This window comes from Mus musculus, chromosome 6 (assembly GCF_000001635.26).
Source record: "Mus musculus strain C57BL/6J chromosome 6, GRCm38.p6 C57BL/6J".
Lineage (NCBI taxonomy): Eukaryota > Metazoa > Chordata > Mammalia > Rodentia > Muridae > Mus > Mus musculus.
This window is the reverse complement of record NC_000072.6, coordinates 34448545-34592723: the sequence shown is the minus strand read 5'-3', so window position 1 is coordinate 34592723 and position 144179 is coordinate 34448545. Positions and strand designations below refer to the sequence as shown.

At 43.4% G+C, this 144179-nt stretch overlaps 1 protein-coding gene and 2 long non-coding RNA genes across 7 annotated transcripts; 2 read left to right on the top strand and 1 right to left on the bottom strand.

Annotated features, from left to right (window-relative positions):
• Nucleotides 1-55816: 55816 nt before the first annotated feature.
• On the top strand, nt 55817-58659 carry Gm32942. The gene is made up of 3 exons (XR_377538.1): nt 55817-55853; nt 56859-57046; nt 58572-58659. It is a non-coding gene; the product is annotated as a predicted gene, 32942 (long non-coding RNA).
• A 22279-nt stretch (nt 58660-80938) lies between these two features.
• Gm52898 lies at nt 80939-82390 on the top strand. Its single transcript, XR_003956420.1, has 3 exons — nt 80939-81081; nt 81185-81308; nt 82217-82390. It is a non-coding gene; the product is annotated as a predicted gene, 52898 (long non-coding RNA).
• A 5197-nt stretch (nt 82391-87587) lies between these two features.
• On the bottom strand, nt 87588-116368 carry Bpgm (2,3-bisphosphoglycerate mutase). 5 transcript variants are annotated; one of them, NR_156731.1, is made up of 3 exons: nt 116302-116368; nt 105042-105189; nt 87588-88453 (listed from the first exon to the last, which is right to left on the bottom strand). NR_156731.1 is itself a non-coding variant. In NM_007563.5 (3 exons), exons 2-3 carry the CDS (start codon nt 105372-105374, stop codon nt 88275-88277), a joined length of 780 nt encoding a protein of 259 aa, NP_031589.1. In that variant the 5' UTR covers nt 105375-105434; nt 116302-116368; the 3' UTR covers nt 87588-88274. The 5 variants fall into 5 exon arrangements, 4 of the variants coding, with proteins under 4 accessions (NP_031589.1, NP_001350637.1, NP_001350639.1 ...); NM_007563.5 differs by having other exon boundaries at nt 104774-105434; NM_001363708.1 differs by having other exon boundaries at nt 105042-105434.
• Nucleotides 116369-144179: the final 27811 nt, after the last annotated feature.

The window sequence follows — 144179 nt, the reverse complement described above, 5'->3', positions numbered from 1 at the left end:
AGACAGCACTCCAAACATCCCCAATACAAAGGGGTGCTAAGTGCCTGATGCAGCATATGCCAGTTACCATATTACCTGGTCATGTGTGTGTGTGTGTGTTTGTGTGTGTGTTGAAATGCTATTCTGGATCCAATAAATATGTTCAATTAATGCATATTATTAACATTAGGATATACTTTAAAAGTAAAATCAAGAGGTATTTTCAAAAAATAGGAATGATCTTTTGTAAATAAAAATATTGTGGCAAATTGTTTGAAAAAATTCAATTCAAGAAATAAAAATTCAAGTTTGGGGAGGGGAATCCTGCCCCCCCCCAAAAAAACCCAACAACAAAGAAAGATGAGAAAAAGTGGAGAAAGGATAAAAATAGGGAAACAGGGGGAGGGACGCTCAGTGGCTGACAGGGCTTGCTGGGCTCAACTCCTAGCATCCACACTAGAGGTTCACAGTTACCTATAACTCCAGTTCTACGGCATCCAGCTCTGTCCTCCCATATCTACAGGCACCAATGTGCATATGGTAATGTATATACATGCAGGCATGCACACATACACTTTTTATTATTAAAAAATTATTTCAATACCTTGTGTCAGAGAGAAAGAGAGAGGGAGGGAGGGAGGAAGGGGAGGAGAGAGAGAGAGAGAGAGAGAGAGAGAGAGAGAGAGAGAGAGAGAGAGAGAGAACGAACAGGGGAAAGAAAGTAGAGAAACATGATTTCCCCAAACTAAAGGCTACACATCATTTCTGGATTCAGAAAGCCCACTGGGCTGGTACCGTGTATGGGTGGAATCATGCCTATGGTCTCATTATGTGCTCAAAAGTTCTAGTGTTTGGAAATCTAGTGCCCCAATTCCTGGGTTAAGGGAAGGCAAAAGTGGAGGTAACTAGGGTTAGGTGAAGCCATGAGGGCGAGACCCTTGAGGTGGTGTTAGTGGCTTCTTACGAGATTACGGAGCCAACATGCCTTCTGCGGAGCTATACGCAGCAAGAAAATGCTTACAAATACCCTGCTTTTGACCAGTCAACCCCTAAGCCAATGGTTCTCAACCCTCCTAATGTTGTGACCCTTTGATATGGTTCTTCTTGTGACAGTGACACCCAACCATAGATTATTTTATTACTACTTCATAACTGTAACTTTGCTACTGTTATGAATGATAATGTAAATATCTGATATGTGAACCCTCATGGGGGTCGTGACCCACAGGTTGAGAACCTCCCCCTGAGCACACTTCTCTTCTTTAGTAACTTATTCTACCTCCGGTACTCAGATAAAAGAAATGAAAAACAATGTAAGACAAAAATATGTCATTCTGAAGCAATCCAGTTCTTGAGGTTATAGCTTCCATCAGAAGGGGGAAAATGTTACAGGAGAAGCTAGAAACCAAGAAATAATAGAAGATGCAACCCCGGGGAAAGAAGTGGTGTAGTGGTTTAGGGAAATTTCAGGTCCTAGCTGCATGGCTGAGTGAGAAAGTAGCCATCAGACATCAGGACAAGGGCATTTTAAGTAGTAGACGAGTTGATAGATCTGGGGGAAAATCTCGTTAACACAAGATAAGATGACAGGCGATTGAGATCGCCATCTGCCATCATTTCAGAAATGACCGGTCTAGTTTTCTTTCCGTTGCTGGGTTAGGTTCACTTTGCCTCACAGGTTATACTCCATCGTTGAGAAAACCCTAGGGCAGGAGCTCAAGGAGGAACCTGGAGGCAAGGTCGGAAGCAGAGACCATGGAGGAATGCTGCTTACTGGCTTGCTCCCCATGGTTTGCTCAGCCTGCTCGCTTATACAACCCAAGACCGCATACTCAGAGGTGGCTCCGCCCACAGTGGGCTGTGTCCTTCTGACATCACTTATTATTCAAAACGATGCCTCCACAGACTTAACTACAGGCCGTTCTCATTGAAGCAATTTCTCAACTGACATTTTCTTTTTCCACAATACCCTACCTTGTGTCAGGTTGGAAAAAAACAAACAAACAAACAAACAAACAAACAAACACCTCAAACCAACATAAGGACTAGACGTTTGTATAAGAAAGGGACAGTAACCATGGGACAGTTTAGTTTAACAATGAAGGAAGTCTATAGAGTTATAATTATTGACTTCACCAAAACAATGATGATGTAATGAGAACTGGCAAGGACATGCCCACAGGGTTTCAGTGGATGGGAGTACTAAAACTTTGATTAGTTAAGAAGTCAACAGTGCCTACTACTGAAAACTTGAAATAGAATAAAGAATAAAAATATCATTCAAGAATATGAAACTAAATCTCTAAAAGGATAACAAAATAGCTCACTTTTCATTTACTTACTAGACAAATATTTATTGAGTTTCTAACATACGCCAAGGCCTGTCCTGGATGTTATGAACTAAATACACTCTGATGGTAAGGAGCCATAAACACTGACTAACCCAAAACAATGTAGCATCACTCAATGGGGAGAGAGAGAGAGAGAGAGAGAGAGAGAGAGAGAGAGAGAGAGAGAGAGAGAGAGAGAGAGAGGGGCAGGCTAAAGGTCAAGACAGAAGTTTTCTCTTAAGAACTTCTAGAATAGAGCATAGGTAAAGCACAGAGCAGCTAGGGAAATGGCCAAATGACTTCTTGCTCAGCAAGCATAAGGATCCAGTTTTGAAGCCAAATACCCACATAAAAGCCAGGTATGACTGAGTATGCCTATAATCCCAGCGCGGACAGGTAGAGACAGGAGGATTCTGGGAGTTCACTGGCCTGCTAGCCTAGTCAACTTGAGTTTCAGTTTCAGTGAGAGACTCTGTGTCATGATAAGAATACAGACCTCAGCAGAGTAAGACAGTGTCCTGCTCTGCTCTCTGTTCATACACACACACACACACACACAGAAACACAGAGGCACACACGTGTGCATACACACAGAGAAAGCAAGAAAACAAGCAAAAGAGCCAGAAGTGAGACTATACAAAGTAAAAGCATTTGTCAAGCAAGAACAGCAGGTGCATATTAAAATAAAAGCCAAGTCAAGTGTTACCAGGAAGGAGCGATAGCCAATGGCTGGTCAAATTATCCAGAGCTTCTGAATGCTGGAAAGAACTTTGGGTTTCATTCTAAGTAAGATGGAGAATCATTGGGTGATTTTGAGCTCTGAGGAAAAGTTACTTCTGCTGCCCTGTGTAGCATACGCAACAAGACTGGAAGGGTGGAGTCAGAGGGAAGCACTGGCTTGAACTGGGTTTTAGAACTTGAGGCCAACAACTAAGCACCAGGCAGGAAAATAGTAGCTAATATGTCTTAGCTAATATATATAATATATATCATATTATATACATTCATATATACATTATATAATTACGTGCATATTTATGTGTATACACACACACACACAGGCCTCAAATTTGAACACTCAAGCCCCTAAATCATCCAATTAATAGTTCACAAGGAAGAAATACAAATGGCTAGTAAGTATCTGGGAAGAAAGTGTTGAACATCCTTAGCCATCAGAGAAATTCAAATCAAATCAATCCCACTCCATCCAGAAGGGCTGATTATTAAGGAGACAAAGGACAAGGAAGGCTGAAGAGAGTGCAGGGCAAGAGGGCCCCTTGTTCACTACAGGTGGGAAAGTAGCCTGCTCTAGGCACAGGGAGGTCAGTATGACAATTTCTCAAACAACTGAACGTACACAGAGGCATGACACTGCTCTGTGAACATCCTAATGTCTCTCTTAATCGGCACACCTTAGAGATGCCGGCATGTCAGCCAAGATATCCATTACAGTGGGTAAGGAAAAGTGGATTTTTCCCAGTGGTAAGGGAAAACGAAAGCATGGCATTCACAGAAAACGGATAGAGCTTGAGATCATTTATGCTGTGTGAAATAAAGCAGTCAGGACTAAGGTAGCACACCCTCTCTCAGGTACAGAATCTAGATTTAGATTTAGAAATAGAGGGTTTCTTTTTTCAGGTGTAACAGAGGATCTTAAACCACTGGGTTACCTAGGTAGACTCTGATCCTACAATGATGGCACCCTCTTTTCTTTGCTCATTTGTCTGAGACAAGGCCAGTGAAACCTGGACTAGAACTTGATGTGTGGCTCACAACTCTCCTGCCACACCCTCCTGAGTGCTGTGCTTATAAAGACGCTCTACACCTGATGCCAGAATCTTTATAAGAAAAGCATAGATGGGGGAGACTTGAGAGACAAGACAGGGAGAAGGGATGGTCAGTGATTGTCTATAAACCACAGGCACCAGAAGCGAAGACAGACCCATAGAATGGATGCTCCCTTAGAGCACACAGAAAAAGCCAGAGCTCTGCTGAAGCTCTGGTTTTGGAGTCCTTCCCTCCAGAATTGAGGGAGAGTAAGCATCTGCTTTCTGAAGCCACCCAGTCTGTGTTAATTTGTGACAGCAGCTCGAGAAACTAACACACCCCAGATAGTAGCTGCTCTTCAGCCTTGTTGCCGCCTTGAAAAGATGAGACCGATGGAAGTGGGTTGGCTCTGAGAGCCTGCCAAGCTCAGCAGAGAGCTCTGTGCCCAGGCTTCCTGGGAAAGGAGCAAGAAGCAAACTGCTCTAGTTGGAGGCCACCAAGATTTCGTTTTTACAAAGAAATGACTAATATTTGTAAATATGCAGTACAAATTAAATGAAAAAAATTTGGTTGCACTAAGATATAAAAATGTCTTTTTCCAAAAGACACCACATGTTAAGTAAAAATCCCACTTGAGAGGGAATAACTCAATGTATAAAGACAAGATATTTGAAATACCTAGAATGTGCTGGGCATGGTGGCACAGGCCTTTAATCCCAGCACTCAGCGGGCAGAGGCAACAGATCTCTGAGGCCAGCATGGTCTACACAGTAAGTTTTACATAGAAAAATCGTGGTTCAAAACACACACCCCAAATTTAAAAAGGAAAAGAAATACCTAGAATATCAAAGGATCTGTGTCAGCTGGAAGAGACAGGGAGGGAAGAGAGGGAAGAGAGAAGGAAAGGCTAGTAGGAAAGATAGAAAAGGAAAGGACAGAAAAGGAGAGAGAAAAAAAAAGAGCATAAATAGAAAGGAGGCCAAATGGAAAAAAGAGAGAGAGATGAGGGAAGAGAGAGAGAGAGAGAGAGAGAGAGAGAGAGAGAGAGAGAGAGAGAGAGAGAAAATGAAGGAAAAAACTATCCATCCACATTAGGGGTCCATCCCTTAAATACTCGGTCACCCTGTACCCACTGCACACATTAGAAGGGCAGGAGCTGGTTTCAAATTGATCCTACCCTGTCAGTAATCAGAAAAGCCCAAGTTCTAGATGGAACTCTCTCACAACCAACAAAGTTTGAATCACACAAAACTAAATGACCAGGTGTCTTAGTCGGGGTTTCTATTCCTGCACAAACATCATGACCAAGAAACAAGTTGGGGAGGAAAGGGTTTATTCGGCTTACACTTCCATACTGCTGTTCATCACCAAGGAAGCCAGGACTGGAACTCAAGCAGGTCAGGAAGCAGGAGCTGATGCAGAGGCCATGGAGGGATGTTCTTTACTGGCTTGCCTCACCTGGCTTGCTCAGCCTGCTTTCTTATAGAACCAAGACTACCAGCCCTGAGATGGTCCCACCCACAAGGGGCCTTTCCCCCTTGATCACTAATTGAGAAAATGCCTTACAGTTGGATCTCATGGAGGCATTTCCTCAACTGAAGCTCCTTTCTCTGTGATAACTCCAGCTGTGTCAAGTTGACACAAAACTAGCCAGTACAATTGACCCCTTGTCAACTTGACACACAAAAACATCACTAGTAAGCCTCAACCCTTACAATCTTATTCATCCCCATTCTAAATAACTTTAAAAGTCCCACAGTCTTTACATATGCTTAAAATTTCAATCTCTTTAAAATATCCATCTCTTTTAAAATCCAAAGTCTTTTTACAATTAAAAGTCTCTTAACTGTGGGCTCCACTAAAACAGTTTCTTCCTTCAAGAGGGAAAATATCAGGGCACAGTCACAATCAAAAGCAAAAGTCGATCTCCAACTGTCCAATGTCTGGGATCCAACTCACGATCTTCTGGGCTCCTCCAAGGGCTTGGGTCACTTCTCCAGCCAGGCCCTTTGTAGCACACGAGTCATCCTCTAGGCTCCAGATGCCTGTACTCCACTGCTGCTGCTGCTCTTGGTGGTCATCTCATGGTACTGGCATCTCCAAAACACTGCATGACCCCTTCAGTCCTGGGCCATCAATTGCAACTGAGGCTGCACTTTCACCAATGGCCTTCCATGGCCTCTCACAGTGCCAAGCCTCAGCTGCTCTGCTCAACTCCTTCATGCCTTCAAAACCAGTACCACCTGGGTGACCCTTACACATTACCAAGTCCAGCCACAGCACAAGGTACAACTTTGGCTATATCTGGAACACAGCCACTGTGCTTTCAGAAAATACTTCCCAGAAGATGTCACCTCAATGATGCTGGTCTCTTCTTAATCACCGCTAATTTCTTAGCTCCAGCTAACCAGCATCAATAGTCCCAGTAATGCAAAGTTTTTGCTTTAGTAGTTCTGGTATCTTGTTAATCACAGCTGATTCTTCAGCCCCAGCTAACCAGAACTACAGAATCTTCACAATCAAAACAGGAATGGCCCTGAAAAGAGTCTTTAATTTTCCCTCTGAAATTTCACACACCAGAGCTCCAACTTCTGCAGTGTTCTCAACATTATCTTCCAAGCTCCTACACAACATCCGACAGAGGTCTTAACAATGGATGGATCTTCAAGCCCAAAGTTCCAAAGTCCTTCCACAGTCCTCCCCAAAACATGGTCAGGTTGTCACAGGAATACCCCACTCCACTGGTACCAATTTGTCTTAGTCGGGGTTTCTATTCCTGCACAAACATCATGACCAAGAAACAAGTTGGGGAGGAAAGGGTTTATTCGGCTTACACTTCCATACTGCTGTTCATCACCAAGGAAGCCAGGACTGGAACTCAAGCAGGTCAGGAAGCAGGAGCTGATGCAGAGGCCATGGAGGGATGTTCTTTACTGGCTTGCCTCACCTGGCTTGCTCAGCCTGCTTTCTTATAGAACCAAGACTACCAGCCCTGAGATGGTCCCACCCACAAGGGGCCTTTCCCCCTTGATCACTAATTGAGAAAATGCCTTACAGTTGGATCTCATGGAGGCATTTCCTCAACTGAAGCTCCTTTCTCTGTGATAACTCCAGCTGTGTCAAGTTGACACAAAACTAGCCAGTACACCAGGATAATGCAGAGTTGGTGACAATCTCGTGACAACTGTCATGTGCTTTCTTCTTCCAGGGATGCCTCTGTAAGTCCATCCTCTTGGGAAATTCTCGTATTCTGCAGCAAATGGGAGCTCAGTCAAGCGCTGTCTGCAATCACGAGAATGATGTGAGCCTCCGGCAGGGAGAGGCAGCATGGATTAATACCCAGCAGCTAAAACACATAAACTACATGTGCCTGAATCTCAAACGCACACTGGGTGAAAGACAACAGAAAAGCAAGTGCAGCTGAAATGGTCCCTTTTGTGTGACATATTTATGAATGGGTGCATCAGAGGACTGGAATCGAGTTCAAGATGGTGGCTGTTTGTATAAGAACAGAGAACAGTAAGGATTGTGGAGTTAGGAAATCCAGGGCTGGGAAGATGGCTTTGTGGGCAAGAGCACTTGCTTAGCAAACATAAGGACCTGGGTCTAAATCTCCAGCACCCAATAGAAGGTCAGACGTGTCTGCAGGTGCCTACAGCCCTGCATGGGCAGGTAGAGACAGGTAGATCCGGAAAGCTCCCTGGCCAGATAGCCTACCTGAAATTGTAGGATCCAGGCTATGTGAGAGACCCCGATTCAAAGCAATAGAGTAACCTGTGATAGAAAGCATCCTATGCCCTGTTCTGACCTCTGCATGTGTCATATCCCATGTTCATGGGAATATCACACATATCACAGACAGACAGACAGACAGACAGACAGACACAGACAGACACACACACACACATACACACACACACACAGAGACACACAGACACACACACATCCACATCTACCATGCATAAAAGAAGAGTCGGTAATTATGATGACAAAAACTATCACTTTCCTTAATCCTGTAGAGCATGTATGAAGGTGTTTGTTATATTATCTTTAACTTTTGGGCTTTGGGGTGATTTTTGTTGTTGTGTTTGTTTGTTTGTTTGTTTGTTTTAGAAAAAACTACTATATAGGCAAGGAATTCTTCCTTCAGGATACTAGTATTTGGTCATTTTGTGGCTCTGGGGAAGAGCTTTATTCTTTATCCTCAGACCAGAGGTAGAACTAGCTCAGGGCCACCTGCCCTGCCTGAGGTCCTGTACATGGCCACTCACGTGCCTCACACAGTGAGAGTCACTCTGGGAGGCCTGCTAACCTTAGCCAGCAGCTTAGTGGGGATGCTAGGTTCCGCTGAAATGGGAGCTGCATAGACCCATCTGAGGGGTCAGATTCTAGGGAATAAGGATGAAGATCTGACAAAAAAGAAAGAATGAGTCAACAGAAAATGTCCCCTGGGATGGGGGCACCTGGGAAAAATGGCGCATCCCTCCCCCTATCATGGGACAGGACTGGCCACTTCCTTGGGTTCCCTGTGGAAAACTTCTGCCCTTTACTTCTTGACCTGGATAGTCACGGGTGTCTCTGTAGTCTCCACTTTTTAGAGTCTTACTCTTGGACCTATAAAGCAGTCAGAAAACACAGAAACGGGCCTCTGTTCTCCCGTGAGCATCTGAAGCACTCTATCTACACTATAGCTGGCTTTTTCTCAGTTCCCTTGCTCACCCATCTTTCCTACTATCTCATCATGTGTTAGCTGCAAGGAGTCAGACATAGAGTGTCAGAATCTATGCCTTTAGTCATCTTATAAAAACCTTTGACTGCTTTCAAAGAACTGCTTTGCTTTACACAGGTCTCCAACTTGTGTAAAATGAAATGTAGGACCAGAACTCTTGACAGACCCTCTCGCTCTGCACACACTTATTTACCCAGCTGTGCCCGGTGTGTCTTCCTGTTTGTACTTAATGAGGGCTGTCTGAACTCCAACCAGGACCACGTGGCAGAATCTGGCCTTACCTCCTAACCAGAAAAACACATCCTTCACTCTTTTCAAGGGGAGAAAAGCCAATCTCGTAATTGGCTTTGCATTGCAGGCATATTTGTAAGGGGTGCAAAGAAGAAAACATTTAAAATATTTGATCTATTTTGGGTGAGGTTCTGTAGCCTTGGCCTCACAGGCTGTCATCGGGGAGGAGAGGCAAGAAGGAAGTTATTTCTCTTGTGGGGGTAGACTGTTTTCAAGATCCAAAAATGAGGAGAGAAAAATATTTTCAAAGAGAACAGAGTCTGTTAACTAGAGAAAGATGGTTGTGTGGACCAAACAGATGAACCATGTGACATGTGTATGTCCTGGTCAGGCTGTACGAGGACGTTGATCATTTTATATCAGGCTGGAGAATGGGAAGAAATGAAATACCAGGTCGCCTTTTTCAGAACTTTGCACATGCCATACACCTTGGTCTTATAGCAGATTCCCTCTTTCTCAGTGGCCTCTCCCCTCTGCCTGTACCCACATCTAAGGCTAAAGGGAAAATGCCTTCTGCCCAACTCTTGTTTCTCTTAGATTCACTCTTTGTTTTTAGTGTCAAATTGCTCCACATTAATGTATCCTGCAGGCCACCTCTCCATCTTCCTTGGCCTCACGTCTTTGTCCCTGACTGTTCTGTCTTCCGAACTTTCCCTCTTCTCACTGATGCTCTTTGCATGCTGACCTGTCTCCCTAAGCCTCGTGGGTTCTCCCTTTGATGTCTCCTGACACTTGTTTCTTCTGTTTATTTTTTTCCTCTTTTTCTTTCCCTTTTTCTTTTACTCTCCTAAATTCAGGCACACCACAGTTCTCACACCTGATCTCTTCCTTAGAGACCAATACTACCCTCCAATTGCTTACTTCATGGGGCTGATGTAAGGATGAAATGTGTTAAAATATCTATGAAGACCACATATTTACTCATGTAACAGTCATGAAGTGAAATGACTTCCTATAAAACTTTTCTCAGTCCCGACAGTGACGATGGTTTTGGTGATGATGAGGGTCGCATAGTCACTTCTAAGCTCCTTGGCTCAGATGAGGGGTAATAGATCAGACAATATACATGTTACCCCTGCTTCTTTGCTCTCATCATAGATTTGTGCCCTTGCCCAAGTTGCCAATGTCACCTCTTTACCAGCAGGATGAAGTCAAAGAATGGTCGAAGCTTTTTAGGTGATCTATAATGCCCATTCTACTGCCTCCTCACTTATGGTTCCCAGCTGTGATAGTTTGGATATGCTCGGCCCAGGGAGTGGCACTATTAGAAGGTGTGACCCTGTTGGAATAGGTGTGGCCTTGTTGGAGTAGGCATGGCACTGTGGGTGTGGGCTTTAAGGCCCTCATCCTAGCTGCCTGGAAGCCAGTATTCTGCTAGCAGCCTTCAGGTGAAGATGTAGAATTCTCAGCTCCTCCTGCACCATGCCTGCCTGGATGCTGCCACGTTCCCACACTGATGATAAGAGACTGAACGTCTGGATCTGAAAGCCAGCCCCAATTAAATGTTGCCCTTATAAGAGTTGCCTTGGTCATGGTGTCTGTTCATAGCAGTAAAAACCCCAATTAAAACAGCAGCACTGACCCCCTTTCCCACCCATGCTGGTCTGCTTAGTTCACCTTCTACCCATCTGCCTCAACAACCCAAGTCCTGGTGCTTCTGCCCTTCATAATTACTTAAGCCCTCTCCTGCTGTCACCATCATGTCCAGACTCCCTCCTCCAATCCCTCCAATTCCAGTGCTCAACTTCAATCATTGGACTATTATGGCCTCAGAAATACTGTCAGTGCCTTTACTACCTGCTGACTTGAATTATTTGCTTCGATTCAAGGATGTCTCATCCTTGCCTCTGTATAGATTAATTAAGTAATAGCTTGCTAATTAACAGTTGATTGAATGATGCCTAATTAATACATACTTTGAGTGCTGCTAATTCTATTCATTTATGGTGATACTGTAGCCAACAAGACAGACACAGAACTTTTAATATAATCTTTTAACAGAGACCATATTATATAATTACTGATGATGTGCCCATTTTATATTTCTCTGTATTTCTACCACCATTTTGAGCTATAATTTAATAATGTAAGAGAAATTGACATTTGACATATTACGTATATTCAACTGTGTGCAATAGTTGGCACTTTGACATTGATTGAGTGTGAATTTGGGCAGGCCAGAAACCCTGGAGTTTCATTGTCAATACCCTAATTAAGAGGTGCAGGTGGCTGGAGGAGGCGAACCAATGATTGGTCCTCCCACATGCTCATGAATACCAGGAATACCTCACACAGAACAGTCCGTGTATGGACTTCTGGAGACACTGAAGATACACTGTTCTCAGAGTTCTTCTGGAAGGTAGGAGAGGAGAAAACACCTGAGTGTGGCTAGGGTTTGATGTAGACACTTGAAGGTCAATTAACCAACTTCCTAGGAGCTACTTTGTGAGAGGGAACTGAGGTGAATGGCCAGACTCCTGGAGAAGTGTTAGCTTGCTCTTCCCAATGCTCTATAATGGCCACCTCTTCTTTGCTCGCCATTTCCACGGGGTGATTTTCTAGTTATAGATCCTGTACTTATGTATAATTTTCAATTCCATGATGTTCTACACAAACCTGTCCTTAGAAGTAGTATCTCTAAGTCAGTCTTTGGGATAGAGACATTCCAGGAAATTTTTATTGAACTTGTCTATTCAAAGCCTGTGTTGCTGCTCTACAAGACACGATAGTCAAGCTGTACACACAGACTTAGGAATGGAGACAGAGGCATATGGATAATTATTAGTCTCCATATTTCAGTGTCTGACTAGCACAAAATATCATAGAATGATACTTTAAAATTTTAAAAACAATTTGGTCTTCTTTATATGGTCCTCAGATTAGGTGATCCATCTTACTTTGGGTGTTATGAGGTAGGGAGCTCCAAGCAAGTCTTCCAAACTAGCATTTTAATGTGTTTCCCCTTCCCTGAAGAAAATGGAACTAGAGATGGGCTAGATTCAAGAAGACTGGTCTGCACCTTCTCTGAAACAGGGTCCTATGTCTTGGAGCATATCTATCTGGGGTCAGATACAAATGGGGACATTTGTCAGGCATGAGTAAGAGTGATCAGGAAGTCTGGGGCTATGCTCAGAAGAAGGTCTAGCGGTTCCTCCTGTCCATTTCTGCTGTCAAACAAAGACTGTGTTTCACTGGGAACTGGATTTTCTTAGTGAAATGAGAAGATTCAAGATTTCCCGTAGCTCAGTCAAACTTACTTTGGACATATCCTGAATTTAGACTAAGGCTCCGTGTAATAGATAAGGCAATCTTTCTCTGGGCACTACGTATGTCTTCTGTTGGCAAGGTACCTGAGGGTGGAGGGTCAGTTTGAACGTTCCTAGCTCTGTGTCAAATAGTGTTTTTTGTTTTTTGTTTTTTAAGACAGTTGGGAACTACAATGATCGGCTTACAGATGTTTCAAAATATTAAAAAAGTAGAAATATATCTTATTATCTCTTTCTGTGTGTTTAATTAGTTTACTAGCATCTTTTAAAACAAGACCCTGGGCCATCTGTGTTATCATTACTTTTCCCTTACACATCTCCATGAAGTCAGTAGGCGAGTGTTGTGGCAAGAAATGAGTTTAAGAACCTAATCTCAGAACCTGGAGAATTTCAGAACACAGAAAGCATACGCACTGCAAGTTAAGCCACTTGAGAAAGTACTCTCAGCGCTTACCAGCCATCTCACAGAGTTGACACGGAGTGCAAACATTAATAAATGCAAACATACTTTGTAAACAGGGGTGCCCAGTTCTGAGTGAGTGCCATTGATATAAAAACTGAAGACTGGAATACAACTCACCCTCCGAGTTTTGTTATTTTAAACTTTAATCGCTGCCAACTCCCTGACTATTGGACCTTGACCCTAGGTAGACCACAGAACACTGCTTTCTGCAGCCACAGAACTTTTTCTGATATTTGTCATTCCAAAGAGATCAGTGACATTCCACTGGGCACTGAGAGGAAAGCACACAGTTTTCCCTCAATATCAGGATAGACTATGGTTTTGGAAGTTCTAGTCAGGAAGTTAAGAAATAAAAAAAGAAAAATGTGTTTAGGATCACCTTTAAATAGAATTTCTAATGCTCTAAGGACCCATCTGATCGCACCCATGCCCCTCCTCTAGCATGCATGCTCTGTCCGGCTTCCTGCCCTCCACCACTCATTGTCAGAACCTAATGGTCTCAAGATTTGTTTTCTAAGAGGCCTGTGCCAAACTACACAAATGACTTACTATGCATTGCTAAGGCTCAATGGTGTTTGGTATTTTTCTCTGTCTAAAAAGCCCTTGTGCTCTAGGACTGTTTTGTCTTATAGCGACCCTCCTCTTACCTTACCCACTGCCGGCAACCATCTTCTTCTGCTCTGTCTCTGTGTTGTATGTTTCCTTTCAAAGTTTTGAATATTGCTTTGCATGTGAGTCTCTTGACTTATGTAGATGGAATTACTGTATATCGTCCGGATTCTTGTCTTTCTAGCTGTTATGCTTTTATGATCCAAAACAAAACAAAAAAGCAACAGCAAAACAAACCAAAAACAAAACAAAACAAAACAAACAAACAAACAAAAAACCACTGACAATAGAATTTGCCTTAGTATGATTCCCATTTTAAACTCAAAAGATAGGGGAAATTTCATGCTGAGTGCAAGCTGTGGTTAAATGTGTGTATGAACCGACGGTTAGGGCCTCTTAGTATCTTCTATGTCTCTGTCTCTGTCTCTCCTGCCTCTACTTGTAGCATCCTCACTGCTATGCACCTGCTTGCTCATCTGGATTTTGCTGTAACTTACTCTCTTTGCATCCTTTCTTTCTTCAGCTTCAACCCCCAGCCCCAATGAACGCTTCTTCTGCAACAGGAATGGAACAGAATCCTGACGGTCCTCTGCTTCTCCATCATGTTCAGAATGAAATACTGCAAGTCTCAGCTTGCCCCACCCTGCGTCAGACTTCATCTCTTTCTGCTCCTGACCCCTTTTCCTCACTGTAACTCTATTGTGCAACAACACACTGTGTTGCTCGGGCCTTTACAATGACATCTTACTCTGCCTGGAATATTCTTTCCCTTTATACATCTGCCGGACTTCTCCTGCCCTTCCTCAGATTTGTACTGCCAATGTCAACAAGATCTCACTGCACCCACCCTTCCCCACCTCCACACCCCAGAAAAAGGTTTTCCTTTTGAAAAAGGTTTTCTTTTGAAAAAAATTGAAGACATGGCTTATCCCACCTTCTGTTAGTTTCTTCTTCTCTACACAGCATAGATCTAACTGGATTGTTCTCTTCTTGCCTTCCCTCTACCGCTCATGAGAACAAGAGCTTCACAAAGCCCTTGTCTTTGATTTACTCATTACGGTGTCCTAACATTGGTTCTTGGTGTGCTGTTGTGTGAATAGATGGATGAGTGAATGATTGATTCATGAATAAAGGTTATTCTTCTAAAAAGAACTTCATCACCTGCCTCCTAATCATATTTCCAGCAGTCCATCTTTCCTTGGCCTTCCTCTGCTCCATCCACTCCGACATGCCCATGCCCACATTCAGCTTTCTCTCCAAGCTCTAGCCACATTAAGCCATTTCCCATGTTCTTTAATGAATCTTGCTTCCTCTGGTCTTCAGGTTTCTATGCATACAGCTCTCTCTCCCTTGAGTGCTGTCCTTGCAAGTGTTTCCAACTGGCCCCTCAGGTATTCCTCTAGGAAGCCTTTCTGATTGCCTCTGTCTGAGCTAAGTACCCTCCCACCCACGGCACTGTAAGTATCTAAAATCGTTGTATTTATCCTCCCCACCTGCCTCTTTATTTACCAGCATCATTTCTGTACTTTGTACCTTCTGGAAGATAGAGGAAGGTCTGTCTTTTTATCATTATTTCTGCATTGCCTGGTACAGGGCCTCAGCCTCTCATGGACATAGCTATAAACCCTTGCAGTGCTGGAACTCAACTGCCAGAACTAATTTGTTGAGTGGCTCTTAATGAATATGGTGTCTAAGTATTTTGGGTGAATTATACATGGAGATCACGTTGCACTAGTGAGAAAGAACAATAGAATATCCCCAAAGCAGTTTTTAGCATCCAGAAATATCCACACAGAGATATAATACCGAATCATTCCCTCATGGGGATTTTAAACAACTCTGGCTGTGGGGACTTTCCATGTGACATCACTTTCATCAGTGTGAAGGGTGAGAAAAGGGCTGGATGAGCCTGTTGAGCTCAGCGACAAGGAGCTCACTGGTCTTCTGGGTTATTTTAAGTGTCCGTTCCCAGGAAGAGCATGCATGCCAATCTCTCTGTGAACTCAGCTTTCTCCCATGGTAGCATGAGAATTTCAATAAAGGCCATCCCTTCCAGTCTCCCTTGAAGGAATAATAAATAAATGTGATAAGAAACTGTTTCACAAAATAAAACAGACTCATAGTCAAGAATGGCCAGCCAGAATCCCAGAATCCCACGTGTAGCTGGGAAATGTTTCCTATTTAAACCATTGCCCTCAGTCTAATGGGTGGTAATCAGTAAACTTCCAGCCCGATATTCTTTAAAATACACGGGGGGCGGGGGTGGGGAGGGACAGAGGGACAGAGGGACAGAGAAAGAATATGAGAATATTCTGGGAGTTGTTGATGTTTAAAGGAACAGTTCACTTCAATGTATTCATAAGTGCCTCTGGACTCATACCAAAAGTTCATTTCCTTTTAAGTTTAAATGTATGCTAATCAATTTTCATTTATTTGCAATTGATATGATTAATATGGCTTTATATAAAATATGTAACTATAGTTATATGTTTATGCATACTTATTTATATTCTGAATATATAAAAATCATATAACACATACATACATACATACATACATACATACATACATACATACATACAAACATACATACATATACACATATGCCTCAGTCGAATTAGGTGGTCTCTGTGAGTCTTGGGAGTTTGAACTTTAATTTAGTTTACATCATCACACACATGCCTGAGGAAGAAAGCTGCCACATACCAGGTCCAAATTAGCCAGCACCACTCAGAAAGATCATCCTGTGGTCTATCCTTGTGGGTTTGAGTGAGTAAATGTAGACAATGCTTGTTACACTGACTGAATAAAATCATTGTTCTCAGTTACATCCCAAGTTTGACTCAAGACATGAACCCGGCCCTGTCACCAAATAGACACTCATGCAGCCAAAACTGTTCCTCCTGCAAGTGAGCGGTCACCCTATACAGCCTTTCTAAAGCTGGCTTACAGTCACAAGAAGGCCTTTTGAACCCTTGTAAGACAAATTCTGATAAGAACAGAGGCTTGGAAAGTGCTCAAAGATTCCGAGCTAACTATGAGAGTAACCTTTGTGGGTTGTGGACATAGGTCTTCGAAGACCACAGCCATGTGGGGTGGAGGCAGCCAACAGCTGTACACTGCAGAGAGCTGGGTAGTTCTTCCCAATTAGAAAAATAGGCACAGAATGGAAGGGGGAGTGAGGGAAGGACAGACTGTTCACTGCAGATCTCTCGAGGCCAGTCCTTCACATTCTGTTCCTCTCAAGAAGGGAAGAACAAAAAGAGGGCGATTTTCATTGAATTGGAACATATGGAAAGCAAGTCTGAAGAATAATAGGTTTCCTTTTTGGTTTTATAACCAATAACTTAACAATAAATAAATCATAAACTTAGTCTAAAGTCTTCAGTGTAAATAAAGCCCCAAGTGAAGAATTAAATCTACTAAGTTTTCTGGCTATGAAGGCCAAATTCATGTCAAGTTCTAAGATCACGTCTCAAAGTGAGGCAAACAAAACAGACACTGTGAATGGAGCAAGCCAGTCAAGTGTGTAGAATGAAGAAAGCAAGACATATTTCTAAAGCTGAGTGCTAGCCTGCCTTCTTCCAGATACCTGGTCAATGTGTTTAGCCAACATCTACTGTTTATCAGGCTGTGTATGGGTTGTCATTCTCATGCAGCATGGAACAGCTCAAGTTTGTAACATCTTGGGACTGTTGTTCCAAACATCTGTTTATCAGAAGGTAAAGGGTATTCCTTGTATGAACTCTTTGTGAATCTAAGTAAATCAAGAAAGAGTTCTTAAATTAAGCATACTGTTTAGGAAGAAATAAAAACAAGTTGGCTGATCACAATTCTGTGTTCTCACGTTTTGCTCATTACTGTTCAAGGTGGGAGCAGGGGGCAGTCAGTCCACCCTGTACTCAGGCAGGAAGCAGTGATAAGTGTCCAGGCTCAGCTAGCTCTCTCCTTTCATGCAGTTGAGGAGTCCAGCTCGTAGAAGGATGCCTCCCACATTTAAGGCGGGTCTTCCTCCTTCAGTGAACCCCATTTAAATAGTTCTTCACAGACATGTGCAAAGGCTTGTTTCTGTAGTGATCCTAGATCCTCTCAAATTGATGATCAATATTAACCATTAGTGTGTGACCATGCAGAGGCCAAGACATGAGGAGCATGCTGTCTAGCATAAAAAGACTCATAGCCATTACCAGAGATATTCTATGAAGCAGAGTAGGAAGAAAGGGGAGAGATTGAAGAGATAGCCTTATTTCTTCCTCACCCCATATTTCATCTTGGGCAGCTCTATCTTAAGGCCGGAAGGCAAGGAAGCTTGGGAATGCAGCTTTGTCATGGTTTGAATATGCTCGGCCCAGAGAGTGGCACTATTTGGAGATGTGACCTTGTTGGAGTAATTGGAGTCACTGTGGGCATGGGCTTTAAGACCCTCATCCTCACTGCCTGGAAGTCAGTATTCTGCTAGAAGCCTTCAGATGAAGATGTAGAAGTCTCAGCTCCTCCTGCATCATGCCTGTCTGGATGCTGCCATGCTCCTGCCTTGATGATAATCGGAACCTCTGAACCTCATTTAAATGTTGTCCTTATAAGAGTTGCCTTGATCATGGTGACTGTTTACAGCAGTCAAACCCTAACTAAATCAAGCTTCCTGCAGACAGCAGTGTGGAGGAAGGATGAAGAGCACATGTGAAGTTGGGATACCACTCCAACATTAAAAACAATGTGTGGGATCTCTCACAATTACTGAATAGCAACAAAAGGAACAATAGGCACAGAGTGCTAATGTTTAAATACTGCACTAAAACACCATATGTTTACTATGGTTGACTACATGTGCTTAAGCTGGGTGGTGGGGTGAAAACATGTGGCTTCATGAGTCTCATTCTATGTCTACAACAGCATTTAGAAAGCAGTCTCTAATATTGGGGCTTTATGGTGATTACAATGGATTGTTGAGATTGACTGATCTTTCAGATGTAAGAAGTCTATATAATTTATAATACGTATCTTAATAGAACAGCAAATTTTATAGTCTGAATTGAAGTCAAGGCAGAGATTTGTCTTTCAGTCTCAGCCTCTTACATGGAGATAGACTGCGGTGATGACCCTTGACACATGGAGCTACATAAACAAGCTCTCCAAATATCATTTGAACTGTAAGGACAGAAAGCCAAGCTCCTCAGTGGAGCCACAGAGACTGCGAAAAGTTCCTAATAAAGGCAGTTTAGATAAGGGGAAGGGTCTCTATCCAGCCATTGGCTCTTCATTTGGATAAGATAATGTAGAGGTCACCATTTCACATCAAGCACCTCTAGTTTTCATGTAGGCTAAAACCCTAAGCATAAAAACTAAGCTATGAGAATGCTCAGGAGAAACAGAGGGGATGCTTTACTCCTTTGAATGGGACTGACCATTTGAAATAAGACTGAGGAGGAAACAGAACAAGGAAAAACTGATCAATGCGTCTGTAATAAATGATTTCACGGGCGACCAGTGAGATGGTCAGTGGGTAAAGGCTCTTGCGCCAAGACTGATGCCCTGAGTTTCATACCTAAAACCTACATGGTGGAAGGAAAAAGAGATCTATCTCCCACAAGTTGTCCTCTTAGCCTGTGCACAGTGGCATGCATATATATAAATACACACACACACACACACACACACACATACACACACACACACACACACACACACACATACACACACACACACAAATAAATAATACTGCAGAAATTACTTCTGCACTCTGAAGAATACCATAAGACAGATTAAAAGACAAAAAATAAAGATAATTTGAAATTTTTATTTATTTATTTATATCCCAAACACTGTCTCCCCTGCAGTCCTTCTCTCACAGAGCCACTCCCCAAACCTCCCCTCCCCATTTCCTTCTCCTCTGGTCCATTCTCTCCCGCTGAGGCCAAACAAGACAGCTCTGTTGGAATGAATACCAGTCAGGCTACAACTTTAGGGAGAGCCTCCTCTCCAGTTGTTGGGGGACCCACATGGAGACCGAGCTGCGCATGTCTGCTACATCTACTGCTGAGACCTCATTCCAGCCCCTGTATGTTCTTTAGTTGGTGGCTCAGTCTCTGAGAGCTCCTAGGGGTCAAGGTTAATTAACTCTGTTAGTCTTCCTATGGGATTGCCATCCCCTCCAAGCCTTCAATACTTCCCCCAACTCTTCCATAACAGTCCCAGACCTCTGCCCAATGTTTGGCTGTATCTGCTTCTGTTGTAGTCAGCTGCTGGGTAAAGCCTCTCACAGAACAATTATGTTAGGCTCCTGATTGCAAGCATAACATAGTATCATTAATAATGTCAGGGATTGGTGCTTGCCCATGGGATGCATTTCAAGTTGGATTGGTTGTTGGTTGACCATTCCCTGTCTATTCCATTAGATTTAGTGTATCCAGTTTTATGTTGAAGTCCTTGATCCACTTGGACTTGAGTTTTGTGCATGGTGATATATATGGATCTATTTGCATTCTTCTTCATGCAGATATCCAGTTAGACTAGCACCATTTGTTGAAGATGCTTTCTTTTTTTTTTTTTCCATTGTATGGTTTTGGCTTCTTTGTCAAAAAGTGTCCATAGGTGTGTGGGATTATTTCTGGGTCTTCGACTGTGTTTCATTGATCAACCTGTTGTTCTCTGTACCAATACCATGAAGTTTTTACCACTATTGCTTTGTAGTACAGCTTGAGGTCAGAGATAGTGATTCCTCCAGAAATTCTTTTATTGATCGGGATTGTTTTGTTCTCAGACTGACAAAGATCTGCCTGCCTCTGGCTCAAGCCCTTATTGTCTAACCACCTGATATTTTACTTTTCCCCTCTGTTGAGATCACTTAACCTATTATTCAAGCCAGATTAGTCTCATCCAGAGTTTCTCTACCACTACCTCCTATGACAAGGCCGTTTGAATGGACAGATGAATGGATGGGAACTCTGACCCACTTTATGGAAGTTGTAGCTGCCAATGCAAAGGGAGGGACAGAATGCAGAGCCCATGTAGGAGGACCAATCCAGAAGTCTGCCTCATGTTAGCACAGAGGAGTTTGCAAAGGAAGCTGGGAAATCTAGAAGTCACCATGTTCAACAAAGTAGACACACCCTCAGAAAGGCAAAATTATGAACAGTCCAGTGAGGAACAAGCCCCCTAACGTCAAGCACAAAATTATAGGTTAACAGATATAGGATAATCCATAGCAAAGAGCTAATGCTGTACTGGTAAGATGGCTCAGTTTGTAAAGTGTTTGCCATGCAAGCATTATGACTGGAGTTCAATGCTCAGGACCCATATATAAAAGCTTGGTATGCTGTGGGTTTGCAATCGCAGCACTGAGGAAACAGACAAGCAGATCTTTGGAGCCTGTTGGCCAGTCAGTCAGAGTAATCTAATTGATGAGCCTCAAGTCCCAGTAAAAGGTCCCATCTCAAAAAGCAAAGGGGATCTTGAGTCCTGGGTTACTCAGAGACTAGTCTGCACAGGTAGCTCACAGACTGTGAAGGGTGAGCAAGTTGGACTGCAGAAGAGACACAGCTTCTGGGACAGACCCCTTTTGGGGCTCCAGACATCCGGGCCCCTTCCCCACCAGAGGAGAGGTGTCTGCCCAGGAGGGCTCTGACCTCCAGAGCAGGTGAGAGAGCCATCTTGTGTCCTGTGTTTTTCAGAGACCAGTCTGTGCAGATGAGCATGCAGTCTGCAGAGGCAACACATCTTCTGGGACAGGGCCTGTTTCAGGCCTTCATCTTTAGCCAGGAGGCAGGTCTGAATGCCAGATATCTGTGCACCTTCCCTGCAAGGGGGAGAGCTTGACTGCAGAGAGTACTCTGACCACTGAGACTCAGGAGAGATCTAGACTCCCAGGCCTGCTGACAGAGGCTAACAGAATCACAGGAGGAACAAGCTCCAACCAGAGACAACTATAACAACTAACTATAGAGATTACCAGATGGTGAAAGGCAAATGTAAGAATCTTACTAACAGAAACCAAGACCAATCACCATCATCAGAACCCAGCACTCCCACCTCAGCCAGTCCTGGATACCCCAACACACCCGAAAAACAAGACTCGGATTTAAAATCATATCTCATGATGCTGGTAAAGGACATCAAGAAGAGCTTTAATAACTCACTTAAAGAAATACAGAAGAACACTGCTAAAGAGGTAGAAGTCCTTAAAGAATTACAGGAAAACACAACCAAACAGGTGATGGAATTGAACAAAACCATCCAAAACCTAAAAAGGGAAGTAGAAACAATAAAAAAGACCCAAAGTGAGACAACGCTGGAGATAGAAACCCTAGGAAAGAAATCTAGAACCATAGATATGAGCATCAGCAACAGAATACAAGAGATGGAAGAGAGAATCTCAGGTGCAGAAGATGCCATAGAGAACATCGGCACAACAATCAAAGAAAATGCAAAATGCAAAAAGATCCTAACTCAAAACATCCAGGAAACCCAGGACACAATGAGAAGACCGAACCTAAGGATAATAGGAGTAGATGAGAATGAAGATTTTTCATCTTAAAGGGCCAGCAAATATCTTCAACAAAATTATAGAAGAAAACTTCCCAAATCTAAAGAAAGAGATACCCATGAACATACAAGAAGCCTACAGAACTCCAAATAGACTGGACCAGAAAAGAAATTCCTCCTGACACGTAATAATCAGAACAACAAATTCACTAAATAAAGATAGAATATGAGAAGCAGTAAGGGAAAAAAGGTCAAGTAGCCTATAAAGGCAGGCCTATTAGGATTACACCAGACTTCTCACCAGACTATGAAGGCCAGAAGATCCTGGACAGATGTTATACAGACACCAAGAAAACACAAATGCCAGCCCAGGCTACTATACCCAGCCAAACTCTTAATTACCATAGATGGAGAAACCAAGGTATTCCATAATAAAACCAAATTCACACAATATCTTTCCACGAATCCAGCCCTTCAAAGGATAATAAAGGGAAAACACCAACACAAGGACAGAAACTACAGCCTAGAAAAAGCAAGAAAGTAATCCTTCAATAAACCTAAAAGAAGACAGCCGCAAGGACAGAATCCCAACTTTCACAACAAAAATAACAGGAAGCAACAATTACTTTTCTTTAATTTCTCTTACCATCAATGGACTCAATTCCCCAATGAAAAGACATAGACTAATAGACTGGCTACACAAACAAGACCCAACATTTTGTTGCTTATAGGAAACCCACCTCAGGGAAAAGGACAGACACTACCTCAGAGTGAAAGGCTGGAAAACAATTTTCCAAGCAAATGGTCCAAAGAAACAAGCTGTAGTAGCCATTCTAATATTGAAAAAAATTGACTTCCAACCCAAAGCTATCAAAAAAGACAAGGAGGGGCACTTCATACTCATCAAAGGTAAAATCTACCAAGATGAACTCTCAATTCTGAATATCTATGCTCCAAATACAAGGGCAGCCACATTCATTAAAGAAACTTTAGTAAAGCTCAAAGCACACATTGCACCTCTCACAATAATAGTGGGAGACTTCAACACCCCACTCTCACCAATGGACAGATCCTGGAAACAGAAACTAAATGGAAACACATGGACACTAATAGAAGTTATGAAAGAAATGGATTTAATAGATATCTACAGAACATTTTATCCTGAAACAAAAGGATATACCTTCTTCTTAGCACCACATGGTACCTCCTCCAAAATTGACCATATAATTGGTTACAAAACAGGCCTCCACAGATACAAACATACTGAAATTATCCCATGCATCCTATCTGATCACCACGGACTAAGGCTGATCTTCAATAACAACATAAATAATAGAAAGCCAACATTCATGTGGAAACCGAACAACACTCTACTCAATGATTCCTTGGTCAAGGATGAAATAAAGAAAGAAATTAAAGACTTTCTAGAGTTTAATGAAAATGAAGCCACAACATACCCAAACTTATGGGACACAATGAAGGCAGTCCTAAGAGGAAAATTCATAGCCCTGAGTGCCTCCAAAAAGAAACTAGAGAGAGCATACACTAGCAGCCTGACAGCACATCTAGAAGCTCTAGAACTAAAACAAGCAAAGGATATCATCCTTAGTGAGGTAACCCAATCACAAAAGAAGTCATTAGATATGCACTCACTGAAAAGTGGATATTAGCCCAGAAACATAGAACACCCATGAAACAATTTGCAAAATACAAGAAAATCAAGAAAAGGGAAGACCAACGGGTCAATACTTCATTCCTCCTTAGAATAGGGAACAAAATACCCATGAAAGGAGTTACAGAGACAAAGTTTGAAGCTAAGACGAAAGGATGGACTATCCAGAGACTACCCCATCTGGGGATCCATCCCATAATCAGCCACCAAACACAGACACTATTGCATATGCCAGCAAGATTTTGCTGAAGGGATCCTGGTATAGCTGTCTTCTATGAGGCTATGCCAGTGCCTAGCAAATACAGAAGTGGATGCTCACAGTCATCTATAAGATGGAACACAGGGCCCCCAATGGAGAAGCTAGAGAAAGCCTCCAAGGAGCTGAAGGGGTCTGCAACCCTATAGGTGGAATAACAATATGAACTAACCAGTACCCCTAGAGCTCGTGTCTCTAGCTGCATATGTAGCAGAAGATGGCCTAGTCGGCCATCTTTGGGAAGAGAGGTCCCTTGGTATTGCAAACTTTATATGCCCCTGTACAGGGGAATGCCAGGGCCAAGAAGTGGGAGTGGTTGGGTAGGGGAGCAGGGTGGATGGAGGGTATAGGGAACTTTCGGGATAGCATTTGAAATGTATATAAAGAAAATATCTATTAAAAAAAAAAGCAAAGTGGATGGTTCCTAAGGATGCTACCCAAAGTTGACGGCCGACCTCCACACACCCATGCACATACATGAATAAGCAGCCCAACATGCACATAAACACACATGTACATGCCTCTACCCCCAGAGGTAATGCTATTAAGTAGGAGAACAAAGAGCCTGGGGAAAACCAGAAAAGAACAATAGGAGCACCCAGGGCTCTGTCTACATCCCTGCAGATGGTCCTTGCGTAGCAGGAGCCATTTCTAGGGCAGGGGGACAGGGACAGTGCTTCTAGCTATGCCTGGTTGCATCCCAGCCAAAAAACAAACAAACAAACAAACAAACAAACAAAAACTAACACTTCTTGGATGTAGCCAAACATTAGAGTTTTTCAAAGCTCCTCTAGTTATTCTCTAGTACTGAGATGCCCAGCCAGGGTCCTGGAAATCTGGAGTGGGCACCAGCAACTCTTAGAATATGTAGTCACGAAACATGATAGAATTCTTTTTCTCAGAATAATTTTACCTTTTTACTTTAATAAATGAGACAGTTCACCCACCCATCCCTAGAATAAACAAGGTGTCCACTCCCTTTGTTTCCTCACAAGAGACCTCAGGCTCAGGGTTCATATAGTCCTCACCATTTTAGTCTGCTCAATTCTATGATACATTTTCTGAAGACATGCTCTGTCCCACCCTAAGCCCCAAAAGTTTTCAGCACAGACCCAACAGAACATCTCATCTCTCAGAAAATACTGTACACAAGACTGTAAAATATCCTTTGGATAATTGGTGCAAAGAGTGGATTTATAGTCCAAGCTGACATAAATCAGTCTCAGCATTTATGGGCAAAAATGTTAAGTTGCGTAATTAGTGCGCAGCAACTGCACATTCTTGACACGTTTATCTTTGGGAGCCTGAACTCTACACATGCATGAACACATAAAAATTCCCCACCTGCGATACTTCTCCTCTGCCTCTTAGAACTGAGAGCACTGCTGTACAGTATACAGTTTTGCTTTTCTAATTTGAATAGTTTGCACTAGGCCACCAGAAAGCCAACCTTTGTACACTGACGCAATCATATACTCCTCCACAGTCTTGGGCTATATAAACAAGGAGGACAGAGTAACTTGCTTGAAATGTATTGTATCTTTTTTTTCTAATATATCTATCTGGCCTTGTGCAAATAGCTGACAGGCTCAATACTCCCCATTTAACCCATAAGAAATAAGCAATCTGTTTTTAAGTTGCTTACCCAAGACAGATCACCAGGCTCTGGGAAGCCATTAAGTCTTTTTCTCTTGTTGCATCTGCTGCTTAAGGGTCCCAGTTAACTCGTTCCTAGCTGTCTCCTGCTGGCACACTGTGAGTTCAAAGTGCTACATGAGTGATAGTATCTGAAAGGAAATTATCAAGCCATGGACAAAGAATTGAAGGACTCACCATATTAGATGAAAGAGCTATAATGGTCTCAACAAACAGTAGAAACTTGGGAGGGAAATGATGAGCTGGGAGCTGAGTATTCAAAGAGGTGGTCATGAAAGCATGACTTAGAAACTAAAGCCATGGTTTGAAGTATAAACAATAGTAGGCTCTTGGCCAGAAGAGGCCAGAGATTAGATGATATAATGTGAAAATATTAAAGAGAGAAGACTTAACAGTTGGTCAGTGAACCTCAGATGTGAACATGAGTGAGAGTCTGGGAGGTAGCTGGGCATGTGTGTCCCAGTAATATTGTAAGGAAGATAGAAATAATACAGCCTCCAAATCTTTATACTAATAAGAGCTCTTTCTTACCTGGGGTCCAAGCACCCAGGTCCTTGCATATTGTAAGCATGCCCTAATGTTTAGGTCTATCCTCAGTCCAGGAGTCTCTCTTTAATCTTAGAAGCAGAACTATCAAACTTGTACTATTATGGTTTCTATTCTGTAGATTCAAAGAATGAGGCTGATAGAAGTTAAGCCACTTGCATAAAGACATGCATGGCTGGTCAGCAGAATGACAGTGACTTTGACATAGTCAAGTCCAGAGGCTTGCTATTCCACACTGCCTCGCTAACCTGGCAAGCGTGTGTGATGAAGTACAGCGTAAACTGCAGAGCATAGCTGCATGTGCTTTTCAAGAGATGATGGGCAGAAACTCCAAGGGGAAAGAAATGGAAGAGAATGAATGCCTTGTTCCCAACAATAGTCACGGTGGAACGACCCTGTGCATTGGGAAAATTTCCTTGTGTGTAGCCTGGCAACTCCAACACTGCAGAGAACGGGTAAGTTAGGTGAGACCACAAATAACTTGTGTTATCACCTTGTTATAGACCACCTTGTCAGAAGGAGAACATTTCCACACTCCCCCAAGAGTTGACAACAGTAGTATAGAAGTAAGATGTGTAACTGTTAATATGTGTGAATCACATGTGGTGGTAAGAATTTTCAACTACTGAAAAGCTTGCGGTACTGAATCTTGACTTCAGAAGAAAATGGAAGCAGACTAGTTTTTACAGCTAAGAATATAAAGTATGAGGATAAGCACACATATGCCTTGGACTTTTGGAAGGTAGATTTTTTTTCTTTTTTAATATTGGGAACCATTGGTACAATGCTCCCTTCTGAGAGAAGGTTCCTGGAAATGACTCGGACACAGTGCTAGCTGTCATTGGTAAGACTTGGTCGTAGTGGGGGGAGGCATGGCAGTTACTAAGCTGATAACTTTCACACCCAGTCTTGGTGTCTATTTTCTGCTCTGTGATTCTCTGCTGGTCATTATCCAGAGACATCTGTCATGGCTCTGACCTTTTGGTGGCTTCTTTTTTCTTTGGCTTGGGCCCCATGACTCATCCTTGAAATCTAGGTGGAAGTACTCACAATTCCATGGCTTTTTTCAGAGCAATGTGAGGCCGCACAGGGTCACAGGGGCCCTCTGTTGACATTGCTGTGTGAGGTAGGGCTTCACACTCCCTAATAATCTCTAAAACACCTTCTAATATTAAGGCCCTGGCTTCTATTAGCTGAATGGCTAGTTTTCCATTTGTCTTGAACCACTGTGACGATATTCCATCCTAATCCTGGCTCTAGTTTCCCTTCTGTTGATGTGGCAAGATTCCCTGGCCAAGACAACCTGGGGAGGAAATGGCTTGTTTGAGCTTATAGTTCCACGTTACAGCTCATCACTGAGAGAACACAAGGCAGGAACTCTGACCCCACACAGCGCCACCTTCCACCATAGAATTGATTTCACAGCCAAAGAAGAGTGGGAGGATTCACGTAAAACACTGCTTATTAGCTAGCTTGTAGGGCATCCTGTACTCAGCATTCCTAAATAATTCAGGACTATTCTCCCAGGGTGGGTGGAACTCTCCTGCATCAATTAACAATCAAGATGACCGTCCATAGGCACACCTACAGGCCAGGCTGAGCTAGGCATTTTCTCCTCCTTTTGAGGCTCTCCTCTCAGACGACATGACACTGTGACAAGTTGACAATTAACTCTAACTGGCCGGGACAGTCCCGTTATTAAACACTTGCTCAGTTTCACCTCAGTCCTCTTCTAAACAAGGTTGCTATTTTTTCTCGATGTAAATAGATTGACTTTTTTTTTTAATTACAGAGTTCTGTTCCCCTAAGGATGAATAGTTCTGTCATAAGTCATTTATCACTTCTGGCATTTTTGCTATAAACAGATAAGAGAAACCAGAGCACATGCTCAACACTGTCCTTAGAAATCACCTCAGCTAAACACCCAGTCTCGTGATTTAAAACTTCTACCTTCAACAAAACTCTAGGATGAAGATGCGAACAACTCACTTCTGCAAACAGCCCACTTCTCCACCCCTTTCTCACCAGGAGCGACTCTCCTACCCTTAGCATCCCACACGTGAAACTCCATAAGAACAGCTGTAGCCATATCACTACCAAGCTGTGTTCAAGACCACTAAGGCGTTCTCTAAAAAGACTGAAGCTTGCCACCAAAGCCAATTGTACACATGGCAATTTAGGCATATTGTTATTATTCTTTTTAGTGTGATCCTCCAAATGTTCCTAGCTTCTACCCATTCGCATCCAAAATCACTTTGGTATTTTAGGTATTTCTTCAAGCAGCAATCTGACTTCTTAGTGCCAAGTTTCCTTTTTAGTTCACTTGAGCTGTTATAACAGAATACCACCAGTAGCAAAGTTGATAATATATATATATATATCATAATTCTGGAGGCTGAGAAGACCAAGATTTAGGTGAATTTGGTGCCCAGTAAAGATTCTTGCTGTGTGTGTAGCAATAGTAAAGAGTCACTTCCCAGCCTTTCATAAAGGCATTAATTCTATTAATTCTATTCATGAAATTCTGCCTTATAAGATAACCACTTCCCCCAAAGTCTCACTCTTTAAGTCATTCACCTTGGGGATCAATATTTTGGCATATGAGTTTTAAGAGAACACAAACATTCAGATAGTGGCATAGAGAAACATCCAGATGACAAATCAGCGGTAAAGTTCATCTGAATACCAGGTTTGAACCCCAAAAGTACCATTTCCAAAGATTCCATCCCAATTCAGCTCTTTGCACTGATAGCCCTTTGGCACCCTCCAGCCAACCCAAAATAACAACGGTGTCTTCATCAAAACCCAAGGCATAGCAGAGAGTATGCTGCCATTTCTACAACTAAAAGGTTTCTATAACCTTCCAAGTCTTGGACTGTGAGCAGAAAACACAGGAATTGTTTGAGTAGTGTAACCACATCACAGAACATAGTGTATAGAACAGTCAGCATAGACAGGACTTAGAGCACACTAAAGAAACCTCAATGTGTTTTAAGTTTCTACTTCTCCTCCACATAAAACCAGATACTCTGAAACTAATAGGAAAAAAAGCAGGGAAGACCCTCGAGCACGTGGGCACAGGGGAAAATTTCCTGAACAGAACATCAATAGCTTATGCTTTAAGATAAAGAATTGATAAATGGGACCTCATAAAACTGCAAAGCTTATGTAAGGCAAAGGACACTGTCAATAGGACTAAACGGCAACCAACAGATTGGGAAAAGATCTTTACCAACCCTCCATCCGATAGAGGGCTAATATCTAATTTTATATAAAAAACTCAAGAAGTTAGACTCCAGAGAACCAAATAACTCTATTAAAAAATGGAGTAGAACTTTATATGCCCCAGTACAGGGGAACACCAGGGCCAAAAAGGGGGAGTGGGTGGGCAGGGGAGTGGGGGTGGGTGGATATGGGGGACTTTTGGTATAGCATTGGAAATGTAAATGAGCTAAATACCTAATAAAAATGGAAAAAAATGGAGTAGAGAGCCAAACAAAGAATTATCAACCCAGGAATATTGAATGGCTGAGAAGAACCTAAAGAAATGTTCAACATCCTTAGTCATCAGGGAAATGCAAATCAAAACAACCCTGAGATTCCACCTCACACCAGTCAGAATGGCTAAGATCAAAAACTCAGGTGACAGCAGATGCTGGCAAGGATATGGAGAAAGAGGAACACTCCTCCATTGCTGGTGGGATTGCAAGCTGGTACAACCACTCTGGAAATCAGTTTGGCAGTTCCTCAGAAAATTGGACATAGTACTACCTGAGGACCCAGCTATACCACTCCTGGGAATATACCCAGAAGATGTTCCAACATGTAATAAGGACACATGCTCCACTATGTTCATAGCAGCCTTATTTATAATAGCCAGAAGCTGGAAAGAACCCAGATGTCCATCAACAGAGGAATAGATACAGAAAATGTGGTACATTTACACAATGGAGTACTACTGAGCTATTAAAAACGATGAATTCATGAAGTTCTTAGGCAAATGAATGGAATTAGAAAATATCATCCTGAGTTAGGTAGCCCAATCACAAAAGAACACACATGGTATGTACTCACTGATAAGTGGATAATTAGCCCAGAAGTTCTGAATACCCAATGCACAGACCACATGAAGCTCAAGAAGAAGGAAGACCACAATGTGAATACTTTGGTCCTTTTTAGAAGGGGGATCAAAATACCCATGAGAGGAGATACAGAGACAATGTTTGGAGCAGAAACTGAAGGAAAGGCCATCCAGTGACTGTCCCACCTGGGGACCCATCCCATATACAGTTACCAAACTCAGACACTATTGTGGATGCCAACAAGTACTTGCTGACAGGAGCCTGATATAGCTGTCACCCGAGAGGCTTTGCCAGTGCCTGACAAATACAGAGGTGAATGCTCAAAGCCATCCAATGTACTGATCACAGTGTCTCCAATGGAGGAGCTAGAGAAAGGACCCAAGGAGCTGAAGGGGTTTGCATCCCCATAGGAGGAACAACAATATGCACTAACCAGTACCCCCAGAGCTCCCAGGGACTAAACCACCAACCAAAGAATACATGGGGAGAGACCCATGGCTCCAGCTGCTTATGTAGCAGAGGATGGCCTTGTGGGACATCAATGAGAGGAGAGACCCTTGGTCTTGTGAAGGGCCCCAGTATAGGGGAATGCCAGGACAGGGAAACAGGAGTGGGTGGGTTGATGTGCAGGAGGAGAGGAGATGAGATGGGGTATTTTCGGGGGGGGGGGAGATGAAAAGAAGGGGACAAAATTTGAGATGTAAATAAAGAAAACATCTAATTAAAAAGTTTCTACTTCTATAGATGGGCAAGATGACCCCTTTTCTTGTTTGTTTGTTTGTTTGTTTGTTTGTTTGTCGAAAGCATAGATGTTTATTATCTGCGAAGATAGTGTGAAGGGTGAAAGCTGACATGCAGTAGCCCTTTGGAATTCCAGTTAAATGCGCCCCTCTGGCAGATGTTTTGTTTAAAATGTTACCTTTTGTCCATTGGAGTCTCAGCTCCGAAGTCAGTTCTTCCTGGGAAGACACCTCTGCATTCAGTGCAAAGGAGACATCCGTAGCTTGGTATTTTTCTACTAAACCCAGGAGCTGAATTCAGGCTTAATTCTCCCCACCTAATTTCTCCCAACCCAGCCACTTTATTTCCCCTCCTTTTTATCCAGCTATGTTTCATCTGTTCCAAAAGGACAGGGAAAAAAGAAAGAAAAAAGAAAATGTTTACTTAAACTATTAAACTCTAAACTACTCAATCGGTTCTGACTAGACATAAAATGTTTGGTTCCAGAACGTGACAGAGGGAGAAAAAGGTATTTGCTTATCTAACTGAGAAAGTAGAGGATTTTGTTGTTTCAGTTTTCTTGAGACAGGGTCACTCTGTAACCCAGGCTGGGATGGAACGGAAACCACCCTCCTGCCTCAGCCGCCCGGGTCCTGGGATTCCAGATGTGAGAGATTACACTTAGCTCAAACATGGAGATGTCATCATTTTATATTCTTTCTTGTGCACATACAAACACATACAGACATCATATTCACTCACAGCACATGAGATAGAGGTAGTTTAGTGGCTAATGATGTTTACAAGAGAGGATGAGATGGATAAGTAGGTAAAGGTGCTGGCTGCCAAGACTGATGTTCTGAGTTCAGCCCCCAGAACCCACACACTGAAGGAAGAGAACCAACGCCTGCAAGTTGCCCCCTGATCATCACATGTGTGCTGAGTTGCACACATTTCCTCTACACACAATAAACAGACAGACAGGCAAATAAATGTAACTTCTCAAAATTTAAAATAGGATGCCATTGTCTGGGCCTACGCTTCTTCTATATACACCTGAATACAAACTTTTTAAAATGGAGTTTATTTGGATTAAATTAAGCAGTTAATCTAACCTTACAAGAAATACCAGTTTCAATTGCCATGATAGCAAAGTTCTCATTCTGCCTTAATCCTTACACAAGGAACAATACCAGATATTAACCTATTATTATTATTATTATTAATGTTTTCCTCTCCTTTTCTCATTCTTTGCTTATCATCCAAGGAAATTCACTTGGAAATAACCAACCTGCTTCTTGCTTTTTGTTCCTGTCTGTTTCAGTTCTCTACAAAACTAATCTCCTTTGCTGGACACATCAGACAACTTAATCTCTTCCATGGAATAAAGTGTGACCCAATTCTACCCTTGAAAATAAAGCCAGTTAAAATCTCTGCACAATTGCAATCATGCCTTTGACACTATTAAAGCATGTCTGATTGGTTCCACACTGATGTTTTCTAGCAGACTCTGTGTTGCTTACTCATTGACAAAATGCTGAGCGGAGTCATTGTGGGAAGATCATCTCAGTTTGAAAAGAAATGGCCAATGAATCAACAAGATCACTTTACCAGGGACAAGAGGGCGGGGAGTGAGAATTTTCTGAGTTCTCAGAGAAGGAAGTGAACTCCAAGCCCCCAGCTCCTTCAGACTTGCTTGGGATTGTCGAGAGCTGAAAGCTTCAAAGTTCTAGAAACCTTCATTTTGGAAATACGAAGCAATTGAAGTACTAATTTGGCTAAATATTTATGTCTTGGTACATAGTTGAAGGACTTGCCAGACCTTCAGGAATTCTTTGTTTCTTATTTTTGTGCTTTTATCTCCTTCTCCTCTCACTAGAAGCAAAACATTCTCTGGCACTCAGAGCTGAAGATGCTGCTCTGTAGAGGAACCAGGACATGCCAAGAGAGCTAAGCCCCAAGACTCTGCCTACTGAACTCATGCAGAGTCTATTTTTCCTATGACTCTCCTCTTGGGACGCTCAGAAGTCTGCAGAAGTAGCTCAGTTGGTAGCACAGTCAAAAGCCTCAGTTTGATTTCTAGTACCTCATAAACCAAGTGGTGCCACATACCTGCAGTCGGAGCCCTCAGGAGGTGGAGGCAGGAAGGTCAGAAGTTCAAGGTCATCTTCAGGTATGTAATGAGTTCAAGGTCAGTCTGGGCTAAAGGAAACTCCTTGTCAAAGGAAAACAGAAACAAAGAGAAGTAGCAAGAAATATTCAAGCTACTATGGTCTCCAAGGGAGATAGGGCAGGAGCGGCAGAGATGGAGGGGCTCCCGCTCTGCTGGTCTTTCCACTGTTGAGGCTCATCCTCTTTACTGCTCGGTTCTCTCTACAGAACCTAACCTTAGAGAAACATAAAAGGAACATTTACAGGAAATGTGTTGGTGACACTGACTCTGCCTTCCAGAAGAGAAAGAAAGGGCTTGGGAAGTCACTGGGAACAGCCTTTGCTGACAATTAAGTCAAGATGATGGATATTTACAAGGGCAGAGAAATCTATGTCTGCTTCGTGTCTCAAGCTGATTGCTGCTTTTAGGAGCCTGCAGCAGCAATAGCTACACTTCCAGTTATTCCTTAAGAAAGTTTTATTACAATTATTTATGGTGTGTGTGTGTGTGTGTGTGTGTGTGTGTGTGTGTGTGTGTGTGTGTGTGTGTGTGTGATGTGTGTGTGTGTGGTGTGTGTGTGGTGTGTGTGTGTGTGTGTGTGGTGTGGGTGTGTGTGTGTGTGTGTGTGTGTGTGTGTGTGTGTGTGTGTGGTGAGCATGAGTATGCCACAGCACCCACATAGAGGTCAGAGGTTAATTTCCAGGAGTTGCACCTCTCCTTCCACCATGAGTCCTAGGGACTGAACCCAGGTCATCAGCCTTGGTGAAAAATACATTTACCCACTCAGCCATCTTGCTGACTCTTTAAACACTTTATCTCCCAGATCTGGGGGGGGGGGGGCACTAAACCACACCAGAGATTCCAGACAGGTCCCATCCAGCTTCTGCTGACAAGGCCCTATTGTTCCCAGGCTCACAGCACACTGGGATTCAAACACAGTTTTGAGTTATTCCACAGCTAGGGAAGCTGGGAGCCTGGAGTGCCCGGAGCCCACAGGGGGAAAATGTCTCACTATGATCCCCTCCCCAATCCCAATTACATTTCCCCAAAGATGCAAAACTCTCTCCAAGGGTGATCTCATTATTTCTATATCTATCTTCTTTTGTTAGCAGTGACCTTCCTTTGCATGTCATGCTGAGTTTTCTCACACAGCCAAGCTTTCAGCTTTAAGAGCACCACAATAAGCACCAATACGTCAGCTTCTAATTTCTACAGCACCAATCAAATACCATTCCAATCCCTTCACAGCACGCCAGTGCTTACCATCTAGCATTAAGACAGAAATACGTGCAATGGGACCTAGACATACATTGTGTGTGTGTGTGTGTGTGTGTGTGTCTGTGTGTGTGTGTGTGTGTGTGTGTGTGTGTGTGTGTATGGCCATGAGCATCAATAGCTATTTCTGTATGTCAATAGCAGTGCTGACCCAGCCTACAGAGCTCCCACTTTTACTTATTATTTATTATTTGTGGAAGGGAAATAACACTTTTACTCTACTTGTGATCTCTCTGGATTGCCTGAAACAAAATAGAAAGTAAATATTTATTGAATAAATATGTAAGTAGGTGGTGAATAAATACAAATTTTCTGGGCTTATTTTGTCATTTCAAAATCTGCCATGTTGAGTTCACAAGGCAACTGGAAGAATTACAGGATGTCAGATTTTTTTTTAATGCCAAAATTTAAAAACTAGCTATGAATATGAATCAGGTTCTTTCCGACTCATAGACATGGGGGAAATTTTCCTGAGCACAGCACCTATGGCTCAGACTCTAAGATCAACAACTGATAAATGTGACCTCATGAACCGAAAAGCTTCTGTAAGGCAAGGGTCGTCATTGATAGGAGAAAGCGGCAACCTACAGATTGGGGAAAGTAACATCTTCACTAACTCTACATCCAAAATACTAGCATCCAAAATACATTAAGAACTCAAGAATTTAACTTCCAAAAAACCCCAAATAACCCAATGAAAACACAGCGTACAGAGCTAAACAGAGAATTCACAACAGAAGAATCTCGAATGGCTGAGAAGCACTGAAAGAAATGTTCAAAATTTTTAGTCATCAGGGAAATGCAAATCAAAACAACCCTGAGATTCTACCTCACACCAATCAGAATGGCTAAGATCAAAAACTTAAGTGACAGCACATGCTCTTCACTGGACATTAGCATAGCATTTAGATAAAGAATGTTAATGTAGAGGCCAGGTTGCCTAAATCTGTGTTTGACTTCATAAGTTATCACGATACTTCACCTTGTAGACCTCAGTTTACACAAAGTGGAGACCCTTGTAGAGAACATTTCACGGGATGACTGTGGAATGGAATAGTGCACAGAAAACATTTAGATAACTGTCTTGTACCAAGAAAAGACCCAATAAATGTTACCTTTAAGCATCCGGTGCTGAAATTATCACCCCTTTGTTGACAGAGGGTGCAGTCTGGTGTGGCACAATGCTGGAGGAATATGACATGTACTGAAAAGATCAGAGTCAGAGACATCTGTAGTCACCATCCTCAACACCTCCACTATGTAATCTGTGCTTTGCCATCCTTCCAACATCATGGGATTTAAACATGGCGTCCAGATTCCATCTGAAGAGTTCAGAGCCTGGCATTTCTCACGGCCATCATACCATGCTTCTGTTACTGCAGTCTAAGCTTATGGAGCCCTATCACACTGTTGGCTCAACTCAAGCCTTTGGGGTCAAATAAGACCCTTGGGTCCTTTTTATGTCAATGGCTGCCAAGTTACGTGCTCTCTATCCTGTATTCCTATAATTCATTTTTGGACCTAAAACCGAGACTTTGCATTTATTCTCACTACATTTAATGTTTTTAGTTTTGGCGTGGCACATCTACATGTCAAGATAATCTTGAATCTTGATTCTGTCACCTGTCTTAGAGCTTCTTTAAAGCCCTCCAGACTCTGTCACTAATATATTTGGTCAGTGTACCCACTAAATCTTCACTGGGGAAACTGTCAAAAATTTTGAGCTAAACCAGGCTGAAAGACTAGCCTACAGTTCACTTAAAGGGCCTTCTGCATCCTTAAACATAGCCACTAAACTCAGAGAGATTTTCCAAACAGCCTTGAATTCATTGAGTGGTACCCTGGTTTTACTATTGTACTAAAAATAACCTAGTTAATACCTTACTAATGTCAAAATGTTATGAGATAGTAGAATACAGGTGAGTTTTTACTTTTTCTGGGGTTCTAGTATTTCTTTTAATAATTAATATATTAATTTCTACATACAGCTCATTGACAAGGAAACTAAGTGCCATCATTTAACAGGGGAACTAAGAATAAAATGAGTTCTTCCTATGTTTTGAGAGCCTCATGTTGCCCAGGCTATAGATTGCTACCCAGCTGAGGCTGGCCTAGAACTCCTGATCCTTCTGCTTCTATCAGAGGTGCCACCATACCCAGCTAAAATTACGCCATTTGATCATTTGATTGTCATTCTTTTTTTGTTGTTGCTTTTGTTTTGTTTAATTTTAGATGGGCTTTCTCAGGGTAGCCCTGGCTGTACTGGAACTTGCTCTGTAGACCAGGCTGTTCTCAAACTCAGGATCTGCCTGCCTCTGCCTCCCCAGTGTTGGTATTAAAGGCATGTGCCACCACACCCATCTTTGCTTGCCTTTTTAATAGTCTCATTTTAGATTTTCAACATTAAGAGTGAATTTGGAAGGTCATTTCCCTGCTTCAACAAAGAACCTTCTCAATTCTGAATACAATTGTGTTCTCCATTCGTAGAAAACATACATACATGAAATATTCCTGGTCCACACAAAAATGACATGAAGTGTTCCTGATCAGCAGATTGCCTTCCTTGTGTCACTTGGCAAATTGTCATGTGTATATGCATGTGTGTTGCACAGGTGGCTATGTCAATGTGTTTTCACATGTGTACATGTACCCATGGAGGTCAGAGACTGACAATAGGTGACCTCCACAACAACTTCTCCACCACATTATTTTAAAATGTCCTTCCTATAATTAATTCAAAAGTAGTTATTATAGCTGGGAATGGTGGCACAGGCTTATAATACCAGCAGTTGAAAGTCGGGTGCAGGAGAGTCAGAGTTCAAGAAAGTCTGAGCAAACAAACAGCGGTCATTGCATGCCTGTTGCGAACAGAGCATGTGTTAAGATTTAGGGTAGTGTCAAGATTGATGTAATCCACTCTAAAACAGAAAAAAAGAATATATATTTGAGGCTCCATCTGGCCCTTTTTCTATATGCTTAGTTTGTTAATAAAGGAAAATTTTTACTCAAACTAATAGAAAATATATTTACTTGGAGCCTGGATTTTAGACTACTTTAAATACACAGACAGGGAGGAACTTTAGACTTTATTCTACAGGTAACATGGAACTCATTAAGAACTAGCAAACCAGCAAACTGCCTGGTCAGTGTGGTATTTGAGAAAGACCTACCTGAGGGTCGTTAGCTTAGGTTGTTTGAAGGAAGGTATTTCAGAGGGCTACTACAGAAGTCTTAACATGAGGCCGTAAAATCCTAGTCTAACAGTATACAGATGAAACCCACAAAACACAGCCTGACATCTATGAATTATGACCGCGTGTCAGGCTGACACGACAGAAAAATGTTCCTTTCAGCTATGACTAGGATTTCAGGATAAAATGTATCCAAAGCAAAATGAAACAAAACGCTAAATCAGAACTGAGATGACAAGGAAGAAAGGGGAACCACAGGAGATGAGACAAGGGAAGCAAGGAAAAGCATGACCAGATCCTTCCACTGGGAAACGGAGCAGATCACACATCTACGTAACCCATGGAACTTGAGTTTTAGTGAATACAGGACCTTGAGACTGCACTGACAAAGGAAATGAGATCCCTTCAAAAAGGAAGAGCTTTGCAAACCTGCACTGTCAGGGCACTGTGGACCAGGAAAGGAAATGGCCTCAATTAGCACAACAATATGGCGTGGAAATTCACCAAAAAAGCCATTGCTGGGGATTCAAAAATCTGGGCCTGGTCTTGACACAAATTTAGTTTTAGAACCTCCTCTACCGAAATAGCCTAGAAACTTTCAAGCAGAGAAATTAATGTAAAAACTGGTCCCTGGTTAATAATATTTTGGAATGTCTGGCAAAAGCAGTTATAAAAACACTCCAGAGAGACATTCTACAATCCAAACTACAAGGTAACATCGGAGGAACACTCCAGCCCCTCGTGAGATGAGCTCACAGTAAAAGACATTGCAGATGCTGAAGGAAACAATCCATCAAGAGCCAGTAGGTGCCGCAGACAGAGGAATTCACCAGCACCAGCTCCTTCCTCTCGAGAAGCTGAAGTAACACAACAAAATACACAATAACACACAAGTAATCCGAAAGAGGAGGCCAAGGAGACATATTTAGAATAACCAAGAATGTCACAAAAGTAAAGAGAAACACAGGCACCATGACCAAAGGACATGAAAGTCTGGAAATAAAATGCACAGTGGAAAATCCATCAGCTAGGCTAAACAGAGGAGATAGCTGAAGAGGAATTACCGAGTAAGAAGGCCTGCAAGAGCAACAGAGAAGAATTTAGCCAGCAAAATAAGGAGATGGAAAAATTCAGACGTCAAAATAGAAAAGAAGGCATGAGAAGACTCAGCCAAATCTAAGGGATTTCTAGAAGTGAAGGATACAGACAGGGAGTAGAAGACAGGTTAAGCAGGCTCAAGGGCAGGCACCTCCTATTTGATGAAGACAGCGATTCTTCGTAGTGAAGAGGCTCTAGAAACCCGAGGAACATAGCTAACCGTATCAGGAAGCATCTGCTCTGTAAGGTGTGTGGGGTCTGCAGGCCATGTTTAAGCTCATCTTCACATCAGTCAGGTCAGATGCGGTCAGCTATAGGCATCCGTTAGCTTTTCATTGGGAGATGGGGAGAGGAAGTCATTTTGTTTACCTGAAAGAATATGTGATTTCTCTTTGGAGCATCTGTGACAGGAAATTAAAGGCAGGGCAACATTGGCCCTTCAATCCTCTTTGACCATTAGATACCAGAAGAAGGCTTACATTCCCATCTACAGTGGAAAGTTCTGTGAGTTGGAAAGCTTGGAGCCAAATCTCCCTGGTAAAGGATGCTTCCTTCAGGACAAGATCTCATCTTGTCACTCTTTCTCATCCTTTAAGAAGAGCTCTTATACATTTTTGATCAGTGTCATGGTAGAATTTTTTTTTTCTTGGTTAAGTAACCCTCAATTGATGTCATCACAGGAACATGGCATGCATCGATGCACATGAGATATTTTGAAAGACCCCCCTCAAACCCTTTGTCCTGTGAGCTAGACTCACAGGGACCCCAGAAGTACAAATCTTTCTCAGAGTATAAAAAAGACCTAGGTTTGTATATAGCACTACCCCACTTAGAGGTTTCTTCTTGTAGACACCACCCTGTGAAACAAGAAAATTGGTCAAATACTTGGGAATATTACCATGCATTTGATGGCATGGTTATTTTATTCAAGAGTTTCTTCTAGGGGACTCCATTCTCTAATTCCTAGCACTGTATAATCCCAGGTGGCCACAGAGGTTTATCATAAATTCCAAATTCAACATTAAGATCCCTTGAAGAAATAACACAATGGTAGGTTGAGCCCCTGGGGCAGGATTTGGCAACCCCATAGCACTTGTGTGTCATTCCTCTTCCACCAAGAACAAGCTCCACCCAGGGCTGTGTGCACACACATGCAGAGGGCAGAGCACACACATGCAGAGGGTGGAGGGCTGGAGGGAAAGAATGAAACCACTCCCTTAGGAATGTTTGTGTGCTATCCAAATCAGGGTGCTGCATGATATCCACACACACTCACCAGATCATAGGCATGTGTGGACATTACCACTCAAGCTTGAGTTTCAAGGTTAACTCAGTAGCACACCCATCTAAACTCAGTTATTCAAATATACAGAGTGGCATCTGTTAATGTGCAAGTGAGTTTTTCCATCCAGAGCCCTCCAAATACTCTGACATGTCTAAACTGGGGACCCCGTGCTCGCAGAGGTGATGTGTCAGTATCCCGGCACTTCAAAGACATACACGTGGGCTGCATCTACTTGACACCACACATTTTCATGAAAACTGAAAACAACCTGTCTCAGACACATCTCCAGATGGTTGGCATTAAACAAAGACTCTTGGGTGGTACAATGTGGTGTGTGCTTGAACAAACAAAATGGATGAATTTCCTTGTGGATATTGGAAAGAAAAAGAAGACATAAAAAATCTGGCATATTGCATATAATTTTTAAGAGCTTGTTCTTTATAGGAAATGCTGTTTTGATGTAATAAAACATTAATAGCACCTCTTTTCTCTCCAACCAACCTCTTTGTGATCCAGATGTTCTGGTAAAGTCTTTCCATGTGATAGCCCAAGCCATGACAGAACTGCATATCAGCAACCTCTTAAAGTTTAATAAAATGTTTGGTTAAAAATAACCTTGTATAATATGTGCTTTATATGGTTACATACAGTTTTGTATATTAATATATCAAATTTATTATATGTATCATATATTCTGTCTTAGATATTGAAATGGTAGGTCAAGTATACTAATTATTTTATATAATTATGATATCATTTAACAGACATCATTAAGCATCTTTCTTCAGAACCAGGCTTATCAACAATAAAATCAATTTTATTGATTTCCCCTTTAAGCTAGCTGAGACAGGTAATATGAGCTCTCAGGTCTTCCCTCGGTCATGACAGTGGTAGAGACAGACAGCCAGGACACACACTCACTCTGGAGTCCCGTCCACTTCAAAGATCCATGCTACACAGCGGAGGCTAAAGGAAAGAGCTCGTGGAAATAAAAATTCCAGGGAAGTGGAGCAGAGGAGGGAGTTGAGACAGAGGTAGAGGCTGTCTTAGTTCAGCTGCTATAAATACCTTAAATGGGTTCCTTCACAAACATCTTAATTAAATACTTTAAACTGGTCCATTCATAAATATCTGAGTTAGGGTTTCATTGCTGTGTCAAGATACCATGACCAAAGCAACTCATACAAAGGAAAACATTTCACTGTGGCTGGCTTACAGTTTTAGAGGTTTAGTCTGTTATCATCATGGGAGGAAGCAGGGCGGTGTCCAGGCAGGGCTTATTATTCTTAGAAGCATCTCTATATGTTCTCTATGGCAAAAGATACCCTACAGCTTCTTTTATAAGCATTATAATCCCATTCGTGAGGGCAGAGCCCCCACACTTAGTACTCTCACATTAAGTATTAAACTTCAGTGTTTCGATGGAAGAGAATATCAACACAGTCTTTGCTAAGGTCCTGGGTGCACTTGTGGGCTAATCGGAAGTAGGAGAATGACTGTAGGGCTCTAGATCCAGTAAGGAGGAGAGTCAGAGTGAAACAGAGACAAAGATAGAGGTAGAAAGAACTGGGAGAGAAAAAAAAAAAGAACCAGGAGAGTTGGAGCCAAGACTCAGGGCAGACAGGAAGAGCGCATATATGAAGATTATATTTGGGGGCGGGGTGAAAAATCCCCCCACAGGTTCATCATAAGATTGAAAACTTTATTCCTAGCTGGGAGAGCTGTTCTGAGAGGTGGTAGAATGTTTGAGGGAAGGAATGTTGCTGGTAAAGGTGTGTCTTAGGTTGTCCTGTCTGGTAAGTGAAATCTTACGACTCATGTAAACTGAAAGTTGACTTTAACCCTAAAATCACCTTTTATTTTACTATTTTATAGCTTAGAACATTCTTAGTTATGGTAACCAGTGGCTAAAACTTAGCCTTTTTTCATTCTGAAAGATGACTAAGGCCAAAATGTTATAGACGAATCCACACAGCTGTTTCTGTGTTTCTTCAAAAGACATGGGCAGGGGAGAAGGACATTTTAAGACACGATTTACTACCAATCTAAGGGTCTTACACTGGATTTTCAGAAGTTTAAGCCACAGGGTAGTTAGTGTGTGGAGTTTGCTTTTGCTAATTGCACACTAATCCCTTTGTCAGCCATTTCTCTGCTTTCTGACATTTTTAATATTTGTGGCCAGTGCTGTCTGAACATTTATCAAAAGGATTTCTGGAAGCAAACAATGTCTACAGTTTTAGATGTGCTTGCTACTCTGTGTGATGTAACGAGAGCTCAGGCTCTGTGGCTCCACCCAAGGACGTAAACTAATAGTTCCTCCCACTGTGTCCACACAGAATATACTACCCACCCACTAGTCACCCACTAGCCACCCACTAGTCACCTACCAGTCACCCACTAGCCACCCACTAGTCATTCACTAGCCACCCACTAGCCACCCACCAGCCACCCACTAGCCACCCACTAGCCACCCACCAGCCACCCACTAGCCACCCACTCGTCCCTTTGAGGCCAGGTGGATGAGCAGATCGAGTTTTAGTGTCTTAGTCCTCCTGTTAAGTTGTCTTATCTTATTTAAAACCAAATAACAGGCAAGTTGTTGGCAAAGAGAAACTACAATCAGCTTATTTTAAACAAAGAGGTAAAAATACAAAACGTTATTCTGAAAGAGAACCTGGCTCTCACCTCGAGCAGCCACTGGTCTCACCTGGTACTCCTCAGGCAGATGACTCCAGTCTCTGTCCCTGTTTCTTTGTGGGTCTGATCACTTTCTGTCTGCCTCTTTCAAAGACTCCCAAGACTATATTCTAGATAATCCACCTAGATATCCCAGGATGGGCTCATCTTGGGGTTCTTAAGACAATTACAACCATTATTGGGGCTGGGGATAACATTTACAGGTTCCAGGGGTTAGGATTGGATATTCCTTGCACTTGGAAACAAGGTGAGCCTTTTGTGTCTGTTAACATTTTGTTGGATGAGACCAGAGCACAGAGGATCCACATACACTGGGCACCAACTGTTAGAAATAGGAGCACTGCAGAATCTAGAGGTTTGGGTGGGTACTGATATCATACCTGGTCAGGAAACAGGAATAATGAAAATTTGACATAACTCACTCATTTTGAAAATGTTCCTGAGATGTAGGTACAAATTGCAAACGAGGCAAAGTCACCCCTTATTCAGAACAGAGTTTGCATCCTCCCGGCAGTGTGTAGCATGAAAAGAGCTGGGCTAAACCTACGGATTAGTTCCACGGAGGAGAGAGGAACTGAGGAGATGACTGTCAACGTCTTTAGTGAGGTTCAAAAAATATTGGACTAAGGTAAGATTCCACCCAACAAAAGAAAGATTAGATTCAGGGTCTCAGGCAAAGCCGGAGAGGGTCATCCACCTGGCACCCAGACCAGGACAACAAACAGAAAAACCTAACCTCATCCTCGAAAAGGGAGGCCCGGGGGTGGGGGTTCAGCTGCGTCCTTAACCCCCAAGATTTGCTGGAACTGCAGACAGAAGGATACAGAAGCCAGAAGCCTGGGTGACCACAAGATCCTGACTATAGATATATTGATACTTCTCTATGTGTGGTGACTGATAAATGTCCTCAGAACCATCCATCCAGGCAGAGAAGGGGAAAGGTGAGAAAGCCAGCATGTTGAGCGCCCCCTGGAGGCCAGGCACACCTTCATGCTGAAGCATCACAGAGCTTTCAATTTTCTTTTTTTGCCCTTCCTCCTTTGGCACCTGGCTATGTCCATTTAACAAGGAGGGAAACTGAGGCATAGAGGGCCTGAGGATCTGGGGAGGCAGTATTGTACAGAAGAAAATCATGGTCCCTGGAGTCAGCTGAGGCTGATTTAGAGAGCTGCCGACAGCATGATTTAACCAAGTCACTTCAACACGTTACCATAAAAATAAAGCAAACTTGTACTGCATACGTAGCACTAACATTAACCCAGGCCTGCAGTAGGTGTGCAGTCCTTACAGTTATTTTCCTTTCTTCGTGCAAGGCCACAGAGTCACCGTGCAGCTCTGGGAGCTGGAGCTAGCCCTTCCTCCTGATGAGCCCAACCCCCCATGCGACTACATTCCTGACTTCCTGGGTGCGCATCCCAAGTCCCTTTCTCTACGGCCTTTCCCAGCAATGCCGGTCCTCCTATCCAAGAAATGAGCAGATGGTTCCTAAACAAGGCCTTTTTAGGGCTAAAGAGCCGCCTTCCCTGCAGCCTCTTCACTCTCACCCTGGGGGAAATCTAAACATGCTATGGCGAGCAGCTGGAACTCAGCGGCTGGCTGGCCCAGCTATTTCCCAGTGATTTTTCAGGCTCACAAGGGAAACCCTTGAAGGGAATCCCTCTGGCAGCGATGCCCATCCCTTTTATGGACACATTCTCTCTGTTACTACAGAGCAAGCCCTGGGCGTAGTTTTGGCATTCAAGAGGCCACAGATCTACTGGTTTTGTCCAAAAGGCAGGCATGCTCATCTGAACTCATAGCAGCAGCTTGATGTTAAAAGGTCTGTAGACCCCCTTGAGTGCCTGCTCTTTCACAGCTTTTCTCAGATTTAACAACTAGTAGGACACAGACACTAAGAGGATCTTTCTGTTTCCCAAATGAGTTTACTATCTCTAAATTGGGCTGGCTCACCCACAGCATGATTGAGGCTTTGGAGCATCGCTTGCATGGTTGAATGGTCAGCATCAGCCCTAGCCTCCACCCATCATGTGCCAATAACATGGCTCAACCCTATCCCCAAAGTTAGAACTTTCAAAAATATCTCCAAATATGCCTCCCGTCACCCACGAGACAATGCTGTTCCGGTCTAAGGGTCTTTATACAGACCATACATGAGGTTTAGTACTGGTTTGAGCTTGCAGTTTTCTAAACATTGTTAATGAATCAAATGGGAAATGTGTGTGTGTGTGTGTGTGTGTGTGTGTGTGTGTGTGTGTGTGTGTGTGTGTATGGGGGGATGTTTGTTAGTTTTATGTCACCTTGACACTAGCTAGAGTCATTTGGGGAAAAGGACTTTATTAATAGAGAAAATGTCTTCATAGGATTGGCCTACAGATCAAGATGTAGAACTCTCAGGTCCTTCTCCAGCACCATGTCTGCCTGTATGCTACCATGCTTTCTGCCATGATAGACTAAACCTCTGAAACTGTAAGCCAGCTTCAAGTAAATGCTTTCCTTGAAAGAGATGCTGTTTTCATGATGTCTCTTCACAGCAATAAAACCCCTAAGACAGTCATGTTTTTTATCACAGCAATGGAAAACTAAGACAATAGGTTTCAAGTATACTGGTTTTGAGAGCTCACCATCTTACTTCTAACTTAATATCACTACAAGAGGACCAATGAAAGACCCCAAGCCATCTTGACCCTTAATGGATCATAAGATAAAATTTTCCTAAAATATTAAAAGCTCAGGCCTATATACAGAAACTCAGCATGTTCTAAATGAACTTTACATATGTGACCTCACTTGTTCCTTGTTATAACTATGCAAATGTTAGAGTTTGGAACTCAAATGTTACCCCATGTGTTAAAGGGTTGATTGTCAATTTATGCTGCTATTAAGGGGCGGTAGTGGAGGTATGACCTTTAAGAGTGGTGGGGTCTGTCTAGTATAAAAAGTTAGGTCATGTTCTTATAAGGAATATTGAGATCTCTCTCTCTCTCTCTCTCTCTCTCTCTCTCTCTGCCATCATGATGTGCTGCCATGAACACAGCAGAGAAAACAATCATGGATTGAAAACATAACCCAAAATAAATCTGTCTCCTTTTAAGTTGTTTATACTTAAGTGTGTTTTCACAGAAAGCTAACATAAGATGTAGGAGAATACACACACACACACACACACACACACACACACACACATATATATGTGTGTGTATACATATATATTCAGCATGTTATATATATGTGTGTGTGTGTGTGTGTGTGTGTGTGTGTGTGTGACATGACAAGGTAGGTCAATTAATTTATTATGGTCAGTCTGCTGTGGTCTCATACAGTCATGCTTGATGCCCAGAATGTTAGGTGACAGCTAATGTTAGCAATCAACTACTGCCCCTGGCTGGACTGAGTTAGTTTAATGATACTGTTTTCATTGCAGACAGTATTGTAGAGAGAGAGTGCATGGAGCCTCTTGGGTTTAGGCATGTGATCTTTTCCTTCAGGTTATATGCAAGATTTGCCTCCTGAATGGACTTTCTTCTCTTCTGAAGTTAAGGCCTTAGTTACTTTCTATCACTGTGAAGCGAGACCATAAGCCAGAAACCATTTAATAGAGACTTGCTTACAGTCTCCCAGGGTGTGTCCATGACCACCATGATAGAAAGCATGGAGACAGATGGGCAGGCTTGGCACTGAGCAGTAGCTAAGAGCTTACATCTTATCTGAAAGTTGAAGGTAGAAAGAAAGCTAGCTGGAATGATGTAGGCTTTTAAAACCTCAAAGATTACGCCAGCAATACACCTCCTTCAACACAGCCACCCCTCCTACAATAAGGCCATACTGCCCAATTCTTACCTAACAGTTCCACCAACTGGGGATCGGACTTTTAGATATATGAACCCATGGGGGCCAGTCTCATTCGAGCCACCACATCCTTCTAGTCCACAGTCCCTCTGATTCCCTCCTTCCTTGTCTGTTAGCTCCCCAGATCACTGTGACTGTGGCTCGTTATTAGATCTCAGTTCAATACGTGTAAATGCAGACCAGCTGGGTTCTCAGACGACATCAGGCTTCCTTTGGAAAGACAGTCTTGAAACGTCAATCTTCCTAAATTCAAAAAGAAAAGAAAAGAAAAAAGAAAAGAAAAGAAAAGAAAAGAAAAGAGGGGATGAAAAAAGGAAAGAAGGGATGAAGGAAGAAATGAAGGAATGGAGAAAGGAAGGGAAGAAGAAAGAGCCACTTCATCCGGCTCCTCCCCTAAAAGTGCTCAGTAGGGAGGGGACGGGATGCGCAGTAAGAAGATGAGAATGAGAAGCAGCAAGAGGTAAAGACAGGAAAATACTGCGGCGCACACAGCACAATGTCAGAAAGAAGACAGTGCTAAGATCCAAAGAAGGAAGAAAGGAGAGAAATGAAAAAAATCAAGAGAGGAAGACAGAAGTAAATGAAAGAGCAACCCAGCCAGAAGGGTGTTCGCTCTGTGGTTGCTGATCCCAGCATGCAGTGTTCCATGGGAAACACTGAACGTTGTCTGCAGGAATCGTCCAGCAAAGCTTCCTCATACTAAGAACCAATCATCTTGGACGGTTCACTTAAGCAGTTTTTTTTTTAACTATACTGTATGCCTCAGGGAATGAGGGAAGCCATGGCAGTGAGAAACTAGCTCAGAAGGGAGAGCCAACAGTACATCTTTAGCAGTGTTCACACTCGTGTCAAGCGGAAATCCGTCACAAAGCGCTGGGGTGGCCTGCCAGGAATGATCTCTGCATGAGCAACCCTGCCGCTCTGACAGCCTGTCTGTCTGATGGAAAATGGTGACGTAGTAGTCAGTCTTTTAAGAGGTAGTAGTTACCACCTTTTCATCCCAGTAGTTACCTCGATAGCTATGCTACAATGTCATCATCCCCAAGGGTATGAAGACACGCGGCCAAGGAAGCATAGCACTCCCCAAAGACACACAGCTAGTCACTGGGTTTGTTTCTAGTCTCTTTAGCTTTCCCCTAAGTCACACCTACATCTGTCTACACACAAGAGACACACAGACACACACACACAACCTAGTTGTAGTTAATGTATAGCTTTTGTTATAGTAAAACAGTACGTTCAGAAGATTCAAGTTCTTTAACCAAAAGGCTGAAACAAAATAGCACAACAGGCTCTACTCATAGAGCTGTGGAATTCCAGGGCTGGCATCGATGCAGGAATTGCTCTCCTGGCAAATCAATCTATCTCTCTCTCTCTCTCGCTCTCTCTTGCTCTCTCTCTCGCTCTCTCTCTCTCTCTCTCTCTCACTCTCTCTCTTGCTCTCTCTCTCTCTTGCTCTCTCTCTCTCGCTCGCTCGCTCTCGCTCTTTCTGTCTTGCTCTCGCTCTCTTTCTCTCTCCCCCCCCCCATCTCCTTCCACTCTCTCTCTGTAGATGAGATGAACTTGGGTCATTGTGTGGAAAGGTCCAAAATCACATAATTAATCAGAAAATTAACTTAATTTAAAATCCACATTCTTAAACGTTCCCATCTTCAGGGTTTCTTGCACCCCGAGGGTACATTCTTCATTTCAGAAGCCTGCTCTATCCCATGGGGAAGATGGGAAGGCCACAGACACTTCCATGTGCACCCAGGACCTCTGAGAAATGCCAGGAAGAGTCCTCAGTGTCAGGCAATAGGGAAGAGGACCCAGATGTCTTTTTGGCAGAGCAGAGCTTTGCAAGAAGTTATGTGGCAAAGGCTAAGCCAGCGCTTCTCAAGTCTTTGTTTGATACTATTACTTTTATAATCTATGGTTCCCTTTAAACCCAATGTAACGTAACAAGCCTATAATTCAAAACACATTCGTGCAGAATGTAAAATATATACTGTACAAGCCCACGCATAAAAGAAGCCACGTTCCCTTCAGGCCTCCCACCGAAAGAAGACAACATTTTGTCAAATAATCTGACTTGTGTGTGTGTGTGTGTGTGTGTGTGTGTGTGTGTGTGTGCGTGCGTGCGTGCGTGCGTGTGTGTACACACGCGTGCGCACCCCGCTCTCCTCTCTGCCATTTTCCTGTCAATTAACTGTTCGGTTTCATGTGGGTCCTCTCCCTGGTATGTGAGTGCAGGCTAAGCATTTGTTTTCCTTGAGGACAGACATTCCCTGCTGTGCTTTTCCTGGATTTGAACTATTTTTATTATTTACTTTATGTTACCATGGAGATGGGGAGATCACAGATGTTAAGAGTCGGAGTCCAGGGCCACAGGAGACGTTCATCATTGTACTTGGTATGAAGCGGCCTCTTGTTCCCCGTGGCTGTGGAGTCTAGTGTTTATTTGATAAAGACGTTCCTAATGAGGACTTGAGCCTAACGAATAACACAGAATTCCGCTTCACCTCCACGCATGACAGGGAGTGATCTATTGGAGGGGAAGGTGGGCTCATGAAAACAGATTCTCAGCTGTCTGTCAGGGTGGTTCTTTAACCCCCTGCAGGAAACAGAACTGCATCGGAACAAGAGACCCATTTATCACTATTTGCAGCACGCACCCCACCCCCATCTGAAATGAAACTTTCCCAAATGATTCACTCCTGCCCTTCCAGGAAACAAAGCAACTGAGAACTAGCCAGGACTCCGCCACCGTCATTAGTAGGCATCTGAATATTTCTGGGCAGGCAAGGTGTGAGTCTGGACACAGCAGAACACAGCAGGTCCTGCCTGCAAAGGCAGCGTGCTAAGAGCTATTATGCCTGGGCTACAGGATACATGCCCTCCAAAGCAGAAGTTCAAAATTCAACTTTTATTACGTCCAAGGCTCCACACAAGTCAAAGTTTACCAAATCAAGACAGATAAGGAAATAAAAAGCCACTGCCGGGATTTTCCAGTAATTGGTTCTGATTTACAGTTACAAACAGGTTAACTCACCAAACTCATTCCCGCAAGAGCTGATCAAGGTGAGCTGCTGGCCACTGGAACTATCTTAACCAGACCCATGTCCCCTGAAGTTCTCTTAAGGTCATCAATGGCAAGGCTAATGGTATCCAACTAGAACAGGGCAAACACACTGGCTGGTATCCAAAGGCTGCGACCATTACAGACTTCCGGTGTTTTGAGGAATCACACCCACTCAGATTCTCTGAACACTCATCTGTTGTCCCTCTAGGGGACTTGGTTTCCTTGATTCCTGTTACCTGGTGGCTGGAGTGACATTTTATTTAGATTGGCTGTGTGCCTCTTCCCAAGCTCTGCCCTGAGTGCCATACCTGAACTCCCCGTAAGCAGCCTGGAGTTCCTCCAGCCCCACGGCTCTGCCTGCCTCTCAGCTTGCTCTTCAGAACTTTTGCCATTTTCCCTGTAAGGGTATTAGAACTTTTTTTCTGTCTTCCCTTTCTTCATTTTTTTCCTCTGTCTCTCTTGTCTTATTTTTTTGTCCAAAGTTCACATTTTCTCTTTAAGCAACTGATTTTCATTTCTTAATGCCTTTTCATATTTGGTTAGAAAATTAAGGTTACCATAATCAAAAGTATTGGTGGCAGAAAGAACACTGGGCTGCCCCAGACCTCAGTGCTAACATTTACTAGCCGTATAAGGTTGGAGAAACAGTAATGTCTCTGAACCTAATTTATCAAACCAGGATAACAATCTAACTGCAGAGTAGCTGTGAGGGCATGACAAATTTTACTAGGTTCTCAGTAAAAGTGGTCCTCCTTCCCTCCCTCCCTCCCTCCCTCCCTCCCTCCCTCCCTCCCTCCCTCCCTCCTTCCCTCTCTTCCTCCTTCCCTGTTCCCTTCCTTCCATCTTTCCAATTATTTTTGTCCTGCCCCCTCTCTCTTTTTGCAATACTAAGAATTGAATCTAGGGTCTTGTGTATGCTAGGCAAGTATTTCCCAGTGAGCCATACATCTTGACTGTTTCAAAAATTTGTTTGAAATGTGGTTTCATTAAGTTACCCAGGCTAGTCTTGAACACATTGTATAGGCAAGATGGGCCTTGAACTTTTGACTCTCCTGCCCCCATCTTCTGTGTAGCTAGAATTATGGGGGGCACCACCAGGCCTATCAAGTCTTTCATTTAACAATGGCCCATTTGGGAAGTGTTGTTCATGTAGGTGCGACATCTATGTAACAGTGACAAGATGATCAGAAAAAAAAAATCTAAAAGTCCACAGATTGCCAAAAATTGCTAAGGACATGAGCTTTCATCCTTACAAAGCATCAAATTAAACTGTGGCAGTGTGTGAATATTGGCAGAAGATGCCAGCTTCCCGGGTCTAAGATAAAGGAATTCCCTCGTCACAGCCAGTCTTCTAACGGCAAGGGCATCTTGGACGGTAACCCTCTTCAACTTAAAACCAGTTAGGCTGCCATTGGTGTGTTTCTAAACCCAGAGCAAGTCCTTGACCAACTGGGTTTATTTGTTTATTTGAATTTGGGAACTAGTTTCTGTTCCCATATTAGATACATGCTTATATAGAAGTCCTTTTCTTTCGCATTAATAAGGAAGTCTGACATAACTATGAATACACACTTTACAGCTGGGTAGTTTAGTGGTTTACAATTGGGGACTGGGAGTCGGCCTGCCCAGACTTAGAACCCAGAGAGAACAGGGACAGGATACTTCTCATCCCTCTCCCTCTGTGAAATGGAGATAATAATAATCACAGTATCTACTTCATAAGACGGATGAGTGGCTGGAGGGTTGTAATCCATGTGAAGTGCTTTGGACAGAGCTTCAAGTGAGGCTTGGCTCTATCAACTGCCTGTGCTTACACCGTCCTTTGGATATGGTGTTCTTCCTGAGGGAAGGGCTGTTAGAAATGGTTTCAACGCAGAACCTCGGGCTTCAGAGTGCATTCACAGGCATTCAAGTTTTGGTTTTTTGCTCTTTACGGAGGACTAACTTTAGAACGGGTCTCACTGGGTTATCCAAAGAAGAGCGCTCCTTCTGGGAGCTCCAGAATTATTCATGAGCTTTCTTTCTTTCTGTTACAAGAAAAACATCCACTTAGAGTCTATACATGCACTGAAGGAACCAAAGATAATTGTATTCTGGGTTGTTAACTATGAATAATCTACAACTGCTTTTTATTTTAGCCATTGCCTAAGCATATTATTTACTGGCTATGTCAGGAACCACACAAAGTATAAAATTCTGTACTGTTGTTCTCCTCGGCTACTTTTTAAAAATCATTGAATTCTCCAAGTATAGTCAGCTTTAAAATGCAGCTTAGCTGTATTTTCTGCTCAGTGTCTCTGTAAACTTAACATTGTTTTATGAAATTAAGTATAGAATGTGTAGTCTATAATTTAGCATGTACAATAGACTTAGTCTATAGAGCCAGACTAATTTTCATTCCTTAAAAATTGATTTATTTTATTACTTTATATGTGTGAGTAGTTTGCCTGCATGTATGTCCATACACCACGTGTATATCTGGTGCCAGATGCCCCAGAAGTTCAGTAGAGAGCACTCAAACCTCCGAGTCTAGAGCTACAGAAGGTTGTGGGCTGCTGGGTGCTGAGAATCAAACTGGGGTCCCCTGGAAGATCAGCAAGTGCACTTAACCTCTCAGCCATCTCTCCAGCCCCCAGAGCATGTTTAATTTTAGTAGATAATATATATACATGAGACTCAATTTACATACATATGTAGGATTAGGGTATATGTATAAATATGCACAAACACTCACACACAAAAGTTCACTGTTCCAATTATTATAACCAAGAGACAGTGTAGTCATGGTATTTTTTTTATACTGACAAACAAATAAATAAAAACAGATAATTCTTGTTTAATTTGGTGTTGTCTTTACTATGAAAAAATGTAAATTCTAGGGTTCATCATTCATGTCAAACATAGAAGCTTACAGTGTGTCCTAGTCAGGGTTTCTATTTCTGCAATGAAACACCATGACCAAAAGCAAGCTGGGGAGAAAAGGGTTTGTTTGGCTTGCAAGTCCATATTTTAGTCCATAATTGAAGGAAATCAGGGCAGGAACTCAAATGGGGCAGGAATTTGGAGGCAAGATTTGATACAGAAGCCATGGAGGGTCATCTCTTACTGGCTGGTTTCCCATGGCTTGCTCAGTATGCTTTCTTACAGAACCCAGGACCACCAGCCCAGGGTTGGCCCTACCCACTACCGGCTGGACCCTCTCTTATCAATAACTAATTAAGAAAATGCCTTACGCAAAGGACACTTTCAATAAGACAAAAAGGCAACCAACAGATTGGGAAAAGATCTTTACCAATCCTAAATCCAGTAGGAGGCTAATATCCAATATATACAAAGAACTCAAGAAGTTAGACTCCAGAAAACCAAATAACTCTATTAAAAAATGGGGTACAAGCTAAACAAAGAATTCTCAACTGAGGTATACCGAATGGCTGAGAAGCACTCAAAAAAAAAAAAAAAAAAAAAGTTCAACATCCTTAGTCATCAGGGAAATGCAAATCAAAACAACCCTGAGATTCCACTCCACACCAGTCAGAATGGCTAAGATCAAAAACTCAGGTGACAGCAAATGTTGGCAAGGATGTGGAGAAAGAGAAACACTCCTCCATTGCTAGTGGGATTGCAAGCTGGTACAATCACTCTGGAAACCAGCTTGGCGGTTCCTCAGAAAATTGGACATAGTACTACCAGAAGATCCAGCAATACCACTCTTGGACATATACCCAGAAGATGCTCCAGCATGTAATAAGGACATATGCTCCACTATGTTCATAGCAGCCTTACTTATAATATCCAGAAGCTGGAAAGAACCCAGATGTCCATCAACAGAGGGATAGATATAGAAAATGTGGTGCATTTATACAATGGAGTACCTCGCAGCTATTAAAAACAATGAATTTATGAAATTCTTAGACAAATGGATGGATCTGGAGGATATCATCCTAAGTGAGGTAACCCGATCACAAAAAAACACACATGATATGTACTCACTGATAAGTGGATATTAGCCCAGAATCTCAGAATACCCAAGATACAATTTGCAAAACACATGAAACTCAAGAAGAAGGAAGACCAAAATGTGGATACTTTGTTCCTTCTTAGAAGGGGGAACAAAATACCCATGGAAGGAGTTACAGAGTCAAAATTTGGAGCAAAGACGGAAGGAATGACCATCCAGAGACTGCCCCACCTGGGGATCTATCCCATAAACAACTACCAAACCCGACACTACTGTGGATGCCACCAAGAGCTTGCTGACAGGAACGTGATAAAGCTGTCTCCTGAGAGGCTCTGCCAGTGCCTGTCAAATACAGAAGTGGATACTCACAGCTATCCATTGGACAAAGCACAGGGTTCCCAATGAAGGAGCTAGAGAAAGAACTTAAGGAGCTGAAGGGGTTTGCAGCCCCATAGGAGGAACAGCAATATGAACTAACCAGTACCCCCAGAGCTCCCTGGGACTAAACCACCAATCAAAGAAAACATATGGTGGGACTCATGGCTCTAGCTGCATATGTAGCAGAGGATGGCCTAGTCAGTCATCAATGGGAGGAGAGACCCTTGGTCCTGTGAAGGTTCTATGCCCCAGTATAGGGAAATGCCAAGGCCAGGAAGTGGGAGTGGGTGGGTTGGTGAGCAGGAAGAGTGGGGAGGGGATAGGGTATTTTCGGAGGGGAAACCAGGAAAAGGGATAACATTTAAAATGTAAATAAAGAAAATATCTAATAAAAACAAGAAAAGAAAAGAAAATGCCTACAGCTGTATCTTGTGGAGATACAATTGAGATCCGCCCTTCTCCCCAGTGACTCTAGCTGTATCAAGTGGACATAAAGCCTTACACAGTGTAAAGCTGGTGAAATGACGAAGCTGGTAAAGGCACTTGCCAAGCAAGCCTGGCACATGCACAATGGCATGCCTGCTCACACAGGCGCAGCTTAGTTGACTCTGTTGGCCTTCTTGTGTAGCCACGATCCTCTTTGGGTCCCTCAGTTCTCCCCCACCTTCCCAACTCTTCCATAAGACTCCCCAAGTTCCATTTAATGTTTGGCTGTGGGTCTCTGAATCTGTTTCCATTGGCTGATGGGTAGAGTCTCTCAGAGGACAGTTATGCTAGGTTCCTGTCTGCAAGCATAATGGGGTTATCATTAATAGTGTCAGGGATTGGTTCTTGCTCATGAGATGGGTCTCAATTCGGGCCAGTCATTAGTTGGCCATTCCCTCAGTCTCTGCTCCATCTTTGTCCCTGCACATCTTGTAGTCAGGGCACATTTTGGGTCAAATGTTTTGTGGGTGGGTTGTTGCCCTTATCCCTTCCACTGGGAGTCCTGCCTGGCTACAGATGTGGCCACTTCAGGCACAATATCCCCCACTGCTAGGAGTCTCAGCTAGAGTCACCCCCATAGACTCCCTAGGCCCTACCCACTCCTGCTGTCCCAGGTCTCTGGTACATCTTAGAGATGCTCCCCCTGTCCACTGCTGATTTCCATTCTCTCGCCCCTGCTCTCCCTGTACCAGATCCCTCCCCATCTCCTCTCCCACCTAGTTCCCTTCATCCATCCACTTCTATTATCTATTTTATTTCCCCTTCTGAGAAAGTGTCCAGCATCCTCCCTCAGGCCCTCCTTGTTATTCGGTTTCTTTGAGTCTGTGGATTGTAGCACGGTTATCCCGTACTTTACAGCTGACATCCACTTTGGGACTTGGGAATCTCACTTGGTTGGCCCTAGCAGCAGCGGGCCTCCAGGGATGCAGATGAAGATGTGGCCTGGGAAATGGAGTGCAGTGCGGAGCTCGGAGCTTGCTGCTGCTGGGTTTGCCTAGAGCGGCCTGCAGACAGGGAATCAGTACAGGGGCCTCACCTGGTTGTAGCTGATGGCTGAAGGCATCTGGGATTGTGGTCAGAGGTGTGGACCGGAAGATGGAGCGCACAGGGGACCCACTGGAGGCATTTCTTTGCTACCGCCTTCATGGTGCTTGTTCAGCTAGTTTATATTTTTGCCAGCGTATTTGACAATCTAAACACCTAAACATCTAATCATCTAAACATCTAAACACCTGTTTTGAAAGAAAACCCATCGTTTTCTGTGGCGCACTTGTCAAGAGTTTTACAAAGCAAAAAATATCTCCCATGTTTGCTTGCATGAATTTGTAACACGGAAGAAAATTGAAATCTCGCACACTGGAGCTGTAAAGATGTCACAAAAATAAGATCCTCGGGCGAGCACTTGATGGGCAACGGCAGAGGTCGAATTTACACAGCAGTCAGTTGCACGATTATTTAAGTTAGCAAAGCTTCCGCAACGGTACACTGCGTTCTTTCCGAGAGCATGAGCGTTCTTTCCGAGAGCGTGAGCGTTCTTTCCGAGAGCGCCTATTGTGATTTCAGCATGTGAATTTTGATGGTGAGTTGTTACCGGGGCCCACATTCTGTTTTCCAGGAACATGAAGGCATGGCAGCACTGTGTGATGCCAATAATCTCGTTATACTGTGTTTCAAAAGACCACAGCAGGTTTTTACTTGGCAGGCACTGAAAACTCTTTGCATGTTTTACTACATGAGGTGTGTCCAGAGACCCTGACAACATTAAAGGTGGAGCCCAGTGGCAAATAACTGTAACACTTTGCTTACCTTGTCTTCCCACAAACGGCTTTCAGTTTCTAGTCAGATGCGTCATTTTGATCTTGATTCTTTCTTCTGCCATGAAATATAATGTAGGAGGGAGTCCAATATAAAAATAAACTGCTGCACACATTGGCATATTTATGCACATAAGCATAAATGCTTATGAAAGCGGAGAAAGAGAACAATGTAATTCATTAAACTACTATAATATGCTCCCACCGCGGTGCAATGTGCTACGTGACCACTTGTCTAGCAGCTGATTTTTCACCCTAAGAGAGAGAACAAAGTTCTGGACTTATGAATCCAAGCTTTTTCCATGATATAACAGAGTGTAGCTACTCCTGCACCAATGAAGAGTATATTCTTGCAATAATTCACCCGAGTGGACATGCACAGACATGTATTTGGGAATGGATCAGGGTAGAAATGCAAACTCTATTCAAAAACACATCAATAAAACATTCAAATACATACACAGATGTCAAGAGAAGTGCTGTTTCTGGGTTTGAACTAAGTCAACTTGCCCAGCGGTAAAGCCCCTGTAGTTGGGGTCTCCAGGATATTAAAACCTGGCACATGTCAAACTAGAGTATGTGTTTCTTATCATAGTTTCTTTTTCAAATAGTTAAAGTACACACATATAATCTTAAAATGAAGTCAGTTATATACTTGGAAACAAAGCCTAGCCCCGCTCCTCGGGCACCATATGACAATGTGGATAGGACATATGAGGAGAAAGCGGTGAAGCGAGCAATCAGAAAAACAAGTGTCCTTGTCCACAAAGGTGAAACCTGCACCCAGCACCAGGAGACATGGAGACTGCAGAGTCTGCAGACATGGAGTCTGCAGAGAGCAATGTGGGCAGGGATGGAGTCTGAAGGTGAGCGGTGAGGAGGAAACTTGCCAAAGGATACAGGCAAGTTAAGTGGAGATAAAGAAAGATGCTGAATGTCCACCCAGAGCAGCATCAAGGTACCATTAAATTGTTGTTAAATCTCTTCCTCCCTACCCCCCTCTCGTTTGTTTGTTTGTTTGTTTTGATTTCGATTTCAATTTCCGAAGACAGAGTTTCTCTGTGTAGCCCTCGCTGGTCTGAAACTTGCTTTGAAGACCAGACTGGCCTCAAACTCAGACATCCACTTGCTTCTGCCTCCCAAGTCCTGAGACTAAAAGCTTGCGTTACCATGCCCAAGTTCTTCTTCCCTGATTAACCAGCCCTCTCAGTTCAAGATGTTTCTCTGTGTTTCCTGGAGTCAGCTGAAATACCACAGTTTCTACTTATTTTCTTAAATTCATTAAAGTAGGCATGTTTTCCCCAAGCTGCTGCCCTAAGGACTATCTTTTCACAAGGGGTCAAAGAACCCCACGTGGGATTAGTGTGAAGCAATGCCAAAAATTAATGGGTTTCTTCATTGTAGGGAATTGAGACTTTTCCATGCTAAATTGGAATAGGAGAGATTCCCCTCAGGAAAGATATATGTCACACTTACTATACTCCTTTAAGTTCAAGGTTTTCTATTGTGCTTTGCTTTTGTTTTTGTTTTTGTTGTAGCATACCTATTTACATCTCCTGAGGCTCTTCTTCCATAAAACCTTAGAAATACTACATGGCATAATCCCTCAAAGTCCCCTGCCATCTGTCCATGCAAATGTATATATGTATATATATATAATATGTTTATGTTATATACACATATAATACTCATGCTTAGTTATAATTTACCATCATTTCCACAGTCAGAAGGAATCAGATGTTGGGGAGATATTGCCAACTAAACTTCTAAAAAGGAAATCCTCCTCTAGGATTTCCCATGGTGTCATCCAAGTGATGAGAAGCAGAATCGAAGTGGGTAAATTTGCATTAGAATTTGAAATTAATAATTAAGAGTAGACCTTAGGCCGGGCAGTCGTGGCGCACGCCTTTAATTCCAGTACTTAGGAGGCAGAGGCAGACAGATTTCTGAGTTCGAGGCCAGCCTTCTACAGAGTGAGTTCCAGGACAGGCAGGGCTACACAGAGAAACCCTGTCTCACAAAAACCAAAAAAAAAAAAGAAAAGAAAAAAAAAGAAAAGAAGAAAAGAAAAAAGAAGAGAAGAGAAGAGAAGAGAAGAGAAGAGAAGAGAAGAGAAGAGAAGAGAAGAGAAGAGAAGAAAAGAAAAGAAAAGAAAGAATAGACCTTAGGGAGGCACTAGATAAAACTAGCAAAGGTGTAGTTCTGCAGAGTATCTAGGAAATGAGGAAGCCAGAGAGAGAGAGAGAGAGAGAGAGAGGGAGGGAGAGAGAGAGAGAGAGAGAGAGACTGAAGGCAGGACCATTTGTCTCTCTGTGCTGACCTGTTTGGATTGTAATTTCAATACAGGTCCCTCTGACTAGAAGGCAAGAAGAGTCTCTGAACACCTAACCTCCCAGAGTGCTACAACGACATTGTTTGAAAAGGGACAGCACTAACACTGTGCATTGCTACCTCATCCCTTTCTGCTTCTATTTTTGTTCCAGAAGACCCGCCTAGGACTGTCCTGAGGGAGATATCTTCTCGGGAATGCACCCCTGGGACCCTAGACAAGAATGTGGCTGTGCTGTGGGTGATTATGGTACGTCCTAGGGACAGAAAGCAATATGTCTAATCTAGGGAAACCTGGGTGTGAGTCCTGGTGGCCAGGATGGAGCTGCCTGGCAATCTGGGTACCATTCTTCCTGGTTCCTTCACTTTCTCACTAATCCATCATCGAAGCAACACATTGTGGAAATGATGAGGACGAGTCTGACTTAATAATTTAAAAAGGAGATCTCATTGCTCAGGCATCAAAGTGCCAGAGATGAGAGAGCTGTCTGGTGAAGCAAGGAATTTGGATGACATTGTAAGATACCTGTGTGTGTTGCTTGTTTTAAATGTATGCTGAGAGGGAGCGCTGTGCACTAACTCAAAGATTAAGAAAAGAAACTAACAACCAGAGCAGGGTCTTGCCTCAAATCTTCCTGGGAAATTCCCTGTCTACATTCGCTGTCTTTCCTTCCCTCCCTTCTTCTCCTTTCTTTCTTTGGGTACTTACCCACCAGCAACTGTATTTGGGCTACAAAGATAAGGAAGGTTTAGTCCCTACTCTGAGTATATCCAGTAATCCCCTTCTCTTCCTTTTTTTTCTCTCGTCCTCAGACTCCATGGGGCATCTGTCTTCTCATTTGACCTGCCTACTTTTTTCCTGGATTTGATATGGCTTTCTGGATCAATCAGAGGTCTCCAGAGTCTCAGGCCAATAGGAAATAAAGTTTTGTCTGTCTGTCTGTCTGTCTGTCTGTCTGTCTACCTTTCCATCTACCTATCTACCTATCTGTTTGCCTATGTGAGACTGAGATTTCTTTTCTGGACTTCAGTCATGTGATTGTGGAGGTTGCCAAGTTCACTATCAGTAAGGCAGGCAGGCAGTCTGGCATCCCAGAAGAGTTGATGTCACTGCTCAAAGTCTGAAGTTACTATGCTGATAGAATGCATTCCCCTTAGGAGGACATCAGGTTTTTTTTTTTCCGCCTCTTCATCAGCCTTCCACTGATTGAATGATGTTCACTCACACCTTGGAGGATAATCTACTCAGAGACTGAAATGTTAGGTGCCTAAGAAATATACAGTGATGTCTAGACTGTTGGTTAGTCAAGCATCTTGGCACCACTGCCTGTTTTATTGATGCAGCAAACAAAAGACTGCACCTCCCTCCAGGTTAGACTCAATTTCTCCTCGTGACTCTTCTCAGGACTTGCACCACTTTGTTCCCTCATCGAACCTTCCTCCCCACTCAGATACTGAAGAAACAATAATCCTAGCTGACATTTAGGTCTCCTCCCATTTGTCAGACATCATTAAGATATTTTGTATGGGTTTCTTAGTTAATTTCAAAGGAACTCTGCGAATAGACTCTCTTGAATAGACTATCTATAAATAAACTATCAGAACTCTATGCATTTCTATCTTGTCTCAGCTGGCAAGGGTAAGAGCTTTCCCCAAGATTCATTGGCTGGTCTGTGATAGGATAGCAGTTCAAATCCAGCCAGCCTGACCTCAGAGCCTGGAATGTTCACTCTTGGAACAGGCTGTCTGGCTTCATATGCAGGATAACTCCAACCCAAAAACAGCCTCTCTGATCTCCCTTGAAGAGATCAAATGTGAGACTATAAAGGACCTTAGTAATGAGACACTGCAAGTGCTCATGGATTCCATGAAACTCATGGGGCAGCCCAGTAGGAGAACCATGGGGACAGCAGAGCATGTCACCCCTCTATGGGGTGTACTCTCGAGAACATGTGTTCTCCAGAGCACAGCGTGGGCAGGCCAGGGTGGACTCAGTGGGACTGGGACTGGTGAAGGGCTTCCTTAACTCCCAAGGGAGCACAGCAGAACTCAGTGTGAAGGAGTATTCTACATCCACTAGAGGAAGACTATCAAAGACACGGAGAGATGCTGATGATGTACATTAAATAGATAGGTCCAGGCTGCAGAGATGGCTCAGTAGATAAGAAAGCACTTGCTATGAAATGTAAGAGTAGGAATTTGAATCCCCAACAGACACATATAAAGCTGAGTGGGCATGGTGGCCTGTCTGTCACTCTAGCCTTCAGAAGTTGAAGAGTGGATCTCTGTGGAAAGCTGGCTCACTAGACAAATCTTCAAGCTCCAGGTTCAGCAAGAGACCCTGACTCAATGAATAAAGTGGAGAGTGGTCAATAAATATATTGATTGTCAACCTCTGACCTCTACATACATGTACACGAGCCACATGTATACCACACATACACATGCAAAAAAGAACATTCCTATTCATTTGTAAATATGACTTTATTGAAAGTGTATATCACATATATCACATATATGATACATAAATACATGTTTACAAATATATATAAAGACCTACAAAATGGGTTTAAAATGGAGTATGATTATGGGTAATTTTTATTTTGTTCTTTATGCTTTTCTTCATTGTTCGAGTTTCCTACAAATAAACATGTAAACGTACTTTATAGAAAAGTGTACAATTTTTGGTGATTAAAATATGTAAACATATCTTTAATTAAACATGCATGCATTTTACAGAAAGACACAAAAGTTACACATCTGCAACTAAAACATAAGTTGAATATGAAGGCACTTAAGCGTTTGTGGGCAGTTTAATCCTATCGCAATCTAGTTTTTAATTTGATTTTTAGAAACCTACGGCTTAGAGAGATTACTATGCTGGAAAGCCTGGCTGCAGGTGGATGCCGAAGCCCAGAGATGCATTGCTGAGACAAGATCAAGCTTGGGTCCCCGAGAGAAAGTTAATCCAGGAAAGGTGTCTGGCCTCGTGACAAGGCTTCACTGCAAAAGTATTTTCCATTTGTTAATCAGAGGCTAATCCTAAAGAAACTTCAGATGCCTGTCACCGTACTTTCCACTTTAACTTTGCACCTCCCATCCATCCCAGCCTTAGTAGCATCCTGTGCTTGTTGATGCTGAAGGGACAGCCAGAAACTGCAAGGTCTTGGTCAAGTTGCCAGCACGTCTATGAATCCCTCCAGTCGTAATAGTGTGTCTGCGCTTTTAGGTAGCACTTTAAGACAAGTAAGAGCTTTGCAAAGACAAGACAACTTATTCCAATTCATTCCACGAGCCTAAACATTCGTAGAAATCCTTATTTGATCAGGCTGTATATACTCCCTTAAATATCAATAATATACCACCACAATGTGCATCGTAATGCTTATACATTATTATCATGCTCCTTATCAGAAGACCCTAAGAGATCCATATGACTTCTATGGCATAAAGTAACCAAAGCACTGAGGTCATACTTACCCAAGAGCACATAGCTGATAAAAAATAAGAAAGAAAGAAAGAAAGAAAGAAAGAAAGAGAGAGAGAGAGAGAGAGAGAGAGAGAGAGAGAGAGAGAGAGGAAGAAAGGAAGAAAGGAAGAAAGGAAGAAAGGAAGAAAGGAAGAAAGCAAGAAAGCAAGAAAGCAAGAAAGCAAGAAAGCAAGAAAGCAAGAAAGCAAGAAAGCAAGAAAGCAAGAAAGCAAGCTTCTCTGAGGACTTACATTAGTAACTGTCTCCCTGAAAGTACCAAAAACTTTCTAAGTGTTAGACAATGCATGAACCCTAATAAATTCATTGATTTCCAAGGGGAACTTAGGTGGAGCTGTAGTTTTTGTTGTTTGGGGAATGTTATGGGAAGGAATTTTCACAACAGATGATTTAGCAAAATGAGACACCATCAATTTTTTGTTAGCTTCCGCATTCCGCAACTTGAAGAATTAAGTTATTCTGGCTCATAAATTCTTAAGTCTAGGGTCCCTGGCTTACAGAATACTCAGATGGTGGAAGCTGCTTTTGCCGGATCTAGTGACTCACTTCTCAGAGGGACTGCTGTCTCTGAATGGTACAATGTTTGCCAACAGGCAGTCTGAAATTGTAAACTATTTTGTTTCATATTCTTTTCCAAAGAACTCCAACAGAAACGTAAGTGTAAGAGGGCCAAGAACAACACCCCCACCCCCACCATGTCTCCCTCCTTCTGTTGACTATTAGGAACAATCACATCTTTCCAACAGAAGTTCCCCAAGAGGGACCTAGACATGGAGAAGTGGGCAGCACTGGCTTTAACATCAAATGCTGAGGTTTCTGTAAAATATTATGTGCAGGAACTTTCCTAACAATGTACCTGAGTTTAGGGGGAAAGATCAGCGTGGAGGAAGCTTTTCTGCTCACACTCTTAGCTGTGCTGCCATCTTCCATGATCCTGGGCACTCTACAGTGCTCGTCTTTGGTCTTTGCAGAGTTGTTCGGCCAGGGGCAGCGCTCCCGCTGGCTCAGGCTGCTCTGCATGGTAGATGCTTACAACTTGTTCAGTGAAGGATGGGCTCTGCTTCTGCCTTGGAAAATTGGCAGGTGTGTGTGTGTGTGGGGAGGGTGGTTGCTGTTTTTATTTCAGATCCCTATTGTTTGCATTTCCAGGTCTACAGATTGCTTGACTGTTCCAAACAGTCCTGGGTACGTCACTATCAATTCTCTTGCAACCACCCTTGAACATAATTCTTAAGATTTGTCAGGAGGCTTAAAGAGTTGACAAGTCTCAGTGAGAGAAGTTGGTATTTTACGTTCTCAAAGCTCATTGATTGACTCTGTGTGTGTGTGTGTGTGTGTGTGTGTGTATTTATTGTGTGTCTGTGTGTGGGTGTGGGTGGGTGTGTATTCTCCCACCCTTTCTTTGTATTCTTTACTAACCCACTTCTTTGTTTCTATTCCAACAATAAAAACCACAGCTGTTGAGTGTTAGGAGTCTTCTACATTCGAGAAACAATGCTGGGAGCTCTGTGCTCCTGTTAACTCACTACTGATCTGTACTCTGAGTGGATGTGATTGGCCTTACAGATAAGGAATCAGAGGCTCCATAAAGCATTCTTCAATAATCAAAAGCATCATAGTATTTTCATAATTACTCAAAGATGTCTCCCCTGGCACTTACCATCTATCAGCTACCTACAGTGTGGCTTTGGGGGTCTGGGAGGCACCACTTGAACTCTAGTGTCACCAGATCACTTTAGTGGGACTTTGAAGGAGTTGCTTAACTCTTCTAGGTCTGTCCCCTGGGTGCAGTGTGCTCCAGTGAACTCTCACTGCTGAGTCCTGAAGCCTTGTCAGGGGCTACAGTGGTCTACCTGGTTCTCAGTCAGCTCTTCCCCTAGCCAGGCTACAGGTCATTCTCAGTCCCACCAAAGTCTCCAAGAACCCTTCTGTTAGCCAGCATTTAACCATTCTTAATGAAAGCGTGTGTGTGTGTGTGTGTGTGTGTGTGTGTGTGTGTGTGTGCGCGAATTCCACTGCATCTTACTTCTCAAAGGTTCTACGGCCTCTTGACAGCACTGTATCTTACTTCTCAAAGGTTCTACAGCCTCTTGACAGCACTGTCCTGGGCACAAAGAGTTTGACATATGGGTCTCTGGGACACTGTCAATGTATGCGCGCGCGCGCACACACACACACACACACACACACATGTTTTGGAAGGTAATGCATTGAAGGCAAAGACCAGTATTAGATGTCTTCCTCTGACTCAGCTAGACCGGCCAGTAAGAAATCCCCTGGGATGCTCCCCCCTCCATCTCCCAAAGCACTGGGATTAGAGACTACCCAGCTTTTTACTCCATTGCTGGGGATCCAAAGTCAGGATGCCATGTTTGTTCAGCAAGTGCCTTACCCCCGCTCCATCCCTTCACCCCAAAGAGAATCCACTTATTTGATTAGGGGGTGTTTATTTTGGCTCCCAGATATGAAGTTTTCAGTCCATGACCTATTGGCCCATGAGTTGGGCCTGTGGTGAGATAAACACATTGTGGTGGTGACACAGCAGGGACAAACTGCTAACCTGATGACTGGAAATCAAAAGAGAGGAAGAAGAAAAGACCAGAGTCCCACAGTCCCTTTAAGGAATGTGTCCTGAGTGACCAGAGGAATTCCACTGCATCTCACTTCTCAAAGGTTCTACGGTCTCTTGACAGCACTGTCCTGGGCACAAAGACTTTGACATATGGGTCTCTGGGACACTGTCAGTGTACTAACTAGAGAAAAGTTCTTACCAGAAACAGGGGTATCTTGGACTTTTATAATAGGACAGGGATGTTTTGTAGTTCCCAAAATAATCCACATTTCTGCACTACTTTCTAGAAGGGCTCTCCAACACCCACCTCAAACTAAGTGCTTTGGAGAGTGGTACATTACAAAAGGTTTAGCCCTTCTCTCTGCTTTGCTCTCTCTTTACTGGGAAGTTTCCACTGGGTTCCAGGAAAATCTAGCCAACATTTACCATCAGTGTGGAATGGCATCACAGGAAGGCTTAGCAAAGGGCTCTCTGAAGTCCACACTGCAGAAAAGTCTCTGGAGGAAGGTTATTCGAGAATGCTCCTTAGTTGTAAATATTTAAAGTTCTGAGCACGCAGAATGCCAAGTTTGTCTATCCACTCTGCAAATAAATCGACCTATTACTTTACTGTCTAGTGTTACATATTTCCTAATTTATGCATGCCCCAAGTCAAGTTGACCATGCTCTAGACAGGGTTCTGACTACTTCCAGGGTACCTGGAGCAAGCCAGCTACAGAGAAGGCTGCTCCTTTTATTTGCAGTTCATTCTTAGTCCTTGACCTCAGAAAAAGCTGTCTGGAGAGTCTGGACCTCTGCAGAGTTGTATGAGGCAGCTGTTTCTGGTAACTAAGCTGTTCAGCATCATCCTTGGGTGTGGAGGCACCTTCTGACCTACAGCATAGGACCTGTGAAGAGCTAGGGCACCTCCTCTGATACCTTTGTCTTTTACCGACACCTGAGTCTCCTTTCACACCAGCATTAATGCAATCTGCAAAAGGAAACCAGACAGGCTCAAGCCTGAGACCTGGAACTCATACATCCTCACTATTTCTCCATATTCTACTCTATGCTGACTTCCTGTCTCCCTGGGATGGTGCCTCGCCAGAAGGAGTGATGCTGGGCTTGGTCTCTTCTTCTCTACACAGAACAGGTCCAGCCTGGAATAAAGAAGGGAGAGCTAGTCCTTATTGTAAGCAAGAGGTTCTAAAACTCTTCTTGGTTAAGACCTCAACCCCTCAGTCCTTCTCCTAGAGACTTGAATTCAAATGGCTTCCAAACTAGAGTTGAAGTGACCTTGGTGATCACTGAGTCCTCCCCAGCTGATGCGACCTGAGGTTTCAGACCCTGTTCATCTCACTATTCCTGGTTTCGGGCTGAATACCTGATATGAGTCTCTTTATAAAATCCATAGCCAGTCACTGCTTTGGTGACGTTTTATGAAACCTGGGCTGTGGCTCTCCATCTACCTTAATAGCAACAATTCAGCAGTCCTCTGTTCCTCTTCTTCTGTAGTCTGACATCCCACAAGGCCAAGAGAAACAAGAGGATAGGGTTTGCAGCTGAGAGAAACGGCCTTTTGGTTACTTCCTCACCACTGTGTGCTGATGGAGATCTGGTTCAATCCCCTTAGTGTTTACATAGAAAACTCTAAGAGAGGCAAAGAAACTTATCAGAAGTCACACAACCCACAGGAACTGTGATAGGTCTGGGTGCCACTGCTCTGACCCTGGCCCCGGCTCTCATGCCTGTAACCAGAATGCCCTACAGTTATAGATTTAATGGGAAGGGCAGACATAAAGCATGGAGGGTAGACTGTAGAACAGTGTCAGGGAGACACATGTCCAGCTGGAGGTCAAAGCACACCTTAGGTTCTTCTCGTAATTTAGTTCTATAAAATCATCAGCATTGGGGTAGAAAACGAGGCAGAGCCATGTGCTCTCCTGATGATTTGTAAGCACCAATTACATCACAGAGAGGATTAAAGCCCCAGTTTCGGATCATTTGGTTTCTCTCACTTCATTCTTGCCGATAATTCACAAGCAGAGGCAGGCAGTACAGGCAGGACAGCAGCCCCTTTAACTCAGCAGCCTGGAGCCTGACTCTCAGCTCAGCTGCTTCCCAGCTGGGTGGGGCACATCACTTCCTCCCTCTGGGTAGTAGTGCTTTGTCCACTGGGGCGAATTTGCACTAAGGGTGATGGCCAGCAGGTGAGTGAGGAGGGAAGCATTTATGTGGCCTTTTATGTCCCAGAGGGTGATGAGGAATGGCTTGGTGACTTCTGCCACCATAGGATCATCGCAGGTTGATGCACACGCCCACTTTCTGAAATGGAAACGCTCCACAGCTCTTGCCCTCCCCTAAGCATGCACAGCAGTGCTCTGCCTGTGTCAGGGTTCCATATTGTCAACTGGCTGCATGTGGGGACAGAGCCACCTGGGGTCACTCAAGAGTATTGATAAGGCGTACTTCTAGGAGTTTCTCCTCTTCTCTCCAAGAAGCCATCAGAATTCAAAGGGCAGAGCTCAGCAGCCCTGTGACCCTGTCATCTGACAGTGACAAGGCCAGAAGGCCATCTCTCCCTGACCCTTGGAGGCTGCTCCTCCTGACTTTTACAGATACCTGGCCAGAGGCAAAAATATCAATCATTTGCTTTGTCACTGGGTTGGCTGGGGCCCCTCTGGGTTTTCTTGATAAAACAGTGTCTTAAGATACATAGTCCCTATTTGTGATAATAGGACTTTTTAACTATCAGGCTGTCCCATGTCTTCCAGGGCGCCATATTTAAATCTTAGAGCGATTCATCCTCCCTACGGACCAACTCTGGTCTCATACAGCTGCAGAATGGTCTCTAGAAACAGAGCCTATGACAGCCATGTAAGGAAACGTCATACACTGCTGCATGGGAGAGACTTCTGGCCAGAGGTTCATCTTCCTAGGTAGATGTTGTAACAACCAGACTTGTGAAAGCAAAGCATCCATCCTCCAGGAACGTTCTAGAAGCTTCTGACACCTGATGGCACAGAAGGGTTCTAATCCAGTTTCAAAGCTCTGAACTGCGGCCAAGGCCATAATTAAGAATTAATTGCGGCTAGGAAGATGGCGCAGTCAGTAAATTGACTCAGAGGACCTGAGTTAGATCCCCAGGATCCCCTCCCCACAGAGCCCCACAAAAATAGTTGAAGTGAAGTACACTTGTAAAGCTCACAGTACTGACCAGCTAGCTCAACTCTATTTGGCAAGTTTCAGGCCAATGAGAGATACTGATGAGAGAGAGAGAGACTTAGAGAGAGAGAGACTTAGAGAGAGAGAATCGGTTATTTTAAAATAAAAGAGAAAAAGAGAGGACATGAAAGCAGTAGGTGGTGGGTATGGGTATGTATGGGTGGGTACATGCGGGTGCCTCATGGTGGGAGAAGTCATGTTTTAAGAAATTCTGGGGAAAGATAGCAGGAGTGGGGCAGACTATGATACACTGTATGAAATTGTTAAAAAGTAACATTTTTAAAAGTTAAGGTGGACTATGCCAAAGGAAAAACAGCAGTGTGCTAGCATACATGCATGTGTGTGTCCATGCATGCACATGCACACACACAGACAGACAGACACACACACAAACAGCTCACTGAACCTCAGGCCTTTCTAAAGAAAGAAAGATTGAGGGAGAAACTAAAGATAGCCAAGACAAAGCTTGGCTTACACAGCAAAGTCAGAGAAAGTGCTGGCCAGCCAGCAAAGAACCAACACGCTACTGCTTTTAAACTAACAATTCCACCCTGACTTGGGTACCCTGTGTGCATGGAGATATCTCGCTGCAGTTGTGTTGCCTTAAATTTAAGAGACTCCCGTGTAAATATCAAACTTTAAGGTAATAGGATTAAGATATTGACGAGAGGACTTAGTGTGACATAAAGCACACACAAGAAAGAGCATTTCTAGTTCAAGAAGGATTCTCTGAAATCTTTAGAGTCTTTAGAGATTGGATTAAGTCCCTGGGATTTCTGAACCCTTAGGAGTCTTCAAACTATTTCCAGTGGTTTCTTAAAGGCACACCGAAGCCTTAGCTCTGCCCACTAAGCCCACATGAACTCATGAAAATGCTAACTGCTTGGTTGCTTTGAGCTACCATTCCGTTAGGCCAGGGTGATCGTGCTAGCTCACCCTGTCACTCAGTTTCCCTCCTTGGTAAGATGAGCAGGTTTCTTTGAACAGTGTAAGATGGAAATATGGATCAATGAATTAGCAGGGAATTCTTATAAAGCAAGGAGAGCTCAAATGAGCAACGGAAGGTGTCTCTGGTGAAGGGAAAGTGGGGCTCCCCACACTGAGTGCTGGGCCTCTTCTAGGACAAGGAGCTTGGGAGAATCAGTGCAATACCATTTCCTTGCAAGACTAGTGGTGGGCAGATAATAGCCGGTAGCTACTTCTGTGCCTAGACTGCAGCTCATTCACATGACCCCAAGACCCACAGGGAGAGGTTTGGGGAAGCTGCTCCCGCAAGCCAGCGCTCCCAGGTCAGAGGCCTTCTGCTGGGACAGCCACTGCAGCAGTGCTGCTCATCTACTCGACCTGGAGGGCAGGGAGCCTGTCCCACCCCAGATGGCCTAGCTTCAAGTCCCAGTCTTGACTCTCATGCTTCTGACATCCTTGGGTCTCAGTTTCCTCGGGATAAAAATAATAACTAGGCTTGCTATAAAGAGAAACTTGACATATGAACCACCTAGAACCAAGGCAGGAACAGAAGGGGCATGGACTCCTGACCTATGCCAGGCCTGTATCATACATCTTATGCACACCCCTTTGCTGTCCCCAGAACAATCCTTCAGGTAGGCACTGTCTTTAATCCTACTGTTTAGATACGACCTATGATCTGAGAATTTAAGGATCTTGGCCCCAATCATTCAACTCACCAACAGGAGCTTGACATGACCAGCTATGTCTCACCCTGAAGGCCGTGCCCTGGAGGTCAGAGGTCAGAGTGCACTCCCTCTCCCTTTCCCTTATCTGTAAAGCTAGACGATTTTTAAAGTTTTGATAATGTACTATGGTTCCGCATGCCCCCACCCCCGGGAGAAAATTGGGGTGAAGGGTGGGACAGCAACCATCTGCATGAATTTTAGCAAGCTTCTTGAACTTAAAAAAGTTCTTTCAAACTATAAAATTGAAAAACCCACTGTGGAGATGGGTTACTTGACGCTTATCCTGACATTTAAGGCATTTAAGCAGCATTTAATAAGTACTTTTTAAATTATGTATGAATGCTTGGCCTGCATGTACTATGCATACAGTGGGGATGCCTGATGTTTGCCAAGGTCAGAAGAGGTACCCAAGCTGGGGCTTGGGTCCCCTAGAACTGGAGTTGCAGATGGTTGTGAGCTGCCATATGGATGCTCGGAAGTGCACTAGGTCCTCTGCAAGAGAGGCAAATACTCTAAACTGCTAATCTATCTAGCCAATACATACTTGAAGAGGTTTGATTTTTAGATGATTGGGAATGTGACCAGCATGGAGGAGACTGTTTTACGTGACACGGAAAATTGGAGTGTCACTATAGTCTCTCAATTAAATACCAAAGAAAGAAAGAAAGAAAGAAAGAAAGAAAGAAAGAAAGAAAGAAAGAAAGGAAGGAAGGAAGGAAGGAAGGAAGGAAGGAAAAAAGAAAAATTATGGCGACATTTTACTCTTGAAAATAACCCAAAGGGGCTAGCTAGGAGCTAGGGGTATAGCTCAATTGGTAGAGGCTGCACGAATCCCTGCTCTTGATAGCCAGCACCACATAGACTGGGCATGATGGGGCACATTTGTAATCACCATGCTTGGCAGTGGAGTTAGTAGGCTTAGAAGTTCAAGATCACCTCAACTACACTGTGAGTTCAAGACCAGCGTGGAATATTTATGTGTCTCTTAAAAATGAATAAATAAATATAGTACAAAGACAGGAGAATAAGTGAGGTAACCTGGGTTATATTGTGAGACCCTGACTCAAAGAGAAAATAAAGTCTCTCATAGTATTAAATGTATATATTAAAAGAAAAACCGAAGGCTGGCTGCAGAGGTCTACTTCAGAACCACTATGGACTGAAGAAAAAATAACTCCTATGAGATCGCAGCCAGCAGAGGCTGAGGTGATATTTATGTCCTGCCCAGAGCCTTGGGCTGCTGGTCATATTTCCAGGTTCCTTTTAGTTTAGACACTGTCATCGTCATAAACACACACCTTCTTGGGAAATTAGTTCCAAGACTCCCTATGATACCAAAATCTTGGGATGCTCAAATTCCATGTCCAAACGGATAACATTTCCCTAAAGCCTACCACACACTTCTTGCCGTTCACTTTGAAGTAACTCTTAGGTTACTCATATCACCTAATGCAACAGAAACACTGTGCGGTGTGTGTTTAGGGAACAAGGCTCCAAAGAGTCTGCATGTGTTCAGCTCAGACACAGTTCTTCTGTACATACAACTGCTCTAAGGTTGGTTGGATCAGTGGCTTTGGATCCCAGAATATGGAAGGGTGGCCATGCTCTTACATCCAATTTGCAGCCCGGAAATAATAACTGCAGAGTCATCAGGAAACACTGAGGAACCTTCCTGCCAGGCGTGTTCTGTCTGGTCATGTCTCATCGGCGCGAGGGTGAGCAGGGGGCTGGGGTAGCTTCTGGGTTAGGAGATGGGCCAAAATCTGGGCACGGCAACTCGCAATAGCTTTTCTAGAAAGAGACACAAAAGGATTTCTTCAAAATGGTGGTTGTGGTGGTTGTCGTCGTTGTCGTTGCTGTTAAAAGATTTGGGATCCTTTTGGTTTGACTCTTACAGCCTGACTGTGCTTTTGCTTTGGACAGAGAGATCTACGCCCAATCGAGGACGCGTCAGTCAACTCCGTAACTCAGTTTACTCATCTGCTCTAAGTGGCTCTGTGGGGAGGACAGTCTATATACTGCGGAGGGAGGGGTGGGCCGGAAGCAGCATAGCAACAAAGGGATTCTTTTTCCTTATTTCAATCTGTGGCTAAAATGAAAAGCGGTTCATTTTTTTTTTTTTTTAAACTCAGCTGGCAAACGCCAGTCAGGGTTGGTGGGGCCCAGGACCAGGCTGAATAGAAAGGAATGATGCGATTCTAATGTGGTCCCTTCCTAAACAGCTCTCACTGGGAGCTGCTCCTCACGGCCAGGCCTCCTGGGTCGTCCTGGGCAGCAGATGGAAATGATTTGGGCACATCCGGTATGGCCTGAATTTGATCCTTAGGGTAAGATTTGGAAGAAAGAAAGAAAGAAAGAAAGAAAGAAAGAAAGAAAGAAAGAAAGAAAGAAAGAAAGAAAGAAAGAAAGAAAGAAAGAAAGAAAGAAAGAAAGAAAGAAAGAAAGAAAGAAAGAGAAAGAAAGAAAGAAAGAAAGAAAAGAGAAGGCAAACCATTTCCCTTTAAAAAAAAAACTATGCATACTGAGCGCGTGATATTTAATGCTCACCCCTTAGAGCTGTATTCTTAACTCTGGGTTTGTAAGACACAACATGTTTCCCCCCTAATCCTTCCCAAAAAAATGCATTCCATAAATTGTTAGCATCCCTGCCAATGGCCCCAGTAAATTCACATACCAGCTTTAAAGTCAGTCCCTTTTAAACCTATGCCATTAGTCCCCTGAGTTAGGGGATATTATTTCCAGATTCCTATAGCTGCTGCTTTCTCCCCCAAACCTCTCTCCTTCCCTCCCTCCTTCCCTCTCTCTCTCCTCCCCTCCCTCCCTCACTCCCTCCCTCCCTCCTTTCTTTCTTTTGCTTTAGATGCAAATGATCATGTTTCTTTGTGGCTGTTAATTTTAAGTGAGAAATAGACACATTTCATACAAGCAGTACGCTCGCCCTGCTCAGAGCCTCTAAGCACATTCTAGGTACCCTAACCCCACACCACCTATCACCTTCTTCATGGGCTCCTAAAGGCTCCAGGATCCTCATTGAGAAAGTCTGAGAAATTCTGATGTGTGTTACTGAGCCTCTGCTGTTACTGTCTTTATAATACAGAATTGGTTGAAGCATCGTGTTTGTGGAATCCAGAGCCACACCACCTGGATAAGCAGTAGCACTTGTGTGACAGTGTTGTGCCTTCGGTCCCTCATTTATAAGGTGGAGGTGGCACTGATACTAGTACATCTTTTATACAGTAACTCGTGCGTGCTCAAGCACAGCTTGCACGGAACAAGTATACATATAGGGCCTAGGTACTATGACCAAGCTCTGCTTTGTGTAATTGGGCATCACCCATGGTTTACAGTCATCAACATGGAAGATTCCAGAATGATCTGCAGATGGACTAAAACATATGCAGAGAATAAGGGGAAATCAGCCTAATGGTTTTCTGACTCTCCTACAGCCATTTCATTTTACCTTTGGCAATGCCGATGGACCTGGCCGTCGCTCTAGGAGCCTGAACCAATGCTTGGGTGTGTCTTACCTTCTGTGTTCTCCTTTCAGAAGCCCACGGTCATGCTCTCAGCAGGCCTTACTTTCTTATGAGCACCTCTCTTTTTCGTAAGTCTTGTGTTGAAACTTATATTAAAATAGCATTACTAAGCTGGGCATGGTGGCATACATCTTCAGACCCAGCAATCTGGGAAGCAACAACAGGCAGACATCTCTGAGGCCAGTCTGGTTTACACAGTGAGTTCTACGATAACCAGGGCTATGTATATGGACTCTGTCTCCAAAAAATTATATATACATATATTTACACACACACAAATACATACATAGTACATACATGTACATATGCACACACAGAGATCAGGGAATTCAGACCACAAGGCTCTATACACATTTAGAACCTAGTGACAACTCGTGAGCAGACTGGTGCTGGCCCTTGGGTCTCCTGGCCCTAGTCCTCAGGCTTAGTCCCACTCATTCTCTTTGGCTGTCTCTCCTAGGAAAGGCTGCAATGCCTGGGCCTGGGCCATATCATGTCTTGTGTTTCTGGGTAATGTAACCCAGGGAGTTTGGGGCTTTCTCTTTCTTTATCTCTCTTTTGCAGAAATCCTTTTGCTCAAAACCAACTTTGTCTCACCCCATTCTGGCATTTGAAGGTCTGCTGGCTTCTCTCTTGTGTGGGATGTGGCTTTTTTGACTTTCACAAGAAGAAAACCAGTTTTGTAAGATTTAAATTTTATGTCACTTATTCTCTCTGGTGATTAACAACCAACCTTCCCAAAGGGTTGGTTTGAAATAAATGCCCATTGCCAACAGAAAGGACAGGAACACAGCAAGGCTGATTGACACATACAAGATATCTCCAAAATTGTCTGTTAAGAGGAGTCAGCAAGCAGCCTCGGGGTTGAAAGACATTCCTCTCTCCATTCTTTGTATGTCAGGAATAGGCTCTGAAGGAATGGCACCTCTACCTAGATGATTCAGGAGGTGACTTTATTCTGATACTTGAACCAACTGTGACACACAGTAGGAACACCACAGACTGTGTTTATTGTCTAAGTCCTGTGAGAAGGTAGAGAAAGAAAGGACCTGGGGTAGCCTAAAGTATCAAAAAAGATCCAATTAAGAAGTCTGGGAATCGTGTGATTGTAATTAATAAGAGTTATTCCTGGTCAGAGAGCGCTTAATAAAACTGCCCGTGTCCCTGTGTCCTCTGTGTCCTCCGGCAGCTTATGCGGCCGGAAAGAGAGTCTCCATTATTGGTTGAGCCCAAGGCCCTCTGGCATCAGTGTGCCCTGGCTCCTGTGCATGGGACTTGGGTCTGCTCTACAGCAGCCCAGCAGCCTCTGAAGCCTGTGGGTGATGCCCGTGAAGCCAGCACTGGAGGAAGCAGAGAGCACATGGAGCTTTGCTCACTGTCAGTTAGCATCTGCCCACAGGTAGAGATCGGAGAGCCTCTGGCTTACTGCGTAAGAGAGTGACACAATTTGGGGGTAAAATCATCTAGGGCCATCTCTCTCTCTCTCTCTCCCTTCTCTCTCTCTCTCTCTCCCTCTCTCTCTCTCTCTCTCCCTGTGTGTGTGTGTGTGTGTGTGTGTGTGTGTGCTCACGTGGTTGTGTGCATGCACATGTACTTTATAGCTCTGCAGCCTGAATGGAGAACCTACACATGCTAGCCCAGCTTTTTACCACTGAGCAAACTCCTCCCTCCACTTTCACTTTTTAAAGCTCAAGAGCTCATTTCACTGCTTGTAAATTGCCCCAGAAACGTACATCCCTCAATGAATGATGCTATGGGACACACCGGGGCCTGACAGACATTGAAAAAGAAAGCACCACAGTGCCCACAGCAGCAAACACACGATTATCTGTCCCCAGCAGTCCAGAAAACAAAGGTGTTACCACACCCAGCGTGGCAATATCTTGTTCTGTCCTTCCCACCCAAGTGAAGATAAGCAAGCCCAAAACCTTGTGTGTGAGCCACTGGCCCACAACGTGGTTTCCCAGGTCTTTTCTTCAGTGGCACCAGCCCCCTCTTCAGCATCCTTCTTTGTCACATGAGGAGTCTGTCACTAGCAATTCTGTCTGTGCTCCAGCTGATCACATTCCTTGTGTTCACAATGCTTTATTCCTTCACACTTGATGTCAGAATTTTATCTCTAGGGGTGAGATGGTTCTGAGGTTGAAAGTGTCTGCTGCTTTCACAGAGGACCATGGTTCGGTTCCTAGCACCCATCTGACAGCTCATGACCATCTGTAATTCCAGTTCCAGGTGATGCAACTCCTTCTCTGGCTATGGCAGGCATCACATGCATTTGTGCATATACATACATAATGGCACACACACACACACACACACAAATAAATAAATAAATAAATAAATAAATACATACATACATACATACATACATACATACATACATACATACATACATACATGAATGAATGAATAACAATTTCAGGTGTCTGTGATAGTGAAGGAGAAATGTTTTCCTAAGATTGGGGAAGATCTTGACATGCTATCAGGAGTTAAGTCAAGGTATCCTTGGGTAATTTTAGGACTGAATCCTGTTTTGATATCTTAAAGGCAGAAATCCCTCCTTTTTAATCTGGACCTGTGAGTATAACTTTGAAACATCCTTGGCTGATTGTTTTGGTGGGGGCAGAGATGTTGAGCTAAGGTCTCTCTCTATTCAAGCCTGCTGCTGTAATCCTTCTGCCTCAGCCTCCCTGGTCCTGGAATTATAGGCATGAGTCACTGAGCCCAGCTCTCAAAATCAGCTCCATTCATTTTACCAGAATTCTGCTTGGTCAAAAGGAGCATGTGGTAGTGGGGCCACCTCCCGCCCCACCCCCTTCCCATTTGACTGAATCTTAACTTCCCCGGTCTCTGCCAGCTCCCCCGCAGTCTTGAGTGTGGTAGAAGTGAAGACTCAGGTCAGTCTTCATTTCTTGCTTCGTGAGGAAAATACCATGAGCGTCCTCCCTGTGCAGGGTGAGGAGTAAGCTCAGAGAACTGGGGGCTTAACAAGAGCCTAGTTCTCATTCTCTCCCTCCCCCTCAGCATAGCTCAGAGACAGCCAGAAGCCTGCCTCAACTCGTCAGAGCACCCAAGCGCCATCTCTCTTTCCCCACTTTCCTCCTGTCCTCCCGGCAAATCTGTAGCTTGTTCTCCTTCTGCCCCAGGGCTCCTACATTCCTTCCATCTTCTGGTGTGTGTGTGTGTGTGTCTTATTCCATATTTAATAATAGCTCCCATTCTCTTCTTTTTTTAAATTGACTTACACTTGTATCATATAGTCACTGGGGGATGAAAAATTTGCAACAGAGCTTGCTTTTTGGTTAATTGCTTTTCATCAATTTCATACTTTGTAATTGTTATAAATTGTTCATCCGTATGAGAAACAATTCCATCTTGTTTCCTAAATTTACTGGTGTTCAATTGCAACCACAAGCTGGAAGCCAGCCTTGGGAGCCTGTGCTAGGGTTCTGAGGCTCCTGGCTTCAGGGAGCAGGATCTGGTTGTTGGAGCTGAGGGGAGGTGGGTGGGTCAGCCTAGATCTTTAGCCTTCCAAGTCCAGATTCGGGTTCTGCGGCCAAACACAACCTGAACTTCACTTTCTAAGCCATATACTGTTCTGGCTCTCAGTCTTCAAGCCTACAAGCCAGAGTTAGAAAGGCAAGATGTATGTGTTTAATAATGAGTTTACTTTAAAAACCAGGCTTTGGAAAACCTATATTTCTTGTAATGAATAGGGTTTCAAAAGCAAGAAAGGGAGGGGAAGAAATCATACTTGCCAAAATAGAGTAGCAAAATAAATCCCAATGGAAAGTTTGTGTCTCTCTGTGGCTAGATTCATTTGGTCAAGAATATGATGAAATTACAGATCTCTGAAAAGGGTGTGTGTGTTTTGGAGTTACTGAGGTCCAGGTCTCAGCATGAGCCTTGGGCAAGGCAGGCATTTAAGCCTGAATAGAAATAAAGAGAAGGAAGTGGGCAGAGCCACCTCCACCCCCCCCCACCCCCCACCCCCCCGCCACAGCTTTGCCTCTGAGGTCTGAGCCTGCCCATGAGCAAACTCATTTCATCAATCTGGAACCGAGCACCGTCAGAGCCTGCACTGCCCAGCACCTCTTGCTAAGAAATTTACCTTCCAACTTTCTAGTAAAGAATGTAGCTGGATAGAGCAAATGGCAGCTGGGAGCTTGGGGGACTCGGAGCAGCTGGACTTCGTACAAAGAAGCTGTGTGTGCAAGCAGCTGTTGGCTGGTAGGCGGCCCTCACAGGGAAGAGTTGTCTGCCCTTGCTTACAGCCCTTGCTGGTGGTTGGCATCAGCACAGTCCTTTTGGTAACTAGTATTGGCCTTGAACTAGCATACAGGTGAAGAGCCCCGAGTTATCTGAGAGGACAGAGTTCCAGGAGAAGGGAAAGCAAATGGATGGGCACAGGAGAGAGGATGATGTGGCCATTTTTATAATCACTGCTAAGTAGATGGCAGCAGTAAATTTCTAGAGCCAGTGCCCAGCACGGCCAGCAGGAGGGCAGTGTGTTTGCCTGGCATCTAGGGCACTGAGTTCTTGCTGGGGCAATCCCAAGTTCTTGCAATCCAAGTCTTGCAGCTGTGTGTCCTTCCGGGCTTTGCTCTCTGGCCATCCCCGAGAGTCTGTGAGCCACCTAATATCAGTTTAGACCAACTAGTACAGTGTCAACCATTTCTCAGGGTCTGGCACTGATATTTCCCGGGGCCAGAGCTTAATGCCACTCACCCTCTGCACCAAAGAAAGCACGGTTTTACTCTGTTTTGTTTCCCTTTCGGAATGGCAAACATTTTGTGCGTCTGCTTCCACCTATTTCTGTGTTTGTCAGATTTAAACACATATGCTCTGGATTCTCCAAACATCAAGACAGACAATTCAGGAAAAGAACGGAAGCAAACTCAAATTAAGCCACTTAGGAATGCATCAACTTAAAATTTCACGTAGAAGAAAATCTCAGCTCTCTGGCTCCACACAGTGCCCTGTGGAGCTTGAGCAGCATAGCCAATTTGCAAATGAATAATTTAAAAACGTGCTAACTGGCATTTCACCTTATTCTTTCATCCATCTTGGGTGAGGCTCTTGCTAACTACCAACCCCTACCCCCTAAAAACAGTACAAAGGACTGGTAAGATGGTTCAGCCAGTAGAGGTGTTCATTGGCATGCCTAACAGTCTGAGGTTCCCCAGGATCCTCATGGTAAAAGGAAAGAACTGCTTCCATTTGTCTTCTGATTTCCAAACGTGGTGTGGCATGTGTACACACACACACACACACACACACACACACACACACACACACACACAGAATCAGACAGACAGATGGGCTGATACACACACACATAAACACTCTCAACCAATTAATTATTTTAAAAAGAATCTCTAAGTGTTCTTAGCCACCAGGCTATCTAACCAGCTCCTAAAATCAAGATTTTAAGTATAATACTTGGCTCTGATTTCAACGGTCATGCGAACAGTTACTGCCATTTCCTCGCACTGAGATGCTATTCAGGAGCAGTGCAGCAGCTAGAAGCAGGGGAGAGTCAAAGGTTCTCTCTTAATCTCCTTTTAAATACGGTAGGACTTCCAGTTCTCATAGAAATTGTATCATGAGAGAGGGATGCAATAGTACGTTGAGGGAAGTTCTGTATTCTCAGATGATGACTCTCCCTGTTAGCGAAAGGGTTTGGGCTACCTGGCCTCTCCTCTACTGAGAAAACCTGGCCTGTCTTCCGTGCTCAGTTTGCTTTGGATTTCTCCAATCCATCCCATCTCATGCCGGTCAGACTCATTACCGTGCCCAAACTACCCTGATTTCTTTAAAGCAAGGTCTCTACATAGTTCTGGCTGTCCTAGAACTCACTAAGTAGACCAAGCTGACCTCGAACTCGGAGATATCTACCTGCCTCTCCCTATACTGAGTGCTGAGAGTAAAGGTGTGTGCCACCACACCTGGCCAAACAGTCTTGATTTTAACAATTATCTCCTTTGAAAATTTAAAATAAACTTTATTATTTTATGTGTGTTCATGACTGTGTGTGTGTGGATGTGTGAATGCATATACACACACTGTGGAGATCAGAGAAGACCTTTGGAAAACAGATTTTCTCCTCCCTTCTTTGTGTAGAGTCCAAGCATTGAACCCAGGTCATGGGGCTTGCAAGCCAGGGGCTTTTACCCCCAGGACCATCTCTCTGGATTCTATTATCTGGTTTTGTTTTGATTTTGCAATGTTAGGGATTGAATGCCCAGACTTATCTTGTTCTTAAGCACTTTTTGTCTTGGAGTTACTGCCTAGATACTATTTCTTCAGCCAAGTGTACGTACAAGCACACATCAAGATCACATAAGGTTTAGAAGGTCTGAACTCTCTTCAGAGAATTTCACCACTTGTTGGCTTTAGTATCTTTTAGTTTTGTTTTGTGGCATTTTGAGACAGGATTTCTCTGGCTGTCCTGGAATCTCTCTGTAGACCAGGCTGGCCTCAAACTCCCAGAGATCCACCTATCTCTGCCTCCCAAATGCTGTTGTTATTTATTATAGAAAAAACTTCAAGTACAGCCTCCGGGACATTTTACGTTCTATCCAAACAATAGAACAGCATTCAGATGTACAGTTCGCTTGGCTAAAACTCTGAAGCATGGAGAAATACTTTGGATAAATAAAAGAACACAGTATGGAATATGAGTTAAGAATGTATCCATGTGAAACATGTATATAGAAATAAATGAAATGGTGCTTACTAGGGCAAAACTTGAGAATTCCTTCTGCTCACAAGATACTTCTATTGTTATATACTCTGTAATTTGAATGACATCATGGCAGGTCTCTGGTTTTATGGCATTATAGCAGCTGCCTGAGGGGAAATCCTCTGAGCTGATTACACATGAGGCCTCCTTTGCTCTCTTATGTACCAGCAGCAAGGGGATCATTTCTGCATAGATGATAAGCAACTAAAGTCTAGACAGGTTAAAGATCAAGGGCTGGTTGTAAGAAAAACCTTAAAAACCAACCCACACTGGAGGGGAATGAACCCTGGGAATTCTTTGTTTTTTGGGTTTGTTTTTGTTTTTTGTTTTTTCGAGACAGGGTTTCTCTGTGTAGCCTTGGCTGTCCTGGAACTCACTTTGTAGACCTCGAACTCAGAAATCTGCTTGCCTCTGCCTCCCAAGTGCTGGGATTAAAGGCGTGTGCCACCACGCCGGCTTTTTTTTTTTTTTTTTTTTTAATCCTGGGAATTCTAAGGGCGCTCTCTCTCTCTCTCTCTCTCTCTCTCTCTCTCTCTCTCTCTCTCTCTGTGTGTGTGTGTGTGTGTGTGTGTGTGTACACACTCTCGAAACTTTTGAATCCAGACATGGATTCATTCACTTCCCTTGCCAGCCAGCCAAAGAGACAAGCAAGCAAACAAGTGAGCTTCTGAGAGCGAACCACGGGGCTGCCTAACTTTTTAGAGTTTTAAAGGAATAATGCTTTCTTGTATAGCGCAAGATTCCTAGCAACATTTAAAATAATTACTATGCATCAATATTTTGCATTCACAAAAGTTTCTCACCCACATCATTTGGTCTGTTTATCTTCATTACAAATGGAAAATTGTTTGGTTTTTTGCCTAATCAGTCCTGAAGGATGAGCAGACAGGAGGCAGCAACTGAGACAGGGAGAGGTGAGTGATGGAGAGGAGAGCCTGGAAGGATACTAACCCTTCTGGGAGTCTGCATGAGCCTCTGTGGAGCAAGACTTGGGAAATGTCACCCTGACACCTGTCTGGAGAAGAGTAAAAGAAGTTGAGGCGAGAGAAGCTGAAGTACCTCTGGGGGAGATGAGGGCTTTAAGAGCAGCAATAGATATGGAGAAGGAATAAAATTGTGAGTAGAGATGACACCACAATTAATCAAGAGAAGACAGGGATGGTGGCCAGGAGGCTGGGTGAACACCCTGATATGGTCAATGATACCAGATAAGTCTCCAGAAACCAGGAAGGACTTGATATTAGTTTATATATTAGATTTAAACCTGCCTCTTTCCCAGGGTGAAGTCCCTTGGGGATCCAGTGCTTCTATTTATGTTTATGGTTATGTAGGCAGAGCTCTCCAGCTACAGGACCACAGGAAGAAATCACACAGAGGAATTCCAGGCCTCCCTGTAGCACATGACCAGTTATAGCAGATTGCTCAAGGTAGGGTTAGAGGCAAATATAGATGCATTTGTGAATAAATACTGACCCCCAGTGTCCATGTGCAGAAATAAAAATTAACAAGCCCTCTTCATGCTGTACATAGGCTCTGCTATCAGAGTCAGGATCCAGGATTCTTCAGAAACAGACAGCAAGTAGCGAGCCTACAGCTAGAGGCTGCTGGGGGAACTCTGGGCACAGTCTGTCAGGACAGATCAATGGCCTCGATTGTGAGTACAGAACTTGTGTTAGCTTCCCCCCTCTAGTGCACTGCTGATATTTGCCAAGGTCCAATCTCAGCTGCTTCTTAATCTTATCAGTGTGAAATAGTAGATTGACTGATAAAAATTCTAGCTTCATCTGACAGCCCACCTAGTTCAATAAGGCTTCCAGTGGAGATTTCCCTCAAGGAGGTGCCAAGTGAGGCAACTGGGCAGATGTTCCCTTCTCAATTGAGTGGCGGACTCTACTACTCCATTCATAGAAACTTCTTAAGTAAATTGGGCAGCAGCTTCTTCGGCTGTGGTGGCTTCTTCTTGAGGAGAGTAGCCATTTAGAATCCTGGCTAAGCACCAGCAGGGTTGCTCGTGAATGGCTCCTTCTTTTGGGGGCTGGTTCTTTGGTACTTTGGATGTACACTGACGTCACATCTCAAGAAAATGAATTCATTTTCGTAAACTCCAGTTTTCAAAGTGAGAATGCTTAGATGTTACAGTTTGGATGTGAAATGCCCCCCTCCCCCAACTTACCTTTGTTAAGATAGGGCTTTGGTGAATAATGACAATACCAATGATTATGCTAACAATGTGGGAAATCTGATGGGGCCCCAACCCAAGACTAAGAACTCCAGGCAACTGATCACTGCCAAGGGAAAATAGGTCCTCTGATTGGTTACACACCAAGTGGTTAGCCTGAAATCAGGTACATGCAGGCCACAGTAAACACGAACTCAACAGGTTGAATTTACATACTTACAAATTATATCTGAATATACTAAATTATTTAAATTAATTAAAAGATACGAAATAAAAAGGAAATCAAGGATTTTTTTTAAAAGATGGGGCTTTGGGGAAGTAAATGAATTGTGAGGATTCTGATCTAAACCGATGAATGCATTGAGGTCTTCATGATATCTCAGCAGGTGACGGTATCTGCCACCAAGCCCAGTGGCCTGTTTGAAGCCTGATAACCCCAGCTTGATTCTTGGAACTCACACCATAAAAGGAGAGAACCCAGTCCCCAATGTTACATGCACCGTGGCACGCATGTATCCCTGTATAAATTTAATAAAAATGTTGAGTACTTCTCAGTCTCTCATTCTATACATTGGTTCACTGTGGGTTTCTCTATTAATAGCCATCTATTGCAAAAAGCAGCTTATTTGATGAGGGCTGATCATCAACCTATGTGCACAAAGTTAAGTACTGAACACTGGGGGTGGGTTAAAACTATGTATACTTGACATACTATTTGTGAGTATGTTCTCCTCAGAACCTATGCTCTACCCAGCCATGGGTTCTTGGATCAGTTAATGGTGCCAGGCATGGGTTACATATTCTAGAGTGGGCCTGGCATCCGGTCAGAAAGTGGTTGGTTACCTTTATAACATTTGTACCAGGGTTGCTCCAGTGGGCATATTTTGCCAGGCAAAATGTTGCTGTAGCTTTCAGGGTTCACAGCTGGGTAAAACTGTTATTTTTTTTCTCACCCCCATAATGAGCATAGCGCCTTATATCACTATGAAAGCTAAGCCAGTGGGAATAAACTTCCAGATCTGAAATAGCTTGACTGCTCTGTGTACTACAGTTAGGCATGTGCGATCTTCCCTTCCTCTCAAGGGTTAAAAATCACAAAAGAGGAGATGGAAAGACCATAAGAGCAGAGGCAATTATTGACTACAAAAAAAAAAAAAAGTGTTTTCTGGCTATGAGAAGGCCTTGGCACACATGAACACACACAGCATCTGGCAGAACACTCTTGGCTTCTGTCGCAGGCAATGAGGTGCCTCCATTTCAGGCCACTGATGCTCAGAGGTCTCGGCACCAGGAATGATGGCTGTTTCCTAGTCAGCTAGATTCAAGCTGACTAGGACACTGAGCTGAGTGACAGAAGGGACATCTGAGAGGTGCCTGATGTAGGGAGTGCAGATTAAATAGAATTTAGGTGCCACAAAGTAGCATCAAGAAGTCACATCACTTCAAGATACTATGGAGAAAAAAATATAAAAATATTTGCATCAGGAAAGAAATGTCATTATTAGTCAACTAAAAGATGTCAGTGTTTATCATATTTCTGATGAGTTACATCAGCAGATAAGCTAGTTTGGTCTGCTACATAGCTGTAGCTTCAAAGGCGAAAAAAGTGACAAGACAATCCAGCTATTGTTATATTTTTTAGTGTGTGTGTGCACATGTGTGTGCACATGTGTGTGCACGTGTGTGTGCACATGTGCCACAGCATGCATGTGGAAGAGAACAGAACTTTGGGGGGCTGGTTCTCTCTGCCAGCCATGCCACCCCCAGACTTAGCAGTAAGCGCCTTTCCTGCCAGAGCTATCTCACCAGCCTGAGTGTATAAGCTATACCCAATTAATAAAGGTTAAGGCTTTCTATCTCCGTTATCTACCGAGGACTGGGTTCACGACAAAAGAGAAAGAACCCAGCTGCCTTCGTCTGCCCACTTCATACAATAAAGCACATTTCAGGACTGAACTCAACACAAAGCTGTATGTATCAAGTGTTTCCTCCTGGCAATTATTTTTACATTTTAGAAAATTGTAGCATTCTGTTCCTCTCTTTAAAATCTATGGTGTCACTGGTTATTCTTAAAATGTCCTATAACCCACTATCAGCATTGTTTTTAAAATTAATTTTCTTAAACTGTTCCAAATTTGTACCTTCAGGCCAACTTTTCTGTCCCATCAGTCTCAGGGAACTTCTCTTTTCTGCTGGTAGAGATGCTTCAGGCTTACCTTGTCCCCGTCTGTTTCAGATCTGGAACCATTACCCTAAATACTCCCAGTTGTGTGTAAAAGGACTTAGGAACGAAGATCAAAGGGCCTCAGATATGCTAAGGATTAGTGGGTTATGGATGCCTGGCCCTTTCAGAGGATCCAAGTTGGCAGGGCTGGTGGCAACAGGGAATATACACATTAAAATATATACCCATGTCCAAACAAATGCCTCCAGTTCAAAACAGTAGCAAAGGGGCCATCTTTGCCGCCTTCTGTCTCATGTCTCTCTTCTTCCATGATGTCATGAGATTTATAATATTGGTAAATTTATTCACCTTCAGTACTAAAAAGTCATTGCAGGGATGGTAATCTCTACAATGCCATCTGGGAGGTAATCACAATGTTCCACACAAATCACACACAGCAAGCTAAGAGGCGTCGCTGCAACATTATCTCTGAACACATTTCATGTTGAAGGGACTCATGTGGTCCTCTAGAAACCACACCTAACAGGCCAAAAGGCCTCTCGACAGCAGTCAGAAATAATACAGACCATCCACAGGTCCAAGCCTGAGTTACAATACCTTGGCAGAGCTGCTTTTGGGTTCTATGGAGCAACCAGGAAGGAACGGACACCAGCAACTTTCACTTTACCTGAGAAGGCCAAGCTCTTTGTCTTGTTTGGATTGAACATGGTCAGTGGGGATGGAGGCAAGAAATGAGGAGCATGGCGGTGGCTGTAAGTGGTCATGGTAGCAATGTGACCACCATGGGAGAACCCTTTATGCTACACTAAAGTTCTTTGTTATAAAAAGATTTTCAGTGTACTGGCAATTTACAATAAACAGTTAGCCCTAACTCAGATAAGAGATTAGGTTGTGGTTTTACTGTGTGTACACAGCAGTGCTGCTGCTCTCTCGTCTGCTTTTAAAACTTTGTCAAGGTAGGAACTTGGGAGATAGCACAAGCGATGAGTCCGACCACAGAACCCATGAAGGAAGGAAGGAAGGAGGAGGGAGGAGGGAGGAGAAGAAGAAAGTGGAGGAGGAGGAGCAGCAGCAGCTGGGTATGGAGGCACACATTTGTTATCCCAGTCCTGGGGAGGTGAGGGACTGGGCAGCCAACCTCGAATGCTTCTTAAGCTCCAAACCATCGAGAGGTCCTTCCTGAAGACGGACACACAGACACACAGAAACTTGTCCAAGTAACATAACACGTTGGGTTCAACTTAACCGTTCTAAGATCTTAAAGACTAAAGAGCTACCCCACCTTGCCTTCTTTATTTCTGTTACTATGTTTACTGCCTACAAAGAGAGGCTAATTTAGTTCATGGTCCTGGAGGCTAGATGGGCCAAAAGCTAGGAGCTGGTGTGGACCTAGATGGTGACAGCAGAGCAGACATGCCAAACTGGAGCCACAACAACACTTCAGGCCTCTCTTAAGATAAAGCATTAATGCCACCATCAGGCCCCACCCCCATGACTTCATTTAATCCTAATTACCTAATGGCCCCACCTCCAAAAAGCATCAACACGGGAAATTGGGGGTTAAGTTTCATTCAACCACAACACTCCTGGATAAATACAACTATCAGTTATAGAATCACTTCAGTTCAACCTTTAATTCTGTCAAATAACTTGCCATTAAAAATTGGATCATTAAACTCGTCTTATTTTTTTATGTTCCATATTTGCCTTGGATTCAGTGGCCACAACTAGATCTCCTGGGAGACAAGGCAGTTTATTGCAACAAATGCACTAAAGGAGCCCAAAATTTGTATCAAGCCAATCACACAAAAGATAAAATCAGAAAATATGACCAGGACCTGCCGTGTTGAGGAAATGGCGGGGTGGTTCTGAGAGAAGGGAACCCTTTTTCCTATGGGGAGCTGAACTTTATGAAGATTATGTGTCGCCACAGACTAAAAATGGCTAAAACTGACAGCGTGGATGAGAAGTCTTCTGTCTTTGGAAGGCTGCTTTCCTTGAGTTCATTTCGTCAACGTCAGGAAGGGACTGAGAAAATACAGACCTATTTTCAGTATATACAGTACCAAGTGCCCATGGGGAAGGTGGCTGCTTGATCTGAAACCTCTGCTAGAATAAACAAATGGCCGACAGGAAGGAAGACCCTGCACTTCAACAAGAGAGGGCAAGGGCCTAAGATGAGAAACAGCTGGCTGATTGGAGGCAAGAATCGCCTTGGGAATAGATCACGATGGTTTTCTTGCACACCAGAAAGCATCCTATCGGAGGGGGCGTCGTCATCTCAATGGCAACATTACTCTCAGTGCTAAAACATTCAATTTCTGGATGGAACGGAACTCTTTTGAAAAGACACGTCTGTAGTGTCGTGGGATGCTCCACTCAGCTGACACAGCGAAGGTGCTGCTGGCTTGGCTTCTGCCTCGTCTTAGCACACTGAACAGAGCAGAGGAGACCTGTCAAGCTGGCCCCAGGGAACCCACAGTGACTTACTCCAGGGACATTTATAGCGAGGCTGTCGTCCTTTGCTTTAGAAGAAAAAAACTGCTCATGTCTGTCCCAGTTTCAGAGAGAGGCCGAGATTAGGATGCAGGTCAGACCCACTTCCAGAAATCCCAGATCCGTGTTACCAAGGCAAAGAGAACTGCTTCACTGGCTGGTCGGGAGGCTGGAGCGCTGCAGCTGTTAACAGTTGGTTTATGTAAGTTTCCCTCCATAAATATTCCTTCTGCTCACAAATATTTCGGTCAAATCGCAAAACCCAGTAAATATCAGAAAGCACTGGCAAAATCGCCTAGAGACGTCTCTAAGATTCCAAATGCTTTCTTTCTTTGTTTATCTCTGTAGCCATCTTTTCTGCCAGTCCCTAAAGATGCTGAATCAAAAACCAAAACCAGCCAGGCATGGTGGCGCATGCCTTTAATCCCAGCACTCAAGAGGCAGAGGCAGGTGGATTTCAGAGTTCAAGGCCAGCCTGGTCTACAAAGTGAGTTCCAGGACAGCCAGGGCTATACAGAGAAACCCTGTCTCAAAAAACCAGATTTAAAAAAAAAAACCAAGCTGGATACCAAGCCGCAGCAATGATTTAGAACTGGTTTCCACCAAAGGCCCGTTTTATTATAAAATGGATACAAGTAAATTAACCCACTCCTGGAAAAAAGCATGAAAAGATGGTAACATCTATCGTAAGTACTATGTCTGCAAAATGTGTGCATGACTGTCACTGGAATATCGAGGACTTGCTTTCAGGGAGGCAACAGCCTAAAGAAACGGCAGCTGTCACACAGCACCTGAACACACTTCACTTCTGCTCACAGCCCACCTAAACTAGGATGTGGACTGTAATCTTTTGTACCTAGCCGAGGAACAGCAGATATACAGCAGACGCTCTCACAGGCTGTCAGCCTGCTCAGGTGAATAAAATCACACGCACCACGGTCAACTTCCCCCAGCCAGCCTTCACTTCAGGGGTGGGTTGTGCTCAACTAATGTAACCTTAGGAGTGCTACAGGAGACGGCGGCCAGGACAAGCTCAGAGGCCCGTCTGAAATTCATCACACACTCGAGGCACCTTGCGCGTGTTGTATGCAGTCACAAAGCTTTATTTTAAACTGTGAAGTCCCCAAAGATTAAAGTTCAAAAGTTAAAAATGAAACAGAAGGATATAAACTGCTACCACTGTGCATACCCTGGTCCTTCTAACTGGCTGAAGTTGGTTTCTACTGACGGCAGACAGGATGGCACTGGGCTAGACATCAAAGGGCCTTGTGCTACTGTGGCGCTCAGATGCCTTCCCTCGGACCCGCCTGTGACTCTGCCATTCGATGCGCCTCTGATCTAAACTGCCCAAGTGCTACCTAGTAGTCTTCTCGAGAAGTATTATTGAATAAAACGGTGACCTGCTCACTGGAATAGCACCTGTCAGTGGTGACTCTGCAATGACTTGTTAAGGATAAACAATTTCATCTCCACTTGTTACTCTCCTGTCTCCAAAACACAAAACCACCCTGGTCAAATCCCCCCGCTGGCTACTACTTTGCAAAGTTAATTCAAACGGGAGGAGCAGAAAAGTTCATTCAGGCTTCAGACAAAGCTCTTCAGCATTCGAAGGTCACGTCTGGGCCACGATAAATTACCTAGTTACCTACACAAACTCTACCACACAGCCTAGACTTAGGGAGAGGGGGCCCGTCGGAGGAGGGGGAGAAGCCCGCTCGGAACACACTGCATGCCACCCCAAACTCGTTCCTGGCCACACTTTATTGTTTGCCTTGTTTCACTTTCCCTTGATCATCCACTTTCTTAATGGCTGCCTGGATGGCCTCCTGGTTGCCCAGGAACTGGTGAGGCCCAACGGCACGCAGGTTCTCATCCAACTCCAGCAGAATCGGAACTCCAGTGGGCAGAGTGATGTTGATAATATCCTCGTCTGAGATACCTGTCGCACAGGAGAGAAGAAACAAGGTGTTAGACAAACTTGGCAGGATGGTCTGTTTAACTGTCGGACTACACATTGAACTTGTCCCATATCAACCGTGGGCCCAAAACCATGAGGGGCCACACCTATCGTTCCAGACACAGACACATAACAGACGAGGGAGACTAGACAGAGTGCTAGGTCTTGGAATTGAACGTTCCTTCTGAGGCGACCTGTTCCTGGCTGTTTCTTATCCAAACCGAAGAAAAGAAAACAGACAACTGTCTTCTGAATGCTAGTCTTAAGATGAGGGTTTTTCATTAAGCACTGAATCTAACTAATTCACTTGATTAGAATGTGGTTAATTTTCCAATACTTAATGGGTTTGAGAGGAAGCACAGCTCAGGGGACTCAGGAAAAAACTTTCCAGGATGCCTATAAACAAGGCCTCTTTCTCCTACTGCCCTTAACATCGCCAGAGGAAGGTGTGTGTGGGGAGGGAAAGAAGGTCACATTTAAAACTTTTTAATATAAGATAATTACAGATAATCCATCTTTGACTACAGGAATAGGGATGGCAGTAGTGGCTGTGGTTGTAAATTTTTATTTTTACAACTGCTTTTAACTTAAACATCTAAAATCCTGGCAACACTCTACAGGATAGTACTTCTCTAGGCACGTAATATGTTATGTGTAAATAACTCATGTATTCACTATTACCACCCTATGGGGAGATGAGCTATCACCTTCTCCAAGTAATGAGGTATGACACAAAGAACTGAAGATTTCACAGGGTATGACAGGGCCTGGATTCAAGTCTGGATACCTGTACCTATGAAAATCCGAGTTCAAAACACAGAGTGAGACCAACACACTGAAAGGCAACTGAAAGTGTACGCATCGTCTACTGTAAGAAGACATGCCACACTTTTCCAGACTTGTAGACTCTAACCATTGGGCTCTCCTCTGCACTAATGGCAAGGAGCTAGGTGCAGTTCTGAGCAGCGGGTAAGCGTTTACCTTCACTTGGCGGTGGCAGAATAAACTATTACTGGTTAGTTATAAATATGCCTTGCTGTTCTAATTAGTCACCAGTCAAAACTGTGTGCACCAGCTGAGAATCTTGGAATCGCTGCCCTGGGTCCTTATTGATGGAGAAGCTCTTTATTCTGATTTCATGTCTTGGGCCAAAAGAGCTACCTATTGATGTCTATGTACAAACTACCCACATATGCACAGCTATGGAACACAGGGGATTCCTAACTTTAGAAAACTGGGTTTCTTCTAAGCATACTGCCCCAGAGCCTCAACATGCTATGCAATGGGTTTTAGGGAAGGGGCCTTCCTGAGCCTCCAACATTCCCGTATCTCAGCTAAGCATTCATAATCGGATATTCATATCCACTCATTCATAAGCTCTCTCTGACCTTGCACTATGGAAGGGCTGTGGGGAGAAGACGTAGCTTAGGTGAGAATGACACAAGAAACAATGCAGAGCGTTGTTCCCTTCCCACCTGTGAATCCTCTTCTAGACAGTTTCCAAACACAACGTAGCCAGCCCACTGCTGAGCCGCATGGGGCCCCTGCCTCACACAGTAATGTCACCCAAGATTGCCACCACAGTCCGAAGCTGGCAAGGACAAAGGCACTCGGCCCAGGCACTGGATGTTCAGCAGACATGACAGCCTTAGATTCTGAGAGCCCTCTGATTCCATCAGTGAGAAAGCTAGCTAGCTGGCTTTGCGGCAGCTACCACATGCCTCCCCTGGAGGAGGGCAGGACAGCTGGCCCCACCGCATGTGGAGCAGAGCCAGAGGACCACTGAGGGCTTGGAATCCACTGCCCCTCACTCCCAAGTCCAGGGAAAGCTCTGGAGGCCCTGGAGCCCAACTCGCTCAAATCCTCGGTAACCAAAGGCCTTTCATGCAAACAGTATTCTCTTGGCAGGCTTTTACCCATAGAGAACTACTTTATTATAAAAGGAGCGAGGACAGTCCCTTTCAGCACCAAAGTCATTCTATTTAATTCTTAGTAGACAAGAAAAGTGAAGAGTGGTTCTCAACCTGGGGGCCATGACCCCTTGGGGATCATGTATCAGATACCCTGCATATCCGATATTTACAATTCATAACTGTAACAAAATTACAGTTATGAAGCAGCAGCAAAAATAATTTTATGGTTGGGGGTCACCACAACATGAGGAACTGTCTTAAGGGGGTCACAGCATTAGGAAGGTTGACAGCCCCTGCCTTAGAGGCACGGGCAACGTGGGGACATTGAGGGATGTTTTTACTCAGCTGCAAGGTAAGGCCCATTCTTTATGTTTCTAATCAGCAAGCACATTGCACACTGAACTGAAAAGAACGATTTATAGATTTATCTAATCCATATATATCTCCTCTACAGAAACCCATTCATAAGTTGATAGCTAGTGAAAAGGTCTATGCATGACTAAAGTCTGACAGGAGACATAGGACTGTGTGCATATCTATCAGCACCTCACAGGCTGCTGCAGACAAGGTCTGCAGCTAGTGACCCTACGTAAGTTCTAGAACACAGGACCTTTAGGAAGACTAAGCATTGCACGTCTAATCAGCCTTGCACTGGAAAACTTAGCCCGGGCAATAAATGAGAAAGTGAACTAACAGCCACCTAGAGTAGACAAGAAGGAGAACTATCTGCAGATGACAAGACCACCACCACCTTCCACACAGGAACACGTAGCATTGACAACTCTAGTGTAAGCAAGTGAGGTCACTCTCAGGCCCCACCATCAGTACAGACACCAACAGGAGAGTGAAATGACTCACACAATCCTAGTCACAGTAGTATCAGAATCAGAATGAATTTTAGCCAAGAAGGGAAACAATGTAAGGGCATATGATTTGAATTATCTCGATTCAAAGAAATCCGACATGTATGACTGGAAGACTTAATATTAAGAGTGTGGCTCAGTCTGTAAAGTGCTTCCCATGCAAGCAAGACCACCTGAGTTTGAATCCCCGACGCCCAGGGAAAATGCTGCAGATGGCAGGATGTGTCCGTGACCTCGGTGCTGGAGGGATGGGGACGAGCTGATCCCCAAGGTCACTGGCTGCCTCAAACTGTCCAGTTCAAGTGCAGTGAGAGACACTGCATCGAAAAATAAGGTGGGGAGCAAAAGAGGAAGACACCACGAGTTGACCTCTGGCTTTTACACACACACACACACACACACACACACACACACACAAGATGTCAATTTTTTTCTAGGTTAATGTATAGGCCCAACATAATCCCTAACAAAATTTCAGCTCTTTTTATAAAAGTTGATACAACCTCAAACCTCACAGAGATCCAAAGCACTCAGGAAAGTGAAGAGAGAGGGTAGTGCCCTTCAGCACCAAAATCACTCTATTTAATCCTTAATAGACAAGAAAGCACCGTGTCAGCTCTCAAAACTTCCTATGGAGCTCTAGACTGCGGAGAGTGCCGTCCTCGCAGATGCTACACAGCTCTCGCAGTAAGGACCGACAACAGATCAGCAGGTGAGAAGTGAGAGCAAAATCAGCCTTCACAGTTTCAATCAACTAATTTCCAACACGTGTACTGAGGCAAGTAAGAGCAAGAGGGGTAACCTTCTCAACAGCACACACACAGGCACACAGGGAGGAGCAAAGTCCTTGAATTAGGACAATGGCTTCTTAGACAACACGAAAGCACAGCAACAGAAGAGAAGAAAAATGAAATCTGTGTATACAATTGTCAGGTTCAAAGGGCACCATTGCCCTTTGAAGATGAAAAGACACTACAGAGAGTAGGATAATTTTGTTTATTTTTACAAAATCATAGGGACGTGCATTAAGACTACACAAAGAACTACTATGCCTCAAAATTAAGACAGTGTCCGGGGAGCTGGCTCAGCGGCTATGAGCACTTACTGCTCTTCCAAGTTCAGTTCCCAGTACTCACTTGGCAGTTCATGACTACCTGAAACTCCAGCCTGAGGGGATCCAACACCTCGGAATTCCCTCAGTACACACATGGGCTGGGACTGAAGCCCAGTGACAGTGCTCGCCTAGGATGCACAGGACCTAGGATTCCATCCCCAACACTACCAAGAATGTAGCTTTTAGAAATAAGATCTTCCTGAGAAAGATAAAAGGAGACATGAAAAGATGAGTGGCAGTGAAATAACAGGCAAAAGATCCGAGCAGACATTTCTCCAAGGATAAACCAGAAAGCGCTGGCAAGGACGACCAGCAGCCCTGGTCTTTCCGGAGATGCAGTTCCAGCCCACAAGATGATGCCCGTTCGCGTCAGTGAGGTGAACACAGCAAAAAGGCAGATTATCAACAAGCATTATCAAGGATGTGGGGAGATTATAAGTATAATACAGGATGAAATCAGGAGATCAGAAGGCTATAGCTTCTTGGGAAAACAGTCTGAAAATACCTCAGGCATATGCCTAAGAGAAATAGAACATATGTCCATATCAAAAGTTATATATAAATCTCCACAGCAGCATTACAGATAATAGCCAAAATACAGAAACACTGAAATTGCTGCCAACTAGTGAGCAGATGAGTGTGACTGGGCAGGATGGTGGAATATTATTTGAACAGGGATGAAACACTGATATATGTTATTGATATGGAAAACACTGTAGTAAGTTTTTTTTTAAAGTGCTGGAATATAGCTTTCAGTAGTGCTTGCATAAAGCCCACAAGGCCTTGGGTTCTGTCCCCAACAATATGTAAATGGCTTTTAAAAGGCCAGTCACAAAAAGACTACTTATTGTATGACTCCATCAACAGAAAATGTTCAGAGCAGAGAAGCCCATAGTGACGCAAGTGGATTAGCAGCTGCCCAGGGCTGGGAGAACCAGACATTGCCATTGGAGGAGCAGTTTCCTTTGGGGAAAAATTAGAAGAATCTATCTACATTTGAATCAAGCTAAGCATAACTTACATATTTTATTATCATTATTTCTTACAATAAAAACATTCCAAATCCTTTCTTCTAGTTTTCTGAGCAATCTTGAACATAACTCAGCTGCTGTCGTCCTACCACGTATGCAACAACACAACAGAACTTCTTATTCTGCTACAGCTGCGACTTAATACCCCTTGATCAGCATTGTCTCTGGTCCTTACTTATAAACACTGTGTCGATGGATCGAGGACCGTGGACATCACTCACATCCACTGGACCCTCAGATACGGATTCAATCGGTCACCAATGGAAACTGTCGGGAAACAAATGCATCTGCACCAGTCGAAACCTTTTCCCCTTGCCACTCCCTGCATCAGAGTAGAGCACCGATTCCCACAGTTCGAGGCCACAGACAATCTGAGGAGTAGGAGGCAACGTGCATCAGCTATGTACAGACACCACCTGCTTCACACCGGGACTTGAACATCGACCTACAGATTTTTGTTAACTGCAGGGACGTCTGGAACCATCCTCTACAGTTACTTGTACAACTAACTACACACTAAAAACCACTCTCAGGGGCAGTTACATGTGGGTTTTAGCTCACTACAGCTGTTAACAAAAATACTAAGCAGATCCAAAAGGCCTGTTCAAGTCTCAAGGCTTTTAAGTCTATAAAAACTGAGCTGTCCTTGCAGTCAGCACTTAAACCCTGGTCTTCTGCATTGTTTACTGCTGTTTCTAACACTGAAGGTGAAAGAGAATGTTTTAATTTTTGCTCAGCTCTGGTAAAGGCTGCGTGCTAACTGGACATCAGTCCCAGTGTTCTCACAGGAAACAGGGAGGAGCAAGTCTGTCTGACTTAAAACAGCTAAGCCCAGGAAGCAGATGGCCAGGTCTAGAGGTCACCTGTGCGATCTCAGAAACATGTTCTAGGTTTGCATCAGGAAGCTGGAGTGCATCACAGGGGACTCAGTGGTTTGACTTCGATGCAACAGGAGCCAGCAGGCCAAGTCCTTGCCCAAGGTTTGCTTTTATTTAATGACTCATCCCTGTGTGAGTCCACTAAACAAAGGCCTCCAGACTATAGCATGCCACTAACAGAAAGAGAACTTAAAAAAAAAAAGTTTCCAATGAAGTTAACATTCTATTTTAATAATGCCTCAAGCTATTCACAGAGTAAACTAATTACTTACAAATTCTTAAAATGCTTAGACTGGTTACTAATCAGTCAATGAGACCTAAGCGGCTGACATTTTAAAATAGCAAATTAAGAAAACCACAGGGAAGCCATTGCTTGTTACTAAAAGTTGGCATATACTAAATGCTTCATCCTAGGAAAGCTAAGTAAACAGAACTTCCCCGCTGCACTGCCCCAAACCAAACCAGCAAAAGATGCTATGCATTATACTCTTAAAAATCCATCCACTGGGCCACCAAACAGAAGCTAAAATGTGTAGTCAGGTATCACACCTCCTGCCTAGCTCAGCTTTTGATTTATTGATTTGTTTATTTATTTATTTAAATCATTAGGACTCATGTAGCCCAGGCTAACCTTAGCCTCACTTCGTAGCTGAGGATGACACAGAATCTCCGATTCTCCTCTTTCCACCACCACCACCCCCCCCCCCGCCCCCCCGGGTGCTATGAGGACGCCTGCACCACCACACCCAGTTTTATGCAGCGCTGTTGATCAAAAGGCAGGGCTTCACACATTCTAGCAGAACACCACCCCAGTCTCCAGTTCACGTTTAACCAAGTCCAAGAGCGCCTTCTTGGAAATGGCACCAGGTTCTTTCTCTCTCTCTACCTTCTTTCCATCACAGTCCCTCTGAAGCCATCTCTTCACTTTACACCTGGTGTCTTCAGCGTTTAACTATGTGGCACAGGCTTGCCTTGAACTGGAAATTTTCTACCCCAGCCTCTGGAGGGCCGAGCCTACCATAGGCAAGCATCGGAATACCTAGAGCATCTTTAATTCTCCAGTCTCTATGCAGGAGCTTCTCGAAACCCACTGCAACCACTGGAAATGGTGGAAGCATTTCAGATAAGAAAGAACGAAAGTTTAGGAGAAAACCATGTGAGTAAATTGATACCCAAAATGGAAAACTTAAATAACTTATTTTCTACGTGCAGGAGTAGCTTCCGAAAGTCAATTTGCAGGCTGGGCGTGGTGGCGCACGCCTTTAATCCCAGCCCTCAGGAGGCAGACGCAGACGGATTTCTGAGTTTGAGGCCAGCCTGGTCTACAAAGTGAGTTCCAGGACAGCCAGGGCTATACAGAGAAACCCTGTCTCGGAAAACTGAAAAAAAAAAAAAAGAAGAAGAAGAAGAAGAAGAAGAAGAAAAAAAGAAAGTCAACCTGCCGGCACTCCCTCTAAGTCATGGTAACAAACTAGAACACAGGACACTGTACTTCAACCACAATGCCCCACCCAACACCTCTGGGAGAAGCACTTGAACAAATCCTGGCTTCTGCCAGAATGAGAACTCTGCTCTGTGACTCCAGCTCTCCGGGCAGTGCCTCACCATCCTTACAAGAATATAACTGGAATCTGTGCATCTGTGAGCAGTGCTTTCGAAGGTTGCCTGCTAGGAGGCACAAAACATGGAGCTATATGGTCCGTCAGATACATTAGGTATGTCACCACTGGATCCACCAAGAATGCACTTTTTACATGGGATTGCAGGTTATAAGGAATAAAGGTTAAAGATTCCCCAGCAACAGGCTTTTGCATGAGAGCACTCCAAGGAAGGTCATATCAGATGTGCATTTTTGGGTGACATTTCTGAAAGATCAGAAGGGGCACATAGGATCCACCATAGGCAGGACCTTGTGTGTCTCACTCATTCATGTGTACTCTAGCTCCTGGGCCAAAAGCAGGACTTGAATCACTGGGCCCTGGGCATACAGTTGAACTGAGTGAATTCTAACTTTCTTGGCTTTCAAGTCTAGTCTTTATTGTTGAAGCCTTGATTAAAGACTTTTCTCATTATGAACTGAGCAAGAAACGAGGTGTGGGAGGTGCATTTAAACAGTTCTTAGCCTGGAACAAAAAAGTTGTTTATACCTAGTGCTAATCAAGCAAACTGCACAAATCTGTTCTGTGTGTTCTTTGGCTTTTCTCTAAAATGCCTACAAATCTTTTAGCAGCAGGAAATGGGGAAAAGCAGCACTCAGGGACACAGGAGGAGTTGCTACAGGACGAAAGGAAAGCCCATATTTTAGGATTAAAAACAAAAAAGCAAAAACACCACCCAGCTTCAGTGAATCTGGTGGCAGCCAACTGTGAGACCCCCACCCACCCCTCTTTGTCCCCACTGGACCTATGGGACAACGACGCTGTGTATTCTTCTATTATCAGTAAGGGCTGAAAGAAGAGACTGTCCATTACAGGTGACCATACAAGTAAATTTAATTTTAGACTTCTAAATTTTTAGTTTCACATACATACAATTAAAAGATAGCCTGGGGAAACCAAAGAAAACAGGGTATTAAATTACCCTGTAACCTGATGGCAGGGTAATAGCTGCTGCTTTAAAATTAAGCAAGAGAGAGATGAATTCACCTTTCAGTTTTAGTTAACTTTTCATTCACTATAATTTACCAAATTTATTCACTTAAATCACTTATAATTTAAATAATGTATTCAAATAATTATAATTTAATTTGTTTAGTTAAATTACAGTTAAAATCTTACGCTATTTAAGAATAAAGGCTACTATAGATTTTGTAGGCTTGCATAAAAGCTAGCTCAGCTCTACCACTAAGCAATTATTTGTCTCCCAGGAAAGAGGGCTTGAACTCCATGATTCTGAAAATATCCTACTAAATGCCAAAGGTGACAAACACCTCAGCCGCCATTGGCAGCCAGCTCTAGCTGACCTTTCCTCTCATTTCTCTCATTTCACGTCACCTTGTGTCTGACTTGCTGTGTGTGCAGCTGTGTACACTTCTCCAGGGACAGAGTCCAAGTCTTATACAAATTTCTTGCCGCCACTCTTTATCCCTGTCTTGCATCTGCCTGATCCTGTGCTTAAACCAGACTAAACAATCTACTTCCTCTGGCAAGGTACAGACCACATCCAACACTCAGTTAGGTACTCGGCTTTTCCTTCAGTGTGGACCAGCAGGAAACAAACAGGAAGCAACTATGCCAACCACAAGAAAAAGAAACACACGCCTGTCTGGAACTGTGCACAACAGGTTGCTTTTAGCTCTCCCGCGGGCATTCAAAGTTCTCTTGCAGCGTTGTGAGAAGCACAACTGTCAGGGGCGAGATCGGCTTTAACCTGGACTTACTGACAAGATTGTAGGCAATTATTTATGGTTCTGAAAACCAGTGAAGCAGTCCCTGGGGGAATTTTCTTACTGTATAGTATCCCATGCCTTGTTTGTCTTCTGAAAATATTAAGCATTCTCAGATTACACGTAAATCGATCTCTAATAGAAATACGTTACTAGGCAGGTTACAGACCAGGCTCAGCAGACAGGGAGCCTGTCAGAGATGCTGCCACGAGGCTCCTAAAGTGGTGATCCTCGGGTAAGAATGTTAGCTAACTTCCAACCAGTAACATTGTCTTCAACTGTATTGCTCACACACATTGACTCCAAGAGGTCCATAACCTACTTCTAGCCTTACTAGATGATGTTAGAAGCACACAGATGGGTATGGGTGTGTGTGCGTGTGTGTGTGTGTGTGTGTGTGTGTACAAGTGGAAAGAGCAGATGAAAGCATAAGGCTATAGAATACAGTGACAAATAAGAGGTCATCAGTCTGGGATTGAAAAGCCATCAGAAGGCTTCACAACCTGTATAAGTAACACTGGCAAGGCTAACAAAATACACGGTCAGGCTAGGGTGCAGCTCAGTGGCAGGGCACTGGTCTGGAAGGTGTGAGCTCCTTGGGTCAATCCCCAGCACCATAAAAATAAAAATACACACAAACTCTTCCAGCATCTTCGGTGTAACATCTCATGAAGCAGAACTTTGAAGGGTGGCCCTGGCCTGCTGATGGCTTAGGCACTGAAGAGAGTCGGCACCACACAGCTCCAGAAGACTGAAAAGGCCGTAACAATGCCCACTCGAGTTTTCAAGACACAGGGAGGTGTGTTCATCTAATTCCACTGTGTGTATGTGGAGAGAGCAGATGGAAGCACATGGCTATAGAATACGGTGGCAAATAGGGGTCCTGGGATTGAATCCCACTCAGACGATCACTCTGTGGAACACAAACTAAGGTCCCGATTAAGGGCACTTCACTTACTGACTACACTGAATGAAGCCGGTCTCTTCTGAGGCACCATTTTCACTACATTAACACTAAAGCACCTGCCAGCCAGCTCCGTTAAGCTTCGTCTATAAAGGTGTAGGCACCTGCAGTGACGATGCCCAAGAGCCTAGCATCCCCTGACCCCGAGTCGCCTTGCAGACATGCAGCCTGCCTCTGCCACTCAGCTCTGCTTGGACCTTGTAGCTTGGTTCGCTCCCACGTGCCACATGCGTGGGCCGAGGCGGTACGCAGCATTCTCTGCTGAGGTTTCTTCACCTAGCATGCTGTGACGGATTCATCCACGGTACTGGGGTGTGAAAAAGCTTGCTTGTTTTAACTAAAGCTTCTGTCAAGCCTCCTGATCAGTGATTGATCCCATGAAATAAAGAAATAGGATTTGGAGACAGTAAACAACAGAGTAAAACCCAATATTGAGCTACTGCTCTCCAGAGAGCTAAAGGCCACACTCAGGTTTCTACATGAAACAAGATATCTGTGCAAAATGTCTAGGACTATGCTTGGCAGGAAGCATGAGCTCCACAAACAGCCTCTTTGTACAGCTGTGCCAGGGAGTGCCACTCACAGGCCACAGTGTTACAATGGCGGCAATAACGAAAGACTCATTTCCCCCAGGGAGTGCCATTCGCGGGCCACAGTGTTACAGTGGCGGTAATAATTAAAGACTCATTTCCTTGTATTAAGTTACCTTTTTAAAAACTGGTCGACCTGCTAGGGATGCTCTTGACTCCGCTGCTTACACTGTAATGTTCTGAAGAAAGAATAAGCAAGGAAAAGAGCCATTCTTCAGGGGGAAAACTTAAAATGAAAAAACTCCTGCTTGCAATCCTGCTTAGAAGCCAAGTAAATTGGTCTTGGGGCAGAGTTGACAATTCTGACCGAAGGCTGTGGTCATCATGGCCAAGCCATCCGGGGCCTTCCTGGATTTTTTTTACACCACCCTGGGTCCTGTCTTCTAAGCACAGCCAGGATCTGACTGCAGTAATGCCGCAGTACCAAATACACGAGAAGTTTAAAAAGCATCCTAAAGTCAACACTTGCACAGCTGACATACACAGACATTGCCCCTGTAGACAGGAGGGCAGGTGAATGTTGTGAGCATATTAAAGAACAATATTATAATTCCTTAACTGGAGTCACCACTATCCCCACCTCTGAGTTAGTTCTCAAACAGTTAAAGTAGTTTTATAATTGGTAATGTGTGGTTTAAGGACAACACAGGGAAAGTTCCCCAGGTCCTTAAAAACCCCTATTTTATGGGGGACACTTTTATATAAATATGTATTCCTACAGAAAGCATGGGTTAGAATCAGATGTATCTACAACAAGAATTTTTACCTTTTTTTTTTTTTAATCAATGTAAGTTTGGCAACTTTTGTGAATACAGGAAGTATGCATTGCAAAGACTGTTAATTTTAATGAATTCTGGTTAGTCATTAAGTCTAAAGACAACCATACAGTAAAGTGACTTTGTCATTTACTGGCTGATCTGTGGTAACTCTAGAAGTAAAAGGTAATAGTAATTACATCAAGATAATTTGTATCCATCAGAAATGGGTCTTGTGAGGCAGACAACTATAGAATGTACACTAGCAATGTGGTAAATTTTCACAATAAACATACACATTGTAAGCTCTGATGCCTCTGAGAGAGGTGAGGTGTCCTCCCACCCCCTACCAAGTGGAAGAAAGTCATTCTTTTTTTTTTTTTGGAGAAAGGGTAGCTTCTAAAGCCAATGGGATATTTTATCAAATAGCACAGAAAACCCTATAAACTTAGCCTTCTCAAGATTCCACATACAAGACCACAGGCCTAAGGGTGGTGCTCCTATGTTGGTGAGTGAGTACATCTATAACAAATTTTAAAATGCTGAAATCTCATCAAATTAATAGAGATGATATAGAAGAAACACTGTCTATCCTTCAGGACACCATTTCTTCAGATTCTGGGAAGATACCCTTTAATTCTTCCTCGTGTGTTCAAAACCAAGGCTGCAATGAAGCTTGGTAACGCTACACCCCAGAGCCGTTATGCATTTGGATCGGAATTAATTTTGTTATTGTTGTACCCTCAGAAACCTTCCCGTGCTCCCAGACTTTCCACAGCCTCACCTTGTTACAGGGTCCTATGTCAGGATTCAATTGCGTATGGGTTTCTGACCCACACTTAAGAAGCTGTGCCAACACTTGGGCTTTAGACGAGCAGAGACAAGTGTTTTGAGCATTCCCAAAACAATAGGTAAGTACTCTATGAAATAAACCAACCTATTTCGCATACATAACTTCCTCATGTTAGGTAGGCAGTCCACAACCAGGAGAAGGCATGGTAACATCAAAGAACTTCATGAATCTAACAGTGGTTCCAACAGGGGCTACTCCAGGAAAAAAAAAAGTGTGGGGGGGGGGGATGTGCAAGAGCCAAAGCCAAACGCTCCCTTTACACTTTCCTCTGCTGCTGCCTGGTTACAGACTGATGTCTGTCTGTCTGCATCTTGTGCGCATTCCTCCCCTAGTGGAAAATCTCCCTCTCCCTTGCACCACACCCACCATCTCTACGCTCTAGCTCCTTCATACCTGCCTCTCTTTCCCTGCAGACATCTTCTACCCTTTGCCTTGCTCCTGACCCCAAGACTTCCTAAGGAAGTCTTTTCTTCTCATTCCAACTCCACTGCCTTAGCTCAGAATCACAAAATAAGACCATTTCCTAAAGTTATCTACAGTGATAATGACTGAAGTCATAAGATTATTTCAATTTTGTTAGCCTCTGAAAACTCACTGAATCCTATGTGGCCGACATCTAGGAAGGCATTCCAGAGTGCTGGAAGCAGTCTGTGGCCTAAGCTTGCTCCTTTCTGAGAAAGCCCTGGAAGTCCTTTTCTGTCTCAGCAGTCAAAGCTAAGCTTTTGCCTTCCTGATTATATATTCATTATCTATATACATCTGTGTTAGCATCACTTCACTATACTTGCCCTAAGCCATTCTTCGTTATAACAACATGCCCTTTTTATTTTGAATTTCACTGAATGTTATATTATTAATAAAATATAATTCACATATAAGCTATCCATTTAAGGTGTACATTTCAATAGCTTTTCAGACATGTGCAGAGTTGTGCAACCATCATTATAATCGATTTTAGAACAGTTTTGTCACCCAGGAAGCAACTCAGAATCAAGACACTCGCTGTCCTCGCAGACTCCAGGCGTCCCCAGTCCTGTCCGTATGCACGTGTTCTAAGTTCTGTCTTGAGATTTACACCTATTCTGGACATAAAGATTCATCTTTATTTATGTGTATGCACGTGTGGCTGCATGAATATGTGACACACGTGGGGGGGCCCTCAGATGCCAAGAGACAGATCCAATCCCTTAGAATTGGAATGACAGGCTGCGTAGGCGCTGGGAGATGAACTCGGGTCCTCTGGAAGAGCAGGCAGTACTCTTAACTGCCAAGTCATCTCTCCAGCCTCTACTATGGACACCTTATAAAGAATCCTTTGTGCCTCGCTTTCCCACAATGCAATGACCTCACCATTCATCCAGTACGATGCATATAGTACTTCACTCCTCTTCACTGCTGAGAAAACCTCCTCCTCTGTGGCTAGAAAACACTGAATTTGCCCATTCGTTAGTTGGACATTTAAGCTGTTCTACTTTTTGGCTATTATGAATCTGCTGTTATTAAAGTTTGTAAACAAGTTTTAGTGTGGAAATTTTCATTTCTCTTGGGTGTTGATTGAACTCTGTTCCTGGAGAAGGGGGGTGGGGGCAGGGGCAGGGGCGGGGACAGGGACAAAGACAGGGAGGGAGATTGAAGCTTCAACCTCCAGGACCTCAGAATGTGGCCTTAGTTGAAAACCAAATCTTTAAAAGAAACAATCAAGTTCAAATGATGTCAGTGGGCAGACCCCGCCTCAATAGTATGTATGAATGTTTCTACAACACAAAGAAATTTGGACAAGGACCCCTAACCCCACAGGTTACATGGGAAGAAGACAGGAATGATGTCCAAATACCAGGGAATAAATGCCAAAGACTGCCAGCAATCGCCAGCACCTAGAGCTGTGAAGCTGGACATAAGGATAGCCCTGCCTATCCCTTCAAACTTACGACTTCTAGACTCACAAAGTGAATTTCTGTTGTCTTAGGTGTCCTGCTCTGGGCCCTTCACAGCTACAGTAGGGCACTAAGTGTGGGGTGGGGGTGGGGTAGCTGGTCTTGAGAGGAGTGCACTGGACCCCTTTAGGAAGCTGCACATTCTTGTCCAGAGCACATTACACTGCTTGACTGGACAGTTTTTAAAAAATTATTAATACATTAAAATTTTCCCTTAATTGTAGACAAGATTTTTGGTTTTGCTTTGTTTTTTGTTTGTTTTTGAGACAAGTTTCTCTGCATAGCCCCTGGCTGTCCTGGAGCTTGTCTGTAGACCAGGCTGGCTTGCCTCTGCCTCCCAAGTGCTGGGATCAAAGGCGTGCACCACCATCACCTGGCATGTAGACCTTTTTTTCAATGTCTAACCTCACCTCCAGCAGATATTTTCCCTTCACCTCTACCATGGTGATTGACTCCTTCATTACCAATGGTGAGGCCCTTTTCCTAGCTCCCTTACAAAGATCATTCACAAACAGTAAACCATCATGTGCTGCTGGGGGTGGGAGGCGGGATGGGCATCTAGGGATACAGAACCATCTTCAAGAGCCACATCCGTGTAGACGGGTGAGGAGTAGATAGCACTAAACGGCAGGGAAACTTCCTCCTCCTCCTCTTCTTCTTTTTTTTTTTTAGGGCTCACTCACCTAGCTAAAAGGAACCCCCTGAAGGAGTGGTATTTTCTTTGGGGAAGGGAGCCTGGCTAAAACATGATATAAGTACCATCTCTCTAAAAGAAGTTGTGTAGAATATAAATTCTGCCAGAAACATTGAAATTTTAGATTTCAATTTGTTTTTCTAACAGGGCCCTCAACTCTTTTGAACAATAAATAATTATAGTCTGTCAATGATACAGTTACATATAATTTAATCATATTTTGATTTTCCTGAATAATTAAGAATAGAACCTTATACATTCTTGAATAAGTAAGTTATATACAGACACAAAAGGATAACCACCATGGTTATCCGATAAACTCAGTAACAGCTGATAAAGCTTGTAGATTCTAGACCTCCGCATGACTAGTGGATGTCAGGTATCTAAGTGGTCAATCGGGTCTAGATAATGCCCTAACAATTAGAGCAAGCTAGCCATACAATAAAATGTTCACAGTGCCATCATCTCCCAGAGACCCATTGCTCTGGGGTCAGCCACCTACCCCTGCTTTTCTCACAGAGCTTCAGCCCTTCCTATTCTGTAGGAAGACATGGAGTACAAGAGTCAAAGGGACAGCCGTGGGGGTGAGAGAAGGGAGAGCAGGAGTGAGGAAGTCACCCTCAGTCACTGGCACCCCAGAACGGATTGCCCAGAGTCCTTGTGTTAGAACTCAACATCAAGTGACTGAGACAAACAGAAGCCCCTAGTCTTCTCCTTTAGCAGAGATTCGGAAAAAAGCCGTATGTTTGATTTTCCTCCCCTCTAGCATTCTCATAAGCAGTGACTAAGCCTGGTCTGGAAAACGGCAACTAAAGAACTGCTCAGGAAATCCACGTCTGAAAACACAGCCACAATTGTTTGACATGGGAAGAAAATAGACGAAACTGGATTCTAGATAATTTACTTTAAAAGGCTAAAATAAACTTGTAAAATTGCTTCCTTTCTTAGCCTCTTCTCATTACAGCAGAGGGCAGGTGATCCCTCAGATCAGAGCTCTTTAAAAGTGCAGAGCCCCCAGAGCAGCAGTTATCACCGTAAATGCTCAGAAATGCAAGGTCTTAGATGTACCTCCCCAATTCTGAAACTCCAAAACCCTACCGCTCCGTCACACTGAACTCCCCGCATGTGTCTGAAAGCCTCAGCTTCAGCCACAATGAGCACCAAGAACTACAGGAGTTCTGGTTTCTAGAACAATGGCTTCTTAAATATGAAGTGACAAGGGGCGTGAGGTAGGAGGTGCTAGAGGGCAGCACACTGTAGCTCGGTTTCTAGAATAAGACCCAACCACAACTCTTAGCAAGCTCTGAAGCAGGACAGAAAGCCAGTACCTTCCAGATGTTTCAGGAGAGCTCTACTGCTATTCCCGTGAGCAGATATCAGAATGCTTTTGCCCTTTAAGATTTCCGGAGCAATCCTTTCCTTCCAGTAGGGAAGAAGTCTCTCCAGAACATCCTTCAAGCTTTCTGAACGTGGCAGTTGATCCAAGGGCACATCGCACACTTTGTACCTCCGGTCACTGTAGATCTCGTGGAAGTAGGGATGAGACTCCTCTATAGGAGGTGGGGTCACGTTGTAGCTTCTCCTCCAGAGCCTTACCTGCTCTTCACCATGATTCAAAGCCATTTTCTCCCTGTTGAGGCCAATCAAGGCTCCATAGTGACGCTCATTCAGACGCCAGGAGCTCTCCACAGGCACCCACTCCTGCCCCAGCTCTTCCAGGATCAGCCAGGCTGTGTGAATGGACCTGTTAAGGATGGATGTGAAGACAAGATCAAACTCGAAGTTGAGAGCTTTGAGCTGCCTCCCACAGTTCCGAGCCTCCTCCAGTCCGTCGTTGTTAAGTTTCTGGTCCACCCAACTACAGAATCGGTTCTCCTTATTCCATTGGCCCTCTCCATGTCTTAGTATAATAAGTTTGTGCTTGGACATGCTGGTGGCTGAACTACCCTGGGGTTCTCAATGGGATGATGTTCAAGAACAGCAGTATATCTAGAAAAAGAAGACAAAAAATACATATTATATTCCTCCCTCAAATGACTACCCAGTCACGGAGAACAATTATACAACAGCCAGTTTCTAAGATAAACTGAAATTCCTTTGAACAGTTTTGACATCAAACAGAACTGGTGATCACACACTTTGGCACATATAGAAACACTCTTCAGATAATTACAGACAACCTCACTGACTTACATTTTCTGATGGCTAGATAGCATGTTAATTGCGTGACATAAAATGACAACACTCCGTTCTAATGGTGGGTTTCTACCCAAAGTAAGCAGTTTATGCTTATTAAGGAGAGGACAGCACGGGATGCGTTCTAGATCTCAAAACGAACGAGTAGCTGGGAACGCCCAGCTTCCAGCAGCTGACGCTACAATGAAAGCATCCTTCTCTCTTGGGGTTTTCAGTGTCTTTCCAGCCTTACCTCATTGTGGACATTAAAAAACATGTTACCTCAATGAAGTACTACATCTATGTCAAACATCTTTCTGACAGGCAGCAACCAGCTCTCTGATGCTACAGGCTCACAGATCTAGGGTATGGGAAACACTCATACCCTATATAAAAGGTATAGTTCGGCATTCAAATAAAGTTATAAATGCTATAAAGTGTCCTTAACAAGAACAAATGAAGTAGTCACTGAAAGCAAATTTTCACCTGCTGTTGGCAGGAATAAATCCGGGTGCAAAACAAGCTATCAAATGTAAACAGCTGAGAAATGCTGTCTGCAGGAACAGATTAACAGAAACAGGTCCTTGCGAGTGCAGGGAACCACACTGATAAGGCGGCCTTGCCTCCTCCTCCTCCTCCTCCCCTGTCCTGCAGAAACTCGACTCACATCAGCCACATTACTGTGAGGAGAATCTACTAAAGTTGGACAAGCAACTCTAAGGCAAGTCCGAGCTCCCTTATGCTGTAGCTCCTGCCTAGTCTGTCCCCGGAGAACCGGGAGAGCCGGCTGCATCCATCCGCCTCTGAAGAGTGCTTCTCCACTGACACGCGATGCTCGGCTGGCACTCTCCATCTCCACCCCAGGGGTTTTTTCCACACTGGGGAGCAAAGATTATATGAAGACTGGGGCCTGCCTGGCTTCTGCATTCTTGGCAACTTCCAGTAACTGGAGATGTTCTGTCCTGCTTAAGCTGTGATTCACCCACAGTTATATAACCACCAGCGACAGAGTTCGGTGGCCTCTACCTGGATTCTACTCTTTTTAAGCAATTCCTGGAGAGTCTGAGGGGGAAACACTCCAATGAGATGAGGCTTCAGGAGTAACTAGCGGTGACTGAAGTGGTTTGTAAGCAGCTGGAAGGCTACCAGGATTAGGATTCATTCTTTCTTGCTGAACATCAGGTTTGGCTTTTGGTGCATATGGAGTAGAGATGCACCCAATGCTGACAAGAACAAAGGCTCGGGAGGAAGCACCTCCCATGGCTGGGCAACTGCAGAGTGACAGCACAATGCCTGTCCTCTCAGCCTTAGGGGCCACTGAGGTGGCAAAGAGAGAAAGGGATGGAAGTCACCTGGGCAGTGCTTTGCCCGTGACTATGTCCGGGAAATAATCACATTGATAAAGCCCCAGCTTCGCTTGGGAAAGACCAGCCAATGAATTCATGTGGATGTGGATGGTACAGAGTTAGACCTTTTGCTGTGTATGGATGTTTTCCCAGCGTGTATGGCTCTGGCTGGTACCACTAAAGGCCAGAAGAAAGTGGCAGATCCAGCTACAGACAGTTGGTAGTCACCATGTTGGTTCTAAGAATAGAAACCAGGTCCTCTGGAAGAGCAGCCGGGGCTTTTAATTGCTGAACCATCTCTCCAGCCCCAAGAAAGGTATTTTTATGTTCTTGTTTTCAAAAGTCTCTATCAGCCAAGTAAGAGATGCTCTAAGCCCACTGAAAACCATATCCAATCTTGCAAATCATGTGTTTTGTTTTGTGGGTAAGAAATGAGAAGCATGCTATCAACTGTTCCTCTACTTCAGCCTTTACTTTGGCATGCCAAGTAAGAAGCCTCCAGGCTAAACAGAAGAGATTTTCCTTCAAATGAAGACCAGCATCTTCTTAGCATTAGCTGTTAACTTGACATTCAGAGTCGCTTAGGAGATGGGCCTCTGAGCATGCCTAGGGGATGACCTTGACTGTGTAACTGAGGTTAGGAAGACTCGGCCGCTGTGTGTGTTGGGGGTGGCAGTGCAGGGGGGCACTCCCTGCCTGAGACCCAGGACTATATGAAACGGAGAACACACACCGGTACAGATGCATCGACTCGCTGCTCTCTGCCCTTGACTGTGGATGTGAAGTGGCTGCTGCTTCACATTCCTGCTGCCTTGATTTGCTTCAAGTGATGAACTGTAATCTGGAATCCTGAACTAAATAAACCCTTTCTCCTTCAATTTGCTTTTATCTAAGCATTTTATCACATCATTGAAGAGGAAACGAAGATAGGCATGGGGACAAATTCTATAAGAAAAAACACTTCTCAATCAGTCTTGGTTACAAATTATATCAAGGGAACCAAACAAGTATCGATGGTGTTAGCAGTACTCAGCCATCTACCACCAAGCCTCAGTACTCAGACACCTACCACCAAGATCCAGTACTCAGAACCCTACCACCAAGCTTCCTGTCTTTATCTGCTACAACTTGCTTCCATGTTTTTGGAAACAAAACAAAACAATTCTGACTTTCTTTTTACTGAAAATACACGTAGTATAGCAGAACAGTATTACAGCCCCAAACCTATGCAAATACACTTTTCCCTTACAGGAGGTGAACACAGGACACGGTACTAAACTAGAGCATCCATATCAGGTAAAATAAACTTCCTACTCTCTTATTTGGTACAACTAATTGCCTATTTAACCAGCTGGCGAACATGTGCAAAGGCACTGTTGAGTTTGTTAGCTTTAAGACCCCTCTTAGCATCTGTTGAAGCTGGCCTATCACATGTTTAGCAACAGATATGAGATGCTGGTCAGTTTGACAAGTTCAAGGCTGGGGCTGCAAACAAACTGATGTGTGCAGGAGAGACTGCTGGACCACAGGCAGGGCAGGAGTGCTGACTTCTGAGGACTGTGTGAGTATTGGAGGCAACTCTTAGGAAGAGATGGCGCTTTTCTGTAACCTGTGTCCTTTCTTCCTCAGCACAAGGCAGTGTGTGTGTGTGTGTGTGTGTGTGTGTGTGTGTGTGCGCGTGCGTGTCTACACAGCCATTTCAGAAAGTGTACTGAAACACAGGACTACGGAGGGAAGCTTAGCTTGTCACTGCTGCAGATGAGCCTCGCCAGGCCAAACAGGCACTGCAGCCTATGGGAAAGCTACCTTTGTAACTGAGACCATGTTCCTTTCCTCCAAAATCCTAACCCAGTCCCTTAAAACCCCTACCAGGCTTCATTTTCGCTCCATTCTGTTTGGGAAAAGCCACCACCCTGCAGCTGGTTCTTGTGGCTGCTGTTTTTAATCTCTCAGCAAGTTACGGACACCAAAGTTAGGCACTGATTTTTCAATCAGTAGTTTACGATCAAAAAAAGTCTGCATAGGTGATTGGATTATTATTTCCTAGAGTTTCTTCCTTTCACTGTTTATTTAATGAGTTTATTTAACGTGTTCTGCCTGAATGTCTGCCTCTGCACCACATGCAGTATGCCTGGTGCCCACAGAGACCAGAAGAGGGCGTCAGATCCCCAGGTCTGGAGTTAGACACAGCTGTGGGCTGCCATGTGGATGCTGGGAACTGATCCCAGGTCCTCTGGAAGAGCAGCCAGAGCTCTTAATTGCTTAGCCATCTCTCCAGCTGCAGCTTCTTACTTTTAAGAGTATGGTCTGCCTGAAGAAACGTTTTCTAAACCAACATAGTTCTACCCGACTCTAGCTTGTCTTGCCTTTCCTTTCTCTCCACTGTTTTCCCTTCTTTCCAGACATTTCCTTATTGTCATCTAAGGGTAGCTGTGTGTATGACATAGGTGTGATGTAATTTTTATTTTCCTGTAGCAATTGTTCTCTTTGAGGCTTACTGCCTCAGTCTGCTAACTGAGTCCTAGTCCTGGAAGCTTCTAGACTTCGTACAGTCTTATCTAGGCCTAGAATGATTTCAGCCTCTGAGTCTTGCTGAATAAGCTCGCCCTTTCTACTTCTGAACTCTGGCAGGCTGATTCAACTCAGCTGTTCTGGCTCAAGCTCTGCTCCAAGCTGACTGACTCAATATGGCTTTTCTCTCTCAGCCTCTGCTTGGCCTCAAACTCACTCTAGCCATCTGTTCTGATCTTCTGGCTCCTTCTCATTCTCTGGCTCGTTCTGTCTTCATGTGTCTAGCTTGTTCTCTTCAACCTGTCTCTGTGCAACTGTCTCAGGAAACCTGCCTCCTTCCCCTCTCCCTCTCTCTCTGCACTGCTCTTAAGCAGCTCCTCTTCCTCTCTCGTGTGGAAGTTGGGCGTGTCCTAGCTCTGACTCATTCTGTCAAATCTTCCTCTAATCCATCACTTTGCCTGCCCCTCAGTTAGAACTCACTTCCAAACTAGAGTGTTTCCTTCTACAAATAAACCTTACCTTTATTGTTTGGGATTAAAGGTGTATACTAAAGGCATGTCTGTATTCCACCCAGAGGGATTAAAGGTGTGTGCCAAGGGCTGAGTCACACCACAACTAGAAACAGTTGGGTTTTGGGTTTGTTTTTTTCTAGTAAATAACACAATCTCAAAGTTCACAGTGTAATCAAATATCCTACAACACATGTGTGCATGCTTTATATATGTGTACATGTGTGTGTGTGTGTGTGTGTGTGTGTGTGTGTGTGTATACACAGGTCAGAGGCTACTGTCCAAGTGTTTTCCTCTATTGCTTTTACATCATCATCATCATGAGACATGACTCCATATTAAACCTGGATCTTACAGATTGAACAAGACTAGCTGTCCAGGAAGCCTCAGGGATTCCCCCGTCTCAGCATCTCCAGTGCTAGGATAATAGGCATGCACCACCAAGCCTAGCTTGGATGGATGGATGGATGGATGGATGGATGGAGGGACGGACAGATGGATGGACGGATATGCTGGGAATCCAAGCTCAGGTTTTCACATTTGCACAGGACTGTGCCATCCCCTAGTCCTAGACGTTGTTTTCTTCATCCTCTGACTATGAAGGTATCTACAAATGTGTGCCTTGCCTACCTACTCTACTGAAGTGATTTCTCAAAAGACCATGATTACTCACGCCTATGTGGAGACCATCTTCTCTCAGGGCACCTCAGTCTGCTGCTCAGACTATGAGTTCAGTCCTGCATTTCCTCCAGCTTTCCTTCTTTTACACTCTGGTCTTGGATCCCACCCCAGCTATCGGTGGTGGTGGTGGTGGTCTTAACCACAGCAGTTTATTCAGAGTGCATGTTCAAACTCTCAACTACTATCCATGGGGTACCTCCCATTGTGCCCACTTTACAGATGCAGAACTGAAAGGAGTAACCTGCCTAAATTAGCACAGGTTGTAGGTGGCAGAAGTACAAGTCAGTCTCAGTTGTCCCCAAGGAAACACCCATGCCCTGAACCACTCTGCTGCACTGCCACACTGGAACCCCAGGCTCTGGCCTCAAACCTCGAAACCTCATTTTTTTTTCTCACTCCTTTCAACACGTTAAAGGGAATGATTCACATTCTGCAAGCCAAGCCCTCACCAGCCTTCCCAGCACAGTCGATTGATTCACTTTTCCAAACGTGCAGCGATGCCACTTGGGCCCAGCACAATGGTCAGCCTGTGAGGAAAACAGGCTCCAGCCTGGACTGTGCCTTCAGAGCGGCAGTGAGGAAGGCTGACTGTGTGCACTTGCCACTGTGTCACTAACAAGGAAAAGTAAGTCACACTGGCAGAGGTTCTTTATTCTTAAAAAAAGAGGAAGAGGAAAGAGAAAGCATCTCTCCCTCCATGGACACAGCATTACAGAGGGTGGATTTGGAAAGATATTTAAATTTAAGTTGATTAAAAGAGAAGTGGAGTTCTGGCCTAAGGTAACAATCAGGAACAGGTGCAGAGAGAACAGGAGGCCCATTCAAAATGGCGAGAACTAGAAGTAGCTGACTATTCCCTCTGATTTGCCTAAAACACTATTGCTTTATGCTTTTTTTTCCTTCCCCAACATAATTATTACTAAGGCCCCTTTCACACCTAGGTGTCCCATTTGGAAAATTATATGGTCACTCTGTCATAGGGTATAATCAGGAAGTAGGCGGAGACGAGGCTAGAAAGATAAAACTGAATAGAGGCTCAAGGAGGACCTTGTGCCAAAGAATGCCGACTCTTATGTAAACACTGAGACCTCATTAGAGGTTTAATGGCACACATTTGAGGGCCAGGAAGCATTCACGCTCACAGAGAAGTCTAAATATTAGCTGTGGGGGGTTTTGCAGGAAACCCTGGTGACATACAGTGACAACCTGGGCCAAGAAGACAGCTGCTGGAAAGGAATAAAGATAAGTGAGAAAGAAACTGTAGTTTGTTTAAGATGCTGGCAATATTCCCTGTAAAAATCTAAGCAGTCAATTTTTTTTTAGCTTTGCAGACTATATGATCTCTGTCATAATATGTACAGTTGTACAATTTTGTCTCTGTAGCTGCAAGTATCTGTACGCAACACGTGAGTAAATGTGATATAATTTGATGGTGGCATCAAAATTAGAATCTCATATCATTTTCACATGATCTATTGTTATCAGTAGGCTAATTTCAACAATTTAAAATGAAAAAAATCCATTTATATCTTGTGGAATTTATATATATATATATATATATATATATCCAGAAGGCTCTGGTGTGCAAATCCCTGCTTAGCTAGACCCCATACATGGATGTGCTCCCAACATTATAAAATAGCCAGCTTATAAGTGAGACCTTGTCTCAAGGAAATGAAACAAAACAAAACAAACAAGCCAAACCACCAGTTTGTACCCTTAGCCAGAAAGAACTGCAAAGTGCCCTGGGGAATGGAATCCCATTCAGAGTTGTTTTATTCCTCACATAAGTCAGCATTGAGCACACTGAAGTCAGAGTACCCAGTCTGTGCTTAATTCAGTATTTAGGAACAGGTTCGAGGGGGGGAGTGGGGGGAGAACTATGGGGAAATGATTCACTTGTTAGCCTCCCACAAACATGGGCTCTCGTTTGACATACCCTCTTTGTAAATCATGTTGCAGTACACTAAACGTGAATGTAGATTTGCTCAGGAGCAGGACCTAACCAGTTGTCTTAGCAGTACAGGAAAAAAAAAAAAAATCAGGTAATTCAAAAGACCTTTTGCCAGTTATAACGAAGACCTTTCATTATATCTTGAAATTTCATCTCTATATTCCATATATTCTATATGTTGAAATTCCATCTAGATTATGACACCAAAGTTTTTTTCCCTATAAATGCCACCATGAAGCTGTGCTTCAAACTTCAATTCTCTTGACAAAGCAGAAACAGAAAGAGCTGACAGGCTGAGTGACAGGCACGTAAAACCCTCGGGTCTGCCCTTGGGTCTGCCGCATGGCCCACATTTGCATGTTATTTCCTCCATCTGTTTACAAATTAACAGCGATGGGACTTTGCTTCCTCCCTCCCTCGGCGTTTGAAAAGTTAAGTTCGCCTAAGACTCTTGTATCAGAACTCGGGGAAGAGACAGTTAAGTCACAGGGTAAAGAGAAGCCCAAACTTCTACTTCTCCCATTTTCAAACTAACCATAATATGTCAAGTAATATCAAATAAGGGACTTGGGGCCAGAATCTCTCAAATCTAGAACTTACTCTTAAGGATTAAACATTTAAAACCCATCTCAGAGTACTCTGAGATTTTCCTTGGTACAGATCCTCACTGTACAGTTCTCAGCAACCATTACTCCCCACTGTACGAGGCAGCTAGCCTTACGGAAGATGAGCTGGCTGTATTTGAGGACAAGGAGAAAGACTACTGATGCCTCTCATCAATTACAAAGGAAAGAGGCAAATGAAACCCAGCATTTAATTCCTTAGGGTTTCAAGTGTCTTAACAAGACACACCTTCCCCAGACTCAGGCTGTTTAAACATAAACTGAGTCCTGGCAGCACTTGAGATCCCACTATTACTTCCCTAAAAGTTGATGTGGTGATGTGGTAACTTTCCCACTTGTGTGTGAAGTGCTAAGAACACCCCTGCAGCAGACTCTGCCACTCACAGGCATCTCTCACAAAAACCTTACATCACACACACACACACACACACACACACACACACACACACAGGGTTACAAAAGCAGCAAATTACAGCAGGTAGAGCCCTCTTTACATGAAAGAGTTACACGTGTGTAGTCGTGAGATTTGACTTTGCCTGAGCCGAGGTACTTGCTACACCCTGCTAGCAATCAGCAGTGTGGGCACCGCCCACTCAAGAGTCTTCTTTTCTCTCCCCAGTTACTGCTCTAGGGTGGCAGGCTTGTCAATACAAACTGTGTCCATCAAATCCCAAAAGCTCACAAAAGCCTGCGCTGGAGCACTGTTTAGCAGCTGACTCACGGTTGGAGAATGAATACATTCAATTCTTTGAACACTAAGTTATAACAAAAGCATTACTCCCTTAGGAAATATAAAATTAATTGTGGTGAGGTACTCTAGCAAACAGAGGTAGAAAGGACTGGGATTTAGCTCACTCATGCAGATTGGTACAGACCACAGGCCTGTCAAAGTGATTCTACTGGGCTAATGGTATGGCTAGACATGAAATCGAGGAATAAAGTAACGTGAAGGGAAAGGTTAAACAGGAGACTTGAGCAGGAGAGAGCAAGCAGCAATCGAATGTGCGAGAAGGGGAAGGCGGAATGAATTATGCAGTCCTAGAAGCACACCAAATACTATTAGAGTGTGCAGTCCAAACACGTTAGTAAAGTCGATGTTACATTCACATTCTATAAAGTAGTTTATTGCCATGTCTTTCTAAATGGAAGGGTTTTGCTATTGATATCTTTGGATCCAGGCTCTGGCTATGTGGCCCAGGCTGGCCACGGTCTTGCAGCAATCCTCCAGCCTCAACCTCCTAAATCCTGGGATTACAGGAGCAAGGCACCATGCCCAGATGTCAATCCCTTCGCTCTCTTTCTCCAAACACCGCCTCACGCTTGGCTTCAATTCCAAGAACATCCGAGAAGCCACCAGTGCAAGCATGTTGCCCTCTGTTCTCTAGGCATGCAGAGTTAGATGCATGGATTATGAAGTTAGATGTACCAACCACTTCATAAAGTGAAACAACCCTATTAATCTCACAAACCATAAAAGGTGAAGAGGAAGAGAAACTTAACACAAAATAGCCAAACACTTAACAGTTGCCTCTGAGTAATGAGATTAAAGATGACAATTTTGGGGGGCTATACTAGATTTCTATACTCTCCTTTAAAAAAATATTTTTTTTACAATGATCTGGTTAGTTTGGTTCAGTTTAAATATGGGCACAAAAGAATATGTCCTTGAAGCCGGACACTTTTATTTGCTATAGACTTCATACAGAGGTCAATACAGTGAGAGTTTCCTTGTAGACATGATAGTGAAAAATTGTCTAATTATCTTTAATTTTACATAGCCTTTAATAAAGGCATGGGCCTTAGAAATGTAACTTCTGCCTTTTTAAACGATGTGGAAACTGGGCTGGAGAGATGGCTCAGTGGTCAGGAGCACTGGCTGCTCTTCCAGAGGAACTGGGTTCCCTTCCTAGCACCTGCAGGGGGGCTCATAGACATTTGCTCCAGTTCCGGGGGGGGGGGGGTGGTCCATGGACACTAGGCGTACACAGAGTACACATACATACATTCAGGCAAAAAAATCATACACATAAAACAGTCTTGAAAAAAATGTGAAAATTGGGCTGGAGAGATGGCTCAGAGGTTAGGAACACTGCCGGTTCTTCCAGAGGTCCTGAGTTAAATTCCCAGCAACCACATGGTGGCTCACAACCATCTGTAAAGTGATCAGATGTCCTCTTCTGGTGTGTCTGAATACAGCTACAATGTACTTATATACATAAAATAAACAATTCTTTTAAAAAAATGTGAAAATTCAGTTTTACAGACAAACTAACACGACTTTTATTATAGAAACGTTTGTACCTGCTGCTGAAATGTAACCATTTACTTTTTATTTCCTCCCGAAGGCGTCGGAATTCTGTTAGTTAATATTCTAGAACCATTTCCCCCATTCACGGGCTATAAACCCTTCCTAATTTGGGGGGGGGGGCTCCATCCTGCAAAGTCTAATAATAAACTTCATTACAATTTTGCATTTCTTTTGACTTACTGTAGTGAAATACTTGCTCCTACCCCTTAGCACAAAAAGAAATGACACTTTTTGGCCATGATAGTGGTGGTCGGGCGTGCACGCGTGTGTGCTGGGGAGGGGGTAGTGTTCCCCTGAACCCGGAATATGGTTCCTGAGACTCCTGAATATGCAACAACCTCTTTGCCTTCCATGATATTTCCCCCCTTAACTTACACTTTTAGGATCAAGGTCTGCCTTCGCCCTACACCTGCTTCCTTCCAGTGAATCCACTGGCTAAGACAAGTAGCCACACCTGAGCTATCCAGGAGGTAGAGTTTAACTTTGCTAAGCCACCATCACTACAGCTCTGGGTTCACACACCATCACTCCAGCCGACAGAACTCACTGTTCCTGAGAGATGCTCGCTGAGAAAGGGCCAGCTGAGAGCTGGGGTACTCGGGAGGGTCTCGCTTGAAGCGGGCATCAGGTTCCCACCAGATACTAAAGCCGGGCAAGGTAGCAACCGGCCTTCTCACGATAGAACAGCAAGCCACTCATGAAAGAAAAGAAATCCTCACAACTGTAACAATTACAACGAAGCCACTCACCTGCAAGGAAACTACCAGTAGCAGCCGGTCCTCGGTAACGCCGTGCTGCAGACGCCAGTGAGGATTCATCGCTACAGCCGGCATCAACGCTCTTTTGTAGCCTAGAAGCCAAAATGGTCAGAACCGATAGCGCTGGGTATTGGAAGACAGAGTTGTCACTCATTCACGGCCCCGCCCTCTGGCCAGCGACCAGCCGGAGGTTCTTTCCGGTTTCTCAAGTCCCTGGGGTAAGAAGGGAAGCTATGATTGGTTTAATGAGGAAACAGACGCACGGATAGACCAATAAGATGGTAGTTTCGGACATAGGCAGGCGGGCTTTAGTCGTAGAGACCCAAACCCCTGAGCATCGCCGGGGCAATGTTTGTGGGCTGCTAGCTTTGCCGTCCAGAGACCTGTTTGAAGTTCTCGAAATTGAAACACACCTGCTGTGAAAAGCGGGTCAGCAGATGAAGGGATACTTCTTCTAGTTAACGGAAAATTTCAGGTCCTACCTAGGCTGAACCCGGTAGATCCTCACGAAAGCTTGTTTGGCACGCCTGTGCGTCGAAAACAGAGATTAAAATGAAAACCTTTAAAGTGTCCTATTTACAGATAGTCGCTCATTCTTACTTTCTCCTAACATTATGAAGAGAAGAGAAGCGAATAATAGGATATCCTAAAAGTACAAGAAGGGCGAAGAGGTTAGAAAAGTAGAAAATGGTACACTACAGTTTCTGAAATTAAACCTATGAAAATGCCAGCTTGTCACTCGGGTCTGGTACCAGAGCTGGAAGCTACTAAGCAGGCTTGAACTACCACACAAGGTCTGAAACGTGTGTCAAAACGTGAATGAGAAAGATAAGAAATGTTATGTGTGCCTGAGCAGACGGGAAAATTCCCCTTCTTGGTTTCTGAAAGCTGTTCCACTTAGTGTCTTCTGAACTCACCTAGTTAATTCTATAAACAAGTCCAATAAGTTTGTGACCAGCTAATGGGTGCTCAGATCAGTTATTTAGGATGAAAATCTTGACACACCATGAACTGGTGTCATGATGGCCTGCTTGTAGCAAGCTGTATGTCCCATTTATGCATTTTAGCTCATGATAGTTGCAGCTACCCCTTTCTGAGAGAGCGTCTCTCAAGGACAGTGAGTTCTGTCGGCTGGAGTGATGGTGTGTGAACCCAGTGCTGTAGTGATGGTGGCTTAGCAAAGTTAAACTCTACCTCCTGGATGGCTCAGGTGTGGCTACTTGTCTTAGCCAGTGGATTCTCAGGTCAGAACAGCTGGAGAAGGAATCTGCCCAATCGTACACACCTGCCAACCTGTTCTTCCTCTTCTTCATGAGGGCAGATGGACCAGAAAACATTTCCGCTGCCCTGTAGTATCAAAGCTTTCTCCTCAGGAAGGGTAACGGCAGCCATGCAAAACCAATCCTAACAGCCATACAGCATTTGACATTTGAGGGTACTCTGAACCTTAGGATGCCTGCTCATTTGATTTACTTTGACCTTGTTAGGAATACTCAATAACACTAGCTTGGCATATAAAACTTTACAATACTTGTCTTTTAGAACTATTCACCAGGGTCACTAGTGTGTACATTGTTATTTTAAAAAAAAACAAAACATCTTTACCTATGATGCTCTTAGGTGGGATGTGAAAGCGAGTGTTGGGAGCAAGCCTGGTCTTTACGACACAGGTATTCACAGAAGTTAGCAATGGCAGGAGTCACTGTTGCATGGCAAGATTGTTCTTATGTTTATCTAGATCGCAATATCATATCCTGGACCCCATGTTCCGATCTGTCTGTGAGCTGTTTGCCTTGAGAACGTTGAAAGAGTGAACCTGTGCTCACAAAGATTATCATAAATCCATTTGAGGCAAAGATGACCTTCAAAAACATTAGACTACGCCTTACTTCACTGGGCCTTAGAAAGAACCCTACCTGGTTCCTTGCACAAACAATAGGGGATTGAAACAAAAACCCAAGGCTGCTAATTTATAGTTCTGGGGAAAGCCTTTTTTCTTACAACTGCCTCCACCTCCCACAAGCAATGTATTCCAGCTATGAGGAATTTAATTCTAAGGCTGAAGAGATGACCCAACAGTTATGATACTATGGTACCCCTAACAGAGCATCTGAGTTCAGTTTCTAGCACCCACATTTGATGTCTCACAATGTCTATAGCTCCAGCTCCAGGAGGTCAAGCGCCCTCTCCTGGACTCCATGAACACCTGCACTTGTATGTACACATCTATACACATAACTAAAAAACAATAAGAAAGCCAGACGCGGTGATCCATGCCTTTAATCCCAGCACTCAGGAGGCAGAGGAAGGAAGATTTCTGTGAGTTCAAGGCCAGCCTGGTCTTCATAAGGATTTCCAGGAATGCTAGGACTATACAGTGACACCTGTCTCAAAAAGAAAAGAAAAAAGGAAAGATAACAAGAATGAATATTTAAATTTTTTAAATGAGGAATTCCATTCTGATACAATATAGATATTATGAAAACAAGTTTCTTTGGGCTCATTACTTCAAATTTTGATGTAATCCCACTTTCAGTCAAATAAATGAAACAATAATAAATTATTTTAACCTTATTGTCTTTGTCTTTATTGTCTGCATATATTGAAAAGTCAGTATCCGCCCATGTTGTTCCTTGAGAATTGTTCCATTAATAACCTGAATAAAGTACATCTAATGGTAGCATACTTAACTGGTGAAAATAATTTCACATCGATGTGTACAGAGGCCATGGCCTTTTCCAAACAGGGCTGAATTGGTCCACAAAGCATAAAAACATTACTACTGACTTAGATGGTTCTACCTTTATCTAGTTTAGCAGAACCATTGTCTTTCTCCAGTAAATTACAGAGTTAGTCCATATCCCATGTACAGGACTGTCTGTTTATCTTAGTATCAGGGCACATCATCATGAGCTGGCTGTTTGCTGCTGGTAGTCTCCCCCAACTCCTTTCTTTTTCAAAGTCAAGTTAACCTAGTGCAATAAGCCCATGTCTGTCCTTCACCATTGACCTGAGTGCAGATTCCTCTTTCCTGAAACTAAAAAGTGTGTTCATTTCTATATACAGTTGGTACCCAAGCCTTGTCTGCCATCACATGCTGCCTCCAGTTTCTTAGCAGCCTCCTGGGAAGTCCCCCTGAACTTCCTTTAACTCTTCCAGGGAACCAGGCTGGTACTAGTAGGAAACCTTTGTGAATATGGCACAAGTTATCCTCCTTGCCTTCCACCAGCTTAGAGGAGTGACTTCCCATTTTTCCACATATCGACCTTCCTTTCTCCTGTGGTTACCCATTGCCCATGTATTTGCATCTAAGTGGTATATGTGTGCTCAGAATGTTAGCTCCAAAGAAAACTGAAAAAAGGAAATAATTCTGTTTATTTCAATTTGGGTTTTTTTTTTTGAGTCAATATTTGCTGTATAACCCAAGCTGACCTTGAACTCAAAATCCTTCTGTTTTAACCCACAAAGTTACGGGATTACTGGCAAGCATTACACCCAGCTTTTGTATTTATTTTTTAATATTTACCTTTTCCCATTTACTTAATTGTATATGTATAATGAGCAGGTAATAATTTGATATATGTGTATATATATGTATATATATAGTGTATCATGATAGAATGGTAATTAACGTTTCTGCCCTTCTAAACATCATTTCTTTGTGCTAGGGCCTTTTGGACTCCTTCAGTCTGCTCCATTATTAAATGTATAATATGTACAGTCATCTTACCATGCTGTAGAGCACGAGAACTAATCCTGTCTTAACTATTTTGGTAGCAGTTTCTTAAACCTTCCACCCCATACGTCTCCTCACAAGCCTTTTGGTGACCAGTTTCTCTCGTACTTCTAGGACAGTCACTTTAGCTCACATGTATGAATGGAAACGTGTGTGTGTGTGTGTGTGTGTGTGTGTTTCTCATCGTGGTGGTGGCTTGCTTTGTATACGTCCTGACCTCCAGTTCTGCCCCTTCAGCTCCCTCCTTTTGCAGCTGAGAAAAAAAGAAGAGTGAGTGGGCGAAGGGACCACTTGCATAGAAAAGCTTAGAGCTTAGAATAAGAGAGTCCTGTCTCCGGATGAGTGGCAAATGCAGGTGTGTTACCCGGAACGGGTAGTGATCACTAGAGAAGAGCAGTGATGGCAGATTCAAAGGTGTACAGCCGTGTAGTGTGTGCACTCTGTCTGATGTGCACTCCACTAGAACCAGTCTGCCTGGTTTCCCGTAAGGACTGTTATTCTATACCGTGTTGTCTGGGACAGCCTGTCTAACATCTCTCATTTCATTATATAATGAGGCATATTAATTGTAACCACCTCACAAAATTATGTTATTTAAAGAATATCTTCTCTGCAGGGCAAAAACTCAATAAATTCTAGCTTTAAAAAGTCTCAACGTGGGGACCGGAGAGATGGCTCAGTGGTTAAGGCTCTCGCAGAAGACTCTGGTAGAGTTCCCTGCACCACGAGGCAGCTCACAATCAGCTGTAGTTCCAGTTCCAGGGGGATCTGACAGCCTTTGAACCTCTGACCTTTGAACCTCTGAAGGCACCAGCTACCCAGTACACAAACATGCAGGCAAACATTCATAACATAGAAATCAATCTTTCTTTAAAAGGGTCCCGGTGTAAATGACCCAGTACAATTTCTTACATACATTGCCAAATCAACAAGGTTGATTTTCTCACCTTCTTCTAAGAAAAATAAGTGCAGTGTGTCACTTGGAGGCCTTCCAGGACAGTAAATGGCTGGTCCTGGCAGATAAGGTTTCGGGGCTGTGTTCGGAGAGGAAGGCACGTGATTATGGAGTCAAAATAAGGGCCGTGCCAGTAGATGTCAGTCAGGTAAGAAAATGTAAGCCTTGGGGGCTTGAAATTTTCCCAGTGAGATAAACATTTTAAAGACACGTGTAGAATACCATAAAAAAAAATCACAAGGGGCAACAAATGTCTACGATAAAGTCATCTTGAACTTAAACGAGTTCTTTTAGGGGCTGGAGAGATGGCTGAGCATTTAAGAGCACATGTTCTCAAAAGGGACCCAGGATCAATTCCCGGCCCCCACATAGGAACTCATGGCTTTTCATGGTTTCAATTTTTGAAATGTAAAGCTACTGTGGTCAGTCCCTCTGGTGCTTAAGATACACCCATCAGTATTTTCTCCTGAAATGATGGGCAAAGCCAAACAGAGGCTTTTCATAATTCTAATTCTAGGGGATCTGATGCACTCTTTTGGCCTCCATGGGCACCAGACACAGACATGCATGCAGGCAAAACACTTAGATGCATGAAATAAATTTAAAATTTTTTAATTAAAAAAAAACTTTAACATAAAATATTGTTTCTTTGGGTGTAAGCATTTGGGAGGTTATTTGCAGTACCAGGTAGCACTATTCTAAAACAGTTTCTCTACTGGATCAGAGAGCTATTTCTGTTCTATACCCCCACCCCCACCCCCAGGTGCTGTCACTGTATTCTGAGGAGAACCTGTTTTACCTACAGATTGGTGATTCCAGCACGAGGCAGACAAAACACAAGCTTCCAGCTGCATCCTCACCGGGTCCTTACAAAATCAATCTGGGAAGTAGGTTTTATTTGTTAGTAAGTTGCTAAGGGAGAGAAAGTAAGAGTACACAACTTATCAGCGGGCTTGTCGCCTCAAGCAAAACTGACATCCTAAGTTTGATCTCTTTATTCTGGGTGAGCATCCCTACCATTCTCCCACTCTGTAAAGCGTCAGATACAAGCTAGATACACGTGTTGGCAACCACGGCATGGAAATGCAAGGAGAAAGTTACTTTGAGACCCGTGCTGCTTCTGAAGTGGGAAAAAGGAAAACTCTTCAAAGCCAGAAGGCCCTAGGAAAGGTGGTAGTGTTCTAAAACTCAGGTTGTTGGGATCCAGGTTCACTCTGACAGCTGAAGCAAGGAACCACGGTGCCACTGGCCTAACTTGTTTGCTTAAAAAGAGTGTTGGAACACTGAGCAAGTGTACAAAGGCCAGGGTAGCAATGTCTGGAGGATTTTTTTCCTATGGAGAAATCTGTTCAGGGCCTATAGGAAAGGCCCTGTGCTTTCTACCCCAAACTCATTGTATTAAGCACAGCAAGAGTAGACCATTCTAACAAAATACTGCAGCAAATGCTTCCCATGTGCATGCGTTCTAAATTCACCTTTCTCCTTCAGAAATGTAGAGGACCCTATTTCAGTCAGCACAGCAAATCACTAGTCAACTGCACCAAGTGTCTCTGAAGTTTTGAAGAAATTAAGTCACTACCTACTAGTCTCTACATAAATCACTCTGACTTAATGCACAAGGAAGTGCCCCCCGACATTCTACTTATCCTCTTTATAACTTATAATCAGTTAAGCAAAAGGAAATCTTTAATTTAATTTATCTGTCATCTTTCTGTTTTTAAAGGTTTAACAGACCTGGCGGGACTAGGGACTAGAAACACTCTTGTTGTGCTCTTGAGAACCACATTTTCTGTTTAAGATGTGCACATTAAATGAGTAGAGACACTCATTCCTTTGTTTGCTTATGAAATAAGAGATGGAGTTTCTGAGTCCTCCTAAAAACAAATAGGACATCATGTTTACTGCTGCTTGCATTTCCTTTTGGGGGGGTTGGGGGGTGTTGGTTTTTTTCGAGACAGGGTTTCTCTGTATAGCCCTGGCTGTCCTGGAACTCACTTTGTAGACCAGGCTGGCCTCAAACTACTTGTGTGGCATAAAAGAGCCTTTTGAGGCAATATATGTTATCATTTATATAAAACTAGCAAAAGGCAGAGATGCAGAGATAAAACACACACACAGGCATTAAGGAACAGTATAGGTAACAGAAGTGTCTTCCTAAGTTGGCTTATTGTGATGGCTTCATGTTGTGTTAAACTTTACTACTGTGTACTGAAAATGGCTAATTTACATCTTCAAAAACTTTTAGTGACCTCTGGCTTTGGAGGAACAGGCAGATGTGGACAAATATTGGCCTTTGCCTGATTGAGAATAAGCTAAGTTAACCTCTCTAATCTTCAGGATTCTTTTGTGAAGCAGGAATAATATCTAGTGTTGGTGTGTTGGGAAGTTAAAATAGAATAATCTACAGAATTTGCTACATAATAGGTATCTAATATTTGCTAATTCCCTCTCTCTCCTGGGGATGCCTGAAGAGTAATTGTATCCACTGCCCACCAGAGTTCTATTTGCTGTGTCATAAAATGCAGCAAATGCAGCTGTCACTTCTGCTGTCCTTGCCTTAGAACGCAACTGTTATCCCCACTACCTTCCCTTCCCTGCCAAGCACCCATTTTCTTACCTAGATATACAATCATATCTCTGTACTTTGCACATATCGTTATTTTTCTCTATTGGGAAGGTGTCACTCGCACATGCACGTGTGTGTGTGTGTGTGTGTGTGTGAGAGAGAGAGAGAGAGAGAGAGAGAGAGAGAGAGAGAGAGAGAGAGGGTGCTACACTTGCTGTGTAGGCATGCATGCATAAGGCAGAGGTTGACATCTAGATGTCTTCCTCAATTACTTCTCCATCTTTTAATTTGTTATCTTTTCAGACAGGGTCTCTCACGGAACCCGAAGCTCACTATTTCTGCTACCCTGGTGAATTGGCCCAGGTGCCGCCTGGTTCCAGGCCTGAGTACTAGGGTTACAGATGTCTGTCACCACACCCAGCTCTGTGTGGCTGCTGGGAACTGAACTCAGATCCCAAGCTTATGTTTTGGCGGCTGCTTTACCTACGGGGCTGTTTCCCCAACCACTGAAATGTGTTTTTTCACCCACTTGCTGGAGTAATCCGTAATTATCATTTTGATTATCTTAAAGTTATGTAATATTTCTAAGACTAGAGAATAGTATGTAAAACTCAAATTTATCCCACCCTAATATTCTGTTATGCTTCATAACTTTTCAATTAGAAAGTCTGTGAGTTAGTTTACATTTTTTGGCAGGAAGCTATAGCAGAGACTAGATTCGGTCTTCCTTGCATTCATAACATACACAGTAACTGGCTATTTTCATTGGCAAGACATGTTGTAGGCATTGGATAGAAGTGATGTCATTGTCTCATGACCTGAGATTGAAGAGCTTGATTTTAGGGATACCTTTTCTACCATTAATAGAAATAACATTCCTACCCCCCAGTGCAGTGGGTATTCATTCATGGTTTCAATTTTTGAAATGTAAAGCTACTGTGGTCAGTCCCTCTGGTGCTTAAGATACACCCATCAGTATTTTCTCCTGAAATGATGGGCAAAGTCAAACAGAGGGTCTAGGTACAAAGTAAGTCTCTTTTATATCATCAGTGTGCATTGGTTGGGGATTTTGTCATTAAAATAAAATAAAAGGCCTTGGAAGGTGGCTGGCTCAGTAAAGTGCTTCCTGTACATGCTGAGAACCAGAATTTGGATTTCCAACACCCATGCAAAGGCCAAGGCTGGTGATGTGTGTCTGTAAGCTCGGGGCTAGGGAACTAAGTGAGACAGATCTCCGGAACCCAATGTTAGAGAGCCTTGTTGAGCCAATGAGCTCCAGGTATGGTGAGAGACCTGGTGATGGTGGTGATGATGGTGATGGTGGTGGTGATGATGGTGGTGATGAGGATGATGAGAGAGAGAAACCAAGTGAAACACCAGATATCTGGCCTCCATCAACATGCTCACAAATGAACAAACACATACATACAACCACACCTGCAACACAAACATGTACAGGACAATCAGAAGTCTTTGTCATCCTCCCCTTTATCATTTTATTCTTTCTCTTTAGTCTGCCTACTTTTCCCTTTCCTTTGATTATGAGGTCTCCTACGTGCTGGGATTATAGTTATGACCCATCATTAAAGAACTGGGAGGCAAGAACTCTCTTTGTTTCATCCCTGCCTGTCTTCTAGTCTCCTCAGAGCTACTCTCTACCCAGCTACAGCAGTCACTGTACAATGTAACAATTTAAATGATACTCATCCTTTCTTATGCATTGTTTGCTTCCTTGTAGGATGCGTTTTCCAGAATTTTATTATTTAGCGGCAACCATATTTTTGCCAGACAACAGACATGTCTGCAGTTCTGTGTTAAATCTCTCGGGGGTCTCAGGATTCACTGAACCCCTCAGGGATCCTTCAGATACTGGTTAAAGGCTTTTAGAATGATGGTTACTCACTTTCCTGGCAAGACTTCTTTTTCTTGTATTTCTTGACCTACAATTCTCCCCACCTCCTTTTCTTTGCATCAATCTTTGTATCTCCTCGCCAGCATTTATTTTAGAATTAAAAGTCGCCGCCAACTGGGCTTCCTTTCTGTATCTCCTGTGCCCTTTCTCTTGGAGCCTCAACCATTCACCAGTTCCTGCTGTTCATCTTTTTCTTCTTCCTGTTCCTTTTTTCTTCTTAAATGAGAGCCAAATTGACAGTGATTTACTGAAACTGACTCAAGGAAGAGATATAAATAGTTCTAGCATCAATAAAGGAATCAAGTCCATAGCATAAAATCGTCCCTAAAACCATAATAATACAGAGAGGAAACTCTTCCGGCTCAAATGATTTTATAAGTAAGGGTCAATTCTTGCTGGTTCCTTTTGTATAGAAAGAAGTCTATTAGTGTAACTTAATTAAACACATTCTGTCTCTCTATGCTTAGGAAAGTAAGAGCAAGCCCGAAGTGTATCCAGTCCAGCCTCTCCTTTGGAAATGAGTGTTCATGAAGGGTGTTAGCAGTACTGCTCCTCCCCTGCAGGTGTGCACCTCCTCTGCTATGTGCACTAAGCTCCGGGTGGTATTTGGAAGCTTGTCAGGAGGCAGAGGCAGACAGATCTCTGTGAGTTCAAGGCCAGCCTGGTTTACAGAGCTAGTTCCAGGATAGCCAAGGCTATATAGAGAAATCTTGACTCAAAAAACAAACGCAAACAAGCAAACAAAAAATCCCACAAAGGAAAGAAAAGAAGAAAAAGGAGAAGGAGAAAGAAGGATAAGAAAAATAATACGGAGAAGACAGAGAAGAGGAGGAAGGGAAGGAGGAGGAGGAGGAAGAAGTGGAGGAGGCAGAGGAGGAGGAGAAGCAGCAGAAGCAGGTACTGCTTATTGGTGCTCATCCTTGAGCTACGTAATCCGACAGGCTTATCAGGAGTAAAGCTGGTGTTCTGATCACTACCCTCATGACTCTGGAGTCATTTTATAGCTTTGGAGTGGGAAAAAAAACAATTGGGGGGGGGTTGAACTTAATTTATTTGCTCAAAAAATAGCCGTAGTATGAGAGAACTTACATGTATTCCTCATCTAGCTTCTCCTAACCTTACCATCTTACAGAACCACACCAGAGCCAGGAACTTAGCATCCACTGAGACCTTCACCTAAGTTTTCCTGCTGACTTCCCACTGAGGCTCCTTTGTGTTCCATGACCTTATCAGGCATCTCATTGGCATTTAGTTGGTTAGTTGTCCTTGGTCCCCTACAGTCTGTACTGGTTCCTCTAGTCACACACACACACACACACACACACACACACAATCTTGATATACATGAACTGTGTACACTATTTGTCAGCCAGCTGTCTCTCAGGTTTGAGTCTGATGTTTTTGTCAGTAGAGCTAGGCATGTTCGCTGCGAGTGCTATGGAGTGGTCTTCTGTCCATGCTCTGTCGCTCTGTCACAGCTTGTGGTGCTGATGTCATTGTACTCCTCTATAGTCAGTAGGATGTGGTGGTTTTGCCCAGTTTCTTTCCTTTGAAAGCAGTGTTTTTCCTCTTCATAATTGGCAAACATAGTCACAATTACATTAACATGATGTGAGCTTTGTTTCTCCTCCTCCCTTGTCATCCAGCATCACAACAAACACTTCACTGGCTTCACCCCGGGCCACGCCCATTTCTTTTTTAATCAATTTTTTATCAGATAACCCACGGAAAATTACTCTCTATTTTATTGATTATAATTCAATATTTCATTGCTGGTTTTCTAGGTTTGGGTATTTATTATATTTTATGGTTTATGACTGAATGTTTCATTTTGACATTCTCATTTTTCATTTGCCATGCTCCTTCAAGTTGGCATGTGCTTTTGTTTGTTTTTTGCTTCTTGGATCATTTTTTTTTTCTGGCATCACGACATGTGTTCTTTCTTCTGGCCCTATAATCAAATGTTTCTTCAAAGAATGCTTATTCCTTTGGTAATCAGACTGCTTAGAAACCAAGATGTGGCCAGAAGCTGGAAAGAACCCAGATGCCCCTCAACAGAGGAATGGATACAGAAAATGTGGTACATCTACACAATGGAGTACTACTCAGCTATTAAAAAGAATGAATTTATGAAATTCCTAGCCAAATGGATGGACCTGGAGGGCATCATCCTGAGTGAGGTAACACATTCACAAAGGAACTCACACAATATGTACTCACTGATAAGTGGATATTAGCCCAAAACCTAGGATACCCAAGATATAAGATACAATTTCCTAAACACATGAAACTCAAGAAAAATGAAGACTGAAGTGTGGACACTATGCCCCTCCTTAGAAGTGGGAACAAAACACCCTTGGAAGGAGTTACAGAGACAAAGTTTGGAGCTGAGATGAAAGGATGGACCATGTAGAGACTGCCATATCCAGGGATCCACCCCATAATCAGCATCCAAACGCTGACACCATTGCATACACTAGCAAGATTTTATCGAAAGGACCCAGATGTAGCTGTCTCTTGTGAGACTATGCCGGGGCCTAGCAAACACAGAAGTGGATGCTCACAGTCAGCTAATGGATGGATCACAGGGCTCCCAATGGAGGAGCTAGAGAAAGTACCCAAGGAGCTAAAGGGATCTGCAACCCTATAGGTGGATCAACATTATGAACTAACCAGTACCCCGGAGCTCTTGACTCTAGCTGCATATGTATCAAAAGATGGCCTAGTCGGCCATCACTGGAAAGAGAGGCCCATTGGACACGCAAACTTTATATGCCCCAGTACAGGGGAACGCCAGGGCCAAAAAGGGGGAGTGGGCGGGTAGGGGAGTGGGGGTGGGTGGGTATGGGGGACTTTTGGTATAGCATTGGAAATGTAAATGAGCTAAATACCTAATAAAAAATGGAAAAAAAAAAGAAAAAAAAAGAAACCAAGATGTGAAAGGAGATCTGGAGTCGAATTTGTGTTAGTAAAGCTGTAGGTATATACATTTTATGAGTTAGCCATTTCACGCCATGTGATGTGAACATCTTGGAGAAACTCTTTGCTTATGTGCAGGTGGAGTCATATACAGCTTTAGCAGCACAAAACTGAAAATAATACAGATGCTCATCAGTAAGAAACATGAAGAAAGCATGGCAGGTCTTGAGACGGAGCACTCTGATTCAGGGAATGGGCTACCTATCTGCACATCCACGTGGATAATTGCCAGATACATAATTTTTAATTTAAAAAAAGAATGCAGAGGTTCCACTAACATGAACTCCAGCACTAAAGCACTATCTGTTCATAAGGATGTGTCAGTGACAAGAAAGAAAGGGACCGGTGACTATTAAGTCCGGGAGAGTGGTTACAGGTTGGCCATAAAATGCAGTCTCTGGGCTTTAGAGGTATTGACAGTATCATGTTTCTTAGCTGAATGCTGAGTTCATGCCAGATCATTTTACTTACAAATATGTGCAAAATATTGCATCATTGGGAAGGAGCAGATGAAAGAGGGGAGCTAAGGGGGAAGGGAAGGAAAGGAAACAAAGGACAGGGGAAAGAAAGAACACAAGACAAAAGGTCATTCCTGTACATGATGTCTTGAGATCTGGTTGGTGATTTAGATCCTGATACAAGTACCTGCGATACAAGTACCTGGGTAGTTCTCACCGAGTTACTGATTGTCTCGGCATCTTGGTATCACAGCAACGAGAACGAAGTGATGTACTCCGTACTGTCCACTCATGCTGCTACCCTGAGAATAAGGGAGATATTTATAACTATGTGCTAGAACCTCAGTCACAGTTGGGGGGGGGGGTGAGATGGCTCAGCAGTTAGCGTGCTGGCTGCTCTTCTAGAGGACCTGACTCCAGTTCCCAGTCCCCATGTTAGGCAGCTCACAACTGCCTGTGACTTCAGTTCTAGAGGTTCGGACACTCTCTTCTGGCTTCTGCAAACACACACACACACACACACACACACACACACACACACATCTTTAAAAGGGGAATAATTAGTTTTGCTTTTGACTGACTGGCCTCAAAGTTAGGCAGCTGAAGATGACCTTGAACTTCTGATCCTTCTAACTTTTACCTCCTGAGGGTCAGGGTTACAGGAAGCACCATGCCTGGCTTTATGTGGTACTGGGGATCATTCATGCTAGGCAAGCTCTATGGTATATTCCTAGCCCATGTTTTAAAATGTATAAAGAAAATAAAATTAATACCCCAAGTTCTTAATTTGCTTCCTAATGCTGGACTCCATGTATTTCAGTCTCTGTGTATGTTTTCAGGTTTATGACTAGCTCACATCCGGCTCACTCTTTCCTCTGTGAACAAACAAAAGCAGACGCTACTCTGCTGAGCCCTCTCAGGGAGGTGCATTTCAACACACTGAGAGAAGAATGGCTTAGCTAGGGTATTCTGAAGTCTCAGGTTGGAGAATCCAAGGTCTTTCCTTGCCTTGGAAGGACAAGGCTGGTCTGCTCTCAGGTAGTCATGGGGGAAAGTATTCCTTCTTTGTCACATCTTCAATACTTATATTGCTGCCTTAGATGCCCTGATTTTGATATTCAAATCAGCTTTCTAGATCTCGAGCTTAAACTGTGTTTCTTGTTTACTTTTGGATAATATTTATTCTTGGGAACCGAGGTTAGGTTGAGCCAAAATATAGATACACACAAAATGATTATGATATATGCTACTTTCAACAAACAAGGTTATTGTCTTAGTTAGGGTTTTACTGCTGTGAACAGACACCACGACCAAGGCAACTCTTATAAGGACAACAGTTAGTTGGGGCTGACTTACAGGTTCAGAGGTTCAGTTCATTATCATCAAGGAGCATGGCAGCATCCAGGCAGACATGGTGCAGGAGGAGCTGAGAATTCTACATCTTCATCTGAAGGCTGCTAGCAGATACTGGCTTCCAGGCAGCTAGGGTAAGGGTCTTAAGACCATGCCTACAGTGACACACCTACTCCAACAAGGCCACACCTCCTAATAGTGTCACCCCTGGGCCAAGCATATACCAACCATTACAATTATGTATTAGGTCATCAGTTTTGTGGAAGGAAAAGAAGAAAATTCATAGAGCATCTTCCTTTGTTTGGCATGCAGAGTCACATACTTGAACAATTTGTATTGGCTTAACTCAGTGATCTATATGGAGTAATACACAATGTGACCTGGAGACAGTAGACTTTGGAATACACAACATTCTATTATTTTCACTGTGTGACATCAGAATAGTGAATTTAAAACTGCAGTCCAAGGTTTGGAGGTGTGTTGTTTTAATTTTTTTTCTAAAAGTTGTCAAATTGCATGACCCTTAACAATATTTTGCAACAAGAAGGACGTCATATCTACTACTAGCAACTCCCTGGGTCTAGTGAGATCATGGATCATAGAGGAGAAGTTACTACTGCCACTTTACTAGAACAGAATAATTCCTAACCACATTGTAAAACTTATCCTTATGCCCGCAGGTAAGTGTGGTTCTCACCCCGCATCAAGGAAACTTGTAGCAATCAGAGATCATTACAGTAAACCACAACCAATCAAAATGCAGAGATCACCTGGCCACAGGGATCACAGCCCCAGCAGATACATCTATAGCACAACTTCTGCACCTAGGACTCAGGGAACTTCAGGGAAGAGTGGGCTAAGTTAGCGTAAGAGCCAGAGAACCAGGAAATCTGCTGTGAGATTGTCTCCTAGAAATGACAGTGATGGAAAGATCTCCCACTGTTCATGAATTGTGAAGATTTCCGTCTTACCAAAAGCAAGTTTACAGAGACAATGTAATCCCAACCAAGACACTCACAACAGTCTTCACCAAAAAAATAGAAAACAAACAACAAAACTAGTGATATGGAACCAGTAAAGACTCTGGGTAGCCAAAGCAATCCTGAGCAAAAAAAGAACAATGATGGAGAAACTTTCATTCCAGATTTCCAGGTATATTATAGAGGTCTAATTATAAAACAGTATATTATTGGTGATCAGTGGAACAAAATAGAAGACCAAACACAACTACAAAACATTAGCATAACATCCAGATATTTAACAAATGAGCCAAATGCACAAAGGGCTGGAAAGACAGAATCTTCTAACAATGGTACTAGAAAGCAGGATTTCCCTACAGAAGGGTGAAAGTAGACCCAAATTTGCCACCCTGCACAAAAGCTAACTGCAAGTGAAACAAAGACCTCAATTTGATGCCTGAAATGCAAAAGCCATCAGAAGATAACAGGCTGTTCCCTACGAGATAGAGGTGTAGGAAAGGACTTTCTGAACAGGACTTAGGGCTTCATTTACCTGGGAATCAATGCCAACGTTTGGCAAGTGGGACCTCACCCAGTAAAGTCCTTTACTCTTAAGAAGCTTGTCGTTTCCTGAAGTCTTTGATCCCAAGAACCCATGTGGTGGAAGGAGAGCCCTTGAAACCAAGTGTTATGTTACTTTCTGTTTCCTCCTTTCTCAGCATCCCTAGTATTCTCTAATGTAAAGCTTCATTCTTTAATATGCTCATTGTAGCTGTTATGAAACTGACTACAGATTCACCGAGAGATTATAACTGACAGCTTGAAGAGCCCAGATGTAAAGCATGTCTTAGTACACAAATAGGAGAGCAAACAGAGAAACTGGAAGAAAAACAAAGGGATTTAGCTCAAAATGTAATCCTACATAAGCAAATGGCGTGTGTGCTCTATTTCCTATTTTAAAAAATATTTTGAAAATGTTATTTAGCTCCTAAATTGTAAGATCTATGGACCCAAAAGAGTATTTCTACTAGTGTGCGGAAACCCTCTGGATAGTGGCATATTTGTACAGTTATTGTAAATTACCCAAGTTAAAGTTTCCTTGAGTTACTCAAGATAGATGCATTTCAGATTCATAAACATTGTAGTCTAGTCTACTTCAGACTGAAGAAATCAGAAGGTATGACCCGTGGTCTAACCCACTGTTACCCTGAAGAAAACTTTTCATTTCTCTTGGAGTTAGTCTTCTCATTTGAAAAACTACAGAGATTTTTAAGTTCTTTCCTGGAAAAAAATCTTTAGTTCTTTTTCAGTCTACAGGAAGTTTCAATTGTTCTCTCTCTCTCTCTCTCTCTCTCTCTCTCTCCTTCATTCATTGTGTTAAGATGAAGGGAATTTAATATAGTCTCATCTAATGATCTACAGCATTGACATTAGTGATGAATAAGGCAATTCATCAAGCATGCTTCTTACAATTTTCCAGAAAAATAACTATAAGTCATTTATCATTTTTTCATTAATTGTTGATTGGGAATGGTGTAGCTTAGTTACTGCAATTTCAAGAGCTTTCCCAAGGGAAGAAAAGGGGATTATACTGGTTTGAACCTGTACCCTTAGATGTCTCCATATTCCATGGTAGCTACATGGCCCATGCTGCAGCCAGGTAACTCAAGAAACAATGCTTGATCTATGTTCACATTTGAACATTTGAAAGAAATCTGTTTTTCCAACCACAATTATTTATTTCTGTTAGTTAGTCATTGTAACCATCCATGCTCCAGAATGAGATGTGACTAAGAGATTTGGTGTTTTCAGCTCACTGTAATCTTGGAAAATTCCTATGAGATCAAAGAGTACAAGAGACTCTGCTCCAGCCATGTGGAGCTATTTTCAGATCTCTGAAAGCCTTTTGATCACTCTTGCTTGTCTCTCTCTCTCTCTCTCTCTGTGTGTGTGTGTGTGTGTGTGTGTGTGTGTCTGTGTGTGTGTGTGTGTGTGGAAATTTTCAATCATAAATGAGATGATACAATGAACCTTAGTCACTGATTATTCAGCTTCAGTTATGGCAGGTATCCTGCCATTCTTGTTTCAGCTGTGTCACTCAGCCCTCAAGTGCTCCAACTATTAACTTTCTGATTTGTAGGGTAAAGTTTACATACATTGAAATATACAAGTCTTAATTATTTTGACAAATAGATATAAGTGTGTATTTATATGCTTATCACATTTCTATCTCAAGAGAAAGAGGACTTACTCCTGGACCTCCAAAGGCAAGCCATTGCTTATTTTCATCTTACATTATTTTTTACCTATTATATAACTTAACACAAGTGGAATTTGAAGTGAATATTCTTTAATATTTGGCTTCTGTCCTCGGCGTTCATTCACATTATTCTGTGTATTGGTAGAGGCATTCATTCTTTGTATTGCTAAGTGGTACTGTACCATACATGTTTATCCCTTCTCCTCTTGATGCACTTAGTTAGGTGCGTCTCTATTTTGTATCCTTGCAAAGAAAGCTGCAGTGAATTCTTGAATAGATCCTTTTGTGAGCGTAAGTTATCTTGAATAAAGACCTAAGACTGTACTTGCCAATCTGAAGGTAGCCTGTGCCTTTAACTGTCAAGAAGCTGCCAGTCTTGTCAAGGTGTTTATATCATTTTATATTCCTGTCAGCGACATAATGGAGCTCAACTTGTTGCATATCCTGTCAACATTTGAGATTACCACTCTTAAATTTTAGCTGTTCAAATGGGCATGGAGTAATATAGAAGGGAAACTGGCATTTCAGACACAACTTATCCTCCCTTTAGACTCAGTTTTTCCATACACAAAACAATAAAAGAAAACGTAAGACTTAAAGGAAATGTGTATTTGAGGGGTTTTGTAAAGCGCAACTCCAGAATCAATGCAAGGTATTTCCCAAATTGACAGAAGCTGAGGTACAAGATGCTCAGTGCAGCATAGGACATCGAGATAGAATTAACCAGGTCAAGCTGAGAAATAAACCGCATTGCTTTTAAAGCCCTCTCCGTTTGGGATATTACCGATCCTTCTTGTAAGTTAGTACAAAAAATGTAAATCCAGAGAGTTAACCAACTGCACTACACTAATTAAGACTTTAATCACTTTTTGTATTTGTTTCTCAGATTTGCAGTAAATGAGAAGATACACATGAGATGTTCATAGCTGCCCAGTCCTCAGGAGTGTGTGAATGCACATCTTTTGTCCACTTGAGGAGACATCAAGATCTTCAAGGATGCTATCTAATCAGGGTTACAGAAGCTTTCAACCATTGTTACTCCTCCACCAACAGCTCTATTACATTTTCATAATTTAACTAAATGATTACATCCATTAATAATCAATGATAGCAGCCACACAAGAGTTATTTTTTATTTATGTATTTGTGTATGACCTTGTATGTATGGGTACCTGCAAAGACTAGAACATGTCAAATCTGGAACTGAATTTACAGGTAGTTTGAGATGCCCAACATGGATGTGGGGAGCCAAACGAGTCCTGTGCAAGAGTAGCAGGTACTCTTAACTGCGGAGCCATCTCTTTATCCCTGTACCTAATTTGAAGTAAAGTGTTAATGCCAATAAGAGTGGCATTTGGGGGATGGAGAGATGTGTAAAGACACTTCCTGCACAGGTCTGGTGACCTGAGTTTCATCCTCAGACCCCATAGTGGAAAGAGAACCAAGATCAGAAGATTATTCGCTAGTCATGTCCTTTAATAATAATTATTATAGTAAGCATATAATAGCATATCATAATTTAAAGTGATTGGCACTTGAGTGGAGGTTAGTGCACCAGCAGAATCTAAAAAGAAGTACCGTGCAGACCTAGTTCCTGGAGGACTGGAAGCACAGTACATTGGCTTCAACATTTCCTTTTGAAAGGACAATCTTGTGGCTCTCCGCCTGCAGAGACAGTACTGCAGTCTCTTGCTGGGTATGCTCTATAGAGTTTCTCTGGCTTCTCCCTATCGTCTTCTGACAGAAGCTTGTTTTCTCAGGCCATCCATATAGCCTGATTTTGAGTTAGAAGCTGGAGGCTGAGGAAGAGTTTGCAAGGACCCAGTATGGAAAGAAAGGATGTAACTTACACTTTCACATCTGACACCTCCGGTTGCCAACCTTTTGGTGTTAATGATGGGCTTATAATCAGTCCCATCTCTGCAGGTTAACTTTACTCTGTTACATGTCTCCTCCATACTCGACATTCCTCTATGAGCTCATACACTAAAGTCAATGCCTCTGTCTTTTTAGCATTGATCAGTCTTCTCTTTGACCATGAGATGCTACTGAGTACCAGACAAGCAGGAAGTATCCAGATGTTAGACTCAGAGGAAATTGTTCTCCAGTTAATGACAGATGATGCTTCTCTAGCTTTCTCATCCTTGGGCTAGGACAACTCAAGGCTTGCTATACTCTCCCCTTCCAAAGTCACCCGGTAGCAATGAGCTCTCCCTACGGCAGAAACCTCCTCATTATTGTATTCTCTGCTGGCTTCCTGCTCTTCTCAGATTCATTCTCTCCCCCCCCCACCCCATTTCAAACTCTGGAATCACACATCTAAATAAACTACCGGCTTTCAATCTAAATCTTGGGGCTGCTCTGAAGAAATACACCAGGGCTAATTCTGTATCAAGCAGAATCACTACTAAAATAATGTGGGTGGACACACGGAAATATTCTTATGTTTGGATGTCCCACCCGACATTGAATACTTCTAAAGATCTACAGTCCACTTAGTGTGCATGGAATTGTCCTTGGAGTGTTTTGTTTGTTTGGTGACATGCCTCACACAATCATGCTACATAGCTCGGCTTGGCCTGAAACTCTGTGGCTCAGGTTGATGTCTAGCATACAACAGCCCTCCTACCTCAGCCTCCAGAGTGTTGCGATCACAGGGCATGAGCCACCCTTTCCCTGCTCCTGAGATATTATTTGTAGAGCATTTTCTTCAGGTAGAGACCTGTTTTAAGAAATAATCCCCAGACTAAAGAAAGGTGTTTCATATAATTGTATTGAGATGGTAGTCAGCTAATCGAGTTCTCAAAGAAAACCGTTGTTTCCCACTGTACCGGCTCATGTGTTAAAAGAAATCTTTAAGATGTTGATATTTTGATTTCCCTCATTTGGAGTGAAAGGGTTAATTTTGCTGATGAAGAATGGCTGATACCAGGCCACAGGTGTGAACTGATAAATTATTAGAGTCCCATCATCTACTCCCACCCCACCCCCAAACATTAACAACTAAAGTACGCTGGAAGATTTGAGATGATAAACTTAGGCTGATTCGCTTGGTGATGCTTTCCACATTAAGTCAAGAAGAGTATTGCAGAACTGAAGCAGTGTCGGGGTTGTGTGGCTCGGAATCTGCTCGCACTAACAGCCCCGGGTCGAGACCCAGAAGACTCAGCTTGATGTTGTTCAATAGCCTCCCTAGCAATACACGGCTTCCAGTGTTTTTAACTTTAATTGCATCAGTGTCTTCTAGTGCCACGCCACTGTCTCGGGGTCTTTCCAGAGACAATTCTGAGGTTACCCATGGTATCCCACGTGGATAACGACTGGTTGAGGCCCAGATTTTGTGAATATCCATTTGGGGGGAACTCAGTTCAAAGACTTCAGTGATTTCTCTGTAGCCAATTTCCTTTTAAACTTAACTCTCCTTTTTCTCTCCTCCTTTTCCAGCAAGGGTTAAGAAATGTGTGCTGAATGTCCTTATTCCACACAGATCCTCTGCTGCCTCCTTTGTCTTGGGATCTTGACCTCTGTGGAGTGTGTTACTTAAGTTTCTTTCTACTCTAGCTTGTAGGACAAGAGAATTGTCTGGATAGTCACTCCAACCTACCCTGTCTCACTCTGATTCTGATAGCAGCGTTATCTATTGCTGGTCTTCCTTCCTGGCTCTGCTTACCCAAGCTCTGGCAACTGTTTTCTCCTCTGTTCTTTTCCTCGGAGTTATGGGGTTGGAAAGGAGAAACGGTGACGAACTCTGAAGACCAGATGGCACCAGCCCTTACATTTCAGCATAAATCAGTGTAAACAGAGGAAGAGGAAGGAAAATGCCCTGGGGTTGTGGGATCAAATGAGAAAACTTCAGTTTGGAATGGTCTCAGGTGTTTAGAAAGTCCTGTTAGGGAGGCACAACGCTCAGCATAAGCTCAGATTCAAATCCTCCTCCAGGCAAAGAGTTTATTAAAACAGAGCAAGACTCTGAGGTAAAAACTTTAACCTGTTCAGGGAAAATAAAATATGCTATTTAAGGTCCCTAATGATGGTACAGGGAAGGGAGAATCTTTTGCCACTGGAACTGGGTCCAAAGTTAGCTCCTCTAAACCAAATAGCCTAACTAAACTAAAAAGTTTCTTTTAAAATATATATTAAGCTGTTATAAGGATTACTTCAGCCTGAAGTCCGTATACTTCTGGATATGGTGTGCATCAGGAAGAATAGTGGGGCCGGTTATTCTTCAATGTGACAGTACTCACTACACGAATGTCTGTTGGTCTGTTTTTAGGCTTTGCTCTCTGGAAGGGTCCATTCTGGGAGGTTTGTATGTCAGGAGTTATAGGCTGGGCATGTCACAAGCTTCTGCCTATGTGACATGACAGAAGCTCTTGGTCAACAAAATGGGAAGATGGGAATCTTATGTGATGGGTGCTATGTGAAATCATGTGACGCTCTTGGGCCACCTTGCTGGGGAGCTCCTTTAGTGCAGACATCCGTAGCTGTGCAGCATCTGGTTTGCATTGTGAGTCTCCGGCAGATTTTGATGTAGAGACAGTGACAATGGCCAGGGAGAGGATGAGTCATGTGTTTCTTACTCCTTTATAAGTCTGAGTTTAGCCTGAATCACAAAAAAGGGGGTCTCCAGCTCGTCCCCCATGGTTTTAGCCCCATGGGAACACATGAGTCTACCTCCCCCAAACTTCTTCCAGTGTTTCTACCCACAGCTCCTGTTTACTGGAACTTTTACATCTCCCACAGAGCATGCTTGCATAGAAGCCTAGCTGCTTGGAACAGAAATCTAATTTTGTTTGAATACCGCTAAGGATTCATGCTGAATATTTCTAAATACAAAATATGCGTGATATAACCCCAGTGAAACACGATGAAAAGGGACCATTGAATAAAGTGCAGAACAAGAGCACCCGAGGGAACACCATCTTCTGTGGAAGCTTCACTCCCTGCATTGACTGGATAGGGGCAGTGTGGCTCAGTGTGATTCTCTGGTGATGAATTCTGGGAAGCTTTTGCTAAGCTGACTTCAAATAGGGAGTACCCACCTGTCACGTGTTCAAGGAGCTGGTGATCCAAGGGATGTCATTGCCATTTCTTTCTGCAGGGAAGAGGCTCTTCTTATCACAATGGCAAAGCATTAAACTCCCGACTCAGATGACGTAAGCTGCACTAATTTCTATGCCATTTTGTTTCTTTGTCAAATCTGAATAACCTGTAATCTCAAATAGAAGAAATTCAATCACTGCAGTTTCATGTTTTATAAAAAAAAAAAAAAATCAAGGGTGCTTGCTGTAGATTCTTGCTATAACTTTCCTTGGCTTATATGAAAGGTGTGGAGCTGGATTCTAAGCTAAGGGCTAGTGATTCACAAGTCAGGATGACTCCTTCAATGTTTCAGGTAGAAATAAGCCATGATAGAATTTAGGAAATTCTTTAATAGAAATTCACAGTTCTGTAAGAAAAAAAAAAACAAAAGACACTATAATTAATGCCTTGCTTGCATGAACAAAGCAGCAGATCTTGGGACAAGTCTTGAAGGATAAGCAGGGGCTCCCTAGGGAGGCTGAGGGCACCAAGGCAGACACTAGAATCAAGCAAGCATCCGTGACTAGAAGCATGACAGTGTGGTGTTGGCTGCTGACTCTTCTCATTCCAGATGAGACGAGTCAAGAGCCCAGAGACATCCAGATGTGTGGGAGGTTGCCTTCCTCCAGGACAGAATTAGCCCCGACTTACTGTAAGCTAGGTGTCAGGGCTGCAGAGCCAGACTGGCTGAGTAAGCCATAGGGATACGACTTCCTGGAGAACAAAATATTTATAAATACTTTCATGGAAATTGGACAATGGACTCAAAATAACCGCAGGGTTCCCAGGCTGTCGCTGTGTGTGGCTTCTGGAGGAGTCATGGGGTTCTAGGGGGACCCTACGGGAAATGTCATAAGGTCTCAGGAACTTCAGATGGTGCCAGTCTCTTTTTCTAACCTTAAGAAAACTTCCTAGTGCATTTCCCCAACCACTTTCTTTACACTTTACTCTTGAAGTATGAGTTTCCTCCCTGTCTCAGCTTCTAGGACTACCACAGTAAATTACCACAAACTTATGACTCACAACAACAGAAGTTTATTCTCAGTTGAATAAGACACAATCTGAAATCAAGTAGTCAACAGGGTTGTTTATTTGGGGAGTGCCAGCCTCCTAGCCTCTGGAAGTGACTTGCAAAGTTGGTCCTTGAAGAAACAGCACTCTAATCTCTACCTCTATCCTCAAGTTGCCTTTTGATGGCCGTAAATCTCCTTTCTCTTATAAAGAGTCCAGTCAGTGGGGTTTGGACCTACCCTCAATCTAGGATCATCTAATATCCCAATTGTTAATTTAGTCAATCTGCAATGACCTTATTCCCAAATAAGCTTACATGCAGACCTGTTCTTAATACTTGAAATTTGAGATTGTGATCTTTGGAAAAATACTTCTTACCAGATTCCTATATGTCTTCCTGGAGAAAAATTACATGCTGGAAGCTGTTAGGTAGTAGTGTGCTAAAGTATATACAATGTAGGTTATATTGAATTCACCTTTATTCTAAGTCAGAGATGGAGAAAGAAATACCCATAAGGACTTATCTTACTTTAAACTTAGAACCACTGAGCTCCAATGAGCCCTTGGTGCTTCTTGGTCATCGTTCTCCACGTTCCCTTTGTCCCAGTCTTGGATGGTTGTCTCCTTCTGTCTCCTCCGTCTTCCAGAAGTCCATCCTCTCCATTACCAGATATCATGCATAACACCTCAGAAGGGAATTCTTGAAAACTCTAGCATGTGTCTTTGTTCTGGAGGGGCCCTATATGTCAGGTGCCGATGACCACAGTATTCACCTTTGTGAATAAGCCATCCTATAGTAGATAGGGTTTCTGGCCTGGAAGATGGAGTAGAGGTAGCATAAACTTAGTATGTGGACTTGAACAGGCATTTGGAAAGATCTTTCTTTTTTATGGTAAAAATATCTAATAATAAGCCTTAGACTATATATTAGGCAACTTTGTACCAACTGAATGGTACAAACATTTTAGCAGTATGTTCAATAAAGACCATAATTGGAAAATAGAGCTTCCTGTAAGAAGATAGGTACTGCAATGAAGCAGGATAGTAATGTGCCAAAGTCTATCATGGAGACAATGAATCCAACAAGATGGAATTTACTGATTATGAAAAGTCCTTTACTTGGTCTGTTTTTAAAAAATGGAAAAAACCCACTCAGAATTTCTTTTGGCTTGAAGATTAAAACAAGTTAACAGCAAGCTGTGGCCGCTAACCCAAAGCAGACCAAGCAAAGCAAACAAAACCCCAAAGAAATGTAGCCTGAAAGAGCAGAACTGTCGGTCTGGATATGGAGCTTGTTTATAGAGGGCTTGTCTAGACGCACAAGACCCTGGGTTCAGTCCCCAGGATTGTACAAAGTTAGGGGTGTCTCATGCTAGCTGTTCTGGCACCAGATTAAACTGCTCTGAAAGCTCACTACAAGAAGACTCTATTCCTTTTATAGAGAAATATTCAATAAGAATACTAAAATATCAGTGATCCATGCCTAAAGCTTTAGTGAACAAAGCTGTACTGCTTTCCCAGCTGAAAGCCTGCAATTCTCTGAGATTCTCACAAACAAGAGTGTTTCCTTGTTAACAGGAAAATCATATGTTGTAGCTCCCTTCGGAAAAGCTTCATATAGTAGCGATTCCATTGACCTTGGGACCGTCACCCTAAGAGATGACTTATTGAAAAAGAGCAAGTTTCTTAACAACCATTTGAAACTTAATTTCAGAAGCCACAAAATCATATATATGTGTGTATATATACATAGATAATATGTCTTACTGTAAAGACACATAGCCATCATATGTGAGATATCCACACCCACATTTGCAGTGTGTACCACCCTTTCCCGAAGTGCCTCTCATATGCTTAAATCTATGTTAGAACTCCTCCTTTCCCCCCTTTTGAAGCTGGCTGGCACACACACAGGTAGTGTACCTAAAGATGGCCTTGAACTTCTGATATTACTACCTCTACTCTCTGAGCATTGGGAATGCTGGCACATACCACACACACAGTTCATGCAGCACCCGGGGATCAAATCCAGGACTTCTTGCATGCTTTCTAGGCTGTTCGGAGTGGAGGGAGCCCTGAGTGTGTGAAGTCCTTAGTGAATATGTGCTGTTGACCTGGGCACAGCCACAGGAGGCTCATGGGAAGAAGAAAAGCCGTCCTTTCTGGTCCGGGTGTGAATGCTGACAGTGTGCTCAGAAAATATCCACCACAGCTTTATCCTCCCACCCCTCCCAGATGGTTACATCCTGAATTCTGCTCCCTACAGAGCCTGCTCCTACTGAGATTAGCTAAACCTGTCTCCTTGATCCAGATGTATACTATAACCTCTGCCTTCTTGTCAATCTGAATGTGATATAAACTGCCTCCTGGTTCAGCTGTATAGAATACACACTCTTAACTTCTGGGGTGTTGCTGTGACTCCAGCAGAGAGCCTAGTCCACCTGAGACCCAGATTTTGTGTTGTCTTTCTTCGTTCCCTCGATGCCCCCGATTAGGTCTGTCCCTGGAGCCATGTAAGGCCATGGCACTAGGCAAACAACCTGCCAACCTAACCACATGCCCAGCCCCAATCTATCAGGCAAGTTCAATTCTGTTTTGCACAGACTCACCCTGAAATTCTTTTCTGCAGCAAAGTCAACAGGAAAGGAGGAAAATTATTTGATACAAGAAAAACAGATCTGAGGAGCTGAAAGAAATTTTCACTTAGAAATCTCAACAATGGAGGAGTAGTAAGTGGGAATAGTATCAAAGGAATGACTTTAAAGTTCTGTAGCCTCGTCTGAATAGAAAGCTCTGGAAAGACTCCTTGGGCTGCTGGCAACGCCGTGGTGCTGAGTTTCTCACGCCCACTGACACCCATGGCTGGCAGAAATATAGTCCAAGGATTGAAAGAAGTCTCGAGAAATCGTCTTGCTTTTGGGAAGTAAAGAAGGGAATTCCTCCAAGCTGACCAAAGACTTACAAGGTCAAGGACAAAGTAGCCAGGAAGCAAATGTTTATCAACTCCAAATTTCCTGAGAGAAGTCTGAGGAAGAACAGCTCACAGTGACTTAAGAGCTCCGAGAGGAGGGAGGACTCCTGAAGGGACAGGCCTAGAAGCAAAGGAAGTCCCTTGCCCAGAACAAGGGCTCTATATTCATAGGACATGACCCTTTTAAGATGTTGCATTTTAAAGGTGGGTGGAAAAAAAGACAGCAGATTTCTCCAAATGATTTCAGGGGATCCTCTGTGGTGTGGACTGCATGGACCACAGATTCAGAATTCCTGAATGGAAATCTCGCTTGGAAAAAGTTCTCAGGGACTCTAAACAGTTGGGAAGCTGAGAAGGACACTGCTTCGATGTGTCAGTTTTAAGCAACAAGTAGATAGCAACATCCAAGTGTTTCCCTGGCCTACAAGCACATACAGGCCATTGAAGTACCAGGTGCAGGAAATTGCTCAGTGAAGATGCTCCGGAACAGTCTTTGTAAGCTTGAAAACAGCTGCCTGACTTGAGAAAGCCAAGTATTTGAAACTGTCTAGTTTAAAAGTTAAGCCACTCAGTTCAAGTTGTTCTCTTGACTGCATGCATCCTAACAGTCACCATTTAACTTCAGACACTCAAGGGGGTTACACAGGTCATTGCAGAGAATTATAGCATCGCATCCAGACTCCAACAAGGCTGCTATTTACTACTCCTAAGCAGACTACAGTGAGAGAGGAGAGAAAGCAGCACTTAGAATAGTCAGGTTTAAGATGACTATACAATGACAGATGTGGAAAATACCTTGAGTGAGACCCTAGAATCAGCCCACATGTCAGAAAAATCTACCAAAGCATAGCATTATCCCATTTGACTTAAAATTTGCCAATTTTGGAGTTCACACAGCTATGAAATATGTTAGTAGCTGCTCATTAGATTTATTGGAGAGGACACCTCTGACATTGGGGAGTATAGCATTTGACTCGGTTGTTATTCTAGAACTTGAAGACCACTTTTCCTAAAAATTTCAAATCCTCACTTGACCTACAGACATTGAATAAGTGAATAAAAAGGAATAAAAAGTTTAACACTTCTACCTTCAAATCTCCTATCCCTTTTCTATATGAATCCTTGTGTGAAATCTACTGTGTGTATCAGGAAATATTTTGTCTGAGACTATGATGCAAGGTTAACTTGCTCCCTTGTTCATTTGACCTGGTGTGGGCACCTTCAACCCCCATCTGCAAGCTTTCTCAGCAGTTCTAACACTTGGCAGCATTTCACCATCACCACAAGGCCAGACCAAACCATGACGTCAAAACATCTGTACAAGATGTTATGGAAACTTCTACTTCCAAGAAGACATGGAGACCTCTGAACCTTCTAAATGAGTTTTTTTCTGGCATGAAGAAGAAACAGATGGGTAAAATGACCAACCACCAGAGAAAATGGTGTCTAAGCTATGGCTTAAAGTTAAGTAGAAATTCACTGGATAAAGATACAAGGAAGAAAACAAGAAATTGCAAAAATCCAGATATTAAAAAAACAAAAAACAAACAAAAATAAAACCCTTCAGACATTCAATTGGACCAACACTTCAGAGACAATGAATTGGACAGTGTAGATTTAAACAGTA

What these genes read in the sequence shown, in the direction of transcription:
- Bpgm (NM_007563.5), bottom strand. Translation starts at nt 105,374, where the DNA reads ATGTCCAAGCACAAACTTATTATACTAAGACATGGAGAGGGCCAATGG. An exon ending in TCTCCTGAAACATCTGGAAG is followed by an intron (nt 88,454 to 104,773) that starts GTACTGGCTTTC and finishes CCTGTGCGACAG; the next exon opens with GTATCTCAGACGAGGATATT.